The sequence below is a fragment of the Macaca nemestrina genome, chromosome 1 (assembly GCF_043159975.1).
Source record: "Macaca nemestrina isolate mMacNem1 chromosome 1, mMacNem.hap1, whole genome shotgun sequence".
In the NCBI taxonomy this organism is placed as follows: domain Eukaryota; kingdom Metazoa; phylum Chordata; class Mammalia; order Primates; family Cercopithecidae; genus Macaca; species Macaca nemestrina.
Window position 1 is genome coordinate 26,488,622 of NC_092125.1, and position 123,795 is coordinate 26,612,416.

The 123,795-nt window shown below is 40.5% G+C and overlaps 1 protein-coding gene and 1 long non-coding RNA gene across 6 annotated transcripts; one reads left to right on the forward strand and one right to left on the reverse strand.

The window, feature by feature from the left end:
• Positions 1-2,810: 2,810 nt before the first annotated feature.
• On the forward strand, positions 2,811-92,608 carry LOC105493008 (uncharacterized). 5 transcript variants are annotated; one of them, XR_011610902.1, is made up of 6 exons: positions 2,816-3,303; positions 30,913-32,686; positions 42,847-42,941; positions 77,913-78,076; positions 79,871-80,337; positions 90,738-92,608. It is a non-coding gene; the product is annotated as an uncharacterized lncRNA (long non-coding RNA). The 5 variants fall into 5 exon arrangements; XR_011610903.1 differs by lacking the exon at positions 90,738-92,608 and having other exon boundaries at positions 2,828-3,303; positions 30,913-30,977; positions 32,586-32,686; positions 79,871-85,359; XR_011610901.1 differs by lacking the exon at positions 90,738-92,608 and having other exon boundaries at positions 2,811-3,303; positions 79,871-85,359.
• On the reverse strand, positions 85,092-118,918 carry LOC105493007 (dermatopontin). Its single transcript, XM_011760430.3, has 4 exons — positions 118,566-118,918; positions 103,592-103,717; positions 90,631-90,738; positions 85,092-86,237 (listed from the first exon to the last, which is right to left on the reverse strand). The coding sequence occupies exons 1-4, from the start codon at positions 118,868-118,870 to the stop codon at positions 86,171-86,173; spliced, it is 606 nt and encodes a 201-aa protein (XP_011758732.1). The 5' UTR covers positions 118,871-118,918; the 3' UTR covers positions 85,092-86,170.
• Positions 118,919-123,795: the final 4,877 nt, after the last annotated feature.

Consider the following 123,795-nt stretch of genomic DNA (forward strand, 5'->3'; position numbering starts at 1 on the left):
GCTTGCATCCAGAATCCACCAAATACTGTATGATCTTGGACAAGTTGCTTAACTTCCTGGTGCGTCAGTTTCTTCATCTCAAATATGGGAATAATAATAGCACCTATCTCATAAGGTTACTGTAATAATGCAGTATGTCAATACATGCAGAGAGCTTAAAATAGTGGCTGGTATAGAGTAAGTGTCTTCTAATAATGATGGACTCAATATCAGTTATATCACAAGGATGCTGTGAGATATAAGTTAAATAACATACATAAAAAATCTGGAAAATACATATGAATATCTCTGAATATCTTCTTCCCTTATTTATCATGAGTTGGAAACCACAGAAAAACCTCCTGTTCTAACATTCTGTAGCACATAATTTAGTCTAATATGAACAGATTTTTTTCTTTTTTGCCACTTTTCTTTAAAAAAAAAGGAAACTTAAGTTGACATAGTGAGTGATTACTAATATGATATAATAACTGTTAACATTAAGTCAGAAAGTTATGCTAAAGTGCAATTTTCAAAAAGGTAAAATCATGACTCACGTGTAAATGTAACGTGAATAAATGTCAAAAATTTTACTTAACCCATTAATTAATTAGGGAATGAGTAAGATGCTAAAATGAGTTCAAGGAGAATTTGAAGAATAACACACACACACACACATACACACACACACACACTCAGGAGTGCTGAAATGAATTTGCTAAAAAGATAAATGACGAGTTAATGGGTGCAGCACACCAACATGGCATATGTATATATATGTAACAAACCTGCACGTTGTGCACATGTACCCTAGAACTTAAACTATAATAATAATAAAAAAACCCAAAAATGATAGAAAACTGATTAATAGCCTGCAATGCAATAAAGTCAAATGTTTGGCGTTAACTTGTTTTACAGGATGAAAATCAATCAAATTCTACCAATCTACCTGCATTTCTTTAGATAAGAATAATTTACTTTTCTCTCAATTTTCTAAAACTTAAATTCTATTCCTTCAGGGTTGTAACATTAGCTAGTGAATGAAAACAGTCAAAGGTGCACACCCTGTGGAATCAGATGACCCCCGAGAGTCTGCTAGCCAGTGCTCATCCCCTCACTGAAAGGGCCCCCAGAGCCTCATAATTCAAGGCAAATCAAAGAGAAAATACCTTTGGAGTTAGAGATAGGGGAGTTTAATTTGTGAAAAGTATACTTGTCAGTTGATTCTATAACATAAGGAGAATCTGCATTTGTGTTGTTACCTTGTCACACACCTTGGATTCCTAGGTTCAAGACTACCATCCCTAAGATGTGAGATATCTGTAGAGGCCACTGAAGTGACGGCTGGTGCCAGAGGCTGCTTTTTGCTGACTGACTTATCAGAGAGACTGCATGGCCTGATAACTCCTCTTCCAGTGGCATTGCAGGCTTGAGAGAGAAATCAGGCCACAAGTCTCCAGGGCCTGCAATAGGAAACCCAAGAGGGGTGGGGAGATCCAGACCCCAGGTAGCAGGTTGATGGATGCTAAGCTGCTGGGCCACGGTTCAGGGTAGCTCTCTCTTCTGACTTCTTTCTGGGGCTCCCAGGAGTGCCCATCACAACTCCTTGAGCCATATTCATATTAACATGTTCAGTCTCTATCATAAAGTAGCAGAAAATCTCTCTGACTTTTTAAACCACTGTGAGTGTAATCATGAGCTAGTGGAGATGCCTAGAATGAGCATGATTAGGACTCCCTGGAAAGTTTTCTCCAAGAACTCAGGCTGAGTGTGTCCTTACTTTCCAGAAGGGAGTCAGCTATGTTCCTCAAAGCATGGCCTGAGAGCCCCCTAAGTGTCAATCACTTTGAATGTTACCTCCAAACTCATGAGGATGAGGACACTTAAATAATCAGTGGGCCACATGCTCTCTTTTCTCCTTTTTTTGGAGCTCAGATCAGCCAGTTTCTCAGTCACCAATGGGAGGAGGAAGGGTGAGGGAGAGACGGCAGACACAGAGGCTCTTGGTTTGAGATACTGGGTGATATGGTAAACTGACCACAGAGCTCCTCTATTCCTTTTGAGTTTAGGGGAACCAGGGAGAAGTGAGGGAAAACACAGTGGAGTAAATCAAGTATGATTTATTCATGGACTGGCAAGGAGCTCTCTCTTCTTTGCTTGGGCCACATAATTAAGTCTAATTAATGGAAAGTGATTGTAGAGGGAGTTCAGAGCCTATTTCCAGTTGTCATTACCCAAAGACAGCAATCAAAATGTAGATGAGCTTTCTCTATGTTACCCTGGGAGGGAAACACAGCTTCTTGATAATGAAGGGGAAATGGCAAATGGATGCTGCTTGTGGCTTCCCTGTCCACAGTGGCTGCCAGGGTGATGGTGTGGGATGGAGGACCAGCAGGCCCACTTTGTGTTCTGAAATGATGCCACCCTGTCTCCTCTGTCTGCTTTCTGCCAGGACAGCCTGAGTGCTGCACTACTGCTCTCTTCTCACACTGCTGGGAGACAGGGAAGAGGCGAAGGAGTCTTGTTTCTTCCTCCCTTCACCCCAGCCTCAACAAAGATGAGCCGCTAAGTAGCTTTCCCCCAAAGTACACCAGACAATCGGGATTTTTAACCAGAAAGGGCACTTTGGAGCATTGCAGTTTGGCAGCATTAGAGATCCACTCTCATTATGACCTTCAATCTCGATAATTAGAGCCTTCTCATCTAACTAAACAAAGAAGATCTGGGGCAGCATGGGACGGAATTAGAAATAACCACCAGGAGATCCGAGCCCAGCCTGAGGAGGACAGCCCGGTGCTATAACCCAAATGGGAGAAAACGGATCAGATGGAGGCAGACATCTTCCCTATCTGCATTTGTTTTTATTATTTTTGAAAAACAGAAAAATGACTCCCAACAAACCCCTCTGAAAACAAATCAGCCTGGGATGAAATTTCCAGTGCACCTCCTCCCCTGACAGGATCATAAATTAACCCTGGGCGGCAGCAGCTGCTGGGGCATCACTCTGGCTGCTTCCAGCCTGTCCCAGGAGAGCCCCCTACAGCCCCTCCCTCCCCACCTATGTCAGCGCCGCTAAATTTAGCTCTTCCAGCATGTGCACAGTTTATATTTAGTGCCTAAAAGTCAGAGTTCAATGTACAATTCATCAAGTCATCAATCATCCCTCTATCCAAGGGACACATTATAGAAAAATCCTTTCAAAAGACTCGCTTGCTCTCCACAAGGGGTAGAAGCCATTCTACGAAGGAATTCACTGGGCCAGAGGGGTTTTCTCCTCACCGTGGTGTGCGAGGAGTGCCTGAGAATGCCAAGCCTGGAGTGGGGGTGAGTGGATGGGGAAAGAAGAGAGGGAGGGGGAGGACTCAGAGAGTGGACAGCCAGCCCCACTACACTCAGTCTGTCCCTGCTGAAATTCAGGCTGCTGGCTGTGGGTCTTAAGGCCCCTGCTTAGATGTCCCTTCCTGTTGGCAGCTTGCCTTGAGACCCTGCAAACAAATTAGGAGCCACCCGCTGCACACAGTGTTTTCTCTGCCACTCTCAATAGCAGCAAACAAATCTCCGAGGATGTTGCTGAAATGCAGGTTCCCATTTGGTATGTTCCTGCCTGCACTTCTAACAAGCTCCCATGAGATTCCCAGGCTGCAGGCAAGGTCCACAGTTGAGAGGCAAGGGCTCTGCTATAATCACCTGGCAATGTGCTATCTTCTGTCACAGACCGTAAACTCCCTGAGGACATTGACCTCACATGCCCCTGATACAAAGTCAGTGCTCAATAAATATTTTTCATGTATGAAAACAGGGATCTGACTCCTCAGGAAGGTCTTCTAAAGCCGTCTCCTATTTTGGTTCACTAGCAACAGGAGCAGCTAAAACGTATAGGACTTTATCATTTAGAAAGCATTTTGAAATTTACTTTAATCCTTATGGTCACCTCATGAAATATTATTGTTGTTGTTGTTATCTTAAAGTAATTTTCTAATAGAAAAAAACCTGAGAGAAAGTAAACGATTTAGCAGAAATCACACAGCTTCAAAGCACAGAGTCAAGAATCAAATTCTGGTCTTCCGGCTCAAAAGCCCAGTCAGGGAGCCCAGTGGTGCTGTGGATGTGCCCTTGGCCAGGGATGGGAGAATGTGCCTCCTCCAGAGCATGGCCCGAGAGTGAGGCAGCTTTGAGTCTTCTTTGGGGTCCTCCAGAGACTCTGGAAAGGAGCTTAGGCCTGAAGCAATGTCCATGGAAGGGGGCCAGAGCTCTTGCTGATCTCAAGGAGTAAAAGGCTTGGGTAGGGCAGTGGAGGGGCTGCTCTGGGGCAGAGCTGATGCCAGGCTGACCAGCTGCAGCAAGCTCAGATGTTCCCTCAGGGGCTAAGCGTGTATGTTCATGGCTGAAGGAGGATGTTAGGTAAGGAGAAAGCTGGCAGGTCTTCATTTATACCACGCCCCACAGCTACCACCATGATTGCAGGGCAATGGAACTGTACCCAAGTGAGGGAGAGATCCCAGTACATGGACAAGAAGGCTTGTGTTCATGGATTTCAGTTCAGGCCCTGAGCTGCTCATGCTCTCTCACCCAGAGATCTCCCTTTCAACAGAATCAACAATGAGTACCACAGCTGGGGGTGTGGCATCAAAGCACAACTGGGGCTGGTGTGGAGAGGCTGTATTTTCCTGCTTTTAAGGGGCAACCCAAGAGACAGGTGGTTGACTGAATCCATGTAGGGTTCAGGGTAACAGTGAACTGACAACAGAGAGTGGTGAAAGAAAATGCACCATAAAATTAAGGAGATGTTTTAATTGAGGCTATTGAAATAGGAAGAATGGTCATTAATAAGCAATGTCTCAGAGAAAAGAAAGGAAAACCCAGGGTTTTGTAAAGGCAGATAAATGAAAGCATCATAAGAAAGGGTTTTATCTTGGAATATTCAGGATATCGCAGGGCAGGGGTGTCCTTTGCAGTTAGCTATTTTGGAAACACGAAAGGGTAGAGGTTTCAGAGAATATAAAGAGGGGAATATTCTGAATCTTTGCTGTTTTCCAGGACCACAGGGATCAGATGAGTTTCAACACTGTCAGAGTATAAGGCAATCATTGTTAGGTGTGGGGTGGGAATGGCTGTGGGACAGGTGCAGGCCAGGAGTGTATCAAGAACTTAGATAATCGGGAGGCCTCTGTGGACCAGTGTCTCCTGGAAACAGTAGGATGGTGGAGCTGGCATGAGCCCACTCTCAAGAATTGATTGTTAAATATACAACAATATTGTGACAAAGATTATTTGCTTGGCCACACTTTAGTCAGGCTTCTGAAGCTTCTCCTAGGCCTATTCGTGTATTTCCCTTGTAAAATCCAGTCTTGGCAAAGAGCCCTGCTAAGCTAGTTTAGCAACAATCTACCACCCCACATGTCTGATCAAATTCCTCTTTCTTCACCATCCCTGAGGTAATGCCGGATCACCCTAGCCTATCTTCAGGAAACATTTTGTTAGGTAGGCTTAGCCAGAATCCCCCTTACCCCTGATGTTTCCTCTCAATAATTTTTCATTTAATAGCTCTGATCTTGATCGCATTTGCCCAGGCTTAATTCCGAGTTAAGCCTCATCTCCCCTCTTCACTGTAAGACCCTGTTGCAGTGGTCCCTACTACCTACAGTGAAGGTCTTGAATAAAATCGTTCTTGCTGTGATAAAGACTATCATTGAACACTTTTTTCTTTAGCAATTGTGAAGTGGCTGTTAAACCACTGGCAGTTTGAAATTGGATGGTGAGAGTATTTATACCATGAAAATTGGCAAACACTGTAAATCAGGTTTCCTCTATTGTCCACACACCCAAATTGCTGGTCACACATTTATCAGTATACCACCACCCAGAAATCCCGGTGGAGGAGGCAAAATTTGAAATCAACTGGAAAGTTGGATTAAAAAAAAAGTATCTTGCATTTCTCCTCCACAAGCCAGTGCCAGGAAACAGAGGGTTAAACTTGCAATTCTTAAACTCCAAAACTAAGTACCCTGAATTGAAATAGAAATAAATTAAAAGTTGCTATAAGTAAGGACAGATAGATATAGTCTGAACAAGGATTTTTATTTTCTTTTTTGAAATAGGACAGAAGAATTGCCCCAGAAAATTTGTAACACATAGATACAGTACCCATGCATCATTCTATCATACAGGGAATTCTGTTTAACATGTTTTCTGAGTATCGACAATCTGGTGATTATGAGATTTATAGTGACTTCTGAATTTTCAAATAAAAAATAAGCTTCTTATTGTTTGACTCTTGTATATTTTGTGGTATTATTATTTTCTAAAAGTGTGTATAGTAACATCTACTTTTTTTTAAAAAAAACAAATTTTGGTTAACTCGTATGTTGAATTACTCAAGCAATGAAGAATGGATAAAAACATAGCTTAGTACAGGCCTGAAGAAAAATCCATGTTATGTTATATTAGAGTAGGATACTCAGTTCTTCTAGTGCATATCCTTCTTTAAGGTGATTCTATAATTTAACCTCTAGCCTTATCATCCTTTTACCCTGACAAATTCTTTGCATCATAGTTCTGTCTTCCAAGATGCATTTAATTGTCTCCCCGCCCCCGCCTCTTTTTCTTTTCCTTTTTTGAGACAGAGTCTCACTCTGTCACCTAGGCTGGAGTACAGTGGCACAATCTCGGCTCACTGCAACCTCTGCCTCCCAGGCTTATGAGATCCTCCTGCCTCAGACTCCTGAGTAGCTGGCATTACAGGCATGTGCCATCACACTCAGCTAATTTTTTTGGTATTTTTGTTAGAGACAGTGTTTCACTATGTTGCCTAGGCTGGCTTCAAACTCTTGAGCTCAAGGAATCCACCCACCCTGGCCTCCCAAAGTGCTGGGATTACAGGTGTGAGCCACTGCACCCAGCCCAGTTCTCCAGTTTTTTCATAAGAACTGTTGAATTGAGGGTGATCAGAGAGAAGAGTAGAATTATATTTGGGCAAACCTACTTCTCCTACTGACACAAAAATGAAAAGAAACCCCTCAAAGTGTATATCAAATTCAGAATTATGCTTTGCAGAATAAATAGAAGTTAGCTAGACAAGGGAGGAGAAAGGGATTCCAGTAAAGGAAATAGCATTTGGTTATGTCCTTGTACTATAAGGCATTCACTGTTGTCTTGATTGAAATATGAATAGGTTTGAGATGGGACAAAGATGCAGTAAAATGAGGAGGAAGAAGAGCAGTTAGGCAGTGATCACATCATTCAGAGCCTTGTGGGTTAATCTTACTTGTGAACTTGAGCTTTACTCTGAAAGCTCTGGGGAGTTCTCCAAGAACTGGAATCAGGGCAAGGGGAGTGGTATGTTTTCAGATTGTTGGAGGATGACCCAGGGAAGCTGTATATTAGGGAGGGATGGCAGAAAGTGCTGAGGACCTGAACTAAGATTAGCAGAGGGTCAGGGATTCTAAAGAGATTCTAAGGAGGAAGTATCTACAGGTCTTGGTGAAATGACTGATTGGTTGACTGGTCATGGGAATTGAGAGAGAATAAGGAATAAAAAGATTCAAAGGTTTCTGCATCTAAAGACTGAATGGGTAGCATAACATTAGCCAAGACCGGGACTACAAGAGGATTTTTGAGTAGATGCATTCAACCTGTATCTGGTGAAGAACATCCTTGGGCAAAACTGCCAACTTCTTATAATTTTTTATTCTCTTTATTAACTTGTTATATTTCAATAGTAACATGGCTTAAGCTGCCTGTCTTCATGATGGCTAATTATGGGCATATGTTAATTAAGGGTATAAAGCAAATATTATATGACTAAGAATGAATCAGGGTAAGTCTGTATAATAGTGAAAGCCTCCATTGCAGCTAGCCTTGTTCAGCTGAGTGATGAACTGACTAAGTCATCAGCCCACTCATCTGATTTTCACTGACTGCTGTATAATCTTTTTGAGAATCACTTAGGCATTCTTAAGCTTCTATTTGTAATTAAATAATTTTAAATAATTATTTTATTGATTAACTTTTTAAAATAGCAATGCAAACAAATGGCATTACTGTTTTTAATAAAATGAACTCACTGGAACTCATTTTTGAGCTCCAAAACATTGATATTCCTTAATATAATAGAGCCCTGATATTAAGTTAGAATATGTGCTCCATAGCCATAATATGGAATATTATTTTTTAGGAAGAAAATCCATTAAGAATTGAATTCTGTTTTAATGTAATAATATTTGTTTACTAAGAATTTGATATTGATTTAAAAATGCATTAACTTAGTCAATGAAAGTGAAAATTTTGAAAGTGGAACTTTCTAATCTGCTGAGTCTGCACATCATCATTGGCTTTTACCCCCACTACCTGCAAGCTTATCTGCATCAGTCTTTTCCTCCTTTTCTGCCTCATTAGAATGCACACACCACCTCCTGTCTGAAGCTGTCCTTTTCAACTGAGCCTCCAAGTTCTTATCTCCTTCTGCTTCCTCTGAGGCCATTCGATATCTCTCTCTACTGTATCTTCAATCTCTCTTTCTAGTAACTACCTTTAACATGAAAGTATGCTCACCTTTGTTCCATCTTATGGGAAAAATCTCTGGCAGGTCTACTGTCCTGTTTTTCCCTTCTGTTCACAGCCACATTTCTCAAAATAGTAGTTTGTCCTCATTGTCCCCACTTTATCATCTCTGATTAACTCTTCAACCAATAAGATTTTCATTCCCAGTAATGCTCTGAAACTACCCTTATTATCTGGGCAGCCATTGGAGGGTTATAAACATAGAGATGACATGATGTGGCTTATGTTTTGTCAGGACTACCCTGAAAGGTGCAAGTAGGAAAGCATGGAGACCTACTAGATTGTTATTAAAATAGTGCTTATAAGATGCAATGGTGTCTTGGACTAAGATGGTAGCAATGAGGATAATGAGAAGTGGTCAGATATGGGGGATGTTTTGAAGGTAGAGTTGACAGAACTTCAGATGAAGTAGAGATTGAGTTTGAGACAAAGGGACGAGACAAGGGTGATTCCAAGGTTTTTACCTGAACAAAGAAAAATGGGAAAATGCCAGTCAATGCTATTCTGTTATGTTGGGCTGTCATACAGATTATCTTAATGCCCCACTGCAGATGGTAAGGACATTGGATTTTACTCTGAGTGACATAAGAAGTATAGAGATTTTTGAGAAGGAGAGTGACATGATTTGACTAACATTAAAAAAAATTACTTTGGTTTCTGATTACAGAATAGGCTATAAGTGAACAAAGATGGAAGAAAGGTGATTAATGAGGCAGCTTTGCAGTAATGCAGGAAAAAGATGATGGTGGCTGGAGCCAAGGTGGTAGCAGTCCAAGTAGTGAGATGTGGTCATATTCTGGTGATAATTTCAGAGAAGAACTGACGTAGTATGTTGTTAAGGGGGTTAACAGGAGAAGAAGAATCAAGGATTACTTTAAGGTTTTGGCCTGAGGAACTAAAAGTTTCAGGACAGGAAGGGAAGTTAAAGAGCTCATTTTTTGGAATGATAAACTTGAAATGCTTATTAAAAATCCAAGTGGAGATATTGACTGGCAATTGTATTTATAAGGCTGGTGTTCAGAGGAGGGATTAAGCTAGACATATGAATTAGGGAATCATCATCATAGACATGGTATCTAAATCTACAAGACCGGGGGAAGATCACCAAGAAAGTGAGTATAGACGCTGAGCATCTGAAGAATGTGTGGTCCTGGTCCTGTACACATTTAGATGGCAGGCATATAAGTAGGAACTGATAAAGAAAATTGAGAAGGAGCAGCAAATGAAGTAGGTAGAAGGCCAAGAAAGAATGATATTCCAGGAAAAAAGTACTTCAGGAAGGAAATCATGATCCTCAGAGTCAAATGCTGCAGTTGAGTGCAATGGAATATGGTAATTAAGCCCTGAATTTGACTATGTGTATGTGTCGTAGGTGGTGAGGAGAGAGCATGAAGACTTTTGCAAGAGCAGTTTTAAAGGTGTACTGGGAGGGAAAGTTTGATTGGAATGGGTTCAAGAGAAAATGGAAAGAACAGAAGGGAAGACACCAAGTATAGACAACTTCTGATGATTGTTGAGAAACAGGGCAACAGTCGGAGGCAAAAGTGGGTTTGAGAGATGGGGTTTAAAATGAGATAAACAGCAGTGTGTTTGTATGCAGATAGGATAATTCATTATGTAGTAAAGAGATGAAACATTGGAGGGAACAAAATCCTTGAGAAAGTATGAGGGAATGGAGCTCAGAGCACAAATATCGGAGTTGACTTCAGCTAGGAGCACGGAGTTCATGCATTGTAACAAGAGTTAAGAGAGTGCATGTAGGTAGACTGGTAGATGGGAGCACATGGATGTTCTGTTATCAGCTGTGAATATAAGATGAGGAATTGTATGTTTGAAGTGGGAGGAAAAGGTGTGAAATTCTTGTCTAGAAGAGAGGGAGATTGAATGAATTAGAGATATATAATAGGACGAGAGGGTACCACAAAAGGACTCAGGGAGGTTAGTGGCTGTGCGTTGAAAGTGACAGCAGTTAGCCTGGCTGTGTGTTTTCTCTAGCTGGGGTAGAAGTTCAGAGAGGAAAGGGTGCACCAACATCTCTCTTCTTTTCCTTATTTTTTCTTGCAGCACACAAAACTCTTGAAACTCTTGGCTGTTTGCTGCAAGCTTTGAGTTCAATCCTGGATGAGAGCTGGGGGTTGAAGACAGACAGCACTTTCTTTGGAATGTCTGCTCTTCCTGCCAGTCAGCATTCATCTGGCAGGCTGGCCTTTGACTGCACTGGTATTTTAAGCATTTGAATGTGTTCTAAGCCAGTCTGGCAGAAATTCTATGCAAGTCAAGCCACTGCCCTTTACACCAGAAGGAACTTAGGGACCCTGGAAATCCTTAGTCAACAGAGTCTGGTTTGAACTGCAATGAAATCCATTTGCCCAGGGACACTAATAGACACAATTCAGAGGTAAACAGATTTGGAGCTTTCATTTAAGAAAAAAAGAATGTCAAGGAAGGAAGCATCTGGGAAAGGAATAAAGTTTGGCTATGACAAACAAAATAGGCTTCAGATAAAATGGTCTCCCCTGACCCAAAAATAAAGCACATAAAGTAGATAGGATAGGTGATCAACCTATAACCTGTCACCTATATATGTACTGATGTCCTCATCTCTGTGAGCTGGGAGTTATAATAGAAATTACATTATAGGGTAGTTTTCTATTAATACCTGAAAAGTACTTAGAACATTATTTGACAGAATAAAGCTCAGTAAATGCTAAAAAACATAATAGTACTGATAAATAATTGTTATTATTTTATTATTGTGCCTTGGCTAGTGCTGAGCTGCTTCTTGTTTCTGTGCCTTATTTAGGCTGTGAAGAAAATCTTATCTAAATAAACAACAAAAATTAATAGATTCATTAATATGGCTCCTGTGCAAGGATGACATCCACATCTGTAGAGGACATCACAAATGTGATGTGGAGATAATGTCAGGTAGTAAGAAGGTTCATGGTTTTGAGCCAAAGACCCCCTCAGTCAGCCCAGGCATTTAGCCAAGTTGCTTAACCTTCAAGAACCTTACTTCTTTGATGTGTGAAATGGAGAAGATGATATTAATTTTTGAGATTTTTATCAGAGTTAAATAAATCAATATATATAGAATGTACCTTGAACAGTGTCAGGTACATAGGATGCATTCAACAACGTTAGGTATGATTATTAATAATTCCGGTGAATCCTCAGTGGGAAAAATCCTTCCTGTTCTTCTTTAGGTACAGAAATCCTCTCCACCTTTTCAGGACCAGCCTCTGAAAGAATCCTGTCCAGATTCCTCTAGTTTCTTCCGTTGGACTTCTGTTACACTTTGTTCATGCTTTTGTTGCATCATTTTTCCCCTCGGTTAATTTTGAAAGTCTTTTTCCTTGTATGTCTCTTGAGCTAGAGTTAATTTTTTTTTAATACACCTATAGGATTCTTACAACTCAGCAGAGAGGCTAGGATGTAGTAAGCATCCAACAAATATTTATAGAATTAATTGAGAGTTCTCTCTAATCTTCAAAGCAGGGAAACTGATCTACATTTAGAAGAAACTCCCTCCCCCTCTTTCTTCAAATTTTTCCTATCAGAATTATGGGAACAATATAGAGTAGTGACTGAACATATGGTCTCTGAAGTCAGTAGACCTCTTCTGAAATTCCATTTCAGCAACTGGCATAGCATTGCAAGGAAGGAGGGATATACAAAATGCAACCAGAGCATAGTAGAAGGCTAGCATTTACTAGTCTCACTTGATGTGGGAGCACAAGTATGTCATACCTGGCTCCAGTCAAGAAAAGATCACTGTCCAGGCATTACAAAAGAAACAAACTGTTCCTAGGTTGTCTTCGTTACTTCCTGCACCAGCTGATCAAAGTTATGAGAGCAGGTAAGTGTTCAGTAAAGACGCAAAAAAATGGATCCTACTTCCTTGCCAGGGATAAGATAGCATGTTACGAAAGTATCACTTAAAACTCTGAGGACAGGCATGAGTCATCAGCTCTCTAGTTACTGAAAGCATCTCAGACTTGGTGTAGGAAAGTGGCCGTGAAAGGGAAGGTCGGCCAGAGGAGGGCCTCTTAGTCACTCAAGCTGCTGCTGGGCTCTTCTCTGCCACTGGCTGCACTCATTTGATCAGCATCCAAGAAGAAAGGAACCGAAGCTATAACACACATGTCAGTGCAGTGTAATGGAAAGAAAAGTAGATTCAAATCCTGGGCTTATCACTTACTAACTATGTGGCTTCTTTAAGTTACTTAATCTCTGTGAATATCATTTTCCCAAGGATGGTTGAGAGAATTAGAGATGATGTAATATACCTACTATGTACATGCTAACTGGTAACTTCATCATTACCGTGCACCTGATTCTTTCAAATTAGAGATGCATAATCAAATCTAACTGAGCATAAACAAAACCAATTTCAGTTGAAAGATTCTGGCTATTCCTAGTTTGGGGTGTGGCCCTCCTGAGACTGTGCCTAGATCAAAATCTCATGAGACCATAAAGTTGGTTTCTTTCTATTCTGGGTCTACTTGCTGTACCCCAAATCTCAGCTTAGAATAGTCTTGAGATTGTTTTTAGGGGTATGAGCTGAGGCGTGGGAAGATAGCAATACCCACTTGCTCCTTCTGTGGAGAAAATTGCTCAAGGGCACACGTCCCACTGATGGTGGATTAGTGATGTCATCTTCCTTCATGAAGGACAACGCTATTAATATTGCAATGATTCAAACTGTAACTCCAGGCCTACAGGCATTTGACAAAGGGAAAGGGTAGGAATAAATGTAAAAGAATATGGAGTGTGGTAGAGAAGGACTAAGACTTAGATGGATTTTTGCTGTTGTTGTTTTATTTTATTTATTTATTTTTTTGAGACAGGCTGTAGTGTAGAGGCACAATCTCAGCTCACTGCAACCTTTGCCTCTGCCTCCCGGGTTCAAGTGATTCTCCTGCCTCAGCCTCTAGAGTAGCTGGGACTACAGGCATGTGCCACCACGCCCAGCTAATTTTGGCATTTTTTAATAGAGACGGGCTTTCACCATGTGGGCCAGGATGGTCTCAATCTGTAGACCTTGTGATCTGCCCGCCTCGGCCTCCCAAAATGCTGGGATTAAAGGCATGAGCCACTGTGCCTGACCCAGATGGAATATTTTAAATGGGCAGTGGCACCTTCTTTAGCTTTGAGAGAAGAGAAACATGGAGGTCACTGGTGGGCTTAACTAAGGATAGGAGAGAGAGGGAAATTAGAGAGGGAGTTAGAAAAGGAACAAGAAGAAAAAGAAGTAAAGGGATCAATAAAGAAGGAGGGACACATTAAAAGAGAAAGAAAAAAAGTGGCTTGAGGAGGAGGCAAGAAAAGGGTGACATTATTTGGAATTGAAACTCAAGTTATGGGGATGACCAATGAAAGACAATTTAATTTGTAAAAGATATTCAGAGGTCAAAGGGGTCCCAGAAAAAAGGTGTTTAGGAATATCTAACTCAGTGGTGAGATGTTTTGGTGAATTTGATGAAATTCATGGACAAAAAAATGCATGTAAATTACAACTTCTCTGTGCAATTTTATGGAGTTTATAGATTTCCTAAAGCCAATGCCTGGATCCCCTCTTAGGAGATCTTGTTTTATGTGTTTTTATACATCGTTGTGAGACAGCGACAAATGTAATTTCCTCAGGAAGATCTGGAAGTCAAAACAAAGAGTTTACTAATATTTTCTTGGTGTCTTCTCCATGGCATGAATATCACTTTTCAAATCTAGCTGTGAGCATATTTAAATATTTAGTCAATTTTTTTTTTTAGAAAGTTACTATTAGTAAATGCTCCAAGGGCTCTGGGCCCAACAAAAGAAGACCGTGACTTGGAAGAACAAAATTTACCTTTGGAGTGTTAGACTTTTTCAGGCTGGAAGGCAGAGGTCCATTGGTGTCTCCTCAAGTGACAAGGTTTGTTTTACATATATACAATAAATTGAGGAGAATAGATGTTTCATTGCATAGTGTCATGAAGGAAAGGAAAGATGGTTGTTTAGGAACTGGGCCATCTAGGTTAGTGTAGGTTGAATATCCTGGTTTTCTAGTCCCTCCATCAGCAGGTGTCTGTTGATTTCCCTTCTTGTGCTTCCCTGTGGTGGTGCCTTTGACATTGTCTGTCGTTCCCCCTTCTGCCACCTTCTTTCTCTTTAATAGATTCTACCTGCTCAGCCTTTTGCCTTGCTGTTTTCTCCCTCCAAGTATTTTGTTTTCTTTTCCCCATTTTTAAGTGCTGACCTCTTTGAATGTATTCCAGATTGCCCACGAGAGCCACTGGTGGATCCTTATTCACCGTCACTTGTGATGGAGACTTTCATGGTCATTCCACAGCAGTGGCTCCTGAGGCCTGTGTCCAGCCTCGGCCAGTCTCTGTGACCAGTGTCACCATCATGTATTCAGTGTCCTTCATGGCATAACAGTTTCTTCTACAGTGTAATAGCTGTTGCACTTTGTAGGTTTACAAAGCACTATTCTCACATCCTGTGCATTGTCTGATCCTCACAATAATCTTACAAGGATTATTATCACGCCCACTTTGCACACAAGGAAATGGAGAGTCAATTAAGTTGGAGGGGGAAGACTCCAGGTCACTCAGTTATCAAATGGGAGAGCAAACTCAAATCCGGGTCTTCTGATGCCAAAGTCTTCATGGATACCAGTCAAGAGAAGAGAAGTTGGGGGCAAGGCAGGAGAGATGTGAAAACTGATATGGAGATAAAATGACTATTTCAGAGGGTGAAAACATTGGTGTGCATGTGTGTGTGTGCTACCATTTTGTTTGGACCCGCTCCGGGGGGTGCTCTAGGGAAAGAGAAAGGGTAACAGAGAGGCAGATGCAGCAAGTTATCTAGGCACTGGGCACAGGTGCCAAGGCACGTGTTCTTTCACCTGTGTGTTCTTGATCTAGAGATCAGCAACATCAGAGGAAAAGGATAATGGCCTCAGCAATATATGCAGAAGGACCTGCAAAGGGTCCTCTGAACTGCAAATCTTCCCTTCTCCCCAGTGCCATTTAGGAATGTGCTGTGTGTTGAGAGTCACTTCTTGCCTGGCCTGGTAGTGAGTGAGATCTCTTGACTTCCTCAATGCCTTTTGGAGGGCTTGAATGCTGTGTGTCCCCTTTCCTAACTTCTTTATTTTCTGCTGTGGGCTCATTATCATAATGTCTCTGACTGACTCAGGCACTGATGGTGAAACACTCTAAGTTGCCTTCCACTCTTCAGTCAAAAAAGGGGCAGCATGGGACTTCTGTATGGTGATTAATCTCACGAACTGATGTAAGTGGTTCTCAATGCTTAATAGGTATAAGAGTCATTCAGGGAGTTTGTTAAATTATAGGTTTTCAGTCCTGTCTGTCAGATATTCTGAATCAGAAGTTTGAAATAGGGCTTGGGAAGATATGCATTCAATAAAGTATCTCAGGATATATTTATGCAAATGATTTTTGGATTATGCAAGAGAAACCTTGTAATTTGGATGAGTCTTGGTTTATTTTCACTAAGCAGAATAATAAGATTTACTTCATCAGACTACAAACAAATTCCTTGAGTGCAGAAACCACGTGTGTATCTTCTACCTTAATTCTTAGCACATTGCCTGGCACACAGTAGGTTAAATTCAGTTAGTCACAACTCTCAGTACCTCTTTGTTAGTCTGAGCTGGGGGGCTACAGAAGACTTGGTTCTCAGTCTGTGGGGCTGAAGAAGAGAAGAGATTGGGGTACACAGCATGGGGAGCTGTGGCATGTGCTGAGGAAGTGATGTTAGTTTTCAGCCCATCAAATTCTGCCTATGCTGTTACATTTTTAAATGAACCTTTAATGTCTTTTCTCTGGAAGCAATTTAAGTCTTAATGTTTTGTGTCTTCTACAATGCCTTACTTTGAGTAGGCTCTCAAAGAAAGATTCCCCAACTTTTACTTCATTTTCCAATGTTCTTAGCAATCCTATCTAGTGAATTCTCATTCTTTATGGTTTATACCACACCTCAGTGTTTTATATATCATGTGGGGTGAAAAGTTGAACATTCTGGCAAAAGCATTAGCTAATTTCATGATGTGTGCTGAGCAGACTCAATGATTGGTGGAAAAGTGCATTTGAGTGCATCTGACCCCCATGGAGAAATGCCATACAGTGGCAGGTAGAGAATCTGACCTTTGGGAGTAATGCCAATCTAGTGTCAATAGCCAGGACCTGTCTGAACATCATGGAAAATCTAACTCTTTGACAAACAAATCAGGAGTCATCCATAGCTTCTTGAATTACACCCAGGAAGGAGAGATTGAATGATCCACACACCATTTTCCGAGATGTTCCAGAGGAAATCAAGCAATTTTAGCCAAGTTTCCAGGCAACCCCAGAGGTTTATCACTCCATAGGGCCAGGAGCAGGGATTCGGGTGCATAGATTTTATAGATCTTTTCTTTCAGAAGAAAACAGACTAAATCTGCAAACCATTGGTCCAAAATAAAATTTCGTCTATGACAGAGTGTCCCATTTATCTGGCATCACATAAAATGTTTTAATATGAATCCCTGAGAAGCAATTGTTCTTTTTTTAACCAAAGCAAATAAAGAAATTAACATTGGAGTCCCTCATATTGGGAAGGATTTGCTGAACATCTGCTGAGAGGAAGTTCTGTTGAGATTCATTCCTCTTTTAACTCCTTACCTATTAAGTGCCTTTACAAAGAAGTGGGATGCTTACTGCTTGAAATATCAGCCGCACCTGCTGTACCTTAATTTTCTCAATTAAAGAATGTAGACTCTGACCCACTGTAGGAAGAACCATCTGGTTAAGTGGTGTTTTTGTTGGTTTCCAGGTTGTCCCATGCGACAGTACATGGGAAGTGGGGGATTCTTTAAGCTTCTTTAGATTTTATCCTCACAGATAAAAATAGGTGGTTTGAGGAGGAATAATATGGTTCTTAATTGTCCTAAGTAGCTTGTTCTGATAGCTGACGTCTTCATGGTTGGTGAAATGATCTTTCAACTGAGTATAAGTATATAATTTATGTATCATTTGACTGATCAAATCTTGGTTAATGGACAGACACATTCAAGGGTTCAATCCTATCACTGTTCTTTCCCAAGTTGCAGCCTCTCCTCTCCTTTAATCATTTATAACTTCCCTGAGCAAATGTATCTCACCTTCCCCAAGAAGTCTTTCTGACATCCTGCATGCCTCAGGTTTTTGTTTTAGCTGTTATGAGTAGTGGCTTAAACATCTATTCCCTTTACTTGTCCAAATGTTTTTTTCTACCTGTTGATTGTCATTCTAGCTGAAGCTTATCAGATGGCCATGTGGAGATGTAGGAGGGGCAGGTGGAGTCTCTGAATTCAAGGGGGAGGTCTGGGCTGGCAATATTCATTACAAAAAGAAGTGACTAAGTAGTCACTTAGTCACTACTAGATGACAAAGTAGATGAGGTGGTATTACCACTCCCTTCTTGAAGTGCTCTCCTTATTTGGCTTCTGTGACACCATTCTTCCTTATGTCTTCTCTTGCACCTTCTTTCCATTTTTCTTGGCAGACTCCTCTTCCCCCATCAGCCCCTTTAATGTTATATTCCATAGGGTCTTCTGTATTTATCTCACTCTACTCACTCTCATTTGGGATCTCATCCATGTTTATGCTTTTCACTAGCATTTTATGCACCATCACATAATGCTGTAATTATTTGTTTACTTGTCTCTTTCCCCCACTCAACTGTGAGCTGCTTAAAGATAAGGGCTATATCTAGTTCCTTAGCACTTAACATGGCACCTAACTATGGTAGGTGTTTTATAAATATTTGATGAATAAATAAGTGCATTTATTCATTTATTCCTTTGTTCCTCAAAAACAATTAAAACCCCTCTATGCCTGCTATTGGAGGAACCAGGAGAAACAGTAGTGATGAACAAGAGAAGGAGGGTATCTTCCCATGACCTATTATTATAAATGACGACTAGGTAGTTATTCAGACCAGTTCACGAGGTCTATGTTACTCAAAATAGGGCACTAATTGCATTGTTTCAATTCCCTCTCATGATGTACATAACATGGTGACCATGCAAAAATGTACTTAGAGTTCTAAGCAACCAACTTAGACACCTTTGCTAAAGAAGTTTTTCTTAATTAGTAGTCTGTCTATTACTAGTCCTGTTCTTGGTGCTTGTTGATTAACTACATTGCCATTCTTTGATTTGTGTCCTTTATCCCTAATCCACATAAAATGACAGGCCATGGGTCAAATGTAGAAGACAGTGTGACAAAACGTAGAAGGGGGACACCATGACGAAAAGCACAAGACCTAATGCTCAGTTGCCCAAAAGAAACCTGAACAGAAGCACTGAAGAGGGGGAAGGGCATGGGAAGGTGGGGAGTAGAGGAGGAAGTATTTGCTGAAAACAGATTCGTACCCCCTCTAAACCGATTTACAGAAAAACAACAGAGATGGTCAAAGTGAGTGTTGGAGAAGTAGATTAAAAATTATGATAAATGTGGGTGGAGACATGAACGTTTTCTTGATTATGTGGAATTGCCTGTTTTATGGGTTTTGAAGACTTCTTACATGAAGCAACTTTAAGAAAGGTCATTTAACTGTAATAGTTTCTTAGCTAAATTAAGTATACTTTCTTCTTAGCTGGACTCAGAAAACTGGGCCAAGGTGGGAACCTATTCTCTCTTGGGGAAGCCCCACTTGCTTTTGTTGGAAGCTCTGAAAAGCTTTCAGATCAATTGTTCCCTCTGGGTGTCAGGTATCTTCCAGGGAAACTGACTCCTTTTTCTGAGTGTTTTCTGGGTCCAGTTGCTGGGTGCCCTCAGAGATGCCTGTTCATTGCCTGCTCTTCAAAGTATTAGGATAGTGTGTGTGTGCAGGGAATGGGTGGGTGGATGTTTTTATCCCCCTCGACAACCAAGTGCAAGAGGGACAAGAGAAATCTACTTCTAAATTTGAAAGGTGAGTATTAAATTTTATTCCAATTATCTGTTTATAATAATCTAAGGCAGCTTCTGTCTGGGTTAGCTCTGCACAGTGCCACAGAAAAGGTCAAACCATTTCATTTTCTATTTTCTAAGTACATAGAGGTGGCTTTTCTTATGTTGTTTGACCAAGGTGCCTTCCTTTCTCCTCATCTCACAGAAGGAGGTTCAGATGTGTTGCTTGTCAGATGCGGGAAGGCCCTTTCTACCTCAGACTGATGTCCCCATGTTGAGTTGCCCCAGGATAGGGGAGGTGATTGAGACGCTGAAAGTTAAAAGACCAGTCACATAAGGTTAATTAGAAGAAAAAGATAAAGAGACTTCATGACAACACATTGTGGCAGGCCTAATAGTCATATCCACACATCTGAAGGATTGTGATGAAGAAGAGCAGGAGTCGAGTTATTTTATATTGCTCCAAAGAACAGGACTGTGGAAGTTGCAGAGGACAGATATTGGCACAGTACGAGAAACCGTCCTATCAGGAGAATTGCCAAGAATCCAGCAGGCTTCCTGAAGTAGCAAACTTTTGTCTCCATGTGTGTTTAAGCAGGGAGAGGACAAGCGCCTGCAGGATGGAGTTGGTAGAACTCTACTTTGGGAGAGAAGTCTCAAGGATTCTAAGCAGCCTTCCTTTTGTCTTGCTTTCTTTACATTTCTTTCTGGTGCATTGGGAATAATTGCTTTCGTCTACTTTGTAGGAGCTAGGAAGGAGTCAGGGCAAGCTTTCTACGTGCTTTGAACTCTGTTGGTTAAAATTGCTTTGCGAACTAGAGTGCTACAACTTGGGGGTGCTCTTCTGGGGCTTCTGGTTGTCAATTTTAGCAAGTATTATTTCTGAATCATTGTGTGCTCTCATAGCCTCTGTCCTCTAAGGATGCTACTTTTCAGTTATCTCTGAAGGTGGCCTGAGGGGACGCACTCTTTATTTTTTTTTTTGTTTCTGTGTTGTCTTTTTTCTTGGGTACCCCTTTCCTGTTTCCTCGGGATGCTGAGAATGTATTGGACAAGTGCAAGTAAATGAAGCAGAGTCAGCTTAGAAATAAACATTCTTTCCCTGTCAGGAAAAAAACCACTTGCCTAGTCTGTCTAGATTTTAAAGTGTGATCCTTAGTGGCATCCTGCCATCCTCTGTGTGCTGGTGTGGGGTGTACCATGCCCCCCGCCCTGCAGCACAAACTGTTCTTCCTGGAAGGCTGAGCACCGGCAGAGATTGTAGTGGCTACTTGCATACCAAGGACCAGGAAACACCTCTTCTCAAACATTGCCTGCTCTCCTCTGGAGTTCAGGTAAGTCCACTCGCCTCTCCTGAGCTCACCCTACTCAGTGCTTAGTAGTGAGAGTTATAATTCCTTCTAACAGTTCCAGAGTTTTCTATAATGTGGAAAGACTCCCATTTGCCACTTAGATCTTTCAATTAGTGGGGGTCAATATAGATCTTTGAACCTGGGTGAGATGGTTCTGGTTCCCATGTAATTTAACATCTTTCAGCTGGCCCACTTACTCTGTACTGCGGATGCCTGGTCCCTAGCTGAGGCCAAAGAACAGATAGCCAACGAACAGACAGGTTTAGCCAGTCATCACGTCTATCCCATCCTGCTGCTTTGAGTTCCAACCCTACTGTAAGCAGACATAGAAAGAGTTGAGTCCCTGATGTAGCCCTCAAGAAAGAGATGATCCAAGCGTCCACTCTAGTTATAGGGCACTGATGATGTAAGTGCCTTCCCTTATTATTTTTATTATCTTCCTCTTTCTCTCACACATACTCAGATGCACACACAAAAAAACACACCCACATATAGAGCAGGCTGTACCCTCACTCAACTCCCCTAGTCTTTGTTTCTCCCTTTCCCAGTTTTCTTTCATTCCTAGAAAACAATGGCATTAATGAGGAAAGCCACTAACTTCACATAGCCTGATTGTAAAGAACTATGGCTGACATACCTCAATGAACTGTTGGCTTGATATTTCTCTTTGACATTTACGGAGCCAGGTCCCATGGTAATGGTATGAGAGGCAGGTTGGGTAAGATGCAGAAGACATTGGGGAATGAAAAACATTTGCTGGTGAAGATCAAGGGCTTACTTTCTGGAAAGGAGGTTTGTTGGTGAAGAGAGATGGTTGTATCAAGGGAAGGGTCAGCTAAGTAGCTTTATTTCAGAGTAGAAAGTGATACAAAGTTATACCAGGGGGAGCCAAGACTAAGAGTTATTACTAATTTTCTAATTCCTACCTCTAGAAAAGTTTTCATTATTTCTTTACTTTTGTTTATTTTTCCTAGATTTCATTCTACCCCAAAACAACACCAAAGAAGTTCTATAAGTTTTAACCATCTAAATAATGACACGATAACAATAACATTTATTGGTCCCTTATTATGTGACAGGAAATGTACCATACACATCTCTTATCTCATTGAAATAATCTATATATATTATGTATATAATTGTCACCCACAAATTACAGATGAAAAAAAGAGAGATTTGGAGATGTTAAATGACTTTTCCAAGGTCACACTCCTAGTTAGTGGCAGAACAGAATTGCACACTTTGACCTTTTAAATTTCAGGCCAGTGCTTCTTCCATTACCTTTTGGCTGTTCTCAATCTTTCTAGGTACAGAGGAAATGGTGGTGGCATTGAAAAGTTCTCTAATGTAAGAAGGAACTGTAGAAGACTGATCAATCAGAATTCCTCAATGGCAAAGGAGAGATTTAATGCACAACAAATACTATCATGACAAAAATAACACCTTAGACTAATAAATCCATTTATTTAACAATATTTATTGAAAATATATTATGTAAAGGGCATTATTCAAGGAGCTAGAGATACATTGAGAAAAAAGAGACAATAGATAATTCCTCTGCCCTCATGAAGCTTATATTCTACTCAGATAAGATAGATAATAAAGAATGAAAACATTGTTAAGTGCTGTGCAGATAATTAAAATCAGCCAATGGGATAGAATCTTAACATTATCAGATCTTAACGTCATCATTATCTTAACATTATGAGATTTCAAGACCATTTATGGAATCAGGTCCCATGGTAATATGTATATAATGTGTATATACACACATATGAAAGATGTACATCAAATGAACATAGAGAGTCCAGGTATAGACCCACATATATACGGCCAAGTGATTTTTTGTATCTTTTTAAGGTTATTTACAATGCACACAGTCATTACTTCCTAAGTTGACCAATGTACTTTCATCTGTGGTTCTGTGATTAGTTCTATGACAGCAATAGTGTCATTAAACTTTTTCCCTTTTCATACAATGCTTGGAAGGATTTGCACTTTTACAATAGCCTTTGTGTAGAAGAGGATATAAGTAAATATGAGTATTGTAGTGTAAGCATATAAAAATGATGGCATTGAAACATTTCTTTTTTTTAATATTAGAAAAATCTAAGACCAAAATGTGTTTATTTTAAACATCAGACATAAAGGAAATTAAATTCTGAGCAATAATAATGCTATAAACAAAAGTTGATGATTGCTCATCAATTGATTCTTGATAAAAGTGCCAAAGCAATTCAATGGAGAAAGGATAATCTTTATAACAAATGGTGTGAAAACAATTTATATCCATGTGCAGAAAAGATCTCAAATATTACCTCATACCATATATAAAAATTAACTTGATATGGATCATCATAAACATAAACATAAGAGTGAAAACTAAAACTTTTAGAAGAAAAACTAGAAAAAAATCTCAGTGACCTTGGGTTAGGCCAAGGAGGCTGGAACCCAGTCAGTGAAGGAGTGAGGAACCAGTTGTGATGGAGAAGTGGACAGGGCTGATCATGCTCAGGTTTAATTCATTTGTCAAGAATGTTTTATAAAGTCGTTGAATACCTCTAGAAAGAGGTACATGGTGTTTGACTATCTCTTTTTTTTTATTTTTTATTTTTTATTTTTTTTTAAATTTATTTATTATTATTATACTTTAAGTTGTAGGGTACATGTGCATAACGTGCAGGTTTGTTACATATGTATACTTGTGCCATGTTGGTGTGCTGCACCCATCAACTCGTCATTTACATCAGGTATAACTCCCAATGCAATCCCTCCCCCCTCCCCCCTCCCCATGATAGGCCCCGGTGTGTGATGTTCCCCTTCCTGAGTCCAAGTGATCTCATTGTTCAGTTCCCACCTATGAGTGAGAACATGCGGTGTTTGGTTTTCTGTTCTTGTGATAGTTTGCTAAGAATGATGGTTTCCAGCTGCATCCATGTCCCTACAAAGGACACAAAGTCATCCTTTTTTATGGCTGCATAGTATTCCATGGTGTATATGTGCCACATTTTCTTAATCCAATCTGTCACTGATGGACATTTGGGTTGATTCCAAGTCTTTGCTATTGTGAATAGTGCTGCAATAAACATACGTGTGCATGTGTCTTTATAGCAGCATAATTTATAATCCTTTGGGTATATACCCAGTAATGGGATGGCTGGGTCATATGGTACATCTAGTTCTAGATCCTTGAGGAATCGCCATACTGTTTTCCATAATGGTTGAACTAGTTTACAATTCCACCAACAGTGTAAAAGCGTTCCTATTTCTCCACATCCTCTCCAGCACCTGTTGTTTCCTGACTTTTTAATGATCGCCATTCTAACTGGTGTGAGATGGTATCTCATTGTGGTTTTGATTTGCATTTCTCTGATGGCCAGTGATGATGAGCATTTTTTCATGTGTCTGTTGGCTGTATGAATGTCTTCTTTTGAGAAATGTCTGTTCATATCCTTTGCCCACTTTTTGATGGGGTTGTTTGTTTTTTTCTTGTAAATTTGTTTGAGTTCTTTGTAGGTTCTGGATATTAGCCCTTTGTCAGATGAGTAGATTGCAAAAATTTTCTCCCATTCTGTAGGTTGCCTGTTCACTCTGATGGTAGTTTCTTTTGCTGTGCAGAAGCTCTTTAGTTTAATTAGATCCCATTTGTCAATTTTGGCTTTTGCTGCTGTTGCTTTTGGTGTTTTAGACATGAAGTCTTTGCCCATGCCTATGTCCTGAATGGTACTACCTAGGTTTTCCTCTAGGATTTTTATGGTATTAGGTCTAACATTTAAGTCTCTAATCCATCTTGAATTAATTTTTGTATAAGGAGTAAGGAAAGGATCCAGTTTCAGCTTTCTACTTATGGCTAGCCAATTTTCCCAGCACCATTTATTAAATAGGGAATCCTTTCCCCATTTCTTGTTTCTCTCAGGTTTGTCAAAGATCAGATGGCTGTAGATGTGTGGTATTATTTCTGAGGACTCTGTTCTGTTCCATTGGTCTATATCTCTGTTTTGGTACCAGTACCATGCTGTTTTGGTTACTGTAGCCTTGTAGTATAGTTTGAAGTCAGGTAGCGTGATGCCTCCAGCTTTGTTCTTTTGACTTAGGATTGTCTTGGAGATGCGGGCTCTTTTTTGGTTCCATATGAACTTTAAAGCAGTTTTTTCCAATTCTGTGAAGAAACTCATTGGTAGCTTGATGGGGATGGCATTGAATCTATAAATTACCTTGGGTAGTATGGCCATTTTCACGATATTGATTCTTCCTATCCATGAGCATGGTATGTTCTTCCATTTGTTTGTGTCCTCTTTTATTTCACTGAGCAGTGGTTTGTAGTTCTCCTTGAAGAGGTCCTTTACATCCCTTGTAAGTTGGATTCCTAGGTATTTTATTCTCTTTGAAGCAATTGTGAATGGGAGTTCATTCCTGATTTGGCTCTCTGTTTGTCTGTTACTGGTGTATATGAATGCTTGTGATTTTTGCACATTAATTTTGTATCCTGAGACTTTGCTGAAGTTGCTTATCAGCTTAAGGAGATTTTGGGCTGAGACAATGGGGTTTTCTAAATATACAATCATGTCATCTGCAAACAGGGACAATTTGACTTCTTCTTTTCCTAACTGAATACCCTTGATTTCTTTCTCTTGCCTAATTGCCCTAGCCAGAACTTCCAACACTATGTTGAATAGGAGTGGTGAGAGAGGGCATCCCTGTCTTGTGCCAGTTTTCAAAGGGAATTTTTCCAGTTTTTGCCCATTCAGTATGATATTGGCTGTGGGTTTGTCATAAATAGCTCTTATTATTTTGAGGTACGTTCCATCAATACCGAATTTATTGAGCGTTTTTAGCATGAAGGGCTGTTGAATTTTGTCAAAAGCCTTTTCTGCATCTATTGAGATAATCATGTGGTTCTTGTCTTTGGTTCTGTTTATATGCTGGATTATGTTTATTGATTTGCGAATGTTGAACCAGCCTTGCATCCCAGGGATGAAGCCCACTTGATCATGGTGGATAAGGTTTTTGATATGTTGCTGAATCCGGTTTACCAGTATTTTATTGAGGATTTTTGCATCGATGTTCATCAGGGATATTGGTCTAAAATTCTCTTTTTTAGTTGTGTCTCTGCCAGGCTTTGGTATCAGGATGATGTTGGCCTCATAAAATGAGTTAGGGAGGATTCCCTCTTTTTCTATTGATTGGAATAGTTTCAGAAGGAATGGTACCAACTCCTCCTTGTACCTCTGGTAGAATTCAGCTGTGAATCCATCTGGTCCTGGACTTTTTTTGGTTGGTAGGCTATTAATTATTGCCTCAATTTCAGAGCCTGCTATTGGTCTATTCAGGGATTCAACTTCTTCCTGGTTTAGTCTTGGAAGAGTGTAAGTGTCCAGGAAATTATCCATTTCTTCTAGATTTTCCAGTTTATTTGCGTAGAGGTGTTTATAGTATTCTCTGATGGTAGTTTGTATTTCTGTGGGGTCGGTGGTGATATCCCCTTTATCATTTTTAATTGCGTCGATTTGATTCTTCTCTCTTTTCTTCTTTATTAGTCTTGCTAGTGGTCTGTCAATTTTGTTGATCTTTTCAAAAAACCAACTCCTGGATTCATTGATTTTTTGGAGGGTTTTTTGTGTCTCTATCTCCTTCAGTTCTGCTCTGATCTTATTTATTTCTAGCCTTCTGTAGCTTTCGAATGTGTTTGCTCTTGCTTCTCTAGTTCTTTTAATTGTGATGTTAGAGTGTCAATTTTAGATCTTTCCTGCTTTCTCTTGTGGGCATTTAGTGCTATAAATTTCCCTCTACACACTGCTTTAAATGTGTCCCAGAGATTCTGGTATGTTGTATCTTTGTTCTCATTGGTTTCAAAGAACATCTTTATTTCTGCCTTCATTTCGTTATGTACCCAGTAGTCATTCAGGAGCAGGTTGTTCAGTTTCCATGTAGTTGAGCGGTTTTGATTGAGTTTCTTAGTCCTGAGTTCTAGTTTGATTGCACTGTGGTCTGAGAGACAGTTTGTTATAATTTCTGTTCTTGTACATTTGCTGAGGAGTGATTTACTTCCAATTACGTGGTCAATTTTGGAGTAAGTACGATGTGGTGCTGAGAAGAATGTATATTCTGTTGATTTGGGGTGGAGAGTTCTATAGATGTCTATTAGGTCTGCTTGCTGCAGAGATGAGTTCAATTCCTGGATATCCTTGTTAACTTTCTGTCTCGTTGATCTGTCTAATGTTGACAGTGGAGTGTTGAAGTCTCCCATTATTATTGTATGGGAGTCTAAGTCTCTTTGTAAGTCTCTAAGGACTTGCTTGATGAATCTGGGTGCTCCTGTATTGGGTGCATATATATTTAGGATAGTTAGCTCTTCCTGTTGAATTGATCCCTTTACCATTATGTAATGGCCTTCTTTGTCTCTTTTGATCTTTGATGGTTTAAAGTCTGTTTTATCAGAGACTAGTATTGCAACCCCCGCTTTTTTTTGTTCTCCATTTGCTTGGTAAATCTTCCTCCATCCCTTTATTTTGAGCCTATGTGTGACTCTGCGTGTGAGATGGGTCTCCTGAATACAGCAGACTGATGGGTCTTGACTCTTTATCCAGTTTGCCAGTCTGTGTCTTTTAATTGGAGCATTTAGTCCATTTACATTTAAGGTTAAGATTGTTATGTGTGAACTTGATCCTGCCATTATGATATTAACTGGTTATTTTGCTCGTTAGTTGATGCAGTTTCTTCCTAGCCTCGATGGTCTTTACATTTTGGCATGTTTTTGCAATGGCTGGTACTGGTTTTTCCTTTTTATGTTTAGTGCTTCCTTCAGGGTCTCTTGTAAGGCAGGCCTAGTGGTGACAAAATCTCTAAGCATTTGCTTATCTGTAAAGGATTTTATTTCTCCTTCACTTATGAAACTTAGTTTGGCTGGATATGAAATTCTGGGTTTAAAATTCTTTTCTTTAAGAATGTTGAATATTGGCCCCCACTCTCTTCTGGCTTGGAGAGTTTCTGCCGAGAGATCTGCTGTTAGTCTGATGGGCTTCCCTTTGTGGGTAACCCGACCTTTCTCTCTGGCTGCCCTTAAGATTTTTTCCTTCATTTCAACTTTGGTGAATCTGACAATTATGTGTCTTGGAGTTGCTCTTCTCGAGGATTATCTTTGTGGCGTTCTCTGTATTTCCTGGATTTGAATGTTGGCCTGCCCTACTAGGTTGGGGACGTTCTCCTGGATGATATCCTGAAGAGTGTTTTCCAACTTGGTTCCATTTTCCCCCTCACTTTCAGGCACCCCAATCAGATGTAGATTTGGTCTTTTTATATAATCCCATACTTCTTGCAGGCTTTGTTCATTTCTTTTTCTTCTTTTTTCTTTTGGTTTCTCTTCTCGCTTCATTTCATTCATTTGATCCTCAATCGCTGATACTCTTTCTTCCAGTTGATCGAGTCGGTTACTGAAACTTGTGCATTTGTCACGTATTTCTCGTGTCATGGTTTTCATCTCTTTCATTTCGTTTATGACCTTCTCTGCATTAATTACTCTAGCCATCAATTCTTCCACTTTTTTTTCAAGATTTTTAGTTTCTTTACGCTGGGTACATAATTCCTCCTTTAGCTCTGAGAAATTTGATGGACTGAAGCCTTCTTCTCTCATCTCATCAAAGTCATTCTCCGTCCAGCTTTGATCCGTTGCTGGCGATGAGCTGCGCTCCTTTGCCGGGGGAGATGCACTCTTATTTTTTGAATTTCCCGCTTTTCTGCCCTGCCTTTTCCCCATCTTTGTGGTTTTATCTGCCTCTGGTCTTTGATGATGGTGTTGTACTGATGGGGTTTTGGTGTAGGTGTCCTTCCTGTTTGATAGTTTTCCTTCTAACAGTCAGGACCCTCAGCTGTAGGTCTGTTGGAGATTGCTTGAGGTCCACTCCAGACCCTGTTTGCCTGGGTATCAGCAGCAGTGGCTGCAGAAGGTAGAATATTTCTGAACAGCGAGTGTACCTGTCTGATTCTTGCTTTGGAAGCTTCCTCTCAGGGGTGTACTCCACCCTGTGAGGTGTGGGGTGTCAGACTGCCCCTAGTGGGGGATGTCTCCCAGTTAGGCTACTCAGGGGTCAGGGACCCACTTGAGCAGGGAGTCTGTCCCTTCTCAGATCTCAACCTCTGTGTTGGGAGATCCACTGCTCTCTTCAAAGCTGTCAGACAGAGTCGTTTGCGTCTGCAGAGGCTTCTGCTGTGTTTGTTATTGTTTACTGTGCCCTGTCCCCAGAGGTGGAGTCTACAGAGACAGGCAGGTTTCCTTGAGCTGCTGTGAGCTCCACCCAGTTCGAGCTTCCCAGCAGCTTTGTTTACCTACTTAAGCCTCAGCAATGGCGGGCGCCCCTCCCCCAGCCTGGCTGCTGCCTTGCCGGTAGATCACAGACTGCTGTGCTAACAATGAGGGAGGCTCCGTGGGCATGGGACCCTCCCGGCCAGGTGTGGGATATGATCTCCTGGTGTGCCTGTTTGCTTAAAGTGCAGTATTGGGGTGGGAGTTACCCGATTTTCCAGGTGTTGTGTGTCTCAGTTCCCCTGGCTAGGAAAAGGGATTCCCTTCCCCCTTGCACCTCCCAGGTGAGGCGATGCCTCGCCCTGCTTCAGCTCTCGCTGGTCGGGCTGCAGCAGCTGACCAGCACCGATCGTCCGGCACTCCCCAGTGAGATGAACCCAGTACCTCAGTTGAAAATGCAGAAATCACCGGTCTTCTGTGTCGCTCGCGCTGGGAGTTGGAGACTGGAGCTGTTCCTATTCGGCCATCTTGCTCTGTCCTTGACTATCTCTTGATTTATGTTTTAAAATGGTCATCTTGGCTGTCATTTGGAGAATAGTTCCTAGTGAGGGCCAAGTGTAAAGAGGGGGTTAGGTAAGGAGGATTGACACTGTTAGACGGCTGGGATGAGAGCTACTGGGGCCTTGTATCAGTGTGATATCAGTAGAGATGGAAAGAAGTAAACAGATGGAGGGTATTTGCCTATCACTTTATGATTTGCAAAAGACTTTCAGATACTTTATCTCTTTTGGTTTTACAACAATCTTTGTGAAGCAGTAAAGATATAATTCCCATTTTGTAGATAAGGGAATTAGCCTCTGAAAATGTAGATTTGTTTCTATCCATACAGCTGGTAAATGGAAGGGCTGTGTGGGGAAACTCAGTCTTCCTGATACAGTAGAGATGTTGCTTATTTCCCTACCAAATTCCCTCCCCTGGAGCCAGAAGAAATCCCACACATGAGCATCATCGCCATAGCTAAATACAGTCACACTTTTTGGCTCTTTTCTGCTATAGCTCTATTTTGGGTTAATTTACCTCGTACTGACTCTCAAACAGTTTAACAGCTATTTCAGACATCTATTTCTGCTCAAAGATGCACTGCTCCTATTTTTGTAAGCCAGATGATGCAGAGAATAGGTAATGTGATAGGAAAACTTTTGCCCCTCATAAATCACTGACTCACGTCATAACCAGATTACCAGGGATCCAAATATGTACTGTCTAATGACATCTGTAAAGATGACAGTACACGATTATATTCCTCTTTGATGTTTTAATAGTATTTACACAAAATAAAGACTATTTATAAAAAAGTTACAATGTTAGTTATTTTACAGATATTATCTCCACGATTTTTTGCCATAATGCTGATAGGCTCAAGGAGGTAAGTTATCCCAAATACTTACAAAGTGCTTTGTTTCAATGTTTGAATGCAAGTCTCTAAGGCCAAAGGCCAAGTTCTTTCCACCATGATACTATTTATCCCAGAAGAAAGAGTAAAACAATTATGTACTTTCCTTCTTGGCATTTAGTATTTCCATCCCAGCCAGCACCAGCAGTGGGAAGCAGGCACGATTCCCCATAATTGAATACTTTAGTAAAGAATGTATAACTCACAAGCACTACAAAGTACAGTTCTTAGACTTTCTTCTAGATCATGCCTACAGTAAGAATCATTGATCTTCTGCAGGCGTGACACCTGTTTATTATTTTATTTTACATGACACCAGCACTCCTTCTCCCTACAAGTACTACATGAACAACTCTGCTATTCAGTGTAAGTGAATTAAAATTAAATTTTCCCATTTGTTCTTTTTAGGGATTTTGGCAAATGCTCTGGAAATTTGCAAGACCAGTGATTTGTGGACATCAGATCTATAGCCGGTAGCATTGTCAGCTGACAGCTTGCCAAAGAAGATAGCAAGTAATCAGTGCAAACTTTGTGGAAATTTGATTAATAAAAACCGAGAGCAACATTTAATCTACATTCAACAAGAAAGATCTAAGTATTAATATTTATATTGAGAAACAGGTTTGGAATGTTGATAACGTAAGTTGAATATAAATTGTTACCAAACATAAACCTCTTTGGGGGATTTTGCTTATTTTCATTATCAAATAATGGCAATCAGTTTAGTTTTGCTGGTCAGTGACTAACCCTAAACCTCTCAACCTAGCTGGGAATAGGATGTCAGGCTTTGGTAGTGAGAGCTAGATGGCACTATGGTGTAATTCTGTGGGGTGCCCAATTATGAAGAGTTTGTCTGATTGTGATGATAGAGGTTTCTGGAATAAGAAATTCAGCTCTGTTTTGCTTGTGTCTTCTCTAAGTGCAATATAGTACAACATAAAACAGAGCATTCTCTTCTGTCCTGCTCATTCACTCCTGCTCTTGATTTCTTTCTGTTAAGCTCATGTGTGTGACATGCACAGATACACACACACACACAAACACAAACACACACACCCTTGTTGAGATTTTTTCTTTAAAAATCAACAATTAGGAGTATTTCAGACAAAAGGTGATATACACTTCTTCTAACCCATGTCCCTGATTCAGCAGTTTTTCCCTCTAGTGACACAGGTGCTATTTATAGGTCACACACGGGCTGAGGCCAGAGCCTACTATGTGAACAGCTTGTCATGTGGCAAGAAGGACAATGATTGTGAAATGCCCTAATCATATGAATTGGGGCATTCTTGTTATACCCTCCTAAAACAGGGTGGAGAAGCCAGGGGGAGAAAGCATTCCAAGCACCTGACATTGCTCTAAGAATGTAATTCTCTGCAAGCCTAGTTGCTGAAATTTCCTGCTGTAACCTGATTTGTCTAAGGGCTGTGGAAACAACCCCTTGTGTTTTACCTACTGCCTTCAGTCACCAACCAAATCCTGCCAACTCTCCCAGACCTTACTAGTGCCTGTGAGCTTTTTCAAAGGACAATATGTAACTTTTCCTTTATTAAAAAATAAAACCCCTAACCTCTTTGTTACTGGGACATACTAAAGACAGTCTGCATGTATGGCCTGAATTACCATTGTTTCCTCCCCACAAAATGGCTTAATTTCAGAGATTCATCCCTATACTTTATTTGACTTTGACAGTACTTTAGAATTGGAAGAAGACGTTAGCAGTTTCTCAGTTCAACTTCCCACTACCGGATGTTTGAAGTTCATCTCCTTAATTTTGACAGATACTTTATTTCCTGATATTTGAGTCTATCTGCAGAAGTTTAGGTAGGCTAGGAAGAAGTTTCTGGTGTAGAAAGGCTGAAGATGGTGGCCATGACTGTGCGTTCTCCTATCATAGAGCAAGACAGGATGAAACTGAAGGGCCAGGAGATTAACAAAATGGTACCTTCCAAGTGTGTGCTGCTATGTTACCTGGCATCCTGTAGGGAGAGCTAAGCCATTCAACAGTTTTAGCTGTAACATTTAAGGCAATGAGATCTTTTGCGTCTCACAACTACTCTTTCTTTACCCTCCCTCTGTAGCTACCCAGCAGCCAGAAATGTTCTAAATACGTCATCCGCCCTTGATACAAGAGGAACAGACTATTCACAGCACAGAAAAGAGAAAGACCATGATGGAAGAGGTGATTGTGTGAGGGCCTCTAGGAAAATTTCCCTTCCCTCATATTTCCCCTTCAACCTGTCTCAGAATCATAGACACCCATTCTCAGAGATAAAGTCTATTTCTGAATTGAGGCTAGTTTTACTCCACAGGAATTTGTCAAAATGCACGTCTTTGGTCACATAGTATGACCAGGTTTCCTGCAAGCAATTTAAAAGACAATGAGAAAAGTAAAAAGAGGCAAGCTCTTGGAGTGCTGAGAATAGTGCTCTAAAAAAATAAGTGGGATGCTAGGTAATTTTGGATAGGAGGAGAAGTAATGACTGGAAGATGTAAGCGAGGTCTGGCTGCAGGAGTAGAGGTCTAAATGAGACATCTTGGGAGTCCTGGGTAACTAGAGGTTAGCTTGAAGGTGAAACATTGGGAGGGGGATTGGTATTTGTGAGGGAGGAGAGGGTCATCTGTAAGGGAGGTGATGAGGAAGTGTCAAAAATTACTTTACTTGGATCCAAGTTCTCTTGAGAACTTGTCCTGGCTCCTAAGGTTCTATCCTTATCATAAATGCACAATTTTTTGGTATTTGGAAAATCCATTCCATGTAGAATTACTGTTGAGTGTCTCTTTAACATTCTTTTCTTCCACTCTTACTTCCTGACAGACTTGGTTTTGTTAGTATAAACAACCACCTCTGGAGAGCCATGTGTCTAGGGAAGGCTGGAGGTTGAGGGAGTTGACACTGATTCTCCAAGCCCATCAAAGTGGTTCTACTCACTTTAGGTGTCTTTGGTTCAGTGAAAATGATAGTTCTGGCCACTGAACCATGAAGAAAAGTCTGTTGGGGGCTGCTAGGAAAAGTTAACTTGCTTTAACAAAGATACAGACAGAAAATGGTTTCTTCTTCCTCTAAAAATTTTCATGTCTGGATGATGTCACATCTGGAATTACTGTAGAGTATTGAAACCAGGAGATAAACTAGTCTGAGGGCAAAATGACTCATCCAAAATGGCAGAACAGAGAGAGAGAGACAAAGGAACTGGATCCTAATGCTGTTAAATCAACTGACTCTGCAGTCACCCTATCTCGAGAGTTCTTGCTTTGTGGCATAATGAACTTTCTTTTTGCCCCAGCTTCCTTGAGGCATACTTAACATAAAATTGTATATATTTAAGGTATATAACTTGATGTTTTGATAAATGTATACATTGTGATACAATCACCACATTCAAGCTAAGCTAATTAACATATCCATCACACACATAGTTTCTCTCTCTCTTTTGTTTTTTTTTTTTTTTGAGATGAAGCTTTGCTCTTGTTGCCCATGCTGGAGTGCAATGGCACGATCTCAGCTCACCGCAACCTCTGCCTCCTGGATTCAAGCGATTCTCCTCCCTCAGCCTCCTGAGTAGCTGGGATTACAGGCATGTGCCACCACGCCTGGCTACTTTTTGTATTTTCAATAGAGATGGGGTTTCTCCATACTGGTCAGGCTGGTCTCGAACTCCTGACCTCAGGTGATCCTCCCGCCTTGGCCTCCCAAAGTGCTGGGATTACAGGTGTGAGCCACTGCACCCAGCTAGTTTCTTTCTTTCTTTCTTTCTTTCTTTCTTTCTTTCTTTCTTTCTTTCTTTCTTTCTTTCTTTCTTTCTTTCTTTCTTTCTTTCTTTCTTTCTTTCTTTCTCTCTCTCCTTTCTTTCCTTTTCTTTCCCTCCCTTCCTTCCTTCCTTTCTTCCTTCCTTCCTTCCTTGAGAATTTACAATGCACCTCTTAGCAAATTTCAAGTATGCAATACAGTATTAGCTATTTTTAAGTTTATTGAGGTAAATTTACATATATGAAAATACATTATTTTTTGCATATAAGTCTGTGAGTTTAAAGAAAAACATTGGAGTTTTTTTATCTGTTATGCATTGTTAAAGTGTCTTTTCTGAATAAGTCATTTAATTCAGAAAATATTTATTTTGCATTAACTGTGCCAACCAGGTTCTATATAGAATTTACAATGAGACATGACATGGTCCTTTGCTTCAAGAAAATAATTGTTTCCTAAAAAAATATGCAAGTGAAAGAGATTCTATAGCAGCACTATTTTGAAAACTAAATCGCAGAGTCTTTAGTTTCATTTGTTCAACCATTGACTCTTTTATTATACATTTGTTGAAAGCCTATGATGTCTGTCTCTGCAGATATATAAAAGATAAAATCCATTCTTCAAACGGAGACAGAATTGTAAATTCAGAGTTATAATACAATAAAATGTGTTCCACTAGGAGTTTGTATAACTTTTTATCAGCGCATTAGTTATGGCACATATACATTTCTTTGTAATCTTGTCAATCTATGCCTGTTTTTGCTAGTCTCTTAGTTTATAAGACCCTTGAGGGCTTTAATAACTCATGTCTGACTCATCTTTGTATCCCCAGAACAACTAGCATATTGTCTTGCCTAGTAAATGCTCAAAATAAATATTTGTAGAATAAATTAAATATTTGTTGAGTAAACGAGACAAGTTTAGTAGGCCTTGAAGGAAGTGTCACGTTTGTCTCTAACACCTAGATCCTTTGACTAATGTAAGTGACTAAAGAAAAGTCAAAGGCACAACTATTTATGATAAAAAAATTTTTAAACAAAAAGTTGTCATCACCACTATCTTTAGTTTGGCCTTCCTAACCAACATTTAAGATAAATCAAGTGGTCAATCTTTAACTTTGACAAAGACAAATTGAGTGTTCTATCTCATTGACATTTGACCAAATAATGATGTAATGATGTTCCATTGACCTTTATCTAGGCATAGTTTGTCATATCAGCTGAATCTAGCCTTTTCAAACACTGATATATAATTTTCCATAATTCAGCATGTTTTTAGAAGTCTTCTCTTTCATGCTATTCATAATTTCCAACATTATGCCCTGTAAATCTACTTGGCTTTAACACCTGGTTTTTTAGGGCGTATAATGTACTAGAACATATATAATCTGATTTACTTCTCACAACAGCCTTATAAAATTTTCAATACCCACAAATACCTATTACAAATGCTAATAATGTAAACACCATATCCCTTTTTAAACGTTACATGTACTCTTGTGTGGGCTGCATTTTTACATAGATATTTGGAGGAAAACCAAGAGATGTGGTTCAGTTAAATAAGCAGTTAATTTAAACTCCCTTGTTCTTACAGTGCGTGTTGTGTTTTGTTTGCATATGAAGAATGGGACATCACAAAGCCTGGCAGACACAAGTGAGCACTGCATGAAGGGAGAGGGCAGGTAAACTGGAGATGGAGGAATAGGCCCTAGCACTGCACTACCAGCAATTATTTAGGGAATTTTTCTCCAAATGTATACATTCAGAAGCTATATAGAGAAATATGATCTCATGCACAAAAGCATTTGAGAAATGCCCTATATTGTATCATAATGTAAAGTTTCAAAGCAGTCCTGCAGCAAAGGAATTTTGCTCAACCAAGCTTTTTCCAAACTTTACCAAAGAAACGTTGGTAGATGTATTTATATGTGCAACATTCATCCATTTCTTTATTCATACAATAGGTGTTTCTGAGCACTTACTTTGTGCCAGATCTGGACACTGGAGATTCCAGCCAATAAGTCTTCATCCTCATGGCTCTTGCTAGGGACAAATCAAGGAACAGATTTTGGGAAACATCGGTCAAGGAGTTCTTGCGACCACTACTATAAGAAGGAAAAATTCAAGGATATATGATTTTTTCTTTATATGTGTAAATATGCAGGGCAATTATTCACCATCAGAGCAGTGGGCTCTCATCCTGCTTTGGCTCTTACAAATATTCTCTAGGGGCAAAGTTACAAGAACCACAGGACTTGAGGGCTTAGAGAAATGTTTTTCTCCTAAATCTATAAGCTAATTTGATGCCCCAACACACAAATACTTGTTGACCGTGAGTATTGTTTGCAGCCAGCTGGGCATACAGACACCTTCTCTGGAACCTTCCTTGTTTCTTCCCGACCTGTGTTTGCTCTCGTTCCCATCTTTACTTATGTCAGAATATTTGTTTACATATCCCCAACCTCAATCCCACCTTTCACTCATCTAGCCTTTATATTTATACCAGTTTTTCTCAGTAATTTCCTACAGAATGAGGAAAAATTGACTTTTGTAGTTATGTCATAGAATCTTTGAGAGAAAAGTTTCAGGATAATAACAGAATCTAAGGTGAAATTGAAAAGAATTGAGTGGTGAGTAGAATTGGAAGTGAAGAAAGTTAGTGATGGACTTGAGAATTTGGGGTAAAAGGAAGGCAAGATAAAGAAAGTTTACTTAACTAGTTTAGCAGAAAAGTTTTAATGAGCATTTACTGCCATAGAGAATATTTAGGTATATCTTTAGGGTGAAGTAAAGAATCCTGAGAAAGGAGATTCATTTCCTAGGTGAAGGAGTCAGGTTGGCAGGAGGATTAACTATGAAAACAAAAAGGAGTTTATTTTATACTTGATTCAGATGGGAATGAAGAAAGGCTGGATATAGGAATATAAAAACTTTGAAATGGACATAAGCTGTTTCATTGAGACCTGTATCATTCAGAGCCACATGCCTTGTCTACTATTCCTTTATGGAATATGTCACTAGACGTTGAGTCAGCTTTTCCTGTAGTTCCTAAAGGGGAGGTAAAGCCCAAAGATGAAGACAAAAGGCTGTAAATGCCCAACATTCTAAGTTAATAGACCTACCAGATCCCTTCCTAAATGGGCTTATTAGAGAGGCTCTCCTACCAATCCCTGTTCCTTCCTTTGCCAATATAACAGGCCCAGAGAAGTGGAGGTCACCTTAGGATGCAGAATGAATTAAGAGAAACCCTGTCCCTCCTGCCCATGGGAGAGGCTTCCCTCCCTGAAGCCCAGGCAAGTGAAGAAGGCTATCCAAGGATTGTAAAGGATTTGGGCATGAAGGGAAATTATTGGCATTTCATTCTTCAGCTAGTTTCTGCTTTTGAAGCTGACTCTGTGACCTGTGCTGTACCACATGAATAAGGAAAACAGAATTGGAAAAAAAATGGTATGTGGGACAGTGTGCCCAAGAAGGATGCCAAGATGGGCTCTTTAAGTTCTCAGTTCCAAGGAAGCATGGAGATATGTACTACACATGCTCATACTCCTGGCCATCACTGTGGCAGACAGATGAGATTGGGGAACCTAAATATGTTGATAGGTTTTGGGGTGCGTATTAGTCCATTTTCATGCTGCTTATAAAGACATACCCAAGACCGGAAAGAAAAATAGGTTCAATGAACTTATAGTTCCACATGGCTGGGGAGGCCTCACAATCATGGTGGAAGGCAAAAGCCACTTCTTACATGGTGGCAGCAAGGCAGAATGAGAGAGAAGCAAAAGTGGAAACCCCTTATAAAACCTTCAGATCTTGTGAGACTTATTCACTACCATGAGAACAGTATGGGGGAAAATGTCCTCATGATTCAATTATCTCCCACTGGGTCCCTCTCACAACATGTGGGAATTATGGGAGCTACAAGATGAGATTTGAGTGGGGACACAGAGCCAAACCATATCAAGGTGGGACGGAGGCAAAGATGTATGCCCATCAGAAGGTTGGGTCATAAAGGTGGAGGTCAGATTGATAAGGAGGCCAAGTCTCATGGCAGATCACTAACGCTCAGGAGATCTGTGCATGAGCAAGACTTGTCAGTGAGGTCAGTTGCATGACGTGGCCTGTAGATAATGAGCTAGTGCAGTTAACCCACAAGTGGGCGGCAACCTCACCCTGTTAGGGAAGATGTCTGGCCAACCCACTAGAGCCACAGGTATTTCCAGCCAGCATTGAGGTTTGTGAAGGGAAGAGATAATCTTTAAATTGAATTCCAAGAAAAGATTTATAAATAAACAGGATTAAACTTTAAATACTAAATGGAGGCAGTTCTTAAAACCACAATATTTAGAAAAATTAAGAAATTAAGCCATGTTGTGGTTAAGGGATGCCTAACTGAGTTAGATAGGAACAACATAGCACAGTTGGTGACCATCATTGGAAGAAACAAAAGTTTCAAGTTTATATTCCCAATGAATTGACACTCACTCCTCAACCAACCAGGGAGAAATAAATCAGACTTGGATTCAAAGCCCATATGCTGTAATGTGAGCTTCTTGAGAGCAAGGGCCACGTTTCTGTTAATACTTTCTCTATAATCTCTTACACTTAGATCACTGTCCAATACCTAATCAATGATAAATACCTGTTGATACAAGTTAACTAATCAAATTGCTTTACCCCAGAGGTTGGTAGAATAAGTTTTACCTCTGTAGGCATATGTGGAATGGCAGAGAGCCTGATAACCCTGTTGAATTGGTGGATACCATATTAAAGGTTGTTAAAACAAGGGAACATCATGGGAATGTGTGATTGGGTCACTTCAAGGCCTATCCTTACATTCTGTCCTCAAGGCCTCACTCAGACTTCCATTTGTCCCTGATTTATATTGTTCACTCCTTTTCCTATTACTACTCAAGGCCTCTTTTGAAAAGAGACTCCTCTTCTGGCAATGTGGTTTCATTCACTTATTAAACAAATATTTTTGAGTGTGTCCTATGTATCAGGCACTGTGCCAGGGAATCAGGAATAAGTAAACCAGTCTGTTGTTATGGTTTAGTGGGAAACACTGGATTAATGACAGAATCTCACAAACAAAGGCATAAACACAAAGTGAGGCGAGTGTTATGGTGGAAAAGAGCCTTACCCCATGAAAGCACACATGGAGGATACCACCTAGCCTGGGCTGAGGACATCTTGGGCTGAGAGTTGGTAGATGGATAGCAGTTAGCTGGTAATGGGAAGTTTGGATGGGATTTGTAGGAGAGCATTGCTTCTAGCACAGGGAACCTCATGTGTAAATATCCTTGGAAGAGAACACAGCATCTTTGAGGAGCTTATCACTTAGTTCAGGAATAAATTAGACGCAAATTAATTCTTACCTAATTTGACTGTAATGGGGAAAGTACTTGTCCTTTTATTTCCCCCTCTTTCATTTTCTTGTACACAGAATGGAAAGTGAGTTTTACCTATCTTCTCCCTGAAAACTGGCATTAGTCAGGGTTCTTCAGAGTATCAGAACAAATAGGGCAGATAAATAGACAGGCTTATAGATATATAGATGGGCAGGTTAATAGATAGGTAGGTAGGTAGATAAGAGGATAATGCCTATTTATTATGGGCATTGGCTTATGGCAATATGGAGCTGAGAAGTCCTATAATGTGATCTGCAAGCTGTAGAACCAGGAAAGTTGGTGGTGTGATTTAGCCTGAGTCCAAAGACCTGAGAACCAGGAGAATGGATGCCATAAGTCCCAGTCTGAGGCTGAAGGTCAGAGAATGGGGAGAGGGAGGGGTGCTGATGGTGTACATCCTGAAGTCTGAAGGCCTGAGAACAAATACCTCTGATGTCTGAGGGCAGGAGAGGGTGGATGTCCTAGATCAAGAGGGTGGGGGGGAGGGGATATTCACTCTTCTTCTACTTTTTTGTTTTCTCTGGGCCCTCAAGAGACTGGACAATGCCCACCCACATTGGTGATGCTGGGGTGTCTTTACTCAGTCGAATCCAAATGCTAATCTCTTCCACAAACACCCTCACAGACATCCCCCAAAATGTTTCATCAGCTATCTGGGTATTCCATAGTCCAGTTAAATTGACCCATAAAATTAACCATCACAGAACCTCTCACAGGTATCTGAAGACATGGTTAAAGGGCCTGAACAATGTCGGCAAAACCATGCCAATTGACTTCAGCTGGACAGGAGATCAGGGAGGGAGGGGGCAGGAAGAATGGAGGAGAAACACCATCCTTGGCCATGTTATGCCTATTTATGGGCTACAAATACATCTGATTTTGAAGTTAATTGCCAGCATCTGTATCATGAGTGAGGGAAGTGTTTTGTAGCACATTTTTCCAGAAACCAATGCTAAAATGGCCTTTTAATCCTGGTCTAGGTTCCTGAGATGCATTGAGAACTAAGGATCTAAGGAGGCATAACTGTCCAGAAAGAGCAAGGAGGGGATCTGGTTCTTGACTGAAGCAAAGCAGAGTTTCCTTTATTAAACACTCAGGGAGGAGAAGGAGAAGCAGGATGAGAGGAAAATCAATAGAGCACGTACAGGCATTATCTCCCCGCCAGAACATCTCAAACTGATTCATCACGTCCTGCTCCATGGAACCTGGCTATTGAGAGTGCTGTCTCTAGAGAGTATAGCTAATTTCCATGTGAAACAGAGAATGAACTTTACCCAAGAGAAATACTGTAATTAAAGGGCAATGGTGGTTTTGTTGCAAAACAAAATAGAAGATCATATGAAGCTTCAAAAGGGTCATTTACAAGACTGGAATTAAAGCTTGTGGATTTAGCCTTTGTAGGATCCTAAGTTGCTCCCACCGCTGAAGCCACATTAGATGCTGTGCTTTGGGCTTTCCTCACTCGAGGTCTCTTGCCTTTCCCTTGCATTTATCTCATCAAAAGATTCATCGGGCCAGACAGACCTGCAGGCAAACCTTGGACAGTTCTTAACTACTCTGCACTTCAGTTTCTTTGTAAAGTGAAATAATGTGATAGTCCACATCATAGGGCTATGGTGAGGGTTAATTAATTAATATCTCTAAAGTGCCTAGTATCTGGTGCTCAAATGTAAGCTCTATGACTATGGGCATTTTTGGTCACTGGTGCCTCCTCAGCCCCTGGAACAGTGCCAGGCACAAAGTAGGTGCTCAATAAATATCTGAAAGTGAATGAATGGCACACAGTTCTCAACAAGCATTGCCAGTTGTTGCATCCCATCTTTAGATTCCAATTCCTTTGATAGAAATGTCTTCTCTTTTCCCTGTGCCTTTATAAAATATCTAAAGCAGACCATGGTTTCCCACATCCACTCTTACCCTCCTCCAAGCATAAATCTGACCTTGTCCCTAAAGCCTTTAGATGTTTTCCCTACATCACTATAAAGTTCGATACCATTCAGTTGGTTCACATGTACATCGTGACTTGGTCCTTCACTACCTCTCATTCTTTGTCTGTGGTTCCCTAATAGCAAGTCCCTCCTCACCCAACTGCCCATAATAAAGCAGTTCTGTGCTCCAGTTTTGTTGGGCCAGATATTTTTTCCAATGGGCTACGTCTTTTCGCTTAAGCCTTCAAACATGCTATCACTTCCCCTCCAATATTCCTGTATTCTCCTTCATCTGGTTATCTCTTACTCATTCTTCTGACTTCAAATTAAATGCTTCTTTCACATTTTCATTGATTCCCCAAACTAGGTTAGATACCCATGTTATAAGTTTCCATAACACTCCACACACCCCTTTTATATCCTTTAACATACAGATATATTTTTCCGATTAGTATTCCTACTTGATCAAATAATCCATGAAAGCTAGGACTCTGTTTTGCACATGATGATGTCCCTACAGCCCAGCCAAGTATGTGGCACACAGCAGGTGCTCACAATGTTAGTAAATAAATGCCAAATGAAGAACATATAAAGAGCAAAGACTTTAGACTCAGGCAGACCTGGGTACTGATTCTACCTTCACTACCTGTCAGTTCTGTGATCTTGGCCAAAATGCTTATCTTCACTGAGTCCTAATTTTTACCTGTGTAAATAGGAATAATATGACCAATCTCATAAGGTTTTTGTAAAAGTTAAATTAGATACAGAATGTATAATACATCAAATAGTAGCTGGATCAGAAGACATGCTTAGTAAAATTAGTGATAATCATTATACTTGTTAACATTGATAATTTGACTAAAGCTGGCCTTGAAGATAAGCTACTCATCTACCTATCCAGAACAAATAATACTCAACAAGTAATTAAGAAACCTCTTTCCTTTACCATGTTCCTTAGTTAATCGCCAACGTTAGGGTGGGCTAAAGGTATTAGCTTAAGCTTGGAAAATGGAAAAAAGAAAATTATACACAGAAACAATACAATCATAACAGAAATGTTGGATAAAGGCAGCAAAAATGTTCCATGGTTGTTTGTAGACATTCAAAAGTGGGTTTGCAGAAAGAAAGCATTTGAAAGACCTAGAGCTCCATCTTCCTTGCTCTCCCCCTCTCCCTTAACTACAGATGCTTCTAAAATGTACTTGCCATGTTCTTCTGCAAGGAGGCCTTCACCTTTGACTGTGCTATTTCCATGCTAGGTGTTCCAGTGTAGCGTTGATCCATGAATGGCTGACTATCTCTGTCTTGATGTTGCCTGTGATCACACATCAAGACCCAATGTTTATTTTTATTGGTAAGTTTTTAGAAAGCCCTAAAGGTGAGCAAACATTTTGAAATGGATAATAGGCAGTCAATATTTAACCAGCTTTTTGTTATTACTAGCAACCTGACATTTATTTGAACAACTATTTTTTAAGAGAAGTAATTCAGACAAATTGTTCCTTCATGAATGAGTGGAAGTGAGTCTGTTGTTGAAAGTTCTCAACATTGAGGCCGGTTGAGGTGGCTCATGCCTGTTATCCAGCACTTTAGGGAGGCTGAGGTCACGTAACTGACAGAGAGGTAGAAAAGCCCATTTGCTTTTCAACTGATATTTAGTCCATAAAATGCCAAAAATGTTGTCTGTTTAAAATGACTGATATCAACCAGAATATTAACACCGCATGGCACCTGAGACAAAGGAGAGAAATGTTGAATATAATTTAAAGACAAGAAATAACCTGAGTGGTTTCCATGGGAGAAAATGTAGAAAGAAGGTGTAGTGGATGCAGCAGTGTTTCACCCAAATTAATTCCTCCTTTCCCTGCTTAAGGACTGAAGCCCTTGTTTCCCCAACTGTTGGGAGGCTCGGGAGCCAGCCACTCTCACCTGAGTCTGTCTCTAGGCCTTGTCTCCAGCTGGAGAAGGCCCCCTTGCCCAAGGTAACAGTTCCTTTGCCAGGTCAGCCTGCATTCAGTGAATGGTAGATATGGAAGAATAAAAGCTTGACCTAGCCCCAAATTGGGGCAGCACTGCAGGGTCATCCAGCTCCAGAGCTCTTGTAAGAAAAACTGAATGAGTGTGTCACCCTCACTGTCATGAGAGGAGCCCATGGACCCACCACCAGCAATGGTAATGCTGTATGGCGTCTGGGGCCAGTTCAGATTTTATTGCGTCCTCCCTATTATGAACTCAGATGAGGTTGGCATAGGCAGCCCATACTCTGAAACAAAGACAGTTATTTTAGGATGTAGCTCATTCGATGCTTTATATGGCATGCCTGCCTGTTTTTACTTCTATTCAGTATATGTACAGTTAGAAATTAATCAGGAGGAACAGTTAAGCTCCTTTTGAAAGAAAGAGCATAGAGAAACAAAGAGAGTTCTCTCAACTAGAAATTAATTCTACCACTCATCAGCGGTCTCCAGCTGAATTAAAAAAATCCTCTGAGCAGATTTGGAATACCAGTTCTGGTGCAAAAATCTTTAACTTTCCCTGCAGTGCTTATGCCTCAATGAACATTTTCCTACCCCACATATTTAGGGAGAGTTCATGCCTAAATGGGAACCAAAGTTTGGAAACCTCCTTTCTGGCTCCAGAGATGGGTGTTAAGTCCACACATTTTGAATTTGGAGGTTATCAGGAGCTGTTCCAACTCACTCTGGATAAGGTGGGAAAATCACCTGTAAAAACCACAACCTTGGAGACATCTGCAAAAGACAGGTCCATTTCCTGCCTGTTTCTCAAACTCCAGATCCTCACTTGGGATCTCTGGCTGACCATTACCTTCTATGCTAGTGACACTCCCACTCCAGGCTCTGGTCTCTCCCTCCAAATCTTCTCTCATCCCATTTGAACTCAAACCTTCTTGAAGAACACTCTCTTTTGGGCTCTCCTGCCTCCAGAGCAGAAGAGGCAGTTGTTATGCTGCCCACAATAAATTATGGCAAAGTGGAAGCGAATACAATTTCTTTGTTCCTCCTATGAGCTGGCATGGGGCCACATGTTTTTACACATAGTTTCTCATTTTATCTTTTCGACAAATCCCTAGGGTAGGAATTATTAATCTTCCCTCTACAGGATCGGTATCCAAACTCAGAGTTAAATAACTTCTCCAAGGTCATTCAGCTAAGAAACGGCAGAAGCAGGATTTAGAACTGGGTCTAACCCCAAAGCCTGCACTCCTTATTAAATCTCCTTGCCCTACTCTCCATTGTGGAAACCTGAAGTCCATTATTACATTTATTCATTTTGTGAAATGTAAACATGACCCAGATCGGTAACACATTAAAAACTACAAAAATCTTTTTCTGTTCAGAAGACAAAACAACTCGTATCTTGTATGGGATCTGCATGACACAGACCATTTACACAAAGACAATGTGTTTTTAGCAACAACTAAGATTTGACAGCATTTTTGAGCTTAATTACAGAGCCCTTTCATGTATAGAGCTATATTAATCCTTACAGCAAATTGTGGAGTCATTTTATCCTTATCCCCATTTACAAATAATGAAATGGAGAGTGAGAGAGGTTTAATAATTTCTAAGGTCACCATCTAGTCAATGGTCAATCAGGTTTCAGCCTCAGCTTTTCTGACTCTAAATCCTACTCTGGGCATCACGCTGCATTGATTTTGAGTAATCTTCAATAGTTCATAGGACAGAGAAAACAAAAGAAGAGCCGTTTCTTTGACTTGTCCCAGTGTTTGACCTTGTCTAAATTAGAAGCACTTCTTCTTGTTCTTGTTCTTCTTCTTGTTCTTCTTCTTGTTCTTCTTCTTCTTCTTCTTCTTCTTCTTCTTCTTCTTCTTCTTATTATTATTATTATTATTATTATTATTTTGCGATGAACTCGCTCTGTTGCCAGGCTGGAGGGTAGTGGTGGGATCTCGGCTCACTGCAACCTCTGCTACCTGAATTCAAGCGATTCTCCTGCCTCAGCCTCCTGAGTAGCTGGGATTACAGGTGTGTGCCACCATGCCTGACTAATTTTGTATTTTTAGTAGAGACAGGGTTTCTCCATGTTGTCATGGTGAAAGGTGCCATTTCTAAACCCATGCAAACCTATGCAAATCCAGTGCTTACATTTTTAATCACCTTTGTGCATTACAGTAATAATAATGATGAACAAAAAGTATCCTACCATTGATGCTCTTATTCCCATTTTATGTATGCCTAAACTTGTATGTTCTAAACTCTAACTAAACCTGAACTACTTTCTGGCACAGAGTAGACACATTACAATATTATTATTATTTTAATTTAAACTTTTATTTTAGATATACGGGGTGCATGTGCAGTTTTGTTGCATGGTTATATTGCACCCAGGTGGTGAACATGGTACCCAAAAGGTAGTTCAACCCCCAGTCCCCCTCTTCCTCCCCTCACAGTAGCCCACAGTGTCTACACATTATAATATTGTTATTGTAATTTCACTCCAATCACTCAGGACAACTCCATTCCTGAAGTACCCAGATGGCCTGCATCCTATATTCCTCAGTGTGGCTGCTGAAACCCGCTGGAAAAAAAGTTTACAATTTTATAGATTTGGAGACTACAAATTTAGAGTTTTAAATTTCTACCTGGCAACTTTTTTATGTATCTCGGGTGAACTCCCTGGGACAAGTGAACAAACTCATTGTGGGGTGGGGATGGGGATTGGTTATGACTTGTTTCTCCAAATGACTTTTTAAACATTTATGACTCTCCTTGAACATCCAGCTCATACCCCTTCTACGCCAAAAACCTCAATCCTCACATTATGCAGTGCACTGTGGTCCTCAGGCCGGGACACTCCAACTGTGGGCAATCTCAGCCCCAATAGGCCCAGGTTATCTTATCTTTTGCTTCTGCCTCCCTCCTGCCCACCCACTGCAGTGGAACAATGTTCCTTTTCCTGTTAGATGTATTGAATTCTGACTCCTTTAGGGCCCTCTCTCCATTAATTACAATAAGAACAAAAAACACAATAACTGTCAGACAAAAAGAAAAAAAAAGGTACCAGCTACATCGTTTATTTCCACATATACCTTTATCTCCTTTTTATTCCTCATCCTTTTTTAGCCAAACTACTTGAAATGGTCATTTAAACACCCTCTCCATTGACATTCATCATCAATGCTGTTCTCAATCTTTGGCAATATTGGCTACGGGATACTGAGAGCTTAGATATTCCTGGCATTACAGAAAGTTTATTATACTTATTATTGTCTTTAAATCCTGAAAGCACTGTGAAGGAGTTATTATTATCTTCATATTGGAAATAAAGAAACTGAGACCGAGAGAATGTAATTTGCCCATTGTCACTCCTAGCATGTGGAGGAGCTTCACTTCCTCTGAGTGGCTTTCATGCTGCCCCTCAGCAAACCAAGGTTCATCTGCTGACTTAATCAAGTAATAATTTTGAAATTTGAATCCAAATTTCAAATTTGAAAAGACAAATTTTCATTTGTCTTTTGATTCTATGGTATTGTTTGCTTGTTTATTTGTTTTTACTGTATCAAGCTGCATTTTCTTTTTCCTATCTAGAGTGGGTGTGTGTAGAATTTAGAATTTTGTCTTTTTAAGAAAACAAGTCTTTTGGAGGCAGTTCTTTATTTTTGTGTAGACGCTCATGCTTTCCCTTAATACTAATCTCTGTTCTGTTTTCCAACAGAGCAGACAGACATATCTGAAATAATAGATTAATGATTCACACTTCAGCCAAGTTCCTCTGGGAAGTAACAGATAAATATACACTTATTTATAATGCAGCTTACAAATATCTGCAAAGTAGAGAACACTCTATCAATATTCTCTAGTCATACATGTGAGAATACCCAGTCCCTGTCTACCTAATACCTATTGGGCCAGAGAAACATAGTCTGGGGCATGGATGTGTGCATCCAAGTGCATCTGTCCGAGTGTCTCAGTCCTGAGACATTCAAGTTCATGAGTTGAATGCAGAGTCCCAGACATTAGAGCCAGGAATAACTTTTAAGGCTCTTAGTTTACCGTTTCACAGGTAAGAAGGTTGAGAGGTTCAAAGTGGCCTCTAAATCCATTTTAGAACAGCCAGGACTTAAGCCAGGTGCTCTGAAAGCAACTGCAGTACTCTTTCATCTTCAGACAGTCACTTGGTGTAGCTGAGTCCTGTGTAAAGGGACACATGGCAATTTGGGCGTTCAGAGATTCAAGCAGTTCCTTCATTGATATGCACCATGTTACTCTTGAGCCAAGCTGATAATTTCCTATTTTCTCAGACTCCCCTGGGGATAGGAAGGTCTGAATTCCAGTAAAAGGCTCCTATTTGATTCTGGGTTTTTAATGGAATGTATGCTACCATGCTTGTGAATTGGAAAGAACAAGGGTAACTTTCCGCACAGTTTATGAGTTGATGCAGATTACCTTGATAGGAGTGTGCTCAGTGAGTCTTGGATCCACAAACCATAATTCTTAGCCACATTCATCATTTTGGTCAATTAATTAAGCCTCAGCTTAAAAGGGCCATTAATATCTATAGATGTTGCTTGCCAAACTCCAGAGTCTTTCTTCACTTGAAAATTATGCTGATCCACCTACAAACTTGGAGCAGAAAAAAGAAAAGACCCAGAAAGCTGGCTCATTCTGCAGTCTTGGCCAGCAATGCTCACTGCTGTGAGTTGACTCATGTTCTTGGCTGGGGAGGTGGATGCCAGTTCAGTGCCCTAGAAACCCTGCTCTCCTACTGTGAAATTGGGGTCCTGAAAGCCACCAAATGTTTATGTCAGAAAGCCACGAAACACTGGAATAAATTTTTCTAATATGCTCATCTTCTAGCCCCTCGAATCCCCATTTCTACCTCTAGCCCTTGAATATCTAATAAAAATCCCTGCAGTATAAATGTTGTAGTGAAAAGAGGCCTGCAAAAAGAGGCATTTTAATTTTCTTTCTACTCTTTATTATCTGTGAGTCCTAAGTCACATCACATAACCTCCTTGGACTTTGTATTTATTTTTTTATGGCTGCTATAAGAAATCACCACAAATTTAGTAGCTTAAAACAATGTAAATTTATTATCTCATAGTTCTCGAGGACACAAGTATGAAAGTAGCATCACAGTGCTGAAATAAAGATGCTGGCAGGGTTGTGCTGTCTTTGGAGACTCTAGGGTGATTCTGTTCTTTGCTTCTTCCAACTTCTGGTGGTTGCCGGCATTCCTTAGCTGTGGCTGCATCCTTCAAATATTTAAGATCAGTATCTTCAAGTCTCTGCTTCATCTTCACGTCACATCATTCTCTGTGTATCTGTGTGAAAAATCTCCCTCTGCCTCTCTCTTATAGGAAGACATGTGATTTTATTTGGGAGTCCACTTGGCTGATCCAAGATCACCTTCCAATCTCAAGATTTTTAATTTAATCACACTGACAAAGGTAGCATTTGGCAATTCCAGGGATTGGGAAATATTAATAGTATCTTTTCTGGGGAGGCATTTTTTAGCATACCATAGGCTTCAAATGACTCATTAATTGAATAACAATAACACTGTAACCACTGGAACTATTTTACTTTGAGTTCCCTTCCAGCTATGAGATTGAAGATGCTATGAATCACATATCAATTGCAAAGTATCCCACATTTCAACATGGCCTAAAATAAAGCTAATGTGATAGCCTTGGATGTTACCTGTAGCCATAAAGATATTCCTGGCTTAATGGACAATTGATAGATGTTCATCTTTGAGACCAGTTTTTCACTTTGGGTCATTACCTTTGCCTCAGTGTTGTCCCGTTCATCGTGTCCAAAGCCTGGCCATTATTCTCCTGTGTAGATGTGTATCACTGACCGATACAACTAGCTATCTACCAATAATTTGGACTTCCTTCTTCATAGCAAACAGTCTTTGCTGGGAAGCAGCTACTCAACCAGGGGGTTTTATTTCCCAGCCCCTTTAAATCTGGGTGTGGCTATGTGTCTAATGGAAGGTGGGTGGAAGCAAAGTCTGTCATTTGTAGGCCTGGCCTCCCCGAAGCTTCCATGTAATCCTTCATACTGTCTTTCCTTGATGGTCCATTCCCTGGACGTATGCTCTTGGAGCAACCTTAGAAACCATATTTTGAAGATGGAAGAGGTTCCATCAACACCAGTTCCTGAGTGGATGTGTTGAGTAAGGCCACAATCCGTTCTCCTATTGATGATTGGACTTTGGTGCTTTAGAAATAAATTAATGTTGTGTCAAACCATGGGTAATTTGGAGTTTATCTATTATAAGCATTTGCCAACAATTTTCAATACCATGACTGCCAATTTATTCCCATTAGCATGAATGGTTAAGATGGCAGCAGAAAGGAGCTTGCAACCTTCCTCAAGTCATGATAGCTAGACTACCTGCTTAAGAATCCCTTGGGTTTTTGCAAATCCCTATATCTCATTCTAAATAGACGAAATTATGATTGTGGGAGGGCTGATTGTGTGAGTTTTGATGGTAGTAGTGATGGTGTAGGCTATATTCGCATTTTAAATCATCTTTCTAGGTAATTCTTAAGCATCCTAAATTTTGAGGAAACCAGTTTATAGTGCTACCCATCACACTGTAAAAGAGTCCACATTATGTCTCAGGAGCCAGCAATCCTGGAGCAGAGAGAAATGACAGGAGGTTATCTATATGCTTTGCTTCTTTTTAAGAATGGATCTTGTTTTGAGATTGCATGGGATAACTCATGAGTGGTTTACTAGGAATATAAATAGATAATCACTTTTCACATTAATATTGTCCTGCATGGTTCCAACCTTCATTGGATATTGGAGGTTTGGTTATATCAAAGTGAAAATATATGTAAATTGTAGCTATTCCAGGACTAGGGCTAGGGTGAGGTGAGTGAGACACTTGCCTTGGGTGCAAAAGTTAAGGGAACACCAAAAACCTCAGTAATTGAGATAAGTAAAATTGTAATGCTATATTTTTAAAAATTAAGATTAATGCAAAAATCTATAATGAAAAATGTCAAAATTTTAAATAAAGATAGACACAGTGATTATCAACTGAAGATGGAAAAACTCGAATTAGTGCTTGTATTTTTATAGAGTTGAATTTTGCACAGTTACTTCGATTCTCTGCCCCAAACTAAAAGGTTAGTCAAAAGGATGAATTTGATGAAGAACATGTCAGTAAAGGCCAATGACTTTATTGGCAATTAATGAATATTTACTAAACACACCTTTCATTACAGGTGCTGAGAATACAACAATGAAAAACACAGATTAAGCCTCTACTTTTGTGGAGTGCCCTACAGTTAAATGACAGATGTCACTTTTGCTCTCAACGCATTTGCTAGCACTATTTAAATGGCTCATTTCAACTATAAGGGAGAAAAGAAATGAAATCCTGCCATGTACCTGGAGATTGGAGCACAAGAAATACTTGGTAAACAGCACAAATGACCATCATTACAGTGCACCCTTCCCACCACCAAACATTTGACCCATTCTCTCTCTCACAGGCAAGGTACTTTCCCATGGGAGACACGGCAAATATTCTACTTAGACATGTCAGGAAGCTGAAATTCTAGAGGCTCTGAATGATGCCAGGCATCATTCAGGTAGGCTCTATATCAGATGGCGTTTATATCAAGTCTGGATGTGACTTATCTTCATGCAAAGCTCTATGAAATAAAAAAGTAACTTTTATGCCCTGTATGGATTTCCCAGGGCTGACATAACAAATAATCACAGATTTGGAGGGTTGAAACAACAGAAATTTATTTTCTCATGGTTCTGAAGATCGGATGTTTGATAATGAGGAATCATCAAGGATGCGCTTCCTCCAGAGGCTCTAGGGGAAAATCCTTTCTTGCCTTTTCCAGCCTAGGTACCTCCAAGTGTTCCTTGACTTGTGGCTGCATAACTTCAATACCTGCTTCCATATCCACATATCCTTCTCCCCTGTTGCCTGTGTCTGTATCCTTCTGCGTGTCTTTTTAAAGAATACTTGCCTTTGGATTAAGGAGCCACACAGATAATTCAGGATGATCTCATTTAAAGATACATAATTAATTTCATCTGCAAAGATGTTTTTTCCATAATAAGGTCGCAATCACAGGTTCAGGTCCAGGGATAAAGATGTGTGCTGACCCTGTGCTTAAATGGGGAGTGTGATGACCTAGTTCTATGGGGATTGAGATGACCCTGTGTGCTGATGTGGGGAGTGTGATGACCTAGGGTCTGTAACATTTTATGTCATAGCCAAGGAATAATTTTCCACTCTTCCTTCCAGGTTTATACAATATCACAGCAGTCAGTGACATTAATACTATTATTTAGAGATGAATTGAGTGACTCATAACTTATTATAGATTTCAAAAGCTTTAGCTGACTTCTCTCTTGAGAATTTGCATTTATCCAATCTCCGTTTCCAAACAGTGGATGCTAACATCATGAAAAACAATGGCCGTGCTTCATAAATGAAGTTAACCATGCTGGTTCACTATGCATGGCACATGCATCATGCGTCATGGGGAAAAACCATGCCCTGCATATTTATTTTCTTAAAACTAAGATGAAAATACTGGCCCAGTATCAAAAGAATATATTCCTTGAATATAGTTTTCTAGTTTGTGAATAACTTCCCTGAACTGAGCTATTTATTATTGCTTATTATCTTTTGATATATACATTTCAGAAAGAGTTGCCTCTGGTGAGGGATAACGAGTGTTCTAAAAGAACAGAGTAAAGTCCTCTGGCTCTTGGAGGGACCTCAGACTGTCACATGCTTGAACGGAGAAATTTCAGTGTCTTCTTATCTTTACCATATTTTATTGCCCTCCACAAAGAAGGGCCCAAATATGAATTTTTTAAAATACATATTTCATAAAAGCATTTTGGCAGTTATGAGATTAAAATATAATAAATATTCTTTAAAAATACAAGTGAAGGTGATATTTACTTACAGTAAGGGTTGGTCTCTTGAAGCAAATCACATGTCATGACTGTCAACAAAATGCAATTCAAACCACAGTGAGATACCACCTCACCCCAGTTGGAGTCCCTATTATCAAAATGACAAAAAATAACAAATTCTGGGGAAGATGTGGAGAAAGGGGAACCCTTAAACACTGGTGTTGGTCATGTAAATTAGTGCTGCCATTATGAAAAAAGTGTGAAGTTTCCTCAAAAAATTGAAAATAGAACTATCGTGTGGTCTAGCAATCCCACTGCAGAGTGTATATCCAAAGACAAAGAAGTTAGTACAGGCATACTTCATTTTATTGTGCTTCACTCTATTGTACTTCAAATATACTGTGTGTTTTTATTTTATTTATTTATTTAGTTTTAGTTTTGGTTTCATTTCTGTCACCCAGACTGGAGTGCAGTGGCGTGATATCGGCTCACTGCAACCTCCACCTCCCCAAGTGAGTCTCCTGCCTCACCCTCCTGAGTAGCTGGGATTACAGGCACCCACCACCATACCCTGCTAATTTTTGTATTTTTAGTAGAGATGGGATTTCACCATGTTGGCCAAGCTGGTCTTGACCTCAGGTGATCCACCTGCCTTGGCCTCCCAGAGTGCTGGGGTTACAGGCGTGAGCCACCGTACCTGGCCAGATACTGTGTTTTTTCCAATTTGAAGGTCCCTGGCAATCCTGTATCAAGCAAGTCTATCAGGGCCATTTTTACAACAGCATGTGCTCACTCTATGTCTCTGAGTCACATTTACATAATATTTCATAATATTTCTAACTTTTTCATTATTATTTTATCTGTTATGGAGATCTGTGATCAGTGATCTTTGATGTTACATGGCAATTGTTTTGGGGTGCCATGATCTACCTCCATAGAAGATGGTGAAATTAATCCTTAATTGTTGTGTGTATTATGACTGCTCCATTGACTAGTTCCTCCCCACCTGTCCAACACCCCTCAGGCCTCATCCCCTGAGACACAACAATATTAAAAGTAGGCCAATTATTAACCTTACAATGATCTCTAAGTGTTCAAATGAAAGGAAGAGTCTTGTGTCTTTCATTTTAAATTGACGGCTAGAAATGATTAAGCTTAGTGAAGAATGATTATCGAAAGCTGAGATAGGCCAGAAGCTACGCCTCTTGCTTCAAACAGTTAGCCAAGTTGTGAATAAACAGGTAAAGTTCTTGAAGAAAATTAACAGTGCTACTCCAGTGAACATATGAACAATAAAAAAGCAAAACAATCTTATTGCTAATGTGGAGAAAGTTTTAGAGGATAGAAGATTAGAAGGATAGAATATTAATCAGTTAACAACATTCCCTTCAGCCAAAGCCTAATCAAGAGCAAGGTCCTAACTTTCTTCAATTCTATGAAGCCAGAGAGAAGTGAGAAAGTTGCAGAAGAAAAGTCTGAACCTAGCAGAGATTGATTCATGAGGTTTAAGGAAAGCAGCCATCTCTATAGCATAAAAGCACAGAATGAAGGAGCAAGTACTGATGTAGAAGCTGCAGCAAGTTATCCAGAAGATCTAGCTAAGATCACTGATGTAGGTGGTTACACCAAACAGCACAATTTCAATGTAGATGAAATGCTGGATCCTTATTTTACAAGAAGATGCCATCTAAGACTTTCATAGCGAGAGAGACAAAGTCAATGCCTGGCTTGAAAGCATTGAAGGACAGAAGGGCACTCTTGTTAGGGGCTAATGCTCCTTGTGACTTTAAGTTGAAGTCAGTGCTCATTTATCATTCTGAAAATTCCAGGGTCCTTAAGAATTATGGTAAATGTGCTCTGTCTGTGCTCTATAACTGGAATATCAAAGCTTGGACGACAACATATTGTGTATTCAGCATGTTTTACTGAATATTCGAAGCCCACTGTTGAGACCTACTGCTCAGAAAAAAAGATTTTTTTCTATATACTATTGCTCATAGACAATGCAACTAGTCAAGAGCTCTGATGGAGATGTACAAAAATATTAATGTCATTTTTATGTTTGCTAATATAATACCCATTCTGCAGCTGATGGATGAAGGAGTAATTTCAACTCTCATGTCTTATTTTATTTAAGAAATACATTTTGTAAGGCTACAGCTGCCATCAATAGTGATTCCTCTGATGGAATTGGGCAAAGAAAATTGAAAACTTTCTGGAAAGCATTCACTGTTCTAGATGCCATTATGAGCATTCGTGATGAATGAGAGGAGGTCAAAAGATCAACTTTAACAGGAGTTTAGAAGAAGTTGATTCCCCCCCGGGATGACTTTGATGAGTTCAGGACCTCAGTGGAGGAAGTCACTGCAGATGTGGTGGAAATAGAGAATTAGAGCTAGAAGTGGAGCCTGAAGATGTGACTGAATTGCTGCAATGTCATTATAAGACTTGAACAGATTAGGAGTTTCTTCTTATGGAGGAGCAAATTAAGTAGTTTCTTGAGACGGAGGCTACTCCTGGTGAAGATGCTGTGTACATTGTTGAAATGACTACATAAAATTTAGAATAGTCCATAAACGTAGTTGATAAAACAGTGACAGAGTTTGAGAGGATTGCATCCAATTTTGAAAGAAGTTCTACTGGTGGGTAAAATGCTATCAAACAGCATCACATGTTATATAGAAATCTGTTTGAAAGGAAGAGTCAACTGATGAGGCAAAGTTAATTGTTTTATTTTAAGAAACTACCACAGTCATTTCAACCTTCAGCAATCACCACCCTGATCAGTCAGCAGCCATCAGCATCAAGGCAAGATGCTTCACCAGCAAAAAGATGACAACTTGCTGAAGGCTCAGATGACTGTTTGCATTTTTTAGTAATAAAGTATTTCTCAATTGGGTATATACATTTTTAAAAGACAATGCAATCGCACAATTAGACTACATTATAGTATAAACATAACTTTTATATGCACTGGGAATTTAAAAATCCATGTGACTCAATTTATTGTGACATTTGTTTTATTGTAGCAGTTGGGAACTGAATTCATACTCTCTCTGAGGTATGCCTATATGTCAAAGAGACACCTGAACTTCCATGTTAATTGCAGCACTATTTGCAACAGCCAACACATGAAATTGAGCTAAGTGTTCATCAGTGTATAAGTGGAAAAAGAAAATGGGGTATATTTACACAGTTGAATGATATTTAGCCATTAAAACAAATGAAATCCTATCATTTGCAGCAATATGGATTAGCCTGGAGAACATTGTGTTAAGTGAAATAAGCCAGGTGCAAAAAGACAAATAACTGCATAATCTCACCTGCATGTGAAATCTTAAAATGTTGATCTCATAAAACTAAAGAGTGGAATAGTGGTTACCAGAGGTTGGGGAGGAAGAGGGAGTGGGGAGGATGAAGAGAGGTTGTTCAACAGGTACAAAGTACAGTTAGGTAAGAGGAATTAGTTCTGGCATTCTGTTGCACAGTAGAGTGGCAATCGTTAATAAGAGTACGTTGTATATTCCAAAGTAGCTACAAGAGGATTTTGAATGTTTCCACCATAAAGAAATAGAAATATCTAAGGTGATAGATATGCTAGTTACTCTAATTTGATCATTACCCATGGTATACATGTATGGAAACATCACTTTTTGCACGATAAATATGTACAATAATTATGTGTCAATTAAGTTTTTAAAAAATAAGACAACTGAAGATCAATAGAGAACTAAATGGCCACTCTTTGAATCATTTGTCAACTAACTATATTTTAGTGTCTATCTCACTTAGGTATATGCCAGATTGACTTCACAATGATGAGCAAGAATGATAAGATACAGTTTTTACCCTAAGAAACACAGAATCTTCTTTACAGAGAAATATATCAGGTATTTCTATTTACATCAGGTAGGGGAATGAGTTTAAAGGGAAATAAGGCATAAGAATTATCAAAATAAATTATTTATGTTTCAGTTATAGTTCCCTTTAGGTATTGTTAAACTTCAATCTTAAGATTTTTATGAAAATCTCCTTTACTTTTTCTTTCTTTTTTTCTTTTTTAGAGACAGGGTCTCCCTATCTTGCCCAGACTGGTCTTGAACTCCTGGGCTCAAGCAATCCACCTGTCTCGGCCTCCCAGGGGCTGAGATTACAGGCATGAGCCACCACAGTGCTCAGATTACAGGCGTAAGCCACCACGCCTGGCCTCCGAAAATCTTCTTTTCCATTTCATTTCTCATCTAGACTTTGATATAACGCTTTAGTTCTGTTTCTTCTCCCTTTTTGACATTAGGACTTTCTCTAACTTTCTATAAACTCTCTTATTTCTGTACTATTAAAGCCATCTTCTTAAAAGGCTCATTATGTCACTTCCTGCTTCATAATCTTTAATGGTTACCTGTTAGAAGCAATGTAAATTAGAGATCATGAAATTTGGAAAATGCCAGAGTTAGTTTCAAGTATTCTGAAATATTTAGTAAGTTACTTAGTGCTTCTAATCCTCAAGGCCCTTATTTGTAAAACAGAGACCCTAAACTTACTTCTCTCATAGGATTTTGGCGAGGACACATTTCCTGATTTATAATAAGTACTCAATAAATTATAGCCATCGCGGTGATTAAATATTGTGTATAAGACCCCATTCCTTTAACATATTTCTTGCCAGGGATACCATGGAACAGATTTCTCTTTGGCTAAGAGACTAGTCCAGATAATTGTAAAATTGCCTTGTAAGATTTTCTGGATCCTTGGCCCATTCATGACTATATTTGTATTATAGTCATGAAACAACAGTGTTCAGTATATAAATCCCTTGTAAAGGTTTAAATAACTCTCAACACATCTCTTAAAGACCATAAGAAGGTAATAGGACAAAGGAGGGGATGTGCCTCTTGCATGCTGCCGATATTGGCTAGATGCTAACTAGAGACACTGAGGGGAAGGACTTGGTAACGTGATGACAACATTCTCAATGCCTTAAGCTGAGTAGTCCTCTCTTCTGCAGTGACTGATTGCTATTTATAGCCTTAATTTTTGGAGCTTCTAAGTAAGTGTCCTTAAAGGAACTTATCAAAGAAAAGCAGGAAGCTAGAAGAAGCAGCCAGTTTCCTTTACATAATTGTGATTTTGAATACAATCACATTGAAAATTATGTATTGAAGATAATGTATATCTTGATTATATTTATGACTTATGAATTTCCAGTCCCTAAAAATGAGATATAACGTGTCTATGGTACCTACAGGTCTCAAGTACTTTTTCCAAAATGTCTGCATATCCTCCATTTGTATGTTCTTGAAAGTGATTCAATCCCAGCAAGTTAGAGTCTTTGACATGGGACGTTCCCTTCAAAGTGTCTTCACCATTCTCTTTTCTCCCACAAAAAGAGACAGAAGAGAACAAGATGGTATTGCTGAACTTACAGCAGAGGAAGAGGAAGGGAAAAAGAGATTCAAGTTATCTTTCTTATCTCCACACACATAGAGTTTTCCTTCATCGGAAGGTGAATCTTGATATGGATCAGATGTGGGATACCTTCTATAATGTTAGAGGGCCTGGATTGATGGTCAAGCCTGAGGGCTAAAGGGGAAGGAGAACTATGTCATGTACAAAATAGGAGGAACTAATGTAAACACTTTATAGAGTCCTCTAACGACAACAACAACAACAACAACAACAAGACAAACAAAATACTTATTGGGTACAATACCAGTCCTTCCTTAGTTCTTTGATAGAAGAATATGATAAACAAAGCTCTGCCTGAAATTTTCAAATTATTTAGCAATAATTATTAGATGGAAGTGTTTGAAGTAATGGCAGCTTTTTTTGTGTGTGGCAGTTCAGGGTATATATACACAGCTAGGGTTAACTGGGTAAGTATCTTTTAGCTTAATAAACTTGAAGCTTCATTCTACATATATAGAATTTATTTATTTATGACTTCACAGATCATTGTTTTTGGAGACAAGCAACAGTAAAGTGTTTGCCAAAAACTTAGAAAAATTAAATAAAATTGCTGTGAGACATACCTAAATATCACAAGTAAAATATGCAATGCCATTTTACTAGTTAGGATGGGCAAAGTTTCATTATCGTGAAAATCACCTACAAAATCTCCATGGATTACTCATCATGGTTTGTTTCTTGTTTATGTAGTATGTGTCCTTCACGTACTATAGTAAATATCTTATCTAGAGCCCTGTGTTCCATATTTTCCTTCCTTTGGGACCCAGAGCAGGCCTCAAGTAACCTCTTAAAAGTTTGGTTTCCTTGAGGCTCTTCTACAAAAAAAGAGAAGAATGGTCAGGAGGATGCCAGCATCTATTTTCACTTAGTGTAGTTCTATTTTAAATTAACGCATCAATATCCTGGTTTTATAAGTTGATATTTTGTAAGCTTACTTGGCTTGAATTGGCTTCCTCATTCAAAGAGGTTTACTACATACTTTTTGTTTTTTTGTTTTGTTTTGTTTTGTTTTTGAGACAGAGTCTCGCTCTGTCACCCAGGCTGGAGTGCAGTGGCGCCATCTCGGCTCACTGCAACCTCCGCCTCCCGGGTTCATGCCATTTGCCTGTCTCAGCCTCCAGAGTAGCTGGGACTACAGGCGCCTGCCACCACGCCTGGCTAATTTTTTATATTTTTAGTAGAGATTGGGTTTCACCATGTTAGCCAGGATGGTTTCGATCTCCTGACCTCGTGATCCGCCCGCCTCGGCCTCCCAAAGTGCTGGGATTACAGGCGTGAGCCACTGCACCTGGTCTACTACATACTTTTATAAACAAAATCATAAATTGTGCACTTAATTCATGATTCAATGTAAGTATTTTTTTCTATTAGATATGACAGTCAAAGAAATAAATTTTGTGAGCCAGTGTCTTTATGTTGTCATATAGACGACTGTACAAGATGTTGCAGAAGAGATTAGTACTTGAATCAGTAGACTAAGTGAAGAAGATTGCTTTCACCAATATGGGTGAACATCATCCTCTTTTTTGAGGACCTGAATAGAACAAAAAGGTGAAAGAAGAGTAAATTTTCTCTCTCTGCTTGAGCTGCAATATCCATTTTCACCTGCCCTTGGACATTGGCACACCTAGTTCTTGGGCTTTTGGACTTAGACTAGGGCTTACACATCATCCCCCTGCCAATTCTCAGGCTTTCAGACTTGGGCTGAATGACACCACTGACTTTCCTAGTTCTCCATCTTGTAGACAGCAGATTATGGAACGTCTCAGTCTCTATAACTGCATAAGCAAATCCCTGTAATAAATATTCTCTTATATATCTTTATATATCCTATTAGTTTGGTTTCTTTGGAGAACACTGATACATAATGGTACCAAGTTATTTAGCTAAATACGTAATGGTACCAAGTTATTTAGTTAATATTAATATAACTGTTTTTTATGAAGGCATTTTGAGGATGTGGTTAATATCTACAATCAGTTGTCTTTAGGTAAAGATAGCCCTTGGCCAGGGATGGTGGCTCACATCTATTATCCCAGCACTTTGGGAGGCCGAGGAAGGTGGAACACTTGAGACCAGGAGTTTGAGACCAGCCTGGTCAACATGGCAAAACCCAGTTTCTATCAAAAATACAAAAATTAGCTGGGCATGGTGGCGCATGCCTGTAATCCCAGCTATTCGAGATGCTGAGGCACGAGAATTGCTTGAGCTCGGGAGGTGGAGATTGCATTGAGCTGAAATCATGCCATTCCACTCCAGCGTGGGTGACAGAGGGAAACTCTGTTTCAAAAAAATTAAAGATTGTCCTTGGTAATCCAGGTGGGTCTCATTCAATTAAGTTAAAGGCCTTTAAAAGAAAAACTAAGATTTCCCTGAAGTAGAGTAAACTCTTCCTGTGGATTTCCTACCTGCTGGGCTGCCCTACAGATTTTGAACCAGCCAGTCTCTATGACTACATAAGCCAATTTCTTGTATAAATCTCTCTCTCTGTCTCTCCAATATATCCAGTATAATATCTGCATTTTTTTTTTTTTTTTGGTAGATCCCTGATTGGGTTCTGCAAAGAAAAGCAAGCAGCACCTCACTTTGCAGTACAAAAATAAATCTGTACCCATCACGCACTGGGAAGTGAGGTGCTGCTGTAACAAATGTGTACACACAAGAAAGTGGCTTTGGAACTGGGTAATGGGTAAAGGCTGACTTTTGAGAAGCATGAAAGAAAAAGCCTAGATTGCTTTGAAGAGACTATTGGTAGAAATATAAAGGCATTTCTAAGGAGGCGTCAGAAAAAAAACAGAAATATTATTTGGAACTAAAGAATTTTTTTTTTTTACAAACTGGCAGAAAACTTGCCTGAATTGTGTTCTATTATAGATTGGAAAGCAGAACTTGTAAACAATGAAGTTGGATGTTTAGCTTGTTTTTCTTTACTGTTTATAGTAAGATGAAACAGAAAAGATATAAACTGAGGGAGAAATTGTTAAGCAATTGAAAAACTTATTGGAAAATGAGAAAAAAAGAAAATGTTAAGCAAAAATAATAAGCATTTGATGGTTTGGGAAGTTCTCAATCTATCCAGATTACAAAGGATGCTAAAATTAGAGAATTCACTGTTGAGAAAATGTGCTCTGGAGAGAAGGCCAAGGGTATAGCTGGACAACGTTTTATTGAAGAGATTAGCCATGTCACTCATGGATCCAATCAACCATCTCAGAAGAAGCCAGGCATAAAGATGAACTTATCCAAGAAGAATCAGTGGAGAACTCTATTGTCTAATGCAGTGAATACTCTTGACATACATGGGAGACCCATGATGTTTTTGGAAATGTTGCATCAGTAGAAACACTGCCAGCTTGGACCGAAAGGGACAAAGACTAGACTAAATAAAAAACATTGATTAGATTCCCAAAATTCTATAGGCAAGAAATGAACTGATATAGCTACTCAACTTCAAATATGTACTACCATTCAAGGAAAAGAAAGAATGATGCAGAGGGTGAACTGTGGACCCAGAAGCTGATGATGGTGGAGCAGCTGCTAAGGAAATAGGAAAAGGGGCTGTTCCTAAAAGCACAGGCTCAGGGGTGATGGAGCTGTGGGCCCAGAGGGTACAACTGTGAGCCACAAAGGACTATTCTTAGGCCTTAAAGCCATAAGCCAAGGAGTGCCAAGAGCCACTAGACGCTGGAAAAATCAATGAAGGATGCTCGCTTAGGGTCTTTGGAGTAAACATGGCCCTGTTGACACGTTGATTTCAGACCTACAGAACTGTGAAAAATGAATTTCTATGGTTTTAAGTCACTAAGTTTGTGGTAATTTGTTAGGGCAGCCCTAAGAAGCCAAAGCATAACCTTATATTGCTTATTTATACACATTTGTATTTAATTTTGTATTCATAAATAAAATAATAAACACTTATTATGTGCCTGCTCTTTGTGAAAGGCACTGGTCCTAGATGCTGAGAAAATAGCAATGAATAAAATACATTCTCAAAATATACCAGGCAAGCAAAACAAAATACTTGCCACACCGTGGCATAAGTTCTATGATAAGAATAACCCAAGAAGCTATGGGAATGCAGAGCAGCGCACCCAACCCAGTCTAGGTTGCTTAGGGAAGGCCTCTTTGAATGTTAGGAGTTAGCTGGGGAAGGGGATAGAGTGAAGAGAAGTGCAGGTACAAAACCCCAGATCCAAGAAAAGATGGAGAATTCATTCAAGGGACTGTAAATAGTTCTATATGGCTAGAGTCTTGGACATGATGGAGGTATCAGATAGTAAGGAAGTGGAAGGGGCTTAGCTTGGTGATTGTTTGTGCACAGGATGGCAGAAAGAGAGAATGACAACAAGACTTCAGACACGGTAAGTGATGGGGCCATTCCTGAGATAGAAACAAGAGAAATACCAGATTTGTGAAGGAGAATGATTTCAGTTTTTAATATTTCGAGTGTGAGGTAGATGCAGGGCATCCAATAGAGGATGGACAATAGGCCATTGGAGTTAAGTTTATCGAGTTCGGGCAAGACTAAACTGATTTCTCTCAAATAAAGGTGGTATGGATTTTGTAATTGGAAGTTGAGGAAATGGAGATAATTATTTTTAAAAGTTCAACTTTGAAGAGGAAGAGATACAGTAGAGAAGTCACTAGAGGGAAATATCAGTTGGGAATCGGTTTATCATGGGAAAGTTTTGAATAACCGTTCAAAGTTGTGACAATAGAAATGAGAGAAAGACACTAATTCAAGACAGAAGGAATAACTAATCGGTAGGGTGAGGTCCTGGAAAAGACAGAAGGAGATGGTTCGGAGCACTGGTGGGGTGATTAGTCTCAGACAAGTGGCACATATGTTATGTGTGGCAAGAGGGAAGAGGGAAAGGATGGGCTACAAGTGCCAGCAAGTGTGTGGGTTGTGGCAGGAAGACTTAGAGAAAGGCATCCATTGTATTGGTTGTTTACTGCAATGTAACCAATTACCCCACACTTAGTGGCTTAAAACAATGAACATGTACTATCACATAGTTTCTGTGGGTGCGGATTCTGGCACAACTTTAGCTGGGTGCCTCTCATTCAGAGTCTCTTACAATATAGCAGCCAAGTTGTCAGTCAAGGCTGCAGTCATTTCAGAGCTCAACTGAGGGAGGATCCACTTTCAAGCTCACTCACATGGTTGCCGGCAGTTTCTGGTCATGTGCACCTCTTTACAGTCATCTTGAGAAAGAGAGTCCTCACAACATAGCAGCTGGCTTCCTCAGAGATGGTGATTCAAGAAGGAGAAAGTCAGACAGAGCACCCAAGATGAGAGCCACACAGCCTTCTTACGACCTGATACTTCCCTGGTTCATCCTGGACTTGTGAGATTCAATCTCCAAGTCGGTACTTTCATCATAATTGCCTCTTCATCATGAGTTCTTTTCTCCAGATTGTACAGTAGCTCTGTTTTGGTTATTTACCTCTCTAGTCCAGTTGTATGTGTCCTTCCTCCTATTATTAAAATAGCACAGCCATCTAACCTCCTTTTTTGGAGATGTCCAAGTCATGCTGCTGTAGCTATTGTAATTACTTTTATTTTCCTTATGTGAACTCTTAGAAAACATGGTCACAATAGACACAATATTTAAAAAACAAAACTAGCAATATCTCAGTACAAAGCACTGTGGTTAATCCACAAGAGTAAAAAAAATGGACTGCTCACATTTCTAATTGCATTGTACTTAAATTGTACATTTAAGTCTTATCACTTGAAGCAATACAACACTGGATAATTCATTATGCATCGTGAGCTGCAAATAATGGTTGCCAACATCAGTGGTCATGGAAAAAAAAATTAACAGCAATAGCTACTAAAGAGGGTGGATAATCTGTGTCACATTCATTTGAAATAAAAAGTAGTGTTACTTGCAGCCCTATTTATTTTTGGAGGCACAGTATGGGTTTTGCACTTTTACCCTAATCTCTCATACCCATTGCCATTGGGACTTTCTGAATCCCAGGGAAAGGTTCTAGAGAAATAAAACTTTCATTGCTAACACTGGGATAATCCCTGGCATACTGGGGTGGTTGATCTTCTTATGTTATAAAGAGGTCCCAAAAAGATTGATGCCACTACCTGGTAGATGAATTCACATTGTGGGATATCCCTTACTTCTGTTTTTAAATTTGGCATGACTGTCTCTGCTCACCAATATTCTGCAATGGGTTTCCCAAGGAATATCTTTCCTTCTCCACTTTTTCCCTCCTCCCTCATCACATACCTCTCACAGCACACTTTAAGCTGGCCCTTCGTTTTAGAGGCAAAAGTGAAAAGCACTGATAGAACTTCACAAGAGAAAGGAATAATGGAGGTAATTATCTGCACAACCTAGACAAAGAGGCTTATTATTTTTGCTAATTTGAAACAAGGCAGAAGTGAGTGTGGGCTGTGATAGTGATCTGATCCTTGGATAAAAAGGAAATAGCTTGTCCTTCTGAGCCAGAGCCCTCTATAAAGTGCTCCAATTGAGGCCAACAGGAAGACAGAAAGGTTCTGAAAAACCAGCTCTCTCCCTCTGAAGTGCCACTGAGAGTAAGAGGCTCTGGCCAGATCTCTAAAAATCATCTTTGTTCTTTAATTTCCCCGTGCCTTTTAAGGAATTCTTTATTTCTCAGGGGTTTGTCTATAGCAAGAGCTCTTCACCACTTGTCTCTAGAAATGAACTTCCTTTTATTTTGTTACTGATGAGTTCCAAATCCCCTCCCTCCACTCAGGGGCCAGTGTCAGAACAGAGTGTGGTTTGCGACCAACTGGGTCAGCTATTTTAACTTGGAGCACAGTTGTACACATTTACCATCTTTTTAAAAATCTTTTTTCATCTCCATTTTTGCTTATTTTTACTTGTGATGATTACTCACCCTTGTCCACTAGTCTCCTCCCTTACTGCAGGTACATAATCTACAAAAGGTGTTGGAGCACTAAATCCTTCTATCTAGTTGAGTGAGGGGCTAAATTTTGCCTAATAGGCCCATTTTCTCAGGGCTGCCTCTGACTGAAAGGCCTTACAGAAAAACAAAGGAAAATCCTAAATGAGGACTTGTGAGGAATCTAACTTTCTTTTAGGATTTAAAAAATTCACTTTTCTCCACTGATTTTGTTTTGGGGGAAGAAGACTTTGCCTTAATGACCTGTTGTCTGAACTTCCCCAATTTTCTGTGTTGTTCATTTATAAGGTGCTTACTAGCAAAATCAAAAAGTTTCTGCAAAGTTTTAAACACTTTTACAAAAACAAAAAACAACAAAAAACTGCATGTATTTTCTCAATAATATTTTAGCCATACTGAATTGTGCCATGGCCTACGAACACATCCCTGAGTACCTCCAGGGATGAGAAGTGGAGTCTGGGTCAAAAAGTAAAGAAAAGGCTTTGTCTACAAAGCCTCATGCATTCCAGCCTCCCTCATCTCCATTGCAGAGCTGCTCAAGCTAATGGAGCCTGTGTATGACTTTCGGGAAGAAGAGGCTGCAGTGGGAGGGCTGGATGGTTTTCCTTTGTCATGGAAAGATTTTCAGTTTGGTGGTGGGAACAGAGGGAAAAATATCCAGAGCGACCAGCTGGAATTTAGGGTAATGTTTTTAAAAAGATGGGATTGTTAAAACCATATTTCACCCAGCTGTCTTTAATGGTGACTGCTTCTTACAAAGCCCAGCAGTCCTTTGCTTGGTGCTGTCTGGGATCTCAGCCCTTGGCATTGTAGAAATGCTAGAGAGAGTCAATTCTTTTGCTGCCAGAAGTGTTCTCAGTGCCAGGCAAGCATCTTTGCTTTTGTGTTTTTCCAAGTTTTTCATTTGCTTAGCAGTGGTCTTCAAACCAACCTCCTAGAGAGCATATTCCACACTCTAAAACTAAAATGTTTAGTGCTAAAGTGTTCCACCACTAGAGTAGAATAATGGAGGCTACATCCCAATTCACAGAGAAAACAAAATTACAGAATTGATTGATATCTGATTTTAGCTGTTACTCCCATAAATATTGGCAGTGCTTCAACACCTGAGTGAACAATTAGCTCATAAAACTAGAAAAATAAGAAGTATTTATTAAAGTGATTGAACTTGGAATCTTAACTCTGCCACTTATGTAGGCAAGTTTATCCACTGCTCTCTAGCTTCAGTTTTATCATCTGTAAAATGGGCATATAAAAATCCTTAGTTCATTTGGTGGCTGTATTAAATTATACCTTAGTAGAATAACTTGAATGTCTTACACACTCAAACAAATGCTCATTTTAAAAAAGATACTGATACTGGAAAACATGAAATTAATCCTTTAGTAAGATATTTTTTCCTGATTTGTCTTACTTGTCTTAGCATTACATGCATGAGTGTTTCATTGTATTTGGTGTCACTCCAAGGGCCCAGCTCTTCTCTTCACCAAGCTTGTCAATCAGAGCATGTTATAGTTTCTTATTTATCCTTGAGGTTAATTAACTTCAGTGAAAACTATTTCCTTATATATTTGCCAACATTTCCAACTTCTTCTAGGAAGATAGGGATCCTTGTGCTAAGACCTACATTTTGGATTCTGCTTTTTTGTTCCTCTTCAATTGTGGTATCATTCTTTTCTGGCCTCAGTTCAGGAGTGGCTCAATTACGGGATGAGCTTTCCCTTGGCTATGTCTCTCTGAATGCCCACATCATGCCCAAGCTCCTGTGCCTCTTTCACAAAGTCTTGCCCTCTTACTATACCAGACCTCAGCACTGTCTGTCATTCACCTTTGTTATGTGTGAATCCATACAGCAGTGATCTCACCTCATTAGCCTTAAATTGACATTGTCTTGATTTTTTTCAGTATTTGTTTCTTTTGTGTCTGTATTATCTCCATGACTAGACTATGAGATATTTAAGGTCAGGACCATCATATGGTATACATGTTTTTATTTATCGTTAACCCTTGTAGCTCCTAGCAGAGTGTGGCACTCACATCCGGTGCTCAGTGAGTACTAGCTTCCAAACTCCTTCTGAATTCAAAGTTGAAGGAATTGAGGGAGCTGAAAAGAAGGATTTACTCAGGCAACCTAAAATGGCAAGTAAGAATGTAGAATTAATACTAATAATGAATCAGCATATGATGTTCAGAGTACGTTTTATCCTGTCTCAATGGATGCTCACAAGAATGCAGTATGGTATGGAGGAATTATTATAGTTATCTTCATTTTACAGACAAAAACTCTGCCTTGTGAGACTGAGTCACTTGCTCAAAGCTGTGCAGATTGAACATTGTAGAGGGGAAGAGAGGCAGGTCATCTGACTGTGTATCCCATATCCCCCAGCTCTGCTGTGCTGCTGCTTTCCTAACCTGGTTGGCGAAATACTTTCCTACAATACTTCCTCTATAACCATACACACCTGGTCCAAGGCATGAGGTTTCACACTTAGCCCCTAGAAGCCAGAGCTTTCATCATAAAGAAATTTCTATCCTGATTTTTTTGATGAATGAAATTTACTGAAGGCTTGTGATCTTGGTTAGAAGCAGATTATTTGCAATTTAAATTAAAATGTTGTCTTTCAGAAAAAAAAATTGCTTAGGGATTTAGCAGTTACACCAGGTGCACAGATATGGAAGTCAGGTCAATGCAGAAGGCAGCTGGCACATGCGGGGTGGAGCCAGCACGTGGTCTTAGGGCAAAGCTGAGGCTAAAACCCCTGGCCTGTGATTAGGAGTTCTCTCTTGTTGAGATCCTTCAAAGCTATTCCTACTGAAGATACTTTGAGGAAGCAAGCCACAGTCCCTGGCTTCTCAGGATTCACCTTGGGGAAAAGGAATGAACATATGGGAGTTGGATGAAAGCTGAAAATTTGCCTCAAACATCTTCAAAGGGCTCTTCAAAGATTCTCTTTTTTTCTCATTAAAAATTTCTTTCTTTTTTTTTTTTAAACTGTAAGTTCTGGGATACATGCATAGAATGTGCAGGTTTGTTACATAGGTATATGTGTGCCATGGTGGTGTGCTGCATCTATCAACCAGTCATCTAGGTTTTAGCCCCATACGCATTAGCTATTTGTCCCAGTGCTCTCCCTTCCCTCTCCCTCAACCCCCTGACAGGCCCCAGTATGTGTTGTTCCCCTTCCTGTGTCCATGTGTTCTCATTGTTCAACTTCCACTTATGAGTGAGAACATTCACTGTTTGGTTTTCTGTTCCTGTGTTAGTTTGCTGGGAATGATGGCTTCCAGCTTCATCCATGTCCCTGCAAAGGACATGATCTCATTCTTTTTATGGCTGCATAGTATTCCATGGTGTATATGTACCACATTTTCTTTATCCAGTCTATCACTGATGGGCATTTGGGTTGGTTCCATCTCTTTGCTATTGTAAGTAGTGCTGCAATAAACATACCTGTGTGTGTCTTTATAGTAGAATGATTTATATTCCTTTGAGTATACACTCAGTAATGAGATTGCTGGGTCAAACGATATTTCTGGTTCTAGATCTTTGAGGAATTGCCACACTGTCTTCCACAATGATTGAACTAATTTACATTCCTTCCAACAGTGTAAAAGCATTCCTATTTCTCCACAGCCTCACCAGCATCTATTGGTTCTTGACTTTTTAATAACTGCCATTCTTACTGGCATGAGATGGTATCTTACTGTGGTTTTGATTTGCATTTCTCTAATGATGAGTGATGTTGAACTTTTTTCATATGTTTGTTGGCCACGTAAATGCCTTCTTTGGAGAAGTGTCTGTTCATACACTTTGCCCACTTTTGGATGGGGTTGTTTGTTTTTTCTTGTAAATTTGTTTAAGTTCCTTGTGGATTCTGGATATTAGACCTTTGTCAGATGGTAGATTGCAGAAACTTTATCCCATTCTGCAGGTTGCCTGTTCATTCTGATGATAGTTTCTTTTGCTATGCAGATGCTCTTTAATTTAATTTGATCCCTTTTGTCAATTTTGGCTTTTGTCGACATTGCTTTTGGCGTTTTTGTCTATGCCTATGTCCTGAGTGGTATTGCGTAGGTTTTCTTCTAGGGTTTTCATAATTTTGGGTTTCACATTGAAGTCTTTAATTCATCTTGAGTTAATTTTTGTATAAGGCATAAGGAAAGGGTCCAGTTTCAGTTTTCTGCATATGGCTAGTCAGTTTTCCCAGCACCATTTATTAAATAGGGAATCTTTTCCCAATTGCTTATTTTTGTCAGGTTTGTCAAAGATCAGATGACTGTAGATGTGTAGTGTTATTTCTGAGGCCTCTGTTCTGTTCCATTGGTCTATATGTCTGTTTTGGTATGAGTACCATGCTGTTTTGGTTACTGTAGCCTTGTAGTATAATTTGAAGTCAGGTAGCGTGATGCCTCAAGCTTTGTTCCTTTTACTTAGGATTGTCTTTGCTATATGGGCTCTTTCTTGGTTCCATATGAAATTTAAAGTATTTTTTTCTAATTCAGTAAAGCATGCCAGTAGTATTTTGATGGGAATAGCATTTAACCTATAAATTACTTTTGGCAGTGTGGCCATTTTCATGATATTGATTCTTCCTATCCATGAGGATGAAATTTTTTCCATTTGTTTGTGTCCTTTCTTATTTCCTTGAGTGGTGGTTTGTAGTTCTCCTTGAAGAGATCCTTCGTGTCCCTTGTTAGATGTGTCCCTAGGTATTTTATTCTCTTTGTAGCAATTGTGAATGGGAGTTCATTCATGATTTCGCTCTCTGCTTGTCTCTTGTTGGCATATAGAAATGCTCGTAATTTTTGCACATTGATTTTGTATCCTGAGACTTTCCTAAAGTTGCTTATCAGCTTAAGGAATTGTTGGACTGAGAAGATGGGGTTTTCTAAATGTAGAATCATGTCATCTGCAAACAGAGACAATTTGACTTTCTCTCTTCCTATTTGAATACGCTTTATTTCTTTCTCTTGCCTGATTGCCCCAGCCAGAACTTCCAATACTATGCTGAATAGGAGTGATTAGAGAGGGCACCCTTGTCTTGTCCAGTTTTCAAAGGGAATGCTTCTGGCTTTTGCCCATTCTGTGGGTTTGTCATAAATACCTTTTATTATTTGGGGACATGTTCCATCAATACCTAGTTTATTGAGAGTTTTTAACATGAAGAGGTGTTGAATGTTATTGAAGGCCTTTTCTCCATCTATTGAGATAATTTTGTGGTTTTTGTCTTTGGTTCTGTTTATGTAATGGATTATGTTGATTGATTTGCCTATGTTGAACCAGCCTTGCATCTCAGGGATGAAGCTGACTTGATCATGGTGGGTAAGCTTTTTGATGTACTGCTGCATTCAGCTTTCTGGTATTTTATTGGGTATTTTTGCGTCGATGTTCATTGGGGATATTCACCTGAAGTTTTCTTTCCTTTTCGTATATCTGCCAGGTTTTGGTATCAGGATGATGCTGGCCTCATAAAATGAGTTAGGAAGGAGTCCCTCCTTTTCGTGGTGTGGAATAGTTTCAGAAGGAGTGTACCAGCTCCTCTTTGTACCTCTGTTAGAACTTCACTGTGAGTCCATCTTGTCCTGGGCTTTTTTTTGGTTGGTAGGCTATTAACTACTGCCTCAATTTCAGAACTTGTTATTGGTCTATTCAGGGATTCGACTTCTTCCTGGTTTAGTCTTGAGAGAGTGTATGTTTCCAGGAATTTATCCATTTCTTGTAGATTTTCTAGTTTATTTGCATAGAAGTATTTATAGTATTCTCTGATGGTAGTTTGTATTTCTGTGGGGTCAGTGGTGATATCCCCTTGATCATTTTTTATTGTGTCTACTTGATTTTTCTCTCTTTTCTTCTTTATTAGTGTAGCTAATGGTCTATTTTCTTTTTTTCAAAAAACCCACTTCTGGATTCATTGATTTTTTTTGAAGGGTTTTTCATGTCTCTATCCCCTTCATTTCTGCTCTCATCTTAGTTATTTCTTGCCTACTGCTAGCTTTCGGATTTGTTTGCTCTTGTTTCTCTAGTTCCTTTAATTGTGATGTTAGGGTGTCAATTTGAGATCTTTCTCACTTTCTGATGTGGACATTTAGTGCTGTAGATTTCCCTCTAAGCACTGCTTTAGCTGTGTCCCAGAGATTCTGGTATGTTACCACTTTATTCTCATTGGTTTCAAAGAACTTCTTGATTTCTGCCTTAATTTCATTGTTTACCCAGGAGTCATTCAGGAGCAGGTCCTTCAATTTCTACATAGTTGTGTGGTTTTGAGTGAGTTTCTTAACCCTGAATTCTAATTTGATTGCACTGTGGTCTGAGAGACTGTTGTTATGATTTCAGTTTTTTTTGCATTTGCTGAGGAGTGTTCCACTTCCAATTATGTGGTTGCTTTTAGAATAAGTGCCATGTGGCACTGAGAAAAATGTGCATTCTGTTGATGTGTGGTGGAGAGTTCTGTAGATGTTTATTAGGTCCACTTGATCCAGAGCTGAGTTAAAGTTCTGAATATCCTTGTTAATTTTCTGTCTCATCGATCTGTCTAATATTGGCAGTGCAGTGTTAAACTCTTACTATTATTATGTGGATATATAATATAATATATAAGTCTCCTTGTAGGTCTATAAGAATTTGTCTTATGAATCTGGGTGTTCCTGTAATGAGTGCATATATAGCTAGAATAGTTAATCTTGTTGTATCGATCCCTTTGCCATTATGTAATGCCCTTCATTGTGTTTTTTGATCTTTGTTGGTTTAAAGTCTGTTTTGTCAGAAACTAGGATTGCAACCCCTGCTTTTTCTTGTTTTCCATTTGCTTGGTAAATTTTCCTCCATCCTTTTATTTTGAACCTATGTGTGTCTTTGCATATGAGATGGGTCTCCTGAATACAACACACCAATGGGTCTTGACTCTTTATCCAGTTTGCAGGTCTGTGTTTTTTAATTGAAGTATTTAGTCCTTTTATATTTAAGGTTAATTTTATTATGTGTGATTTTGATCCTGTCATCATGATGCTGTCTGGTTATTTTGCACAGTAGTTGATGCAGTTTCTTCATCGTGTCTTTGGTCTTTATACTTTGGTGTATTTTTGCAGTGGCTGGTACCAGGTGGTTTTTTTTTTTCTTTTTTTTCCCTATATTTAGTGCTTCTTTCAGGAGCTCTTGCAAAGCAGGCCTGGTGGTGATGAAATCTCTCAGTATTTGCTTGTCTGAGAAGGATTTTATTTCTCCTTCGCTTATGAAGCTTTGTTTTGCTGGATATGAAAGTCTGGGTTAAATATTATTGTTTTTAAGAATGTTGAATATCAGTCCCCAGTCTCTTCTGGCATGTATGGTTTCTGCTGAGAGATTCACTGTTAATCTGATGGGCTTCGCTTTGTAGGTGACCTGGCCTTTCTCTCTCTCTGCCCTTGACATTTTTTCCTTCATTTCAACCTTGGAGAATCTGATGATTATGTTTCTTGAGGTTGATCTTCTCTTGGAGTATCTTAGTGGTGTTCTCTGTTATTTCCTGAATTTGAATGCTGACCTGTCTTGCTATGTTGGGGAAGTTTTCCTGCATAATATCCTGAAGTGTATTTTTCAGCTTGGTTCCATTCTCCCCATCTCTTTCAGGTACTCAAGTCAATCATAGGTTTGGTCATTTTACATAGTCTCATGTTTCTGAGAGGTTTTGTTCTTTCCCTTTCATTCCTTTTTCTCTAATCTTGTCTGCCTGCCTTATTCCAGCAAGATGGTCTTCAAACTCCCATATTCTTTCTTCTGTTTGATTGATTTGCCTATTGATACTTGTGTATGCTTCACAAAGTTCTCACTGTGTTTTTCAGCTCCATCTGGTCATTTACATTCCTCTCTAAACTGGTTATTCCACTTAGCAGCTCCTCTAACTTTTTATCAAGGTTCTTAGCTTCTTTGCATTGGGTTGGAACATGCTCCTTTAGTTCAGCAGAATTTGTTATTATCCACCTTCTGAAGCCTACTTCTGTCAATTCGTCCATCTCATCCTCCATCCAGTTCTGTGCCCTTGCTGGAGAGGTGTTGTGAACATTTGGAGAAGACGCACTCTGCCCTTTTGCGTTTTCAGCATTTTTTCATTGATTCTTTCCCGCCTTCATGAGTTTGTCTAGTTTCAATCTTTGAGGCTGCTGACCCTTGGGTGAGGTTTTGTGAAGACTTTTTTGTTTTATTTTCCTTTTGCTTTCTGTTTGTTTGTTTTCTTTTAATGGTCAGGTTCCTCTTCTGCAGGGCTGCTGCACTTTGCTAGGGGTTCACTTCAGGCCCTATTCATCTGGTTTGCTCCTGCGCCTGGAGCTGTCACTCAAGGAGATTGGAGAACAGCAAAGATGGGTGCCTGCTCCTTCCTCTTGCATCTCTGACCTTGAAGGGCACCAACCTGATACCAGTAGGAATGCATCTGTATACGGCATCTGACAACCCCTGTTGGAGGGTCTCACTCAGTTGGGTGGCATGGGGAGCAGGACTCATTTAAGAAAGCACTTTGGCTATCCCTCGGTGGAGCGAGTGTGCCATGCTGGGGGAAACCTACTTGTCTGGGCTGCCCAGATTCCTCAGAACTAGCAGGAGGAAAGGCTATGTCTGATGGTCTATGGAGACAATGGCCACCCCTCCTCTTAGGGTTTCAAGCCCAGGGAGATCAGAATTCTGTCCCTGAGCCCCTGGCTGGAGTTGTTGGAGTTCCTACAGAGAGACCCCACCCAGTAAGGGATGGGTCAGGGTCAGGCCTGAAGAGGCACTCTGGCTGCAGTCTGCCATAGCCAGTGTGTTGGGCTGTGGGGACTAGTCTTGGGACAAAGCCCTCCAGCCTCCCTGGCTCCAGCAGGGGAAAGGTGCAGCCTGGAGCTACAGAGATGGCTGTTGCCCTTCCTCTGCCTTGGGAGCTTAGTGTATTAGGCAGCTAGCAGTCCCAGTGTTGGCTGCCACCCCTCCCCTAACAGCTCAGACAGCTTAGACAACAGACAGCTGCCCCTCCCCCCAGGAACTCGGCAGGCTTAAGCTGATTCTAGCTGAGTGGCTGTTGAGAATCTACGCGGCTCTCTGGTTGGTACTGTAGGCCCCAGTGGTGTGGGCTCACAAGTGGGGCCTTCCGATCTGATCCCTGGGTTGCACAGTTCCATGGAAAAAAGCACAGTTTCACAGGCTGGGTAGCATGCTCACTTACCATCTCCTTTGGCTGGGGGTTGGGGGCTCCCATGCCCCATGTGGCTCTCAGGTGAGCCACTGTACCACGCTGTTCTTCCTTTCTCACTGTGAGTTATGCCAGCTGCCTAGTCAGTCCTGATGACAGAACTTGGATACCTCGATTGCTGCTGCTGGATTCACATACTATTTTGGTTCTTTTCAATGGGAGCCTCCAATCACCACTGCTTCTAGTGGTCATCTTGGCCCCGCTCCCCTGCTCCCTCCCAAGATTCTCTTTGAATAGTGATTCAGATTAATAGTTCAAGACACATTTATGGTGTCATAGGAAAGTGGATAATTCTGTGAACATTTAATGTATGTGATGCTTAAATAATAGCAGTGACAACAAACTCAGTAACTTAATAAAAATTTTAAAAACAAACAATAGAGTATTATGTAAGAGTACAGAGATATGAAGGAAGCCAGAAGAGACTAATAAATGTTTGTCATCCAAATAAATTTTATTAAAAACTCTAATAGCCAAAATGCAATTTTTATGAGGGGGTGGAGCCATTTATAAACAGAGATTCAGTGTGTTAAATATAACACTGAAGGAATGAGGTAATATTAAGCTTGGCTAAGACTGGTTATTTTTCCACTCTTGAGCAGTTTAACCATTGTGCTTAAGTTGTTCAGTTAAATAAGTCAGATATACTGTTTGTTTCTTCATTGCCCTGATTGGTTGCCTGATGAAACAGCTCGGTCATAATGGCTGAGTTATGGCTGAATTGATGGTGCCCATAAATACAGACTAGAGAGGATTATGTACTTTTCAAATTGCAAGACACATTATAGATTGCCTAGTTCAATACATGTAACCAAATCTGCCTTAACAGAGCTTGTCTATAAAATCTCGTTTTGGAGGGAACTTGGAAGGACGAAGGATACTTTTTTGGAAAATCTGACATGTGCCTCTTGCATGGTACTGGAAGGAGCTTGGAATGGGGAGTCAGAAGACTTGAGTTTAAGTCTTAGTTCTGTTTCATATAGCAATGTAAACTTGGGCAGGTCACAAGGTTTGGATGTCTACCCACCCTCTCAATTGTAAGGTGGGGCAGTAGTACCACTACACAGGCCTGTGGAAGAACTGTACACTTGTTTATTTTGTTTGTGTTTGTTGGTAATAATCATGTGTAGAACACATTTGACTGGAGGCAGTTTTGTATTTATAAGTTATCTCTTATTCCTCATAGGTGTCCCTTTATTTTCACTAAATAAGTTGTGAATTTCTTGAGTGTCAGAAACCTGTTATTTTATTATTCCTTATTGCAACAAATATGGTGCTGTCCCCACAAGATGATTTTAGTTAGTACTGTTGACCAATTGACTGAATATTTGCCTAATCATAGGGACATCAAGTGGTGGCTACCAATGAGAGAGAACATGTAATGGAATGTCATTAGCTGCTGTGTATTCTGCCAGTAAATGCACTCATGTTAATGTTATGTATCATTAGTTTTGAAAATGTGTACTAGAAACTTTTTGCTTTATGAAATTAGCTGAATTTATGAAGATAATTTGCATTTTTATTTTCAACATACCTTTTATGATATCATAAGATTTTGATTTGAACCAAAGAATATTCATAAAATATTGTTCTCTGTTGAAGAATTTTAATGAGAAATGTAAGTCCTGTATCATTCTGGCATACGTTTAGTTTATAGTCTGCTGGAAGACCTGATCTTTGTCCAAAAGTTTGCTTTCCTTTGCAATGCGTTGTGGTATTTTTCATTCCAACTCATTGCTCTGCCTATCATTAGATACTATTAATTCAATATCCATAAATGAGCACCTACTATGGGTCAGAAATTGTGTTATCTACTGGGGATTTAGAGAGAAATATAATACAATCCTTGTCTTCAAGGAATTTACTGTCTGGCCATGGGAACATAAAGCATTATGGCAAAGGCAATGATGGTGTTCTGTACACAGTATTGTAGGATTCCTGTATTTCCTCCCTGGCTCCTAACCAGCCAGGGAGGGATCAAGGAAGGCAGGGAGTGAGGAGATGAGAGGCAGAGGACACTACTCCATGGAGGACATTAACGCCTTTTCAAGAAGTTGATTTTAAACCCATGTACTATTAGGAACATGGCAATTGTAAGCACTGGAGTCAAATATTTTAATGTTAGATCACTCTGGCAGTCGTATGTAAGTGGAATTTGAAGGGGACAGCAAGAACAAAGACAGATACATTAGGTAGAAAGCCGTTGCAGTAGACTGGAATAGAGATGATGAGTTCTACTTGTGGTTATTTTCCATGGAACTGTAGACTCCCAGGTGTCAGAAGACTCTCCTTTCATTCTTTAAATATTTATATAGTTAATAGTTAATGAACACCTACCATATGCTGGGCACTGGGTATGAAGAGACAATGAGAACATTTAGTTTCTGTCAAAATAGAAAAAAATGCAGAAGTGTGACAAACGCTATGACGTAGGTATAATCAGGTATATGGCAGCACCAGTGAGGAACTATTAACTCACCTTGGAAACCAGGAAAAACACCACTGAAAGTCCCCCAGGGAAAGAAGGTACAGGTACAGAGGCATCCAAGCATGGGAAATTGTATGTGAACAGGCACGGAGGCATAGGGACACATGGTCTCTTCAGGGAAACATGACTAATTCTGCATGTCTGCAGCACAGGAACCTGGCAGTGTGTGTGAAGGGTGCTATGGCACTGAAAGAATATGTGTTTTGCTTGGAAAGTGATTAGGAAAAATTTTAAGTGGGGATACAACCTATTGGATTTATGTTTCGGAAAAATCTCCCTCCGGCAATTAAATGGACTTCATAAAGAAAAGCCTAGACCAAAGGAGACAGGAAAGCAAGGATAAGGATCTGAATAAAAGAGATAGTTGGAGAATAGATGAAAGGGTTCAAATTCAATAATTACTTAGGAGGTGAAACTTATTCTAGAGATTCCACAGGACTCAGAGCCTATGTGAATGCATGACCCTCACTCAAGAGCACTGCAGGGAAAGCCAGGGTTCAGTTAAGGTAGGGAGGTCAGGCACAGGTCTGTGAAAAAATTGAATATGTGTGGTCATATTTTTTCATGTTTTTAGAGCCATGGGGTAGAAGTTCTAAGGTCACAGATAGTGTAAATGTTTGGGGATATGGGAATGAAAACAACAGTGAAAGAATATTGATTGAAAGACTATGAATGAAGAGTCTGGGGAACAACAGGTAAATGAAGGGACTGCCACTTAATCAATTAAGTCATTCATTCACTCAGAACATTTTCACTTAGTGAGTTTATTCTGTTTATATGTTGTATATATGTTTATATTTTATTTATTTATTTATTATGTATTGGGTTTATTAATTTATTTATAACACACATATATTTGTGACTGAGCATCAACAATGTACTAAGTACTCTGTAAGGTCCTGGGGATACAGTCATGAACGATGTGTACCAGGAAAGGACCTACTAGCTTCAATGTCTGAAGTGAGCTTTGGTGTTAAGTTGATGTGGTACTCATGCTGGCTGAGCCCTAGGTGGTGAGAGAAAATACACCATGAGTAGTTGTTACTCCTATAGGAGGCAGCATGGCACAGTCTATATTGGAGTCTCAGGACAGCACAGAATATCCTGGAATGCACAGGCTCTGGTCTCATCCAGGCCTGAGTCTGAGTTCTGCTTCAATGTGTACAGTTATGTCCCTGAGAAAGGAACTCATTCCCTCTGTCTCAGTCTTATCCTTTGTAAAGTAAGGATAGTGATAGCCACTTTGGAAATCTACTTGAGTATTCAAATGAAGTGCATATAAAGGTTAAGTATAGAGCCTGGCTCAGAGTATGCACAAAAATAATTAATTGTTGTCATCATTATTATTCGGTACATATATTTAGATATTTAGAGCCACAGGAGAATCAAAGACTTGGATCTTCAGGAGATAGAGACCTGCTCTGAAGGTACCGAAGCCAGTGTGGACTGAAGCTGCACATAACATCAAAGACAGCTCTGTTGGTGGCCATAGAGATTGGCTTCCTGTTGAAGGACCTCAAGGTTGCAGGTACTGGAAATTTGCTTACCTTTCTACACTTTTTTTTTTAAAAATAAGTGAGAGCTTTACAGTGTCTAATAGAGCTGAACCACATCATTTCACTTCCTTAGATTAAGTGTCCAAATTCCTTTACAGGCAATTAAAGCTAATGAAAAATAATTTATGTGCCTAGAATCTATTATAACTATCAGAGTCCAGTGATCAATTTGGTTTATGATGCAGATAACCTGCACAGTCTAAGTAAGATAACATTAAAAAATAGCAACATGAGGTGAGGTGATCAGAACTGTGATATTAGCCCAACACATTTCTGCTAACAGACTGAGTCGCTGGAGTTTAATCAACTGAAGAGAACAGTGGCGCTTATTGAGTGTGCTAATTCTCTAGGCAGAAAGCTTCCCAGAGCACACACAGCAAAGATAAACAAGGCCATGACTTGGTATGGAGAACCTATACAATTGTGGAGGCTGAAGGATCAAACAAAGACAATTATGATCTCAGTTGTCACAGCAATTCTGCTTATTTAGGTTAGATTGAGTTTATGGAGGGTTTGTTATTTAGGAGTCATTTTAGAAGGCAGATAAGAGTTATTGTTACTATAAGAGATGTTGAACTTGTGGCTGATTTTATAATGGGTAATGTTTACATTAATATAAAACAGTCGAGTAGCAACATTATTATTTTCAGACAACTCATCTGGCTTTCTAGACTTTCAACAACATCCTCCCGACCACCTTACAATGCCATCTCTCCCTCCAGAGGCAATGTTTAAAATACTGGAATAAATCTTTGAATCGTTTTTTCATATTGGACAATATTCAACTATTTCATATTGAACATGATTTAAAAAGCAGAGTTTAAAGCAGTTATCTCTCCTTACTCCCGGTGGAAACCCTTGACTCCAAGTTGACCTAGCTGAGAGGACTGGGCTTTATAAACAGCTAGACTTCAGTTCAACATCCACTTCCACTAGCTGTGTGACCTTAGGCAAGTCACCTACTGTTTCGGGGCCTTTGAACCTATCTATAAATGGCAGTAACTATGCCCATCTAGGGTATCTGCAAGTAGTAAATGGGAAAGCCTGTTTGAGCATAGATTGCAAGAACCTGCAATGCATGTTCCCTCCCACTCCCTTCACCTCACTAAACCCCTCAGTGGACAGGGACCTGACAGAGGATATCACCAAGCTCAGATTCCAGAGGCTTGAATTCTAAGTGTCTCCGTCATTTACTCATAGGGTGTCCTTGGACAATTCATTTGCCTCACTGGCCTCTAGCCTGAGAATTGGCTTCAGGAGACCCAAAGTATTTCTTGGCTTCTTGAGGAGCCTCCTCACTTCCATAGGTTTGCTCAGGCAGTCTCTTCTGCTGGCATAAATCTTCGTCTTCTACCTGTCCTAATGCCTTCTATTTCTCCTGCCCACAGTGATCCTCTGCTCTCTGCAATAGTGTAAGATTTTCTGTGTGTATTACTCACTGGGTGTGTGATTGTAAGCAGCCTTCTTTTATTCATTAAACTTTCCAGTTTTTTGTTCTTGTCTCCCTCTCTAGAACAAAAATCTCTCTGAGGAAAGTCATGTGTTTCATGCTTCTTGGCTTTCTTCAGTTTGTACCAGGAGCAAGGAAGGTGATTAACGGCACCTTGTTGAAGTAGCGGTCAACATTATGTGTACAAAAGCATAGCCATGTGTTATTATCCATTTAGAACAAGCCAAAGGGCCATTCTGGAAAGCACTGAGTGTTGCCATCCTGCCCAACACAATCCACTTGTCCACCTCTTACCATTTTTTCTCCTCCTCTGCAGGGACCTGGGAATTTTCTCGAGGCTTACCTACGCATGGAGAGAACTAAGAGCCTTCCTTCACTCTGTGAATTCCTGTGGACTGAAGTCCTTCTCCAAGTTGAGCTGTGCGGTTTCATACCATGACAGATTTTCCATTTCTTCCTCCCAGAAACCTATTGGCAGAAGCAGTCTGCATGCTACACTGTTGTGGTAGGCAGCAGATACATGTGACTCAGAGCATGTTTGACTTCCCGGAACAGATTTCCAAGAGGGTACTGGCTAGTGAGCTCACCTTTGAGTCTGCCAACAAAAGAGGCTCACAGAGACACCCAGGTCAGCTGAAATCTACCAGACACAGAGAAGAAAGATTCCAGACACCAGCAGGGTCTACGAATGCCTGCTAGACAGCTGCATAAAAAGAAAGTTACCTAATTCTGAGAAACCAGCTTCACTGCATTGGTCCATCTAATCATGAAGTAATCCCATAGGTAAACTTTCAGTGGGAGTAACAAGAAAAAGAAAGGGCTATAAGGTCTATGTTAATGAAGTCATAATCTGCATTAGGGTCTGTCTTAGGGCTCCACTTTTATTTTTTCATTAAATATTTGTTGAATTCTTACCATGGGTCAGTCCCTATTCTAGGTGCAGGGGATATATCAGAGACAAAAATCCCTGTGCACCCCACCCCTAGAACTCATATGCTTATATGAGACTTAAAAACAGCATCCAAATTTTCACAGGTTAACACTATTTTACCAACCTGAGCCCCTTTGCCTCTTGGTCCCCTAGTCTCCCAAGGAGTTATTCAGTGAGACTTCCTCTCATTTCTGCTAGGTGCTCACATGTTGATTTTGACACAGTTCACAGTTCATAAAAACGCCAAAATTGTTATGTTACCCAGGATGGTAAAATACACTTTCTGAATGTGTAAGTGATCATTGTGATTGTCTGTTATACTTTCCAACTCACTTATCACTAGTGAATAGCTTTTAAAGGGGTTAAATGAATAATTACCTAATGATGATGAATAAAGAGAGTAAGAGTGTTATTAACCCCCATCAGAACCACAGTACCATCATAATACCTTGCCTCTTACTAGAACTTCGTAATTTTCAAAGTGTTTTTTCAGTTTTTGGTTGCTTAGAGTATTGATCGATCTACTGAAACAAACCAGAAATCCAGATTAGTTTAAAAATACATGTCTTGGATGCCCATTATGTGTAAAACACTTAGCTAGGCATGGGAAATCTACCAATGAACAAAGAGAAATGAGACTCTTGTCCTCAGGGAAATGAAGATAAAGACACAGAACGCTGAGGGAAGGAGTGAAGAGCCCCAGTCTTGGAAGGCTCAGGGAAGTTTCCTGGGGAAATTGAATTTATTCTTGGCCCTGAAGTAGGACTTCCACGAGTGGAAGACGTGGGGAGAAGATTTCCAGCTATTGCGGTAAATGTTAGTTTCACATTGGCCATATGACAGGCTGCACATCTGTTCCATTGTCTCTGGGGATGGTTAGAGACCTTGGAAAGAGCAGGTAATTTTGCATATTAAATTATAACCCATTAGGCGGCCGGTTAGATGAAAGGGCCTGGCTTCATAATCTCTTTCTTTCCATGAAGTAACCATATGGTCACCTTTCAGCTGAAACATTGTCCTAGGATTGAACTGCCTGGCAGCCAGTGACTTTTTTTGTTTTATAAGATTAAAATTACTTTTCTTTTTTGATTATAAATATAATCAATGATAATTGTTTTTATAAGTTGGGGAAGGCAGAAAAGTATATGGAAGAACAAAGGAATCAACAATGCTACAATGCAAATTCATAATTTGCATTTTGCAATATTTCTATTGAGCATTTTTCACTGATACAGTCATTCATTCACATTTATAACTGGGCTCCTTATGGATGAATAGGCCTGCATTAGTGTGAGAAGAAGAGGAAGGCCACACAATGACAGATTCAAGTGCTTAGCAAGACACAGTGGCATCTAATGAATAGGTTCTAAAATTAATAGGGAGTTTTGGTTGGTTTTCAGTTTTTAGAAATATTTCATTCTATGAAAAGTTGAGATATGTGTGGGATATGAAAATCTGAGATATGCATGAATATGTTATTATTTCTTACCATAAATTTTAAAGTAGATATGTTTTTTAATTCTTGCTTTATAAAGGAATACATTTAATAACAGAGATTCAACAAGTTAATAGGAAAGGGATGCTACACCCCAGTGCATCCAGGCAACATTTTGTCAAGGGTTCTGCCTATCCAGTCTCACCAATTCTGGATCTCAGGATGGGAACCAGGTTCAGATAGCGCTCCTTAATAATGTGGTTTGATTAAACAGAAGTGGCTTAATTAAAACTGATTGAGACTTTAAAAGGAGAGTGGATGCTCTCCTTTTTGTGTCTCCTTTTATGTGATCTCTGTTCTGTTGGCCACCGTGATGTGCACAACTGTTTGGTCATGGACTATATTGAGAAACATTTTCTCCGATTAAAAAGAGAAGAGCCAAGTAGGCTTGGAGCTAGCTGGGGGACCAGCTAGAGAGATGGATATTTTTGATTTCCTGGTGAACAAGAACATTTTTAAAGACAGAAATATGTGGAATCTGTTGTTCCTGTTTTTGAGTTTGTGGGGACTGAATCCCAGATCTGTTTAAGCATTTGTGAGCACTAATGCTTTTGTGAGAATGAATTTTTCTGAAGGAACTTACAAAAGTGTTGAGTTTCATGTTTGGGTTAAAGCAATCAAGCATGAAGACATATATATGGATGAAGGGCCGGGATGGAGAGAGAACTTCTCCAGGCCATCTGAGTTCCAGATAGATAGAATAAATTACAACTAACATGCACAAAGAGTAGAATGCCTTATGGTACTGATGTGAACAACCTATCTCTATTTAGAGCACTGTGACTGCATGTTGGACCTCCCAGGCCCCTTGGTAAGGCTAGTATTTCCTGAAGAACCTTTCTCAAACCCATACTTTGTTTTATGCCTTCCATAATATCATTTCCATTTCCTTAAATGCTACCATCCCCTTTCCTGTCCTGACCTCTCACTGCCTTCTATTGAAATACTGCCTGCCCTTGACTTATCAAACTGTACTGTCATGGTTTGTTTGCTTGACTAACTCCTTTAGTTTATAATTCTCCAGAATGCAGGAACTGTGCCTAGTAAAATGGTTGGTATATAGCAAACACTTGATAATTTATTGATTCGTTACTGAGGAAATGCAAGTGGGACTTAAGTTTGCTTTATAAATGTTTCCTATTATTGACGTCTACTAAAATCCAGCTTACCTAAGGAATTTTATTTCTAATATATACTAACACTGTTTTCCTTCTCTGACTACATTTATTGGGTACTTATTATGTGCAAGATACTATGTGATCTCATTTATGTTGTAAGCACTATAATTATTTCTACAGGTAAGGAAATAGAGTCTCAGGAAAGGCAGGTGACGTGGCCAAGGTCATGAGAAGTGACAGGACCACGATTTGTGGCCAGGAAGTCTGATGCCAGAGCCTACAGTCTCTTCTACTCACCTCAGAAGTCCTACTTGTCCTTCAGGGCCAAGCATAGACTCAGCTTCCTCAGGAAACTTTCTTGCAGTTACTGTCATTGTCTATCTTCTCATCTCACCATTAGGCTGAAGGCCTTGTGAGGCAGGAATCATGGGTCTCCTCTTTCTATCATCTCCTTGTATGTGGCCAGCATCTTGTAAAGTTGTTTGGAAAGGGATTCCTACCTGTACTGGGCAGATGAGGGGAAGGGGGCTTGGGGATTTCTCTAGTCTTACACAGCCACCCTCTGTCAGAGCCAGCAGTAGGTCTTAGGTGATCATCTCTAGTTCCAGGCTCCTTTCCTGGAAGAAAATGCCTTAGAAAATCCCTTTATAAACAATTCAGGAGGGGATAGAGTTCGGAGATTCTTAGAATTGCAAGAAAACACAATGGTTACCTAGGGAAATAGCCTCATTTTCAACAGTAGGCCTAGAAAGGAGAGGTGACTTATCCAAGACTGTGGAGCAAGTTCGTAGAAAGATTGGAGTAATGAAAAAACTGAGAACAAAACTTGCAGTTGCCAGATCTGGGATTTAGTATTCACTCTGACACTTAGTTCTTAATGAATGGCCTATAATATAAAGTGTAATTATTCAGATTCAAACCAAGTCGACAGTGTCTTTTCTGTCATTGCCCTTGGCCTATCTATATGCAAAGAATAGTTTTCTTCTTAGCAAAAACTCCTTTTATTCCACTTGGCACAGGCACTATTTATTGAATTGCTATTGCTTTAAATTTTTTTTTTTCTTGGCTTATGTTCTCTTGCAGTCTCCTGGCTTCTTCCAGCTCTAGCCTCTCCTCCCCTAGCCATGCTCCCTTCACCCTCCCAGCTCCCCATCCTCTCACCAGCCTTTTGTTTTCTTCATGGATGCCAAGTCAGCCAATCAGCATTGCTTGTCTCCTTTCCTGCTGTGCTCCACACACCCAACTAAGGCTATTTCCTGGTTGCCATCCTGAACCAGGCTGCAATTGTTAAAATATTAATGGCTTCCTTGGTGAAAAATAACACCGACGCTTCTTATTATAAATTAAAATTGCCAGAGAGGCAGAAACAATGACATGGAGGAAATAAAGCAAAACTCTAATATGAAAAAGTGTTTTAGAGTTAAGGCAGGAGAAGATATCCTTAGCCCTGCCTTCCCCATCACAATGCTGGGATCTTGCAGTGGGAAACACCATCACCACTGGCCGAGAGTCACCATCTTGACCACCTAGATGGGGTGTATGGCAGGGTAGGCGATCCCTGGGGTTTTGCCTGGCTGGCTCTTCTTCTGGGTCCACTGGGAGAGAGGATGAGGGAAGAGCAGCATGGATTAGGAAAAAAAAAGGCAACCTGCTATGGATAAAGAAAAGAGGGGCTTGCTGGGGTTAAAAATTCCAGTGACATCTTGGAATAAGGAAGGTTGAAGGATGCTGAGAAAAGATTAGGCTAAACTCAAAGGCCAAGAAATGTGATTCCTTCCTTTGTTTAATCTTAAGTAAAGCATTTAGCACTTCATGTCTTAAATATCTAATTCCCCAACCACACTGTCATCATTGTCATAATTGTACTCCTGGGGCCTTGCATGGTGCTTGGCACAAACCACAATGCTAACCGGTATATTCAGAATGAATGGATAAATAACCAGCAAGGGAAAGAGTAGAGAGCAAAAACTGACCCTGAATATTTTCAGCATAGTGAACGTTAGTATTTTTATTTCTTTTGTAATAAGGAGTACAAAGGGTTGGGAGCAGGACATCACAGGAGGAGGAAAGATAGCGCCATCTCTGCAGAAGAACTCCTGAATCACACACAGAAGGAAAGTGGATCCCCAGGGCAGCCTTTCCCACCAAAAAAAATCAGGCCCAATCCAGGAGAGTTTGCCAGTGGCTCCCCAGGGTTCCAGGGTGTCTGCCAGCCTTCCTAGGAATCCTGGGCATGCCTCTAGGTGCCAGTGACTCAAACTCCTTTTTCCACTTCCCAGTTCAACCTGGTCACTCTCATTCCCACAAGTTCCCAATCTGAGTCCCATTCTCTGACCTTTCTCTGCTTCCCTGTTTTCATCTCATTTGAGACTGATCCTCACGGGTTCCCCTGGCCCCTGCACTCATTTTCATTACTGGGTATGTTAATGTTCGTCTTCTAATTCAGGAAATCCTTCCAACCCTGTTTTCAGCTCTGCCCCCAAACCCTTCCACTTCCGCATTTCACCTCCCAGTCTCCTCACTCCTGGAGCAAAGAGCTCTGCACTTGGATTTCTAAGCATGCATGGCTCATGTGGAGTAGGGAAGTGGCAAGATGCCCCTCAGGGCAGAAAGCCTGCTTTTTGTGGGGACCCTACATATCATTCAAACAGGCATAGCCGTAGAGAACCTTCACTGAACCTCTCCTCCAGTTCTGCCTCTCCCCTCCACTATGCTGAACTTGCAGTTCATTCTGAAGTAAAAAGCAGTAGCCAGGCTGCAGCGGGTGCTCCAGAAGCCCGACTCTAAGCATGCACACTGTATATGTGGTGTGCAAGGAAGCCATCATCAGTCATATAAAGCAGTTGCTATGGAACGTGTGAAAAGTGAGAAACATGGTTTAATTGTGGATTTTATTATAAGTGTGATACTAGTCAGAAAGGCCCAGGAAGCTGGCATTGCAGCTACCAGCTCAGGGAGAAGGAAAGAGAGCAGCAGAAACTGGTATAGGAGATCCTACTGATGTTAACATATGTGGACACCCTCCGGTCTCCTGGCCCCTTTCCTTTCACCCGGATTTGGTATGTGGCAAATCTAAACATTTGCAAATTCACAGTCGTAATCAGTCATCCGGCACATTATGAACTTCCACTGGCGATCCCTGTGGGAGGGAGAGTCAGAAAATGAATATCAGTGAGAAAGGACAGGGCAGGAAGAATCGCTGCTGGGGAAACAGCAACAGAGAACATTTGGAGGATCTGGGAACTGAAGGGACACTTAACCTCACTTTGCTCTTAGAAGACATCTTTATGCAGTTTCCCAAGAGCCGACAAATCTGTGAGTTCAGATCACCCTTGAAGGTGACTGACTAGATCACTGGCTGTGTGGACGCCTCTGCTCATCACTGGTGGTCAGCTCACCCCTGCTGCCTCCAGAAAGTACCTCAAGGACCTGTGGGTTAACAGCTTGGAATAAAAGCATTTATTTAACATAATCTCCATTTCATTGTAAAGAATCTTGTTTTAGGCTGGGCTTGGTGGCTCGCACCTGCAATCCCAGCACTTTGGGAGATTGAGGCAGGTGGATTGCTTGAGGCTAGGAGTTTGAGACCAGTCTGGCCAATATGTGGAAACCCTGACTCCACAAAAAAATACAAAAAAATAGCTGGGTGTGGTGGCTCACGCCCGTAGTCCCAGCTACTTGGGAGACTGAGGCGGGAGGATTGCTGGAGTCCTGGAGGTTGAGGCTGCAGTGAACCGAGATGGTGCCACTGCACTCCAGCCTGGGTGACAGAGTGAAACCCTGTCTTGAAAAAAAAAAGAAATCTTGTTTTAAAAAGTCCATCCATTTTCCCACTGACTCTTTCTGAGCACTTACCGTATGCAGAGTGCTCACCACGCACTGGGCTCTGTGCTATACATGTGTTTCCCTTCAGAAAACACTGCTACAGAGAAATGAAAAAATCCCTTAAAGTAAAAAAGAAAATGGCTGCCATTCTGGCATCACTAGAATAGTTATGAATTGCCTATGTGTTTAAATGAATTGCCTATGTGTTTAAGTGGTTGGGGATGGGAAGAGTGTACATAGCATTACTAAGTTTTGAAAAATGTGGTATGGATACATTTCAAGGAATGTTCTTTGCTCAGGGCAAACTTATGTTCTTTATTCATCCATTTAAGAGAAATGTATCGAGTGCCTACATTGCACGACACTCCTGTGGTCTAATATTGTTGAACAGTGATAATGATAATTGTAGCCTCCAATATATCTGGCATTGTACCAGATGCTTTACCTGTTTTCTCTTTTAATCCTCACAACAATTCATTGTTTGAGTGAAGAACCAGGCTCAGAGAAATAATTAACTTGCTTTAAGGTAGTACAAGTAATAGGTGATAATTTCAGATTCGCAGTTTATTGGACTCAAATCTTGATCTTTCTCTTAAATCACACTGTCTCCCTAACTAGGTAATCTTAAGCCCAGAAGAACACACGGCTGCCATGCCCTTTACACAGTCCTGATAAAGGGCAACAATAAAGAGGTTTTCCATATTTAATTATGCAAATCATTCCAAAGCTTAGTGGGGTCCTTTACAAACTCAGAATTATCTATCTTCATTTTCAATCTGCAAGGTCTGTTTTCAAAAATTTATCCCAACCACTATGACTAACAAGGCCTCCACCCAGCTTCTAAACTGAAAAATGGGGCTGACTCTGCTTAAACAGCCTAAGGCAGGCTTTCTAATTCTGAGTCTGTTGCTCTGGTTCATTTGTTTAAAACAATTGGGTATAGAGTCCCTCAACGCAAATCTGGATAATCAACTTGAGGGTCTGGGTGATACCAGAGCCTGGGTGATATTTTGATTCCTGCAATTGTCAAAAGATTGTTTTAGAAGGAAATTAGAAAATTGGTGGCATGTAGGTTTACCAAATGACTGTAATTACTGCAGCCAGGTCTTATTTATCTGTGTACTAACAAACATAGATAAACAAGATCTTAGGATCAGGCATTCAAACTACTCTTTTAAAAGGCTATTAATTGATGCTGAGTAAAACTTAGACTTGGTCCTATGAAGACCAAATGATTCCACCAGGTTCAGTCTCTGATATCACACCAGGACAGTGGGGGCAAATTTGCTCCCCAAGGGAATACTTGGCAATGTCTGCAGCTACTTTTGGTTGTCACAACTTGGGGTGGAGTGCTAGTAGCATCTAGTGGGTAGGCTAAACATCTAGAATGCAAAGGACAGACCCTGAAACAAAGAAATATCTGGACCCAGATGTCAATAGCACACAGATGGAAAAAACTGCATTCTAAGAGGAAACCACTATCACTTGTATGTGGAGGGAAAGCTCTTGCACAAGGAACCCTGCCCTGACAATAGTTCTCCAAGCTGGGGGCCTTGGCGTCTTTCAGCAGAGCCGAAGAAACCTAAGTTGTGGGTCATTAAGCTACTTGTTTTTGATGACAGTAGCAAAATTACATGAGTATATTTATTTTATTTTATTTGGGGGGAAGATATTCATTTTAAATTAATGCAACGACATAATATTTCAGTTTTTCATGATTCTGGGTAATCCACATAACCAAAAATTTACTGAAAACTGAATTTACTGAAAATTGAATTGAGCATTTTAACTATTCAAATATATTTATTTCATCCTAATCTTGGATGGCATTCTTCCTTTACTGTATTAATTCCTGCTTTCTTAAACAGGGAACATGGAACTAATTTTCTTGTTGAGCTGAAGTCATCATTTGCAGCATTGAGCACCCCTGTTATTTCGTTTTGCATTTTGGGGAGCATGGCCCTGCTAAATGACAACCCACGTTCTTTGAGTTCTTCAGCCTTTCATTTGTTTTATTGTTCTTACGCATATTTGTTGTCATGTTATCCAGCTATTTATTCTCATTGGTGGAATGAGTTTCATTCTAAGTACTATATAGTGGGTTCCCTTTCTAATTTGCTGCTTCTAGAAAATTGGTAACTAGGCTAGTTTAAAGTATATCTAAAGTAAAAATAAGTAATGTGTGCAAACTGAGTGGTTTGTCTATGGGTAAACATAAAGGTTTTTGCTGATCAGCCTGCAATATATATTGTGCCTTTCCAGAGCTACTTAATGTCTTTAAAAAAAAAAGAAAAGAAATTCTAGGTCATATTAAATAAGTTAACTTTATTTCAGATGTAATTCTGTTTGAAAACACAGACACACACCAAAGATGTGTCACACTCAAATTCATCATAGCATACTATCTTATGAGTTAATGTAAGTGTTATTTGGTTTGCAAAATATTTATTGGTAACTTTTCAGGAATTCATTTCTGTGTAAAAAGTGATTATCAGCTGACTAAAAGTAGACCAAACCAATCATTAACAGCTGAATTTACCTACACCTTTCTCTGTATTAGTAGGGAGTACAATTCTTGTTTTCTTCTGACTGTTTTGATGTATTTGAGATAGGACTAAGGAGTTGATTGTGAGAGAAAGGTGATGAAAAAAGGGTTAGTGCAGTTTTTATCGTCAGGCTATTTAAATTCTCTTCTTTCATTATTTTTTGTCAGCTTTACTGAGGGATTGTTAACTCCTTTCATTTCTAAATATGGTTGGTAGATGCTATGGTCTGAATGTTGGTGTCCCCTTAAAATTTATATGTTGGAACCTAATAATGTGATAGTATTAGGAGGAGGAGCCTTTAGGGGGGTGATTAAGCCATGAGGGCTCTGCTGTCATGAATGGGATTAGTGCCCATATAAAAGAAGTTGAAGGGAGCTGGCTTGCCCTTTCCACCATGTGTGAGAACACAGTAATAAAGCAACATCTCTGAAGCAGCAAGCAACCCCTTACCAGACACTGAACCTGCTGGTGCCTTGATCTTGGACTTTCCAGCCTCCAGAACTGTGAACAATAAATTTCTATTGTTCGTAAGTTACCCAGTCTAAGGTAATGTGGTAAAGGAGCCCAAACAGACCAGGATGGTAGGTTCTGTGTGTTTCTTATCTCCAATCCCTTTTCTTTCTCTTCTCTCTTCTTTCCTAAAACCCAAAGTGGGGATCATATAGAGGCATGGGTTTGAAGGGGGTCCATTTTGACAATGGGCACTCCTCTAACTGTATTTGCCTTCTCCTCTTGGTGTTTCATGAGGAAAAGTACTCTTTGAAATTGAGTGAGGGGAAAAATCTTAGACCATCAAGGGATACCAAGTTTAGGACTTTGCTCTTGAGCAGGCTGGAATCCACCCTCATCTCTAAGGTGAGCAGCTCCATGAGGTGAGCTCGTGAGAACAGCTCACTTCCCATGGCCTCCCATTTTCCAGCCAAACCTGAAGTTAATCCTTGACCAGGTAGGAAACTAAAATAAGGAAAACCTCAGGTCAAAGTTCCTGCAGAAATATATGTGCATGTAAGAAATCTGCACTTGTATTCTGCGTATGTGTGTGTGTGTGTGTGTGTGTGTGTGTGTGTATGTGTTCATAAATTCCTGCAGGTATAATCCTTGCAGGAGTTAGTCCCAGCTCCTTTAACCCTAGCCCAATGGGGAAGGGACTATCTTTCTCACCTTTCCACTGCAGAGAAAGTGGTTGTTGCTCCTCGGATATAGTAATCATAATTGTAGGAAATCATGTCCATGTCCTCACCATAGTGACCTGGATATTCTGTTGTTAGCCTATGCAGGAAGAACAAAAGGTTAGAGGAAAATAAAACACATTATTATTGCTGGGAGCAAACAGAAGACACACTATGAAGAAGAGATGGAGTTTGAGCATCTTGGCAAATCCAGACTGAAGTTAAATGACATCCACCAAACCACTCCAGGCTGTGAAGAAACAAACAGCTCTCCTCTCGCTTCTCATCATCCTTTTCTAGGCCATTAAACTGTACACTGAAAAAGATGTAGATACCTCCCCAGGCTTTGGAATTATCAAAATAACTTTGGAGTTCTTGATATTGATTAATATCAATATTATTCCTATTCTATTCAAGTCAACTAAGACAATGTTTTCAAATTTTAGATTATGATTCATTAGTTGACAACAAAGTCAATTTAATTGGGTTTAAAAAGATATAAAATAGAAAAGAAAATATCAAAGCATGCACCACATGCAATAAGGATAAGTCTATGTATGTAAACATTTTGTTTCAAATATATATGTGTGTGTGTTAATAAGATGTACATATTGTGCTAGTTTAACATATGTTTCTTATTGTGAGTTATAGTCAACAAAGTGTTCAAAAGTTATTTAATTAAAATGTAAGCCCCCCAAAGGTAGAGGTTTTGCCTTGTCCACCATTGTTCATCCAGCACCTAAAACAGATACATAATAAATATTAGCTGAATAAATATATAGCCTGGGGAAAGTCAATTAATCTCAGTTTTCTGACCTGTAGAAGAATAAAGTCTACCTTATAGGTTTGTCATTGGAACTAATAAAAGTGAGTGATGAGGGTGCTATACACATGGTAGGTGTTGAATCACCAAGAACTATTTTGTTTCTTCTTCCTCTTCCTCCTTTCCTTTCCTTCTCTTCCAATATTGAGTAAACCCTGGGACTTCATATGAGTAGGTCCACGGTAGTCCATCCTGGAGTAAGTCTAGAATCCGCCGGTTCTCATAAGGGCTTTGCCACTGGGACCTTCAGGACCAAAACAGTCCTTTTACCATGAAATAGTTCCTCCAAAGTCTTTATCCAAACCCCAGGGCAGCTTGGAAAACAACTAGTTTGTGAGTGTCAATAATTTCATCTGATTTGGGTTTAACAGATCACTGTTTATTAATGCTAGAAAGATTTTCCCCTCTGCAGACTGACGGTGATCTTTCTCTAAGATTGTCATTAAATCATGAAAAGTTTGATTTATAAACCGTAAGGGCTCCTAGGAGGATCTCAGTGCACAGATGGAGCAAGATCAATGGTTAGCCCATTCTCTTCGTTCATAATCATTCCTTTTACCCATTATTCACTAACCCTTGCTCCCTGATTTGACTTTTCCTAACACATAATTATGCTGTATCAGGATGGCAAGCCCAACCCAAAGTGAGGTACATGTGTTTTGGCTTAATGTGTTCATGAAGGGAAACAAGGCCCTACCAATCCAGAAACTTATTTTGTGCTTCCAAAGAGGTCCAGAAGCAGGACTTTATCTTTCAGGTAAATGTCTTTTTTTTTTTTTTTTTTTTTTTGAGACCGAGTCTCACTGTGTCACCCAGGTTGTTTTGCAATGGCACAATCTCAGCTCACTGCAACTTCCACCCTCCCGAATTCAAGTGATTCTCCTGTCTCGGTGTCCCAAGTAGCTGGGATTACAGGTGTGTGCCATCATGCCAGCTAATTTTTGCATTTTTAGTAGAGATGGGGTTTCGCCATGTTGGCCAGGCTTGTCTGGAACTCCTGACCTCAAGTGATCCGCCCACCTCAGTCTCCCAAAGTGCTGGGATTACATGCGTGAGCCACCGCGCCCAGCATGGTAAATTTCTTATAAGTAGAACTAATAGGGCCTTACTTGGATCCCACTGATTTATGATCCATGAGAATTCTAACAAGGACTGTATTAAAGTTTACCCAAGGAAAGAGAGGTTTGTTGAGAACATGAATAATGCAAATTAGAATAAGAGGTTGGGTGGGGGTAGGGGTGTGCGTGTTTTCCTTCCTTCAGGGAACAAAAAATACTTTCAAAAACTTTTGAAGCAGTCTTTGGATACAATGTGTAAAAATTAATTACCAAACTTTTTTTTTTCTTTTTGCCAAGGCAGACTCTACATACAGCAACACTGCATTAGGCTAAATCCAATTGCTAAAAGTATTTGGAAATTATGAGGCTAGATTTTTATTTTTAAGTTTTTACTGACCACTCTGATCTGTCTTCAGATACTTGGATAAATACCATGGAATAAAGTGGGAAAGAAAAGCTTACCTTTAAAAAAAAATCAAGAAGTTTTACGCTTCAAACAAGGAAAATATTATTTAATGCTTTATTTAATTAGGATTCTCTCTTGCTTCATTGTTGGTAGTGACCAGACATAAGACCCCTGTCTAACTGGACAGTTTGTCTGAGAAGCCTCTTCGTGAGGGACTGATGTCCATTGAATTTCTAGAATGTCCTAGAGAAGGTGAGGTACATGACCATCGGTACATTTTCTCCTTGGTCACAGACAGGTTTTGTTTTGTGTGACTTTTGGTTGTTGTTACTTTGTCTTGTTTTTGTTATAACACCATGGGATCAAGTTTAGACTGTCTTAGAAAAACCTGGGTTAAGGAGGATAGGGAAGGAGGTTGGATATCCATGGGAATCTCTCCTACTTTACGAGATTAAAAAATACCAAGGGAGAAATGACCCAAATGACTGGCAGAAAGTGAATCTCACAAACACCATCCGTAGGAAGAACTGTTGTGTCAATGTGGCCCAGGATTCTGTATTCTGGGTTTGCAAACCAGATATATGTGGCTGCATTTAGTTCTTCATGATATTGCACATGCACGTGTGCACACACACACACACAGTGTCCTAATAAGTGAAAGCCCCAGTAATAGCTCCTTAGAGAGAAAAAAGAATTTAAACGTTCAGAACTAGACACTGAGACAGGGCATAGGGACTTGTCAGGAAATTAAAAGAGGCTACAAGGAAGCAGAATGATCAGGGTTTCCTAAGCTGTGACATTGGGCTTTGCCAGTGTGGGTGGGGGAAGAGTTCAGTGTGGTTCCAGTTTCTTTGTGAATTACTGGGTCACTTTAAGTAGTTTTTTTGAAAAACACACTTCATACTGAGCATTGCCATACATTCCTAGATGAATTAAAACAATCAAGCAAACCTTCAGCTTGGCAAGATGAAGAAGAGTGCAGGTCAGGAAGATGCCTTTATTGAAATGAGTCTACTTTTCAAACATTTCTATGGGGAGCCTTATTTTCTCCTTTCCCCTAAAGTAAAGAGTTTGAATAGATTTATTCGATTTTAGATCTTATTTAATTTTTAATAAAAACTACCGGTGGGGTGTGTGTGTGTGTGTGTGTGTGTGTGTGTGTATGTGTGTGTTTATTCCTGTCACTTTCAGATGAATGATTCTTATGGTACAATTTCTCACTTCACAACATTTTTTCTGCTGTCAAGATGAGAGACAGAGAGTTGTTCCAAAGCTAAGTAAAAACTTGATAACATAAAGCCACTTGTACAACTCTTGTGTCTGCTGAGGCTGATGGGAAAAAACTTAAATATTATCTTAGTTATGAGCTGAGGGAAATCAGTTCAAACTGAAGAAAATTTTAAGATTGATATAGGATTTTTCCCATCTAAGATTCTTGAAGCACTAAAATTATCAACAGATCCAACTAGACTCAATGAATGTTTGCTGGTCAATACAATATCATAGACTGAGCTGCTGCTGATAGATGTCTCGGCTCTTTTGCCACAAGAATAGACATATTGCAGAGCTGAGTCCAGATATATGTTCTCACATCCATTTTAGGAAGGGAAATGGAGATACAATCTAGTTCTATACAGTGGCCAATTTTATTCATTGTCAGAGGTTTGGTTGAGAACTGATTAGGTTTTTAACAGTTAAAGTAAAGATTTTCAATCTATTCCCTGACATAAAGTGACTCAGCATAAGGTTTTGTGAAAACCCACCTCTACGAGACCTTATTCAGAGCCAGACGCTTTTCTTCTATGAAAGTAAGACTTCATAGCACTGACATGTGTTTGTTACAGCCGTTTCACTTGGGGGAATTAGGACAACTGGATTACTCGGTGTCACCTGGAAGCTCCTCTTTCAGGACTTTCCCTCCTATTGATGTGCACATGAACAGATGCAGCTTCATCTCATGCTCAGGAACCATCAGATCCCCAACCCTGGTCCACTTTGTGGGGACACCAGAAAAGCACACACCACAGACTCCCTACCATAAAAACTGGAAGAAAACCCCAGCATTTACATATGAACAGATCAGAACGGGTACCTAAGGAAGCCATACTTCAGCTTTTTAAAAAATAAGAATAAAATTAGAATGTCTTCCAAATAATCTTTTATAGCTCAGCTCATGCTCAAACGTTTTAGAGAAGCTTCTAGTGGTCGTTCAATGTTGAATTCTGTTTTTCTTCTATTTCTCCACCACTCAATTAGCACCTTACTTTAAATATCCTATTCTAATGTCCTGTGACATGTCAGCTGATATAGTTTGGCTGTGTCTTCACCCAAATCTCATTTTGAATTCTCAGATGTTGTGAGAGGGACCTGGTGGGAGGTAGTTGAATCTTGGGGCAGGTGTTTCCTGTGTTGTGTTCATACTAGTGAATCAGTTTCATGAGAGCTGATGGTTTTAAAAATGAGAGTTTCCCTGCACAAGCTCTCTTTTTGCCTGCTGCCATCCACATAAGATGTGACTTTCTCCTCTTTGCCTCCCGCCATGATTGTGAGGCTTCCTCAGCCACATGGAACTGTGAGTTCTCCACTAAACCTCTTTCTTCTGTAAATTGCCTAGTCTCAGGTATGTCTTTATCAGCAGCATGAAAATGGACAAATACATCAGCACTATATATTTAGCAAAATAATGGAATGCTGTATAACATCATGAGGGCCAACATAGTGAGCTCTTTGAGGGGTCATTGGTGCATGGAATCAAATATGCTTTTATGATCTGGTTCAGAAGTGGGTTTGGAGGAGAAACTCAACATTTGTGGATTTGATATGTTGAGGCTGGCTTATGTTTTGTACATTCAGCTAAAAAGATGTCCCTTTCTGACAGGCAAATCATTGAGAAGTTTGTTAAATAAAGCCAGTCTGTTCATGATCAATCCTCTTGCATAATGCTTTTCCAGGTAAGCTATAAGGAATGAACATATTTCAGATTGCTTAGTTTGTCTTTATTAGGAGCTGCATCAGACTCTCTTTGAATTAGTTTTGCAAAGACAGAAAAAATAAACCCCAAATGGAGTTACATGTAAAGGAAAACAGCCACAAAGAACAACCCCCCGGCTTCTTCCCACAAGAGCTGGGGATTGGCCAAGTGGTTCCTCTGTAGTCACCCAAGTGCCCTTCTCTACACAGAAAACCTGAACCCTGGGGCTCTGGGGTGTGAGAAATAAAAACAAATGTCCATGTCTGTCCTCTTATGGCATTTTGGGACTTCATATTTCAAACACTTCAGACATGTATCATAACACAAGGGAACAACAGTTCCAGGGATATCTGTGACTTAAATGAGTAGAGGAAAGTCCCTGAACACTTTCCAAATTGCTTTCTTGGAAGTGAGTTTCTAACTCACTGTCCAAGTCCAGGGCTAGTCAGCAAGCACATTTGCTTTGACTCGTGTTGATTTTCATTAGCCACATTATATGGTGGTCACCTTTGGTCTGCACATCAGTGGGGGCTACTCCACCTTCAACAGCTCCACTCCAATTAAAATAGCTTTATTCTCTGTTTTCTACCAGATGCCTAATGTGCTATTATGTAATGTTTCACCTATAGAAGTCTTATTCCTCATATAGAGACAGCTCAGTACAATGCAAAGAGCATGGGATTTGGAGGCAGATAGACTGTTTGAGTCAAGTTTGGAACTTTGAAGGAAGCCATAACTTCTATAGCTCAGTTCCCTCATCTGTATGATAGTATCATAATTTTTGTGTGTGAGGATTAAATGCAGTAACACATGAACACATGGTAGGTGTCAATAAATATTATTATTATCATCATTATCATTATTAGGGTCAACCAAAGCCTATGAATTGTTATTATTTCATATCCATTCACATTCATTGACTGCTTAAGTGAATTAATAAATAGTAGTAAGAATGATTGCTTCTAGAATCTATTATAGTAGAGGGAAGCAGACTAGATAGAATAAAACATCAGATTTGGTTTGTAACTGAGAGGTTTACTTTGTTCTAAGTAGCTGGCCTTGGGTTAACGAATACTTGCTAGACGCATCTATGATATTTCTGCTTTTGAAGTTTGAACATAGGGAGAAAGGTATCACCTATAATGCAGGCACCAAATACAGTCGATATGGTTTGGCTCTGAGTCCCCAACCAAATCTCACCTTGAATTGTGGTTTCCATAATCCCCACATGTCATGGAAGGGACCCAGTGGAAAGTAATTTAATCACAAGGGTGGTCACTCTCATGCTGTTCTCATGATCGTGAATGAGTTCTCATGAGATCTGATGGTTTTATAAGGGACTTTTCCCCCTTTTGCTTGGCCCTTTTTCCTGCCATCATGTGAAGGACGTGTTTGCTTCCCCTTCTGCCATGATTGTAAGTTTCCTGAGGCCTCCCCAGCCCTGCAAACTGTGAGTAAATTAAACTTCTTTCCTTTATAAATTACCTAGTCTCGGGTATGTCTTTATTAGCAGTGTGAGAACGGACTAATAAAACAGTCATCAGTGGCATCTGCAGGGCATTGATTCCAGGACTCCCATGAATACCAAAATCTGCAGAAACTCAAGCCCTTGATCTAAAATGGTGTAGTATTTGCATATAACCTATGAATATCCTCCCGTTTACTTTAAATCACCTCTAAATTACTTATAATATCTAAGATAATGTAAATGCTACATGAATAGTTATTATACTATATGGTTTTGTATTTGTATCATTTTTTATTGTTGTATTGTTATTTTCATTTTTATTGTCTTTTTCTGTATATTTTTGATTCAAAGTTGGTTGAATTCTTGGATAGGGAACCCCCAGATATGGAGTGCCAATTGTACATGTCTACATTTTAAATATGGCACAGTAATTATGAAAACCACTCCAGCTGATGAAAGGGATGATTGATTTTGCTCAAGCTCAGAGAGGCGGCTGTCTGCACAATGAGTGCTATGTACATCATGCAATGCAAGGCAATGGTTTTAGTAGGGCACAGAGCATCTAATCCCAATATAATTTCCTTTAAATTGTGACATCTAGTCCAATTTCCTCAACACTTAAGTATGTCCATCTCTATAGTAATAGCTTCCAGCTTGCACAGACCACCAGCATGCAAGCTGCTCTTCTTACCAGGCCTCTGGGAGCTGAATTGCAGGAGGCTGTCTGGGCACAGGTGGCATATGACAGGCACAGCAATGCAGGGGCCTGTGAGATTGTTCCTGTCCCTGAAACAGCATTACAGGAGTGAACATGCAAACACTCCCTATCTTGTATTAACATCTGAACAAAGAGGTTAGGAATTAAAGATTAGCTTTGACTGGGTGCTTTGGGGTGGGAGAGATAAGAATGTTCTAATCAACTGATGTTGTTAACTAGAGCTATACAGGAATTAAAAAAAAAAGCATTCTCTGGCTTATGACTTGCACACAGAGAGTAGAGAAGGAGGCAGTGAAGAATGCAAAGTCTGAGAGACAGAATATCAGGGTTGAAGAGAAAAGTAAAGGTCATGTAAATGGATGCATTATTTTATGGTAAAAAGATATTATCCAATGAACCTAATGAAAGGCCATGGCTCTGGAGAAGAACCATTTAGAAAAGAAAATAATTTACAACCATCAGTTCCTGGGACACAGAGTCTCTGCCTGGATAGTAGACAGTCTGGTGTGCAGCCTGCAGCTACTGAGCTGTTTGGAGAAGAGAGGTTATGACAAACAATGTCTAAAGGGTTGTGGCAACTTCAGTGACACGTGTTTGTGGTTTGCAGACCACTAGACTAAGAATTAGAACTCTCATACCTAAATAAATATCTATAAAATTCACGTATTCATCCAATCCAGTGGAGACCATTTCATAATGGCATGTCCACATCTATCAGGAATTTGCTTTCTTGCCAGAGTCCTGTGAGGCTGTAATAGCCAACAAGAAACTGCACAAGCTGAAATGAGAGCAGCACCTTGGTTCCCACCAAACAAATAAATCCCACACTCATTTGGAAGTTGGTTGGATGACTTGTTTTTTCCAGCCTAGAGTGATGATATTTCTGAATCCCTAAGTGCTCATGAACACAGGCGCTAGATGCCCACTTAGCTAGTTCATACAGTGTCAGGCTGCGTGCTGCAGAACGCCTTTCAAAGAAGGAAGGGGGAAAATGTCGTTCCCACACACATGGGTCCAGTTCCCTGGGAGGTAATTCAAGCTAATTAAAGTCATGTAAAGGAAGGTTTCAGATAAGAGGGTTATCAGCATTTCACTGTGGGAAGCTGCAGGAAAAAGAGTTCTCACTTCACTCTGTCGGGCTGTTAAAAGGATCAAATAAAATAATGTACTTGAAAGAAGTCTTTGTCAACTATAAAACGTCATCACATCAATGTCGGGTTTCACCATTGTTACTGTTCCTAGGGACTTGCAACGTTCAGTTATTCATCTGACACATTTATTAAGAGTCTATTTTGTGCTAGGTAATATCCTGGAGATGTTGAAAAAATAAGACCTAATTTATGCCCTGGAGGCATTTAGAAAGACATATAATATAACATCATGACTCAGACAATTTAAAGATGCCACTGAAATGTCTAGACACACCAGCGGGATAGTGAGTCATATACTGTGTACCACGGTGCATACTTGAATCTCATTCTGCTGCTTCTCCAATGTTTTCTTTGAAAAAACACCATTTTATTTGGCGACCGTGATAGCTCTCAGCTCTAACACCATGCCATCAGAAATAGAACCAGCCAGGTGGAAACATACCTTAGTAGGACTTGTCATGTCTAAGTTGTCCAAAGTTAACTTGTCATGTCTTTTGGAGTAATTCTCTCTACTTTCCTCCACCCTTTGACTCTACAGACCAACAGTAACATGTCTGGATGGTAGGATGGGGTAAGGAAGGGTGAAGGGTGTGGGGGTTGGGGTGGGGTGAGGGGGTGGCAAAATCATTGCAGATCAAGGCTTTGGGTAAACTTTGTCAGTAGAGACATGAATATCTTTGGGAACTCAAAATTTCTCATCTTTATCTATCAATCTTTAATGTTGAGACTTTGTTCCTACATATATGTCAATATAATCATTACATTTTTAGCATCTTAGCTGATGAATTGCATCTAAGAGAGCCTGAGAAGTCATTTCTAAAGTATGTGAGAGGAATGATGCCTAGCATTTTTGAGGAAGCAGAAGTATCCTGGAACCAGTCTCCAGGTGACCACTGGAAATCTGGGGCATCATTAAAGCAACAGTGGAACTGGAAACACAAAGACCTGTCTTTTTCAGGTCTCAGCATTCAAATAAACAGACAGGATAAGCTTCAAGAAGCAATGCTCAGAGTGTTAACACAGATCACAGAGATCCATGGAATATGGGAATTCTGGGAAGATTTAGATGTTTACCTCTTTCTCTCACACTTACTTTCATCCACCCCCTACCTCTGTTTGACAACTTTTCCTTCTTTCTTTCTTTCTTTCTTTTTTTTTTCTTTTGAGATGGAGTCTCACTCTGTCGCCCAGGCTGGAGTGCAGTGGCATGATCTCGGCTCGCTGCAAGCTCTGCCTCTCGGGTTCACGCCATTCTCCTGCCTCAGCCTCCTGAGTAGCTGGGGACTACAGGCACTCACCACCATGCCCACCTAATTTTTTTTTTTTTTTTTTTTTTTGCGTTTTTAGTAGAGATGGGTTTCAGTGTGTTAGCCAGGATGGTCTCGATCTCCTGACCTTGTGATCTGCCTACCTCGGCCTTCCAAAGTGCTGGGATTACAGGCACAAGCCACCGTGCCCGGCCTTGGTAACTTTTCTAAAACCAGTGAGCCTTAGTTCTTCGCCTGCCGCCTGCCTGATCACCCAAAGCCTTGAGGCGCAAGCCCACTCCCTGTTGTTGTTCTGTTTGGGCAGGGGGCAGCCAGCCATGATGGCATGACCGCAGACACAGCAGGCTCTCCCACTCATCTCTGCAGAGACCTTGGGGCTTGCTGTGATGAGGAATGTTGCTGCCTCAGCTTACTCCTCTTTGCCTGGGGAAGAATGAGTTAGTACACCCAACAACAGACTGTCCAACTGATCACGTGTCTTACTCCTCTGCATAACCAACCCCGCTCTCAAGTTCTGCTTCCTGCAATGACCAGACACTTGTTGGGTTGTTCCTGGGCAGGGTTTGCCTTTGAATGTCCTGTTAGTTGGTGAGGAGGTTGGGTCTCTCCTGCATCTGGGAGCGTGAAGGGGACTCTGCTTCAAGACAGGTCAGCTCTGTGTGATCATAGACAGTGGCAAGACCAGAAATGTATTATCTTATTTAATGTTCATAACAAAAAGTAGGCTGAAGTCATTCCTTCATCCAAGCAAATGCTATGTGCCTGGCATTATTTATAGGGCTTGGCATATGTCAGCACAAAGATCTCTGCTTGTGTAGAGCTTATATTCTAGGCAGAAGTGGAGCGGTGGGGGAGAGTACAAAAAGTTCTTTGTAAGGAAATTATATTTTCTGGGCCACTTCACATTATATACACCCTCCACAATTATTAATGTGGACTTTTGTTCAACAGTTGTTAAGAAGACACTATGTTCGAAGCACTATGCTGGGCATTGAAAATACGAAGAACAATGAGTGGCCCCATATCCTCCAGACACTGGAAGTCCAGGTGGAGAGCAGCAACTGTACGCAGGTGGCAAAGTGCAGAAAGTGCTGTGACAGAGGCATCTACGAAGGGCAGAGAGACAGGGCCTCCCACATCCAGGCCTCCAGCTGCCCCTAGGCTGTCCATGTTCCCCTTCCTCCTGACTGCAGCTCATGCAGGGCTGCCTCCTTGCCTCCCCACTCTTTTTCCTGCCCCTGAATCCACTCCTCTTGGCCACCCAGCATACCCCAGCCCTGATGTGTTCCTTTGGAGTCTGACTCAGGGAAAGTTATGCTAATGTAGTAAATAAATTCACTGACTGAGTATTAGGTTTTGCTTGCTCTTTCAGGTAATTTACATACATTTTAATTGGCTTTTAATGCCTTGCAACAAAGGGAGGCTGGTTTCCTTGTGGGAAGTGCCATTCTGTTAATAGTCCGGGAAGGAGAGACTTGTGGAGGCCAAGCTCCTACCTACGCTCCCCTTTCACTGGGGCTCACTCGCCTTTGGAAACTTCATCCTCTCAAAACAATTCTGGCATCTGGATCATCTTTTGCAGAAGTGCCTTCGGAGTTAAGATATTTTTGGGGTTCAAAACAACCTGAAAGATCTTCTAGTCCTTGGAATTTCAACTCATGATCCAGGAGCTCTTGGCAATGTGTCCATGAATGGCCTTCAGGGAGTCTGAGGATTCCTGAAATTCCCTGAAAACTTCTGTATGAACATGCTAAGTGTATTTTAACCCCTGAAGACAAGGTCTATAGTTTTCATCAGAGTCTTAAAGATCTTGGAGACCCAAAAAAAGTGGTCATCATTTTAGGTGATGTGCTTGAGCCTGCAGAGTTACGAGAGGGAGGGGAGAAGGGGAAGTGGGAAGGAGGGGAGGGAAGTGAGAAGAGGCCAGCACGGAGACTGAAACTCAAGTTTCTTTTTGCCCACGCTAGTGCTCCTTCTACCTCCTCCACTGCAAGAGATCTTTAGGTCTTTGGTTCAGGAACTATCCCAGTTGCATCATAAACCTTTGCCAGGCCTGTTCACCTACTGTAGTAGAGTAAAAACTGCTTTATGGAAGTGGTTTTGAAGAACTAAAGGAGGTTTCTGCTCCATCAAACAGTGACAGGTGACTTTGAGCTCTGAATTTACTATCAGTCATTACTTTAAAAAGAAAAACGTTAAGCTTTGGGGGCTTTGTATCCCTAGAGATACTGTGTGCCACTGGGCATCTGTGGAGTAAGCAGTCTGATTGCAGAGAATAAGCATGATCTGTGAAGCTGTCCTTGCAAGAATTAAACTGTAGAGATATCAATTACTTGAGGGAGCCAACCTTCACATGTTGACACTTCTGGATCCTCTTGCCCAAGGCAGAAATGCCTGACTTGTTTTCAGATCAAAAAACCTGGGCCAGTTGTGTTGTTAACACCCAGTGTAAGTCATCAGGGCAAATGACAATACACACATTCTCCTAGTCCATTGGAAGGCTAGGTCAGTAAATATTCGGCATCAGCCCAGGGAGAGGGAAAGAAACAAAATATCAGAGGTTGGAATTCCAAATGGATGCAGAAAACAGCACTATCTTTTTTTGTTGTTGTTTTTTTCTGTGTACAACTATGTACTAGACTCTGACCCATGACAAGATTGGTTTCTTGCAGACAGGGACTGCAGGAAACCACGTTCCCAAATAGGCCCTGCAGCCTTAGATGTGATTAGAAGTTACCAGAAGTTGGGGAAAAGGAGAACAGCACTGGGATGGGAGTCAGTAGGCCTAAGCTTAAGACTTGGCATCCCCACAGAGTAGGTGGGTGACTTTGGGCCAGTCACTGCCAGCTCTATGGTTGTTTCCTTTTCTGCCAAAAGAAGGATGTGGGGGGTTGGATAACCCGAAAGATCCCTCTCGGCATGAACATCCTCCTAAGTCGTTCATTCATTCTCATCTATATGCCAGCGCTGCCTTCCAGGCTTGTGTGTGACCCTCAAGCTTACCTGAAGCTAGAAACATGGGCCAGAGCACTTCCTAGGTGCCTCTCCCACCCCAGGAATCACGAGGGTTTGGTTGGCAGCCAGACTCACCAGCAGGAATACGGGCACCTCTTGCTGTAGCGACAACAGTAAAACTGCCACTCCCGATCCAGCACTGACTCGAAGTAGCGGCTCTGGAACCCTGCCACCAGCCCATTGTTGGAGCACGTCTGGTACCTGAAGAGAAGACAACAACCCCAGGAACCTAAGGACAGTGACACATACACAGACCCCTTCCCAAGACCCCACTGCCACAGTTCCACACTGTTTCTCTGACCTAGATTCCTAACAATGTATTCCATTTTTATGCAAATAATAGTCTTTATTATATTTGTAGAGATACTATAGCCTCTCCATTAAAATGTAAGTGACTCAGAATTTTCTAACTGAACAAAATTTAGGGAACACTGCTCCTGTCATACCTCTTTGAATATATAGTTAAATGGAAGCCTGCATAAAGGGGTGGATCTAGAAATTTACCTCTAGAATTTTACAAATTCAAGATTGTATTATTCATGTCATTTAAAACAAAAGATATTAAAATTCATTTTACTGGAATTTAAAATAAAAAGACAAAGAGAAGCACAATTGTCATTTAAAAGAAAAGATATTAGAATTCATTTTACTGGAATTTAAAATAAAAAGCAAAGAGAAGTACAATGAATTTCAAATAAACATTTCTTCTGCTTAAGAGTAGAGCCCTGGAAGGGGAACATCACACACCGGGTCCTATTGTGGGGAGGGGGGGAAGGGATAGCATTAGGAGATATACCTAATGTAAATGATGAGTTAATGGGTGCAGCACACCAACATGGCACATGTATACATATGTAACAAACCTGCACGTTGTGCACGTGTACCCTAGAACTTAAAGTATTAAAAAAAAAAAAAAAAAGAGTAGAGCCCTGGAAATTGAGCACAAGGATGATCATTCGTTCTGCCCCATGCAGCATGCAAAGCCCAGATGAGTATGGTGAATGTGCCCAGGGCAGCCCAGTGGGAAAGCTGGGACCGCACCCCAGGTTCTTGCTACTTATCCAGGAATCTTTCTACCACCCACAAGACCATAAGCTCTACACAACCAGGGCATGTTTTGCTCAGAATTCTATTTCCAGGTGGCCAAGAAGAATCCCGGCTGTGGAGGCAGTCCCTACAGAGTTGCAACAGGCCAACTGAATGCTTCAAACTCCCTCTAAAGATCGCTTTCCTATCCTAGCTGCCTAGTCCTAAGTCTTCAAATATAGTAACCACTCCACTCCAGTCCACAGACCAGAAATAATTTTTGCTCTTTCATTCGACCTGTGCTGCTGCTGGTCTTCACAGCACGTTTCTAACTAAACATTGGCTTAGAATAGTACAATCATTTCTTCCTTTGTTCCATCTCTAGTATGATTTTCCCATGGCACCCAATTCCTATGGTGCCTTCAGACTTGCCGCTTTTTGCTGTGATGATGAAAATGCTATTTCCTACCTGGCCACAGTGGGTTTCCACTGTTCTCGCTACTTATCCTGGAATCTTTCTACCACCCACAAGATCATAAGCTCTACACAGTCAGGGCATTTCCACTGTTCTTGCAACTTATCCAGGATCTAGAATTTTACATCTAGAATTTTACAAATTCAAGATTGTATTGTTCATGTCATTAAAATAAAAGGTATTATAATTCATTTTACTGGAATTTAAAATAAAAAGAAGACAAAGAGAAGCACAATGTATCGATGAATTTCAAATAAACATTTCTTCTGCTTAAGAGCAGAGCCCTGGAAATTGAGCACAAGGACGATCATTCGTTCTGCCCCTACACAGCATGCAAAGCCCGGATAGGTATGGTGATCCATGGCCCTTTAATGAAATCCAGTGGATTTCCACCTTACAGAATGAGCTCTTTCACAAACTCTTCCAAAATAGTTCTTCAGCTACCTCTCTTTCTTTGCATTTCCCACCATCCCAGCCGTTGGTCTATCTCCTGTTATGTGTGGGCAGAGCAGGCAGTTGTCTATTGCGGCATGACCAGACAGCTGCTGGAATGTAACCCTGTATTCCATGGGAAGATAAGTTTCCAGAAAATATAATGCATAAAATAAGTACCCTCTGCTGACTGGTGAGAGAGACCTTGTTGACACACAAATTGTAACATTATCAACAACTGGATTTCATTTATTCTTTTCCATTGCTGAGAATGAACTTGCGAATCTAACAAAATTAGATATTAAATACAATATATGTCTGTCAGAAATCATCTGTCCTTTTAATTATTTATAACTTGTTATTCATTTATTCACCTCATATATATAATTAAAATATGCATTCATTCATTCATTCATTCATTCATTCATTCAACGTCTTATACTCTACTACTGTTCTGTATCAATCACTTTGCTATTGTGTTGTGAGAAGAATTGAGAGATGGGCTCGGTATTTGGTCAACCATGTAAATTAGCTTGAATTCCCTGTTCCCAGGACTTGTAAGAAGTTCTGGCAGACTAGAAAACTCAGCTATAGGGGCTCAATAATGCAGGTTAAGGTGTAAATTGAGACCTATGACTCTTTGATAATCTAGCCTTTTTTTTTTTTTTGGTATATGCGACTGTAGTTTATTATACATGTATCTAGGTTTTTAAATTTTATTTTGTTTTACTTTAAGTTCCGAGATACAAGTGCAGAAAATACAGGTTTATTATATAGGTATATGTGTGCCATTGTGGTTTGCTGCACCTATCAACCTGTCATCTAGGTTTTAAGCCCTGTATGCCTTAGCAATTTGTCCTAATGCTCTCCCTCTCCTCAGACCCCACCCGCCGACTGGTCCCAGTGTGTGTTGTTCCCCTCCCTGTGTCCATGTGTTCTCATTGTTTAACTTCCACTTATGAATGAGAACATTCACTCTTTGGTTTTCTGTTCCTGTGTTAGTTTACTGAGGACGATGGCTTCTAGCTTCATCCATGTCCCTGCAAAGGACATGATCTCATTCTTTTTATGGCTGCATAGTATTTCATGGTGTATATGTACCACATTTGCTTTATCCAGTCTATCACAGATGGGCATTTGGGTTGGTTCCATGTCTTTGTTATTGCAAATAGTGCTGCAATAAACATACCTGTGCATGTGTCTTTATAGTAGAATAATTTATAGTCCTTTACGTATATACCCAGTAATGGGATTGCTGGGTCAAATGGTATTTCTGGTTCTAGATCCTTGAGGAATCACCACATTGTCTTCTACAATGGTTGAACTAATTTACATTCCCACCAACAGTGTAAAAGCATTCCTATTTCTCCACAGCCTCGCCAGCATCTATTAGTTCTTGACTTTTTAATAAACACCATTTTGACTGGCATGAGATGGTACCTTATTGTGGTTTTGATTTGCATTTCTCTAATGATCAGAGAGGTTGAGCTTTTTTCATGTGTTTTTTGGCCACATAAATGTCTTCTTTTGAGAAGTGTCTGATCATATACTTTGTCCACTTTTTGATGGGGTTGTTTGTTCTTTTCTTGTAAGTTTGTTTAATGTTCTTGTAGATTCTGGATGTTAGACCTTTGTCAGATGGGTAGTTTGCAAAAATTTTCTCCTATTCAGTAGGTTCATTCTGAAGTCTTTGCCCATGCTTATGTCCTGAACGGTATTGTCTAGGTTTTCTTCTGGGGTTTTTATGGTTTTGGGTTTTACATTTAAGTCTTTAATCCATCTTGAGTTAATTTTTGTATAAAGTGTAAGGAAGGGCTCCAGTTTCAGTTTTCTGCATATGGCTGATGCAGCCTTCTTTATTGTACCATACCACTGCTTGCATCTCATCAGGACTATACTAATGCCTAGCATATTTCAGCAAGCTATATGAGTGTAATGGACTAGGCTCATGATATGGTGGAAAGTTGCTTTGGGGGCTGATCTACAAGGGTGGTCTATTCTATCCTAATTCCTAGTAATGTGGGTGAGAGGTGATTTCAATATGAAGCTCTAAGAATCATAAGCAAAACTCATACGTGTCCAAAAAGAGAAGGCTGCCACAAGCTAGTGCTCTCTGTGACCTGTTCTCCTACTATCACTAAAATGCTGCCTTCATCTAAAATGAAGCCCTTTCAGAACTGAGCTGGGCTATGGTTTCCACAGAGCCGTTGTTCCATTGTTTTGACTTGTCTTGTCCTCTACAGGGGACAGAGCTCCCATGGGGGTAAGTTCCCCTAAGTAAAAATAAATGTAGGAAGATAAGCTGAACTGTTTCATGGAGTACCCGTTCTGAAGGCAATCCAAGTTCCACGAATTCCCCGCCGGCTGTCGGCCAAGCTGCTGACCCCAGTGCCTGTATAGGAAGTGTGTGTCACTTTCTCACACACCACCTCAGATAACTCTGCCCTGTGAAGATTATTTGGACCCTACAGGCTCAGAGCCTAAGAACATATGGTGAAAGTGAGATAATCAAATATAACCCTCCTCCTCCAGCTTTGGTTTGATTGCCTTCACATTATGGTAGAGGGAGTCTGTGCAGGAGTTTGGTATGTGAAAGCATTCCTCCCAGAGCCGGATCTTTGTAGGGGTACCTTTTCACACTGTGGGGAGCAGATAGTAGAGTGGCTAAGAGCACTGGCTATGCTGTTGGGCGGCTTCACTGTTTCTTAGCTGTGTCGTCTGGGTGGGCTTCATGCCCTCTAATAGCCTCAGTTTCCTCATCTGTAAAATGGGCGTAATAATAGCATATATATACTAAAGTTATTTTGAAGACCAAATAAGACAATGCATGTAAAATTCCTGGAATTAACACATTGCTTATTAGTGTTGTTATACTTACATTTAGTCTACACAGTAATTATGAATCTACTTTGTAAATGCTGTCCCTTGGCTCCCCTGTGTCTACTCAGTGAAACACCGGTGGATTCATAGGCCCTCTCTGAGCTGCTGTTTCCCTAAAACAAAGCTCAATGAGGTTGGATGTCTTAGCCACCCACTTTAGAGCACAAATACTTTAGTATGCCTTACCACCCCCCGGAAGTAGTATTCCGTGCAATGTCTGACATTGTTGTCCAGCAAATGTTTAATAGAAGAACAAGGGACCGAATGAGTGACCCAGTTATCTCCCATTATTGGAGGCAGAATTGATTTTTAAGAGCTCATCACTCAATCCCATTAAGGGCTCTGAAACTCCCTCCAAGTAGTTTCCATGGATCTTGGGTGGGCGATCCCTTTTCTTGCTTCCATCTTCTCCCTACAGCTCCATGATGAGGGGGCAAAATAAATATAGCTTTGGGCATTCCTCTCCTCCATTCCTCTCATTTTCACTTTTAACAAAGCTCCTTATTTAACAAGACTCACCTAAACACTGGTCATATCTACAAGATTACAAACACAGAGCTAGGTGAGAAGAGAGGCAACTTCTAAATGGAACAGGACACGGGGAGCTGGAAGGGACTGCATTGCTAAAGTTACTCAAACTCAGTTTAAAAAGAGATGGGTAGCAGTCAAATGACTAATGCTCTGACTCACTTCACAGCATCTGGTTGTTGCTTCTGAATGGCCTGGAGAACAGAGCAGTGGCTCAATGCGTTATTCTGCTTGGAGGGAAACTACTTGGAGGGAATTTCAGGCCCCTTCATGAATTTGAGTGAGGAGTTTCTAAAAGTCACCAAGACAATGGCAAATTTCCTGGTGAATTGTATGACATGACCCTAGCTCTAAGGAAATATTCTTATTTCCTTAGAGCAGGAGGGCACTGGTACCTTACTTACAAGACTCTCCTTCCTGTCTGAGAAGACATACTTCTTTCTTTTCTTACCATCTCTTTGAAGGCTGAGGCTCAATTTCAGTTTCAGAAACTAGAGCATTGTTAGCCCTGCTCCATCTGACACTGCTCAAACTTTCTAGAAGGAAAGTCACAAGGTGATTACTACTCCTCTGAAAACACATTTGTGAACCTATTCTGAGAAAGTGGACTTTCTGAAAATGATTGATCTCAGGGCCATTACCCTGGAAGCTAAAACGGAAGACCTTCTCCTGTATCTCCAATAGTAAAACATAAACGCAGTGGGGTGCAGGGGAAAGAGCCCTTGTTGAGGAATCAGCAGACATGAGTTCTGGTTGTAGCCTTGACTTTAACATGCTTTGCGGGGCCTCACGTAATGCACTGTGTGGAGTCAGTGCCTTGGCCAAGATACAAAACTCTTGGCCAAGATAGTAACTGGAAGAGTCAGGACCCAAACTTAGATTCATTTGAGGTCAAAGCTCATGTTCATGAGCTCTCAAGGAATACAAAAAATCTCTTCAAGATGGTCCCACAGCGCTGATTGGTGTGCTGGACAGGACTTCTTCTTCTTGTCTGCATTCTTTACCAAGTCCAAAGCTATTGGACAGGCAGAATTCCAGAGCACCTGTAAGGTGTGTGAGTGTCTGGTTTTGTTGGTGAACCCCTCTATACAATTTTAGAAGTTGGACTTGCTAAGAAGTTTGGACTTTAGGTGGTGTGAGGTTGAGTCAAGTGAGGAACAAGGTAAAAGGAAGCAGCACCATTTTGGTCAAGAGCTCTCAAAATTCCATTAAAGAGATAATAGATGGGCTGGTTGTGCTGGTCTTTTTCTTCCCAGCTTCACAGGCACATAGGTGTTTCAAGGGCTGTTAGCCAGTTTCCGACCCCATTGCAGAGATGGACTATGAGAAGTTTTGCCCATGATCTAGACCACTGGCTCACTCCATGTGGCAAAGCATCCTTAACACCCCTAAATTTCTTCCCTGCCCCAAAGGTGGATGAGGTCTTAAGTAATACCAAAAGAGTTTCTTTCTTTTAGAGTAAAGCTTTGATTTTTGTTAATTCTATTTTCACCAGAATAATTCTTTGAGTTGCTAGCAAGCATTTATAACAGGCCCCACAGAATTTTAGAATGTTCATTAAGTCTTTCGGCAATATTCATTAGAACTCACTCTATACCTGATGCTGCACTTGGTCTGGAACCTCTTCAGAAGACTGGTACTGATAAGTAGACACTATGACATTGGACAGGCAGAATTACCAGACACTGGTACTGATAAGTAGACACTATGATAATACAGATACCGGAAAGAAGTAGACTGGTCCCAAAGACAGAGGAGCAGAGAAATAGGAGAGTGGGTGGGGATGGTGGAACAGTGAAGTGGCAAGGGACTGAGATAAACTCAGCTGGGGGCAAGTTTGCCCAGTAAAAGAAGCCTTTAAAGTTCTGGATTTCTCTGCTAATACCAAACAGAATTGTTCCACGACCCATCTCTCCCCTTCTGCTGAGATTTATACCTATTTCTGTAAAACTAGGATGACAGTTCTTAACTTGACAGTATTACACGAAAAGTAAAGAGATGCTATATGTCAAGTGTGTAGCACAGAACCTGGCACAACATATATACTTGAAAGGCAGGGGAAATCATAGTTAGTACTCCTATGATAATAAAAACATCTGTAATTTAATAGAAAGGCTACATCCTAGTCTCCAATCACTTTCAGTAAATATTGGAGCCTATATTAGAAATTGTCAGGATTGAACTTCTCCAACTGGACACTGAGAGGACCCTCAGAAAGCACGTATCAGAGCACAAAAGACAATACCAAGCCTCTCCTCCTTCAAACAGTCTTCCTTTCTTGACAATTCCAAATCATACTAACTTTCCTTCCTGTGACATGTTGATATCACCATCACACATTTCACCTAACACATACTGTCACTGAGTAGCCTCAGTGCAGGGCTGAGGGCTATAAAGTTTTTGAAGGCAAACACTGCACCATTTACTGCTCATCCTCCTGCCACCATGGTGGGGATAGGAACAGTCTCTTTAAACAGTGTTAAGTTGCACACATTCTGCTCTCTTCCTGCCTGCATCTGGGTAAGAGTTCTGCTGTCTTCTCCATGTCCGGGTTTTCAGTCTGCTAGTCTCTCTACAAGGTTTTAACACAGTGAAGCAGAAATGACCTGCAGAACAGCATCTCTGGATAGAAAGACCTAGCACAGGACAGAGTGAGACTGCCTCCCAAAATACAAATTCCTCAGTCTTTTTTGGAAAAATACACGCAGGAGAGGCTACCCCTAAGGCCTCTGAGAAGATCTAGATTATCTTGTGAGATGCATTTATGTCCTGAGAGCAATTCCAGGTCATGCAGGGATTGCATGAGCTATGTTAGCATCACAATAAATTTGATGTGAGTTTATGAATATCAATTACAATATTTTTAACCAAGAGATCTAATGCTATCTCCGTGTCTATTAAAATGTAATAAATATTCAAGACACTCATAATGTACACATAATATTTATAGATTGTGATTAAATTATATGTTCCAAAAGCAAAATGATGTATTTCAGAGGCTCTGTAATCTAGCAATTTGGTTTTCAACTCCAGCTTCATAATTTACCAACTGTGTGATATTTGTCTCCATGAGTCTCAGTTTCCACAGAGTAGTCATGAAAAGTAATAATAAATAACTTTTATCAAGGGCTTGCGATGCGCCAGGCATTGTGCTTAGCACTAAGTGTGCATTAATTATCTTAATTATCAAAACAATCCTATAAAATGGGCTCAAATAATGAGCTTCTCACCACGATCACCATTTTATGTATAAGGAAACTCAGATTTACAGAAGATAAGTAATTCCCCTAAGGACACACGTTAATATACATATATTATCTTATTTAATTCTCACAACAGTTCTAGGGAGGTGTGTTTTAGATGTGAAAGCTGAGGATTTGAGAGCTGAGATGACTTGAGTAAAGGTAACAGTGGGGTTAGTAGGGTTGTATTTTGAGAATTGTTCTGTCTGACTCTAAACTTCATTAATTTTTCAATATTTCAAGATACCTCAAAGAAACACACACACACACACACACACACACACACAAACACACACACACACGATATCTTAACTCTGCAGAAATCTCTTATTGATTAGGAAGATTGTGTCCTGCAGTTTCCCAGACAGAAGCAAATCCCCTCCTGGGAGGAGGGAGCTTTTGCCATCCTTACAAGAACAGCCAACAGCCATTTGTGCAGAGCTCAAATTCCCCCAGACAATTGATTCCTAGCACTTAGGAGAGTGACCTAGATGGAAAGTTGGCAAGAATCCTAGATCTGTCATACCCCTATTCTCCCACACTCAGCCTTCTTGCCCTCAGAAGTCATCCTTATGTGGATTTGATATCTTTTTTAGATCAGCATTCACTATGGCTTTATCTAGGAACAAAAATAACATCAGCATTTCATATCACCCACAGCACTGTGGAATCAGGCCGGCTGGCTCAGGTCCTCCCTCTGCCATCTGCTAGCCATGCAAGGGCAACCTCCTCATATGAAAAACACCTGGCTTCCAATATTGTTGCAAAGATCAAACAATATTAGATTTTGAGTAACTCGTGGACATAGACTGTATGTTCTTCATCTCCATCTTCCTGGGGCCTGGCAAAGTTTGTGCTAATAAGCATTTGGTAGTGAATGAATAAACAAATGAATATATAAATGAGGAATAATCTATAAATCATAAATCACCATGTAGATCAGGGTTAGGGCCATAGAACCTATACTTATGTAAAGTTATGGATTTCTCTCCTAATTCCAAACAGAATTGCTCCATGACCCATCTCTCCACTTCTGCTGATATTTATATCTACTTCTGTAAAACGAGGATGACAGTTCCTAACCTGACAGCAATGTTTTTATTCAGTTTTTAATCGCTTCAGTCTCACAGCCTTTATTCCTACTCTATGAGGCACGGAGGTTGCTCTAGATTGTGTGCAAGACCCCTCCAGTGCTGGGATTCCAGGATTCTGGTGTACTATGTTTGTACCGCATCCTTATATTTATTTATTTTTTTAAATTTTATTTTGAAGTAATTTTAGATTTACAGAATGCTTGTAAAGACAACACACAAAATCTATGTATACCCTTCACCCAGGTTCCTCTAATGTTAATTTTCATAACTCTGGAGTGTCTAGGAATGCTAAGAAATGCTAAGAAATTAACCCTGGTATAACACCAAACTCCAGAATTTGGATTTCATCAGTTGTTCCACAAATGTCAAACCAGGATAGATTGCTGTGCAGCGTTTAGTCCTTATGGCTTTTGAAATAAAGAGTTTACTATTCAGTTTTTGAAACTGATCGAGACCTTAAGATTACCAAGAGAATGAAAACCTGATAAAAACTTCATTCTGCGGTGGCAAAGTGTGTCAGCCACCCTCTGTGCACGCTTTAGCTATCCTTAAGAAATCTTGAAAGACCATCCTGCCTGTTGGTAAATGCAATAAATCAAGATGAGATGTGAACAATACAGTTGAAACCCCTACTATGGACTGGACACTGGAATATTGGGAATCAAAGACATAAGCAAAATGGTTCCCCTGTGGGAAAATCTGCAGGCCTCTTTGCTGAGGGCCGTCGGGACACTGGCTGGGGTTTGGACTGCTGATTTAGTCTTTCACTGCGTATGTACTGAGGGCCTGTTTTGTACCAACACTCTTCTAGGCACTGGGGATACAGTGGTGAATAAGACAAAGACCCTGTGTTCATGAAGCTCGTATTTTGGTGAGGGAGACAAAACAAGAAACAAATGCCAATCAGGCAGTGACAAGGGCATTGTAGGAAACAAAGCAGGCTGAGGGAGTGGAGACAGCGAGATGTGTGGGGAGAGGAGGTGGTCTTGGAAAGCATCCCTGAGGAAGTGGGCGCTGTGAGTACTCAATACTCAGAACCATGACTCAGGACGACTGCCCTGCACTACACTAAGGCTTGGTCTTGCTTAGATTAAGGAAACAGTCCAACCGTGGAAAACGGAGTTCCCAACCAACACCACCTTCAAATGCACCTCGATGCTGCCATAGCCCTGTTGCATAGATTCCTTTCTCCTCTTCTCCAGTCTGGGGCTTGTCATTGGTGAATTCATAAACTCAGCTCTAACACAAACTCCCACTCCAAAACATCTCCTTGGGATTCCTTGAAGCCCGGGGTAAAAAGTAGATGCCAATAAATGGAACACTTTTCCTCTGAACTCAGAGTCTGTGGAAAGCTGGCTTGCCCAACATAAGCCACATCAATTCCAGATTCACTAAATTTTACTACCTGTCCATGGTGTGCTAGGCATTTGTTTTAGACTTCAATTTGCTTTAGAGTTTTCTTATACTTTATCCTACAAGTATCACAATAACACAAGTAACAGCTTGTGAGGTGGGAGTCACATCTTCCTTTTTCCTTCTTCCCTCCCTCCCTCCCTTTCTTCTTTTCTCCCTCCCTCCCTCCCTCCCTCCCTCCCTCCCTCCCTTCCTTCCTTCCTTCCTTCCTTCCTTCCTTCCTTCCTTCCTTCCTTCCTTCCTTCCTTCCTTCCTTCCTTCCTTCCTCCCTCCCTCCCTCCCTCCCTCCCTCCCTCCCTCTCTCCCTCCTCCCTCTCTCCCTCCCTCTCTCCCTCCCTCTCTCCCTTCCTCCATTCTTTCCTTCCTTCTCCCTTCCTTCCTTCCTTCCTTCCATCCTCCCTCCCTCCTTCTTTTTTCTTTTCTCTCTTTCCTTCTCTCTTTCTTTCTTTTCTGCCAGAATGAGGTACCGAATGCCACAGATACCAGCAGGAGCTGTGAATCCCGGTTTACTCCATCCAAGCCCAGGGCTCTTTCCACTACACAGTAGCTCAATATTACTAGAAAATTTCAGCTTCATTTTATTCCACACAGGACCCAGTGCCTTACAGCCTGTGCTGACCCAAGTTAAAGCAGATTCCCTGAGAACAACCTAGGCATGCCCTGGGATGGCGAGATACCACTCATGGGGACCCAGGTAAGGCCTCCTGGCAGTTGTTAGTGCCAGAGACCAGCATCCACACTTCAGAAGCCGACATCTGAAGAGGTGGTTTTCAACAGAGAAACTGTGATCAATGGTAGCACCACAGACCACTCAGCTATGATGGCAGCACCTTTTAAAGATGGCACTTTGATTAGAAAGGTTTTCTTTTTAGCAGATCCTGTGTGCTATTGTCAAGCCTATGTTTGAGACTCCTCCCCTCTTTTAAAATAAACCTGAAAGCTAATTTACACAAGGCAGCCAAATTGCACAAAAGCATCAACAACTGTTCCCTGAGAACAGACTAAGCTTGTAGCCAATGTGAAGATGTAATTGCTCCCCAGCCCATAAGCAATTTCTTTCCTTTCAGATTTTTCACTGAGACTGGAGCCTGAACTCAAAGGCATAATCATTTTTAAAAGTGCTTCCAGGGTAATTGGTGTCAGTCCTGGGGCAGCTGGATCTTATTGTAAAGAAGCTGTTTTGCATGTTTGTGAGTTTTCAACCCTGTGATTAGTAGAGGGGGAGAAGGAGGCAACAGAGGGTGGAAGGAGGAAAGGAAACCAAAATTACTAGACACTGCACACCCAAAAATGCTGAGGAAGAGGAGGTAGAAGAGACATCTCGCCTGTCAGCTTTTCCCTCGACTCCCATGGGCCAAATAAAATCATGTTATTTCACCTTCTTCCTCTTTTGCTTTTCTTCAAATAGTTTGGGAGTTCACAACAAACCAGTCACAGTTGGCGAGTTTAAAACTAAACATCATTTGGCTTCTCTCTCTAGCAGAGATGAACACAGAGATCAACAGAATGCAAGAAAAAGCCAAGAGCATTTTCAGGGGTGAGCCACAGCTCTGTGGAGCCTTCAGAAATCATGCAGCCTGACTGCTTATTTTCCAAATGAGGCGGGAGCCTGGAGGGCTGAGCGTCTGGGCCGAGGTCACACCACAAGTCATTAGAACCAGGATCCAGACCCAGGCCTTCTGACTCAGAGCCCAGGGCTCTTCCTCTAGGGCTTGGGGAACCATTGCTGAGTGCTGCTTGACTGTGGCTCTAAACAGGACTGTTAGAAAGGAGTCTCGCCCATGTGATGGTGCTCCTGAGAGGTGAGGACTGGAGGGACAGTTATAATTAGGTCATTGCCATGCTCCATATTAGGCAGTGGGCCTGGCTGTGAGGAGTATGGAGACTATAATCAAGGCAAGCCAGGTCTCTGAATCAGCATCTGTCAGAAGGGGTTTTGAATAACTAAATCTGCTCACCAGAGGCCATGGGGGTGGATGAGGATGGCCCATAAAGGCTGTCCAAGCAGCCTCCACAGCCTCCGGCACCCTCACCTGCTGCTGCCTGTGTGAGTTCTCTCTCCAACCCTTCTTCAGGCCGGCTGACCCCCTCCACAGTCCTGGTAACCAAGTAGAGCTCATCCCTCTGGGACTGGGCTTCTGCTGGGGTCTTGCAGGTCCCCACCCTCTCCAGGAGGAAGAACTGCCCTGAGTCTGGTCCAGTGGCACTGGCTGTGCTGACAGAATCAGTTGTCAGGTGGGAGCCCACGCTGTGTGGAGGCAGCAGCCTCTCAGGAGCCCGTCACTGTGGCAAAGCACAAACTCTTTGAAGCAAGACTCTCTGGATCCAAACCCCAGCTTTCTAGCCGAGGAAATACCTGAGCTCTAGACTGCAATTTGTCTACCTATAAATGGCATATACATTTGTTTTGAGCATTACATGAGATGATCCATGTAAAGCACTTAGTGTGGAGCCTGCTCAGAGTAAGCACTCAATAAATTGTAGCTGTTGTTATTACTTAGAGGACTGAACTCTTGCCTGGCTCCTCCAGGCATCAGTGTTTCTTGCTCTTGGATTTCCCACATCACCTCTCTACTGGTTGTGTCCCCCAGGGTTCTATGCTTTTTCTTTTTTCTTTTTCTTTTTTTTTTTTTTTTTGAGACTGGGTCTTGCTCTGCCACCCAGTAGGGAATACAGTGGCGTGAGCATGGCTCACTGCAGCCTCAACTCTCTGGGCTCAAGTGATCCTGCTGCCTTAGCCTCCTGAGTAGCTGGGACCACAGGCTGCATATAACTACACTGGCGTTTTTTTTTTTTTTTTCTATAGAGATGGGGGTCTGGTTATGTTGCCTAGGCTGGTCTCGAACTCTGATCTCAAGTGATCCTCCCTCCCCAGCCTCCCAAAGTGCTTGGGATTACAGGCGTGAGCCACCATACCTGGCCAGGTTTTGTGCTTGGCCCCTCCCAGCTCCACTACACTAAGTACTTGTTGCCATGCATCTGGGTTTCTCTACAGATACAGATAGCACAGGCAGCAGCCCTCCAGGTGGGCTTCCTCCTCCCTGGACCGCTTCCTCCGTTCTCTCCTCCAAACCTCCTACAGTGCTGGCTCCATCTAGGCTGTTGTCAATAATCAGCCTAGCAGTTAATGGCTACTAGGATGAGCTCCTGACCAAGCACCTGGGCTGAGACCCAGCTGAGACAATCACACACCCACAAAAAAGTACAAGCTCGAACAAGTTCCATGTCACTGTCTAGGGCAGAAAACAGTCAGGGGAAGACAGCACCTCTCTCTAAAACCCTTTAGTAAACTATTTTCCAGCAATAAAACCCACTTTAAATCAGGCAGAGAGAAGGACCTCAGTACTCATAATTGAGAGAGCACATGTAATCAAGGCAGTAGACAGCTATTTAATTTCACTTTCCTTTGCCTAAATTTCCTTGTCCCCTCTTTCCTATTCACTTGCTCTAAATCAATATTTCTCAAACCCTCTGTGCTGAGAGATCAGTTGTTTATTTTTCTTGTTCCCAGACTACTGTGGGCCAATACTTTTGTAAAATGGTAAAAATAAATTGCTAAAAAAGAAAAATGCCATTCCGATGGCATAGCAAGTTTAAATTGCTATAAAGTTTCTTACTTTCAGTTTCTGTACATATCTTTGGGTAGTCTGGTAAGCAAGCTTCTTGCAGACCTACACCAGTCCCTGGCCCAAACTGAGAGTAGGTAGAACAGCTTCTGGAAGGAACAGAGCCACAGGGGAGTCTATCTCCCACAGACACTCCTCATCCCCGGTTTTTGTCCTGTAGTGTAGTCTGCTCAGCAGCAGCCCTGCTCCACCCAGAGCATGCAGTGGTGAGGTTTGGGCTGGGATTTGCCCAGGCTTTGGTTACTGATATTCCTTGAGAGTCTAGCAGCCCCCAGGAGGAGGGATATGCAGAGATGTTCCCAGACCCAGTGCAGTGCAGCCACTGGCCCTTACCATTCCATGCCAGCCCTGTTGATCTCCTCCCACCAGCACTCCGTGGGTTCCCCGAGGCTCTGTGGCGTGGGCATGCAGGCGTAGTTCCATTGTCTGTCAGAACCTTCCTTCTTGCTGAAGATGCTCCTCACGGCCACTATCACCTGCCCCTGGGGACACTGGTAGCTGAAGCCCTGCCGGTTCAGATTCACCCACCCATCATCGCTGTAGTCATGATACTGCTGGTATGGGTACCCATAATCGCCATACTGGCCCCAGGCCACGGTGACTAGGGGCAGAAGCACCCAGAGAAGACTGAGGTCCATGCTGCCTGGGATTTTGGCAAACGATGTCACTCTAAGATTGCTGGTCTGACTGTTTTATATAGCTGCTGCTGACATGTGGCTTCCAGATGTGGGTGAGAAGGATCCAACTGCAGTGTGTCATCGCTTAAGCAAAACTTTTCCGTGCTGAGATGTCAGCCATGAGGACATTCAGCTTGTTTTAAGGTGGAATTCTAGGAATACACCAGCAGCATGTAAGTCTAAGAAGCTCCCCGGAGAAAGAACAACTTTGTAGGTAGATTATAAAAGCCAACTGCCACCTCCCCCTATAGAAACATTCAGTTGAAAAACACTGATGAGCAGCATATTTGTTCCTCACCTTTTAGCACCTCACCCCTTTCTGTCCTACTCTACCCGCTACTAGCAAACCCCTGTATTTGTTCTCCAAACTAGCCTTCCGGGACCACACAAATACCCAGACAGTGATTTCAAAACACCGAAATCATAGACTGAAGGAACAGAGCCATCTAGATTTCTGTAAGCCTGAATGTCTGTTTTTTTTCTTTTTCTTTTCTTTTTTTTTTAAGTTGTCAGTCCAACACTTTTTAACCCTTGAGTATAAGCATGGATACACCAGTTTGCAGGGCTACTCTGAGAACTCATGAGTTGCGTAAGGAAGTACTATAGGCCCATGGGGAGATAAGTTGGATAAAACTTCTACACTTAAGCTTCTACCATGCTGCTGAAATTGGACCCAGTCAGGTCTAGAAACTGTGCTCTGCTCTCAAAAATGTAATGGGTTTAATCTAAATAAACCCACTTTTTATCCTTTGGTATTTTTGCCCTCACATTGAATTTTCTTTTCATTGAGTTATAATTCACATATAATTAATTCACCCTTTTAAAATACTTAGTGTACGGTAATATAGGTAGCACCCTAATCAAGACTTAGAACAGTTCCATCAATCCAAAACATCCCCTTATATACCTTTTGTAGTCAAATCTTCCCAAACACCCAGCTCTTGGTAACCACTGATTTACTTTCTGTCTCTAGTTTTGCCTTTTCCAGAATCTCAAATAAATGGAATCATACTACATGTAGTCATTCATGTCTACCTTTCACTTAACATAATGCTTTTAAGATTCATTCATTTTAAAATTCAACATCTTGTTGTATGTGTTAGTATTTTGTTTCTTGTTATTGTTGAGTAACATTCCATAGCATGGATGTACCACAGATTCTTTATACATTTACCAGTTGAACGACATTTGGATTGTTTCCAGTTTTTGAAAATTCATTCTTTTTTATATAATGAATTGTATATTCATTATATTTTATATAATGAATTATGTAAAAGTAATCATAAATAAAGTTGATATGAACATCTATGTATAGGTTTTTGTGTGAATAAACTTTTATTTCATTTGGATCAATATCTAGGAGTGGGATTGCTGGATCAGAAGGTAATGTATGTTTAATTTTAAAATAAACTGTCTAGCTGATTTCCAAAGTGGTGATACCATTGTCCACCACTACCAGAAAATTACCATTAAAAAAAATTAGCTATTCAAATAGGTTTGTAGTGATATTTCAGTGTGGTTGTGATTTTTCATTTCTCTAATGACCCATGATTTTGAGCATCTTTTCATGTACTCATTACCCATTCCATGCATTCATTGATGATTTGGCTTTTCAATTTCTTTTGAAACCTTTGGGCATTTCTTAAGCACAAAGTACTTCCCATTTCTCATCAGTGTTGTTCTGAAAGTTTCTTAGAATTGTGATCATAGACCAATTCTATCTAAAGCCTCTGTGAAGTTTGTTAAAATGTATAGACTCTGGCTCTTCTGCAGACCTGCTAAATCATAACCTCACAGGGAGTGCTCAGGTATTTATATATTTTTAAAAAGTTTTCCAGGTGATTCTTATTCACACAATGTCTAAGAGTCACTTTCCTAAAGGAATGTGGAGCCAGAGAAAAATCACACTATTAATTTCACTGTCTGCCTAATCTATGGCACATTTGCCAGATGGTATTCAGTCTAGATCAAACACCAAGATAGCCTTAAAAGGGAAAGAAAGTCATACATGAGAATAAAGCAACAATTAACTCGTGTGTGTGTGTGTGTGCGTGTGTTGGGCATGCAGTTTTCTCTGATGATCATGGTTACTGAAGCGAGGCGGAGAGACTCTGGGCTGAACAGCTATATGAGGCTTAGTTTTGTTTTTAGCACCATCTTCTCCCATCACTTCCATCCCTAAGTAACTGCCCAGTGCTGGCATCGGAATTCTTCCTAGCTTAGAATGATCTCTCTGATTCATGATATGCTGAAGCAATCATTCTCAACCTTATCAGCATTTAAGGATTACCTGGAAAGCTTTTGGAAACTTCCAGCATCTGAGCAATTTCTGGACCAATCAGATCAGAAGCTTCTAAGCAGGGTCCCGACAATGACGTCCTTTGAAACCTCCCTATAGGCTTCTCGCCGGAAGCCAGGGTTGAGAACCTCTATGCTAGAGGTTTTTTGTTTTGTTTTGTTTTGTTTGTTTAATTTTTTCAGTTTATCATCCTGATGCTCATGAGTTGTATCTTGCATTCTGGGCATGACATGAGCTATTTTAAACCTTAAAGTGCTCTAAGAGACAAAACAAATTATTGTAAACACTCATCTTTATTATACATTTGTTTTCCAACACTTTCCAGGGCCTCTGCCTGATCTCCATTCTCTGCAGATTTCTTTCAACACAGCTAGAACTACCTCAGTTGGATTCCCTGTAACGTTCAAAAATAAATATCTTCATGCTAGAGTCCAGTTTGAATATAGATTTCTGTTACTCGAAGCTGAAAGCAACCTAACTCATCCAGTGTCTCAGGAGATTCCAGAAACTGATGATGCCTTTGAGAGAGATTCCAGTGACTGCACAGAGAATGGTTTCCACACACAGACATTGAAGACATAAGATTAATGCATTTACAGTTGACCATGTATTTCCAACTAGGTAACTATATTATCTTCCTCATAACTTTATATGTTAGTGAGGCATTATTGGAATTAGTTTCTCACAGATGAGGAAACTGTGGTGAAACAGCATTTTGGGCCAAATTTCTGGAACTGGAAGGATATGACCCCATGTCTTCTGATTCCCATTCCACGATTCCTTCCATCATTTCATCAAAACTGCAGTTACTAATTACAACATTTAGGAATAATTGTCAAATAATGCACTCATAAAATATTTATATTAACATACACATATAACTAATTTGCACTATGCATTTCTGCTGTTATTTGAAAAGTCTGCTCAATAGACCCTGGGGACTTTAAATAATTAAAAATTCAATCAGTAGTTTTCAGAGTGTTGCTCTAAAACCAGCGGCATCAGCATCACCTGGGAACTTATTAGAAATGCAAATCCTCTGGCCCCACTCAGACCTGCTGAATCAGACAGTCTAGGAGTAGGGTCCGGCAATGCGCGTTTGAACAAGCCCTTTAGGTAACCTGATACTCACTAAAGTGAGAATTACTGTATAGAAGATAATACAGAACACTCTACCCAAATTCCAGGTGTCATTTCTCAAGAAGTTATGTAGTGATGCTGAAGCCTATATTACTCAGTTGACTAATTTTGATTCTGGCACCAACACGATTCACCGCTGGGCTGTCTTACCTCCTAGTAGATAATGGACTTGAGATATTTTGGAGATTCTGACAAAGAGGATTCAAAAGTCTGCATGATTTTTCTCTTCTCTCTCTTATTCTTCTTTTCTTTCTCCTTATCCTCCTCCTTCTTCAGCTGTATTGAGATATAATTAACATACCATACAATTCACCACATAAGGTATATAATTCAATATATCCCTTAAATTAGTATGTTCACAGAGTTTATGCAACCACCACCACAAGCAATTTTAGAATATTTTAACCATCCAACAAGAAACCCTGAACACATCAGTAGTCACTCTCCATTTCCCTTCATCCTTTAGCCCTAGGCAACAATTAATCTACTTTCTGTCTCTATGGATTTGTCTATTCTGGACATTTCATATGAATAGAATCATTCAATATGTGGTCTTTCATGAATAGGTTCTTTCACTTAGCATAATGTTTTATGTTAGTGGCTCATAAGGTTCATCCATTTTGCAGCATGTGTCACTAGTTCATTTCTTTACAATGCCAGATAATATTCCACAGTGTAGGTCTACCATACATTATTTATGCATTTATAAGTTGATGGACATTTGGGTTGTTTCCAGCTTCTGGCTATTATGAACAGTGTTGCTACAAACATGTATGTAGAAGTATATGTGTGGACACATATTTTCATTTCTCTCGGGTGTATACTCAGAAGTGGAATTGCTGGGTTATATGGTAATTTTGTGTTTAATCTTTTAATGACCTGCCAAACTGTTTTCCAAAGCAATCGTGCCATTTTACACTCTTACCAGCACTGTATGAGAGCTCCAATTTCTTTTCCATATCCTCACCAACGCTTATTAAGTCTGGGTTCTTCCAAAAGGTATAGGAACTCATAGCCACTCTGGTGACACTTTTTGGGACCTAGATCCACTCCTGTCTGGCAGCTTTCTTAAACATACAATCCCTTTTTGAAAGATTCTGAATATAATACTTTGCCCAATCTTATTTGGGAGCCCCTAGAATGGCCCTACAATCTACTCATTCCTGAGTTACTTTTACACTTTATGGATTGGGGTAGCTGCTATTGTCCATTGGGAGGGAATGATGTAGACTTACAGAGGTCACCCTGGAGCAGACCTGATCCACTGGAGCATTATGGATGTGACCTGTTGGCCCCAAGGAGGGCTGCTCAGACAAGAGAAGGCAAGGCTCATGCTAGTGCCTGGGGGAAGCGGGTAGCCCCAGATGAATGGATGCTTAACCCAAAATATTGACTGTCAGTTATTGGAGGATTCCATTTTGCCTGCTGTCTTTTTTCCCCTTTTAAC

Bases quoted from the DNA above. Each gene is read 5' to 3' on its own strand.
- LOC105493007 (XM_011760430.3), bottom strand. From the start codon at position 118,870: ATGGACCTCAGTCTTCTCTGGGTGCTTCTGCCCCTAGTCACCGTGGCC. The intron at 90,739-103,591 runs GTGAGTCTGGCT...CTTCCTGCATAG, and splicing joins AGGTGCCCGTATTCCTGCTG to GCTAACAACAGAATATCCAG. The intron at 86,238-90,630 runs GTGAGAAAGATA...TCCCTCCCACAG, and splicing joins ACTTTCTCTGCAGTGGAAAG to GGATCGCCAGTGGAAGTTCA.